Here is a 123,177-nt window from a genome sequence, read left to right as displayed (position 1 = left end):
GCTTGGAGCCTTCTATCGTTTATCTCCCCAGCTCTCAGGCTATGTCTACTCTGTGCACCTTACAGCGGCACAGCTATGCTGCTACAGCAGTGCCACAGTAAGGTACACAGTGTAGCCATTCTTTGTTGGCAGGAGAGCTCTCTCCAGCCCACAAAATAAAACCACCCCCAGCGAGGGGCGGTAGCTTTGTCTCCTGCTGACAAAGCTATGTCCACACCTATGATTTTTGCTTGTAACACTTTTGTCAGTTGGGGTGTGTTTTTTACATCCCCAACCGGCAAAAGTTTTACTGACAAAAGTGCAGTGTCGACATAGCCTTAGCTGCTGCACTGTTCTCCAGAAAAACTAGTTTGCCAGACTACACTCACTTCTGCTTCCTCTGGCTGGGAGTTGGATTCCACTTCTCACTCCCCTGCTGCCTGGCTCCAAGGAACAATGCAAGGAGCATATGCTGTAATCTAATTAACTCCTCCAATTAACTCAGGGTGACGGAGAAAACAAAACATTGGCTTCAGCAAGATGGTAAATACTGTGGCAGGGATGCTGAATTCCATAGCATCTTGGGAAAATGTGAAGTTATCCAGCCACTGAATTGTGGAGTCTATCAGGCTGTAACTGAGATAAATGGGGCAGGTCACTCCTCTCAGAGCTATTGGTTCTTGCTCTGATCAGATGTAGGCAAATAGACACTGCACTGATTTGTGCTTGGTTCATGTACTTGGAAGTTTTTTTCTGTAACCATAAGGGCTGCTAACATACTGTTTTTAAATGAAAGCTGAAGTCTGGAGCACATTTCTGCAACAAATCTCCCAGCCATGGAATCACAGAATACACAGCGGGCCCTGCCTATAAATTAATTGCCCCAAATCTGTCAAAGGGAGAGGAGCTGAGACCAAGCTGCAGTAGCAGCCCCTTTGTCTCATTACCAAGCTTGTGGAAGCCCTGCATAGAAAGAGCTCCAGAAGTTTAGGTGATTGCAGATCCAGAAGAGTAGCTCTTATCTGCAGGAGTTAATGCAATATTATTCCTGTGGGTTTCTAATCAGCACAGTCAATACCCTTTGCGGGGGGTATAGCATAAGCCAGACATGGAGGGAGAGTCAAAGGTAGGATGGCAGCAGGGACTAGTGGAGAGGGGATTTCTACAGAGGTTCATACAGCTGTAAAATTTTCTTATGAAAATAAGAATATGAGTCAGTGGTGCTGGAGAGCCTCATCCCCCACCCCAACTCCCATGCCATTGGACTGCAACTCCCCCCTTAAACCTGCATGATCTGCAGAAACGCCACAAGAAGATATATGCAGAGTTTTCTAGGACATCCCTATAGTCCCCTTGGGTTTTCCACAATGAAGGTGTACCCAGGCCCTTTTTATCAGGAGCCATTTGTGTGATGTTAATGAGGCATTTGACCGACTGGGGTAACAACAATATCCTAAGGCTTTTTTCTTCCTGGATCGTGAAGGGGATTGTGCTGGTTCAGGTTGGGGGGCCCTGTATTCACCTGGTATTGTAATAATCTTTGTACAAAATATGCCTTGTAAGGTATCATTTGAAAACTAAATTACTGGTCAATAATATCATGGTGATTTGCATGTAGCAACATCATCTGTAAAGTTAAGAAATCCCCCCTGTATGATGTTAAAGGCACATGTTCAAACTCATGTACCCCGATTAGGTAGAACTGGTCAAGCAGGTCTGTCTTTTAAAAAAAAGGATGTGTGTTTACCTCAATTTGCATATAAGCTGTATACAGAGGCCTCAGACAGTGAGAAGGGAAAGAAAGAAGACAAAATCTGCATTTCAGCAAACACGGGGAAAAGAAACAGCTTGGCACCTCTTCCTCACCAGACTCCATGTCTCCTTGCTCTCAGCCAGAAAGAACTTTATCTAGGGGTCACTCTCAGGAACATGCATTTCAAAGGGTGACTGAACTATAAAAGTGAGGGGCAAAAACACCCCATGTTATTCCTCCTTGTCCATCTCTCTTTTTTCACCGTAGAAGACAAAAGAAACAGACCACTAGAGCTTCTGAGCAGTTTCTGGCCTTAAACTTGGTCTGCAAGGCCACCAAAATCCTGTGGTAAGAATTTCACCTTGAACCAACTCTAGTTTAAGTTTAGAAAGTGTTTTATCTTTATTTTTCATTTCTGACTTTAGTGCCTTGTTATGTGTTCTCATTTAAAATCTATCTCTTTGTATAAACTTGTTTCACTCTTTAATCAAAACTAATCTAGTGTTGTGAACTGTTTGGGAACTCCGTTTAAGGTGGTAAATTGTTGTATATTGTTCCCCTACAGTGACAATGAACCTGAAGTATCTGAACTGTCCAGGAGAGGGTTGCACAGTACAGAACACACATTTCGGGGGGGAGGGGAGATTCAGGACTGGGAGTGTACTGGGGTCACTGCAAGTAATGACCCAGGCCAGTTGAAGCTGGAGTGTGGCTGGTGTTTGCTGACAGGCTGCTGGGATCAGAGTTGCTGAACCGGCACTGTGACCATACACAGACACTCTGGGTGTGACCTGTGTGCTGACAGGCTGTTTGTGAGTGACCCAGGTGAGAACTACAGTAGCAAGGCATTGTGAGTCATCTGAGGTTGCAGGGCAGGGGTGACGCAGCCCCCCTCACTCGTCTGTATTGTACCCTGGAATGTCATAGGGCTTAATTCTGATGAGCCCACTGATGCTTACACACAAATATAAAAAATTATTTGAGAGAACACAGGGTCATTCTCAGGAATAGCCCCTGATTCCAGTAAGTCCACATCCCCTTTATACACTTGTTGAGGTGGAGTAGTTGCAACCTCAGCTGGGAAGGCCTGGCTAGTGCCTTCTTGTCAATGGAACTTGTCAAAAAGATTTATGCTGGCTTCATCAGGAACAGTGCCGGATTAAGGCATAAATTAACTAAGCTACAGCTTAGGGCCTCACACTATGAGGGGCCTCTAAAAAAGAGGAAACTGACTCCATTTCAAATTTTATCAAAATCAGTTGATAAAGGAAATATGGGGAAAAGAAGATTGTTTCTAAATATAGACATTTTCATTCAAATATAACAAAAATATACACATCTGGCTACACAAATACCCTTACTCTACCCTTGCCCTTCACTAATCGTTCATTATTGACAGGCGGAAGGCCAGGGCTGAGAAAAAAATGATAATTGCACTTGTAAAATTAGTATTTCTATGAGTAAGTCTGTTATCAGTCTCCTAAGGCAGCATTTTGTTGGCCAGCTGCTACTGGTAAAATTCTGACCGTGCCTTCATAACTTATTTAAATAAATAAATAAACAATCTCACTGCCGATAAAATTGGGGAAAATGTGAGGTCAGAGACGGCAGTGCTATGATGCAATCCTGCAAAGCTTATACTCCTATGTTAGTGTGTTCTTTCTTCTTTTGATCTGTACATACGTACAATTCTGTATTTTAGTGCACACACCACTTTCTGCTTCATGCACTATCCATGCTTCACATGATTGAGTTTGTAGGTGATCGTCTTAAGGACTTGGGTCAAGTGGACGTTGAGAAAGATAAATTTGTGTTGGCTTCCCTCCGTCAGTTTCGGGAACCTTCACAGTAAATATGAGAGAGTGCTGATGAAAGGATAACTAGAGGGTTTTGAGAGAAGTGAAAGAAGATATACATATATATCAAATTATTCTGAGTACTTGGTGAGTAAGTTATTTCAGACTATGTGCATATATGATTTATAGACTATGAAAGCCTATAATATTCATTATATTTGCTTGAATATAGGTTAGTTATTCTCACTTTCTCAATGCCTGTCTAGAGATTACCAGTGTTTTTTCTGGTAAATTCTTTCTCTTTTGTGCATATAGCTTGTTGTCACTCTGTGTATCCAAGGTGTTTACTCAAGATTAATTAGTGGTCCTGGGGGAGACAGAGGATAGAGAAGCAAACACGAAAAGAGATGTCTGCCTAGAAAAAAGACTGCGTTCTTCTTCGAGTGATTGCTCATATGTATTCCACAGTAGGTGTGCGTGCTCGCCACGTACACCGGTGTCGAAAGTTTTTCCGTTAGCAGTACCCGTAGTGGGGGAGCCCCGCTGCGACCCCTGGAGTGGCGCCTCTATATCACGCTATAAAGGGGGCTGCGCGCTCCCCCCACCCTAAGTTCCTTCTTGCTGCCAGTGAAGGTAATCGGAACTTGTGCTCCGGCTTTGCTGCAGCATTTTCCTTAGTAGTACGATCTTCGACCGTTACTAGTTTCTCCAGTTAGTAGCCTGGCTCGGGGCATGCCCCAAGCCCCAGGCTTCAAGTGGTGCGACTCCTGTTGCAATTCCATGCCCAGAAGCGATCCACACTCTCCACACTCCGAGTGTCTTCGCTGTTTGGGTGAGGCTCACATAAGGGAGCGCTGTAAAATCTGTAAGTCCTCCAAGCCCCGGACTAAGCGCGAACGTGAGATCTGACTCCGGGCCCTGCTTATGGAGTCGGCATTGGCCCTGACGCCGGTGCATCGACCCAACCCGCACTGGGCACCGCGTCCTCAGTGTGGAGCGAAGCCCCATCCACTAGTCGGCACTGCTCCCCTGCCAAGAAGCAAGGCAAGACCCAGCGGCACCGAGACAAGGACAGGGGTGAGGCCGGACCCAAGTTGGGCAGCCCACGATCTCCCTGGGGACCCAGACCTCCGACTCGAGTGGAGCGGAGTAGTCCGGCCCCGTCCACGTGTGCCTCTCTGACGATGAGAATCCCGTCGAAGCGGAGGCAGCTCAGGCAGCGCGCGATATCCTTGTCCTACCGGTACCGGGTGTGCCACCCAAGTCGGGCCCCTGGTCCCGAGGAAAGCCACCAAAGCTAGGCGCCCACTAGCCCTCCCCGGCCAGGTCGGAAGTTGAGGTCCCTGCTCGATCTGCGAGACCTTCCCGGAGCCTGCACCAGATCGCCACTCTGTTGTCGGGGTTTCCTGAGAGTGAGTCACTGGAATCTTCCTCGGCCTGCAGGGGCCGCAGGTGCCGGGACAGAAAGCGTCAACGCTCTTCCTCCAGCCGGAGTGCTAGCAGGTCACGACGCCATCAGCACCGCCACTCATACCACGGCGCGCACCAGGCTTGGAGTACATCCCGATCGTCACCGGCACCGAGGCGTCGTAGCCACGGTCGCCGCAGGGAGTCCGGAGATAGCACCTCCGACGTATACGTCTCTTCGTCGTCGAGGTCAAAATCCAGGGGCCGGAGCCAACATGGATGGCACCAGTCCAGCCGCTCCTCCAGCACCGTGCGCTCCTCGGTTACTTCGGCCTCAGCTCCTGTCAAGGCTGCTTCCCCACTCTGAACTTTAGGGTACAAATGTGGGGGCCTGCATGAAACTTCTAAGCTTAACTACCAGCTTAGATCTGGTCCGCTGTCACCACTCCCAAAGTACTAATTCCCTTCCCTGGGTAGCCTTGAGAGACTCTTCACCAATTTCCTGGTGAATAGAGATCCAAATTCCTTGGATCTTAAAACAAGGAGAAATTAACCATCCCCCCTCCTTTTTCCCACCAACTCCTGGTGGATCAAGATCCAACCCCCTTGGATCTAAAAACAAGGAAAAAATCAATCAGGTTCTTAAAAAGAAGGCTTTTAATTAAAGAAAAAGGTAAACATCATCTCTGTAAAATCAGGATGGAAACTAACTTTACAGGGTAATCAAACTTAAAGAGCCCAGAGGAATCCCCTCTAGCCTTAGGTTCAAAGTTACAGCAAACAGAGATAAACACTCTAGCAAAAAGGTACATTTACAAGTTGAGAAAACAAAGATAAAAACTAACACGCCTTGCCTGGCTGTTTACTTACAAGTTGGAAATATGAGAGACTTGTTCAGAAAGATTTGGAGAACCTGGATTGATGTCTGGTCCCTCTCAGTCCCAAGAGCGAACAACCCCCCAAAACAAAGAGCACAAACAAAAGCTTTCCCCCCCACCAAGATTTGAAAGTATCTTATCCCCTTATTGGTCCTTTGGGTCAGGTGACAGCCAGGTTACCTGAGCTTCTTAACCCTTTACAGGTAAAAGGATTTTGGAGTCTCTGGCCAGGAGGGATTTTATAGTACTGTACACAGGAGTGCTGTTACCCTTCCCTTTATAGTTATGACAGCTCCCAGCTGTCCTTCCCCAGGCTGCGTCATCCCTCAGGAACATGTAAACCTGGTAGGGTCTCAGACGGCTCAATGGCAAGGGGCACCATGGCAAGGACAGTGGTGCCAGTGGGCACCGTGGCCCCAGGCGCCCGCACTGGTGAGGCCTCGCTCTGTGGCTGGGGCATCGCAAGAGCCTTTGGCGTCCCCGCCTCAGCACTGAGAACAGTCCTCGGGTACCGAACCACCGGCACCGCACCCGGACCCGGACGTGGAGTGCGACCCACCGGTACCACCCGATGCCCTAGAGGCGGTACCTGTCATCTCGTCAGCACCGGACGAGTCCATAGCAGCGCTGCCTCCTCCCTCTCAGGAGGACTTTAAGGCTCATCAAGAGCTTCTCCGACACGTAGCCACCAACCTCCAGATCCAGGCTGAGGAGATGGAGGAGCCGTCGGACAATTTGTTTAATGTCCTGTCCTCCTCGGCACCGGGCCGTGTGGCCCTACCCCTGCACCAAGGGGTTGCCAACATTTCTATCGGACTCTGGCAAACCCCGGCCTCTCTGCCACTGTTTGTTTGGTTTTTTTCAATAAAAACTTTCTGCTACTAATTTTAGTACCAATATTAGGTAATTCAGCATAACCTTGTATAAAAGCAAAAATCAATTTATTGAAAAAATACAACCCACATACAATTTTTGATGCTTTCCTAATTACCTGGGTGTAATTCATATCAATATAACTAATAGTTGAACTTTAAGACTGTGGGTTATCCACATCCGGTATCCTCTATTGCCATCTTATCTCCTCTAAGAGTGTCTTTGCGTATTCAGACACGGAATTCCACAATTTAGATGCTCCAACAGAGAAGAAAAATTTTCTGAGAACTCTTCTAGTAAATTTTATTATTTACTGTATTTTTTTATTTTGTATTTTTTTATATTGTTTATTTCTACTTTACTTACATACACAATTAGTTCAAAGAATTTGTCTAAAATTTATTTCTGTCATGATGTCATCGTTACAGAGAGGGCTGCTGAAAATGAAGATTATTATTCTATTTTTACAATTTCGCCTTTGTATATATGCAAATATAAAGCTTTAGTGTTTATAGTCATTTCTTTATGATATGGGGCCTCTTACACTTGACATAACTTAGGGCTTCAGAATGTCATAATCCGGCGGTGATCAGGAACAAACAAGTTGCAGCTATTGGTTGTGAAGAGATAAGCGACTTTTTTTGTCAGGGCAGCCTGAACATCTTGTGCCTAGATACTCTGGTGACCGGCACTTTTCAGGTTTAGTAAGTTTGAAGACTAGCCTGAGTTTTCATCTCAATAAAAGCTTTAGGTATGATTCTGAGAGAACAGGAAAAAAAGGCTGAGATTGTGTGCTTTGTCTCCAGGAGGCCAAAGGTGGCCTAAAGCCATCTTTGTACTCTCCCATTCTAAGCCAGGCAGGCACCAAAATAGTTCTTGCTGTCACAGGTAGCCCATGGAGCTGCTCTAAATTTTAGCAGGATTTACAGGGTTGTACTCCACACAACCCAAAGCTGCTCCACACTCTGCAGTTCACTATTATGTCCTCACCCCCTCCAACCTCAGAGATGGCCCCATTCATGCTTGCTAGGCTGGTGCTTGCAGCCTACAATGCCTGTGCTGGAGGAGTTCTCCCATGGCTGGCTAATGAGTTTTTACAGCTCTGTACATTGCTGCAGTAGGGTATGGAAGGCCATAGTAGGAGAATCCCTCCCAATGTCAGGGGAGGGGAACAAACCTAACGGAAAGATTAATCGTAGAAATGGGAGAATTTCGTACCTCATCTGAAGTATTCTGAGCTGCAGAGGCGGGTTTGTCAGAACTGCTGGAGATGGAAGACCCTGGCAGAACAAGTGTCTCTTATAAGTCCTAATCACATGAAACAGTGGGACATGAGACTCTGGTAATGTGTGTCAGAATTATGGATCATAACTTGGATTATCTCTAAAGATAAAATCCTTGTTTTGAAGATTTTCTTGATATTTCATGCAAAATTTTGGTTATTAGAGCAGAAGGCAAAAGCCTATTTGCCAAGGTTCTTAGTCTAGGAAAATGATAGTGGCTCTCTTCCAATATCCAGTTATCCATGACAGTCACTGACAAGGTTGCTGATTCCCTGTAAGGGAACATAATTGGCCTGAAGGGCATTGTTTACTTTTTGAAATGCAGATTGTGTTTTGATGTGGTAGTCACAGAGCCTATCTGAGGTAAGAGAGGGCATCTGTGATTATGCTGCGTGAACCAGGGATACTGATTAGATTTTCGCCTCCAAAATCTAATCCAGATCTCCAGGCCTTCTGCAGAAACCCAAAGAGAATACTTGCAAACCCAAGTTATTTCTGTATCATCGTTTGTGTGTGACTACACTAAAGTATTCTCTGCTTAAGAACCTCAGGGGTTTACATGGTTCCATCAATTAATTCTAGTAACCCTACATTTCAGGCTAGGGGCAGTGGCTTTTGACTCTCTCTCATCCCAATTCTGAAATGTTTGCTGTGGCTAAAATGGAAGATTGGGGAGGGCTGAGGGAATGAAATGCTAGAGGATTCAGCAAAATCGGCTTAGGGCTGAGTGGTTAGTGGTACTGTAGAGAATCAATGTTTCCCTGTTTTCTGCTCTAGATCAGTTGAGCTAATGTAAGCCTCTGACACACAGAATGCCCTGAGGGAATGTGAGATAGAAGGAAGTTGCTGATTAAGCTGGCTCATAGCCCGAGGGAACAGTGCCCTACCTACTGAGTAAACTGACATTTCTGAGTGGGGGTTGTAGCAGAAATGTGAACAATGACCCTTTAAAAGAATAATCTTGTAGTAAGCTGTAAAAATAAATAATTCTGTTAGCTCTAAAATAATTTAAAATACTGAAACAAATATTTTAGAAGGTAAAACAAATCATAGAAATTAGGTGTCTGTTGGCTAGCCTGGGTGGTTGATCCTGCTCTCATTGAGATCTCAATGAATAGGAGAACTCCAGCTGACAGCAGAATTCCCTCTCATCCCTGCACACATTTGTTGCTTTGTTCAGTGCTGGCACATATATTACTCTCCCTGAGCATTTATACAGCACTTGTTCATAGATCTCAAAACACTTTATAAAGGTTGGAGAACATAATTTTTCCATTGTACAGATGGGGAAAATGAAGCACACAGAGGTTAAATGACTTGTCCCAATTTGCACACTATGTAGAAGCACAGGCCCTGACTTTCCAAAGAGCTGGGGGGTGCTCGACCCCCCGGCTCTGCCCCAGGCCCTGCCCCCACTCCATCCCTTCCCCCTAGGCCCCACCCTCACCCCGCCTCTTCCCTCCCTGCTCTACCCCTTCCCCCAAGGCCCAACCTGCCTTGCCTCTTCCCGCCTCTGCTCCACCCCCACCCCTCAAACAGCTGTTCGCAGTGGGCAGGAGGTGTGGGGAAGGAAGGGGAGGCACTGATCCATGGGGCCCGCAGGCAGGTGAGAGATGCTGGGGGAGGGTGGGGGGAGCTGATAGGGAGACTGCTGGTGGGTGCTCAGCACCCACCATTTTTTTCCTATGGGTGCTCAGCCTCGGAGTCAGCGCCTATGTGTGGAAGAACAAAGAATAGATCCAGAACTCCTGACTCTGCTATTCTAATCACAGGACCATGCTGCCCCCCAGCTAAGAGGAAAAAGTCAATATTGCATAGGTTCACTTATTTTTTCATGCTCCCAGGACCCCATTGTGCTAGGTGTTGTACAAAGACAGAACAAAAAGACAGTCCCTGCCCCAAAGAACTTTCAATTTAAGTGTAAGACAAGAGCCAACAGATGGTGGAGCACAAGGAAATGATGAGAATATTGATCACTATGATATGCAGTGGTATCTGTATACCAGCAGCCTAACCTTTGTCAAGTTTTTTTTGTAGGCGTCATGGAAAAGAGGAGTTTTTACCAGGGATTTGAAGGCTATTGAGGTAGTTTTGTGGATGTTTAGGGAGAAGGCCCCTGTGACACTGAGCCAGTGAAGGTTAAGCAACTAGCAGGCTGACAGAACTAAAAGCAACCTTTTAAGGACATAGTAGAAAAATATTGAAATGGTAAACAGGGCCATTCCTTGAAGATAGTTAGAAAATCCATGTTAAATAGACTAGAGTTCTTGAAATTTAAGTCTGTATTGTTAGACAATCAGAAGTAGATACTGATTGTATTTGTCTGTGTTTACCTATATCTTGTTAGAAGTTTAGCAATATAAAGGGGATATTAACATTTAGATGAAACTTGTAGTGTAATAAAATAATTGTGTTTATTTCTCTTTGAAGTTTGTAGTAAACTATCTATGAACCGTTTGAATGGTTAATTGCCTTACAGTTTATCAGTGTAACTAGTTATCAGTGTATGCCTATGAAATAGAGATTTACTTCAAAACAATAATGTACATTACCTATTCTTCATCCAAGGAATGCCTGCTGTGCTTATTTGCTGATAAGAGGCTAATCAGCTGAGCTTTGGCTATACAGACGCTCCCCGACTTACGCAAGCGTTCCATACCGGAACGCCTTGCGTAAGTCGAATTTTGCATAAGTCGGGGACGTATACCGGACAATTATGCAAAAAAAAAGCTTACAGAACTTTTTCCGTAAGTACAGGTTTGCATAAGTCAGGTTTGCATAACCCGGGGAGCATCTGTAAAGGGACTTTGGGGACTGATCCTTACTATCTCAGATCTCCTTAAACTTTGTCATGGGAAGCTCAAATTGCAGGATTGAGGTCTCCAGGTCTACTCTGAATTAGCCCTGCAATTTCTCATGGAAGAATTTGAACAAACTCTGCACCTGGACTGCTTATTGGACTATAACCTATTGAACTGATTCGGGAAGGACTGTTAAAAATCAGCAATTTCACCATCTCTGCTAATAAAACTGATCTAAGAACTTTACTCATATCTGTATGGATAATCTTTAACCATAGTAAATCTTTTCTTTTTTTATGAAATTTTAGATTAAATTCATAAGAATTGACTGTAAGTATGTTTTTGGGTAAGATCTGAAATATTCATTGACCTGGTGGGTAATGCATCCGGTCTCTTGGGATTGGTAGAACTTCATATCTGGTGAATACGGTTTTAAATAACCGTCACTATATAGATTTGGCTGTCTGGGTAGGAGCCAAAGGCTGGATTGCTTAAAGGGAACTGTATTTTGGCTTCTCGGTAATCAGCGAGGTAGTACAGAAGCTGTTTTGTTACTGGCTTGGTGAATTTAATTATAAGAATAAACCACCAGATTTGGGGATCGTCTGCCCTACTCTTTGTAGTTTGCCCTGACTGAGCATTCTCAGTATAGCCCTTCCAACGACCACGGTCACAGCCTCCCATGCACATAGGGTCGCATGGGAGAAACCACAAAGGTGTTTGTTTTAAAATTCAGCAAGTGGGCAGTGGAGGCTGGCATCATGAGGTGATCAAAGGCTAGCATTGACTGCTCCACTGCCAATGAGATGATAAGTAGGGTGATAAATGAAATTGAAGTGAAGTAGGACCCACCTTCTGGAGTGATTCACAAGCTAGAATACCAACCTCAGGGCAGACTGTTAAGAAACAGAGTACAAACCATAAACTGGTTGTGCGTTCTGTAATTAGAGTTCACCAACCAAGTAACAAGTGGTGTAAAGGTAGATAATAGTGAAGGGCAGTGTCCTGATGTAGGCTCTCATAGCTGTGAGTAACTCCAGATATAATTTTGGAAGCTGTTCGAAGGGGTGGAGTGAACAGGGTACTTAGATGGGCCGGGAAGATGCAAGGAATGTGTGGAAGGAGTTTGGAGAGAGCATGGCAAGCAGTTCTGTATCGGCTGCAGGAGATGGGGTGCCTGCATATATTCTGCCTGCAGACTTCAACATCTCCATTTGCTTTTCCATCACTTTTATCATCCGCTCCTGACCCATTAAAATTCACTCTTGGCTCTCCTTCCTGTCCTGCCTGTCTGTTTTATGATGTTCATTTACAGTCTCTCTCCATGCCCTGTGTTCTTGTTTTTCAGCATCTGAGGATTGGAGCATCTCTCGAAACAGCTCCTGGTCAGTCACTTCCTTAATCTGGCGGAGGTGCTCTGCCTATGTGTATGGGGTTCCCCTGAAGGCCACATCTGCAGAAGCACAAGAAACAATAAACAGAAGCATGGTGGTTAGTGCACTCACAGCATTGAATCATAGTAAAATACACCTCTTTTAACATACAAATCAATTTCTCATTGTCCCTTGACAAGCACACAGCTTGGCAAACATCCTAAACATAGTGAGTTTGGCCCGGAGGTTGGTGCTCATGATGGGACAGAGGGTGTAGGTGTTTTTTTGAGGTGATCACTGCAAGCGACCAGGGACAAAATTGTAAATGCTGCCAACATTTTCCACAGGCGGGGGTCATTGAAGCCAATATCTCTTTTTTGAGGGTATGCAAAGATGCAAGGGTGCATCTCCTGCATGCACGGACTTCAGACCCGGTCCCTATGCTGCTCACCTATGTGCCACTTTGGTCCTTGCCAAGTGGTTGCCAATTGGTGTGGGAAAGTTTCCTACCATGGGGGGAAGGAACAAAGCAGCTCTGCCAAGGAAATGTGGGTAGAGGATTGATGAGTACCTCCAGGAAAGTTTCCTAGAGATCTCTTTGGAGGATTCCTGTGAAATCTCGGTGTGCATCAACACACCGTTCTGCCCCACTCTGTAGCTGCACAGGGGAATGTGAAGCATACTCAAACACAGCTAGTCATGTACATTTCTACCCCTTCAACCACTTCTAGCATATAACAAAGCAAAGGACAGTTCTACCTCATATAACTGAGCAGCATTAACTCAAAAACATCACTTACCAGAGCTCCCCTCTCCTGCATCATGTGTGCCAGAGCTGGAGTGCTGGGACTGACTCGAACCTTCCTGGATTGAGAAGAGATCCTGGCTCTCCACAGTACCAGACAACCCTGTCACCTGTCCCATCTTGTCCTCCAACTTGATTTCCTCATCCACCACTTTGTCCTCGGAGTTGAGTCCGCTGTCTCTAGTCCCTCCAAAGTATCCATGGGGCTGTTGGCAGTGGAGGTGGGATCGCTGTTGAGGATGGCATCCAGCTCCTTGTAGAAGCAGCAAGTCTTTGGCGCAGCACCAGAGCAATGGTTTGACTCTCTTGCCTTCTGGTATGCCTGCCTCAGCTCCTTTATCTTTTTACAGTACTGATGCGTGTCCTGTTGGTAGCCCTTCTCCAACGGGCCACAAGAAATCTGACCATAGGTATCAAAGTTCCTATGGCTGGAGCGGAGCTGGGACTGCACAGCCTCTTCTCCCCACAGTGCCAGCAGATCCAACAACTCAGGTGTGCTCCAAGTGAGAGCGCGTTTGCTGCATGGAGCTGCCATGGTCAGCTGGGAAGATGCAATGTGACCTCTCCACGCTGAGCAAGTGGAATTTCAAAAATTCCCAGGCATTTAAAGGGGGAGGGGCGGATGCCTGTGTAGCTGGATGAAGGGCAGCAGAGTTCGAACTGCTGACCAGAGTGGTCAGGATGGGCATTGTGGGATATCTCCTGGAGGCCATTTAAAGTGACATAACCAAGCACAGTGTCTACACTTACACTTTGTCAATCTAACTTTGCCGCAAAAAGCTCTATGTTCCTCGTCGAGGTGGCTTTATTTTGTTGGCGGAAGTAGTATTGTAGTGTGTACACCTCCAGAGTTTTGTCACCAAAACTGACTTTTATTGACAAAACTCTGTAGTGTAGACAAGGCCTCAGACACGAGTTCAGCACATAACACAAATGGGTGTCCTAATCCAAAATGGAAGTTACAATATAAAATGGATCTCACTATTTGACTCAGACGTATTCCATGCTGTCACACCTTCATCTGTAAGTCTCCCCCAACCCTGGCTCCTTCCACCATAAAAAGGGGCAACCAGGAAAGGAGGGAGAGATTTTGCAACTAAAAGTGCCACAGCTTGTCCCTCTGGTAGAACTCCTGTAGTTTGCCAGAGAGGAGTCATGGTCTGACAGCCCACCTGTTGGAATTATTATTGTTTGTGCAGGGTATTACCATGGCACTCATTTAACCATAAATTCCTTTATTAAATCCAAAGGCTGAATGATATTTATACAATTGCTCTAAACATCCCTAAAAAGCCTAAATAACAAGCAAAATCACTACATCCAAACAGTAAAATGCTTATAAGCATCTGATCAAGCCACTTAGAAACAGGCTAAACTCAGAGGTATTTAGACCCATATTAGTTGACTCTAACTTGGTCAGGCAGGTATTAGCAATGAACCCTTTAAGAATTTACCTTTTTATTATGTGTTAACAAAGAAGGGCCGAGGGATGTGCAGGCCGCCAGTTCCCATAGCCCCCATTGGCCTGGAATGGTGAACCGTGGCCAGTGGGAGCTGCGATCGGTCGAACCTGAGGATGCTGCAGGTAAAGAAACCGTCCCGGCCCGCTAGTGGATTTCCCTGATGGGCCCTGGCATAGAGCCATGGTCGACCTACAGAGGTTGGCACAGTGCGATAGCAGACACTGAAAGCCTGACAGTGACTGCTTCTGTAATATGGTAACTGCTTCGGAATTCACAAGTTGTCAGACTTCAGAAGTTGTCAGTTATTTGACTGAAGATGAAGAAGCTAAACAAATCAAATATCAAAAGATATTACAAAATTTTACTTTATTCTTTCTACTTGCATTCCTACCAGTTATTTCCGCTCTGCAAAAGCTGTATGAACCTCATTTGCTTTAGTAATTTGTTTCCGCCCCCCTCCCCCACCATATAACACATTCTGCCCATCCTAAATCAATGAGATATTTGTTCTGTTGATGAAGATCCTGTAGTGAAGCTGGAGTATTGGGTAATACTTCAGAGTGATCTACATCGGAGCTGCAGGATTCTCCACCCTGGGGTGCTCATTCAGTCCCATCAGATGGGTTGCCTAGAGACTAACGCAGGGGTCTTGAAGTCAGGACTATTATCCACATTACATGGTCAAAGATAAATCAAACCCCTACGTGCTAGGTGCATATTGGTGGCTGGGGGAGTCTAAAAACTTGGTTCCTTGGATGGTAAGTACCTGTTTCCATGATTGTTTCATGGTTTCCTGGTCCCATGCAGCACTGAAAAAGTCACAAGGCTGAGGCTGGGGCTAGGAGCTGCCCAACACTTAGAGGAAGGGTGGGACAAAAACTCATAAAGAAGGAAGGCAGCCTCCAGCGGCCCTTTACATGCGTATGTCCCTACTGTTATATCCGTCGTCACGCAAGGGGCCTTGCTCACATTTGGGGCAGCGAGAAGGAGAGCACAGGAAATCAGACCAATGATACCTGTAGGCTGGGAAGCGCTCTCCTGGTGATTCCCAGCCTGGTTAAATAAAACCCATGGAAGGGACCTGGCCAACTATTGGGCGGGGGGAGGAGAGGAGCGGAAGTTGTAGCCGCAGCTGGATGAACCTCATTTGCGGGAGCTAGGACAGGAGGCTTCCCCATTTGTGGCAGTCCCCAGCCGGAGACGGGGACGAGGCAGCACCTGCCAGGATGAATGGTTTGCTCCCCGCCCCCAGGAGGGAGGAGACCTTCCCGCCCCCTCCACTATCACGTGGGAAAACAAATGCTGCGGCCGCTGCCCTGCCCTGCCCCTGTGGCCCGGCGGGCGGGCTGCGTGCAGCACCATGAAGATGCATTTCAGCATCCCCGTCTCGGAGCAGCTGCTGGAGAAGTTCGGGGGCCGCTACGTGGTGGAGTATCTCGGCGCTAAGGCTGGGGGGCCGCGCCGCCGCGGGATCCGGGATTCCGGCTCCCGGGCAGCGCTGTTATGCCTCGGGGCGGACGGGAGTGGGACGGGGAGCTGTGTAGGGAGGCAGGGGAATTGGGGGAGGGAGAGCTGTGGAGGAGGAGGAAGGGGGTGCTGTGTAGGTAGGGGAGCCGGGAGGTGTCTGTGCAGGCAGGGGAGCGGTGTGGGGAGGCAGGGGAATTGGGGGAGGTGTGTGCAGGGAGGGGAGCCGGGAGGTGTGTGCAGGCAGGGGAGCTGTGTGGGTAGGCAGGGGAATGGGGGGCTGGATAGGGAGGGAGGGCTGTGGAGGAGGAAGGGGGTGCTGTGTAGGTAGGGGAGCCGGGAGGTGTCTGTGCAGGCAGGGGAGCTGATGCCTCTTGGGTGTATTTTCAGCTGTACTCTGTGTACCTGGAAGGCTTCCTCTTCTGCAAGGTGCGCTACAGCCAGCTACACCACTGGAACGATCAGGTGAGAGACTCCAGCCCAACCCCCTTCTCACTCTCCCTTGCCAGGTTCAGCTAGGGGAACTTCCATCAAATGGCCAACAAATGCTCCATTGAAATGAGGAGAGACAAGGTGGGCAAGGGCGTATCTTTTACTGGACCAACTTCTGTTGGTGAAAGAGATGAGCTTTTGAGATGCACAGAGCTCTTCTTCACCTCATTGAAATGAATGCAGGCTGAGATCCTGTAATGTTGCCTGTGGATGGTAATGAGCTTTTCTTGTGTAGTACTTGAAGTGGGAGGGAGATACATAAAGGTCTGGGTGCTGTGGAGTGAGTGTGTTATTACACAAATTTTTAAGGTGCCCAGCACCATAGGGAGTGGCAAACTCTGAAGCAAATCAGATAAATATTGAGAGGAGGGATGTCGGGAAATACAATATTCTGGAAATTTATATTCGTGCCAAAGAAGAGCTATTTTTTAATTTTGGGTAATGAAGATGGAATTTTTTGGCTGTCCCCCATTTCCTTTGCACTTAAACAGGTAATATGAAGTATGAATTGGAGGTGATTACAAATCTAATGCTTCTTTGGTAAACTCTTCACCCTTTATAAGCAGTTTGATTTCATTTTTTCCTCCTACTTTTCCAATTATTTTCATGGCAGTTCTTTGGCTTTTATTATGCATACCCCAGGCATGCTGGTCTGAGCTATATGCAAGAGATGAGATATCTTACCCCCCCCCCACCACCACCACCCCTTTTCTTTGCAAAATATTTTCCATTTTTCCCATAATACTCCTCAGTGAAGGTTTAAGGTGTTTCCTTATTGAGACCTGGCAACATCTGAAAGCTATGAAAGGGGAATTGAGTAATGGTCATGTACCAGTATTCAGGGGAACAGGTTTCACACAGTTATTTTTGGTATCATTGACTGCAAGAAGTTTGCTCTGATTTTAAGACATCCAAAACTATTGCAGCATTTCTCTCCGAGTCATAAATAACACTAGAGCCTCTTTTAGGCTCTGTCTATGCTAGAGTTCAAATCATAGGGTTTTTTTCACTGTTCTTGCTTGGAAGGTGCTAACATTGTTTTGAGTTCAAGTATATAGGCTCCAACTATGTATGTTGGGGCCAAGGTCCTGCTGTTAACACACCTATGGACTGTGTGAGTCAGAGTCGTGGGAAATACGATCTCGTGAATAGGGCATTAGACTGGGATTGAGGAGACCTGGGTTCAGTTTCTAATTTGACTACAGACACTCTGTGATCTTGACACGTCAATTAATCTACCCTCTTCCTCAATTACTTATCTGTAACATGGGAATAATTACTTCCCTGCCTCAAGGAGTTGGTGTGAAGATAAAATCCCCATTAATGATAGTGGGAGCTTTATAAATACCTAGAGCGGTTTATCACATAATTTTCAGATAACAGTAAGTGTTATGGATAATTACATAACAAGCTCTTTTGTATTGTGTACAACCTGTTGATCTTCATTAGTGTATTCTTCTGGATCACCCATTCTCTGATCTAGTAACAAATATGAAATAGTAAAGGGGTACTACAGGAGGGTGTAATAGATTTATGTTTATATATTGCCTGAGCAGTGAAAGACACATCAAATAGCTGGATTATTTCCATCAGTCTTACATTTTCACATCCATAAATGTCCAGATCACTTATGTTTAATAGTGTCCTAAGGAAGCCACTCTGCTTAACAATTCTAACAGCAGACTGGAAATAGCAGTAGAAAATGTACTGCAGAGGTCAGTCCAATACTGGTGATAGGTGGACTGGATAATCTATTCCAGAAGTTCTCAAACTGTAGTCTGTGGAAACCTCCAAGTTAACATCATGCTGGTTCCCTCCTCCACTCCAGCTGCTATATTGCGTGAAGACAGCTGCAAATACATAGAAAAGGGCCACTAGGGAAGTATTGTAAGTAGGGCTGTCAAGCGATTAAAAAAATTAATCTTGATTAATCGCGCTGTTAAATAATAGTAGAATACCATTTATATACATATTTTTTGATATTTTCCACATTTTCAAATATATTGATTTCAATTACAACACAGAATACAAAGTGTACAGTGCTCACTTTATATTTATTTTTATTATAAATATTTGTACTGTAAAAATAAAAGAAATAGTATTTTTCAGTTCACTTAATACAAGTACTGTAATGCAATCTTTTTATCATGAAAGTTGAACTTACAAATGTAGAGTTATGTACAAAAAATAACTGCTTGCAAATAAAACAACGTAGGCTCTAAAATTTTACAAATCCACTCAGTCCTACTTCTTGTTCAGCCAATCGCTCAGACAAACAAGTTTGTTTACATTTGCAGGAGATAATATTGCCCGCTTACTGTTTATAATATCACCTGAAAGTGATAACAGGGGTTCGCATGGCACTGTTGTATCTGGCATTGCAAGATATTTATGTGCCAGATGCTCTAAAGATTCATATGTCCCTTCATGCTTAAACCACCATTCCAGAGGAGATGCTTTCATGCTGATGATGGTTTCTGCTCAATAATGATCCAAAGCAGTGCAGACCAACGCATGTTCATTTTCATCATCTGAGTCAGATGGTTGATTTTCTTTTTTGGTGGTTTGGGTTCTGTAGTTTCTGCATCAGAGTGTTGCTCTTCTAAGACTTCTGAAAGCATGCTCCACACCACATTCCTTTCAGATTTTGGAAGGCACTTCAGAGTCTTAAACCTTGGGTCGAGTGCTGTAGAATCATAGAATATCAGAGTTGGAAGGGACTTCAAGAGGTCATCTAGTCCAACCCCCTGCTCAAAGCAGGACCAATTCCCAGCTAAATCATCCCAGCCAGGGCTTTGTCAAGCCGGGCCTTAAAAACCTCCAAGGAAGGAGACTCCACCACCTCCCTAGGTAACGCATTCCAGTGTTTCACCACCCTCCTAGTGAAATAGTTTTTCCTGATATCCAACCTGGACCTCCCCGACTGCAACTTGAGACCATTGCTCCTTGTTCTGTCATCTGCCACCACCGAGAACAGCCGAGCTCCATCCTCTTTGGAACCTCCCTTCAGGTAGTTGAAGGCTGCTATCAAATCCCCCCTCATTCTTCTCTTCTGGAGACTAAACAATCCCAGTTCCCTCAGCCTCTCCTCATAAGTCATGTGCTCCAGACCCCTAATCATTTTTGTTGCCCTCCGCTGGACTCTTTCCAATTTTTCCACATCCTTCTTGTAGTGTGGGGCCCAAAACTGGACACAGTATTCCAGATGAGGCCTCACCAATGTCGAATAAAGGGGAACGATCACGTCCCTCGATCTGCTGGCAATGCCCCTACTTATACAGCCCAAAATGCCGTTAGCCTTCTTGGCAACAAGAGCACACTGTTGACTCATATCCAGCTTCTCGTCCACTGTGACCCCTAGTTCCTTTTCTGCAGAACTGCTACCTAGCCATTCGGTCCCTAGTCTGTAGCAGTGCATGGGATTCTTCCGTCCTAAGTGCAGGACTCTGCACTTGTCCTTGTTGAACCTCATCAGGTTTTTTTCGGCCCAATCCTCTAATTTGTCTAGGTCCCTCTGTATCCGATCCCTACCCTCTAGTGTATCTACCACGCCTCCTAGTTTAGTGTCATCTGCAAACTTGCTGAGAGTGCAGTCCACACCATCCTCCAGATCATTAATAAAGATATGAAACAAAACCGGCCCCAGGACCGACCCTTGGGGCACTCCGCTTGAAACCGGCTGCCAACTAGACATGGAGCCATTGATCACTACCCGTTGAGCCCGACGATCTAGCCAGCTTTCTATCCACCTTACAGTCCATTCATCCAGCCCATACTTCTTTAACTTGGCGGCAAGAATGCTGTGGGAGACCGTATCAAAAGCTTTGCTAAAGTCAAGGAATAACACATCCACTGCTTTCCCCTCATCCACAGAGCCAGTTATCTCATCATAGAAGGCAATTAGGTTAGTCAGGCACGACTTCCCCTTCATGAATCCATGCTGACTGTTCCTGATCACTTTCCTCTCCTCTAAATGTTTCATAATTGATTCCTTGAGGACCTGCTCCATGATTTTTCCAGGGACTGAGGTGAGGCTGACTGGCCTGTAGTTCCCCGGATCCTCCTCCTTCTCTTTTTTAAAGATGGGCACTACATTAGCCTTTTTCCAGTCATCTGGGACCTCCCCCGATCGCCATGAGTTTTCAAAAATAATGGCTAATGGCTCTGCAATCTCACCCGCCAACTCCTTTAGCACCCTCGGATGCAGCGCATCCGGCCCCATGGACTTGTGCACGTCCAGTTTTTCTAAATAACTATCTGTATTTAGAAAACTAACTGTAGCTATCTTTAGAAATCTCACATTGGTACCTTCTTTGCGTTTTGTCAAATTTGCAGTGAAAATGTTCTTAAAATGAACAACATGTGCTGGGTCATCATCCAAGACTGCTATAACATGAAATATATGGCAGAATGTGAGTAAAACACAGAGCAGGAAGTATACAATTCTCTCCCAAGGAGTTCAGTCACAAATTTAATTAATGCATTATTTTTTTTAACAAGCGTCTTCAGCCACCATTCCAGAGGACGTGCTTCCTCTGCTGAAGCATGTCCTCTGGAATGGTGGCCCAAGCATGAAGAGGCATATGAATGTTTAGCATATCTGGTACGTAAATACCTTGCAATGCCAGCTACAAAAGTGCCATGCAAATGTCTGTTCTCACTTTCAGGTGATATTGTAAATAAGAAGCGGGCAGCATTATCTCCCGTAAATGTAAACAAACTTGTTTCTCTTAGCGACTGGCTGCACAAGAAGTAGGACTGAGTGGACTTGTAGGCGCTAAAGTTTTACGTTGTTTTGTTTTTGAATGCAGTTATGTAACAAAAAAATCTACCTTTGTAAGTTGCGTTTTCACAGTAAAGAGATTGCACTATGGTACTTGTATGAGGTGAATTGAAAAATGCTATTTTATCATTTTTACAGTGCAAATATTTGTAATAAAAATAATATAAAGTTAGCACTGTACACTTTGTATTCTGTATTGTAATTGAAACCAATATATTTGAAAATGTATAAAAACATCCAAAATATTTAATACATTTCAATTGATATTCTATTGTTTAACAGTGGTTAAAACTGCAATTAATTACGATTAATTTTTTAAATTGCAATTAATTTTTTTTTAGTTAATCGCGTGAGTTAACTGCGATTTAATTGACAGCCCTAATTGTAAGCAATCATTTCAGTTGAGACAGGGACGTTACGCGATTTATGAAGGATCGGGGAGGTGGTCTTCATGATTGTAAATGGGATGTGGTGTCCGAGACAAACTCTGTGTTTAAAGTGGTCCATTTTGATACTACAATGATTCATGCTGTGAAAAAGTTCGAGAGCCCCTGGTCTGTTAGGTCTCTTCTATCTCTAAATGTTATGGCCCTTATCTTGCAAGCCATTCTACATTGGCAGACCTCTGCTTCCGCACAGAGTATCCATTGTCTCCAGTGACCCACTGCCAAGAACAGTGATCTGTTATTACTTTTTCACTCTCCCCACTTAATGTGTAAATTTCTTGATGCTGTAGAATGGAACATCACAGCATGGGGTCACACTGACAGGGCAATCATCATAAAAGCCAGTGTCCTTGATTGAAAATGTAACTAATTTGAAAACCAGCATTTTTGTAGCTAATAGAACAACTTGACATTGAAGTTTTGTATTTATCACTGGAATTGTATCTGGTTTTGGATGTCAAGAATGGCATTTATTCAGAAAGTGTCCCTTGGAGGAATTCCACTTCTGTGTCTTATGTGAAACTGAATTTTTTAAATGTACAGTATAAATCATTGTTACTTTTATTGGACGGATGTTTATGAAACTCAGAACTTAAAACACAATTTTTTCATTTTTCCTTTATTTTTATTTAAGAAGATGTAACCCAATACATGTCTTCTCTTTAGCTAGTCCAACTAAGTCTTCCTTTAGTGTCCTACTGAAGTAGTAATTTCTGAGAACAAAAAGGCAGAATTTTGTTCTGGATATAGTTTCCACAAAACTTTAAAATCTTTTATTTCACCTCTTTGCAGATTTCTTTTCTGTCTTATATGGATTTCATGAGTCCATGTTTCAATCATGTCAGCATTTTGAATAGATCTTCTCTGCATGTCCAAAATTTTCAAGCTTGGATGCCCTCAATTGAAGCTCTAAATCTATATTTAGGCACCTGTATAAGTGGCCTTTTTTTTTTTTCAGAGTTAGTGAGCATTTATAACTCAGACTTCAGTAGGAATTGAGGGTACTTATATTTCTGAAAAGCAGACAACATAGATCTTGATTCTGCAATGTGTTTGTCAAGCACTTGAAGTCAGTGGGGCTTTGTGTGGGTGCAGGAATGTGCATGTGTTGATTTAATTGCACAATTGGGGACTTATTTAAGTACTTTTCTCCAGGCTTCTCAAGCTTAGAAAATTTAGGCCCTAAGCTTTAAAATGTCAGCCTTTGTTTCTAGGGGATATGCTAATAAGCTATATAGCCAGAAAAACAGTTTGTTTTTCAGACTTGCGAGTATTTATCCCAGTGGTTCTCAACCTACAACCCAATCAGCACACAGCTGTGGCCCATATGACATCCTTAGTCCCATACAGGTAATATATCTATTGTGTGGATGTGGCCCACAATGATAAATAGGTTGAGAACCACTAGCTTATCCAGTGCCCAAATTGAGGATTTGATGAGTTCTAGCTCACTTCCCCCCACTTGAAGAGGCTTTTCTGATATGAACACTTGTCAAATAGCTTTTCTGTCTGTAAAATGAGTTTTGATGCCTCCATGGCAAGTTTGGATTCATTCTTGGTTTTACTCTTTATTCCCTGAGTGCCACATTGAAACAAAGCAGGCCTGGGGAGACTGGATGACTCCAAAGATTGGTTGTGGGCGATATAAACTTTTATATCTCTAGGTCACCAGTTCAAATCCAGCTCTAGTGGTAATGCTCAAAAGTTATTGTCTGACTGGTTATCTCAGTCCTAGTCCTAGTCCCAGAGGACACCTGTCCCATGACAAAAAACATAACCACAATTAGTACTTTTGTTGGCCATCTTGGCAGAGAGGCCAAGGACCAAATGAGCCTGAAGAATGAATTATGTCTTATCATCCCTGGAACAGAGTTTGGAGCCATATTAACATCATAGTCCTCAGTCCTACAACCTTTTCCACACTATGCTATATCTGTTCAGATATTAAACAGAAAACTTAATTTCTAGGGCTGGCACTCGTTGCCTTTCAGCCTCAGAAAATGCACATGCGTACACAGATTCAAGGAGAGTGGGATGTGGCTTTATCCATAGTCTCAGTGGTGTTACTTAAGTAGACAAATGAACAGTTACACTGTAACAGATAAACAGTATCACTAAAACAACTACTTTTTTTTTTTTTTTTTTAGTCTTATTTACTGTCAAAGTTGCCTCTAGTTTTGTAAGCAGGAGCACATGGCTCTATCCTCTGCCATCATCACTGGGTTAACTGCATCTCTCACCCTTCTGGGTCTCTTTGAGGGCACTCCTTCTCAAGTCTTGGGCTTCTAGCAGATTCTGTCTCAGGTTGTAATCATGCAATTCTCCCACTCTCTCAAGCTAGTACCTAGCAGCAGTCCCTTGTGATCAGCTGTGATTATCTCATTAGGTCTGACTTAGGCTCAGACCTGCAGTTCTATGACAGTGGTGTCCAAAAAGCAAACAGTCTGATTAGAGCAAAGTGTTATTTATTTAGAACAAAAACATTTCTGAGAAAACCGATCTTAAACAATAAAACCTGTCTATACACAGGCCTGCCTTTCCCTAAGGTTTACCATTCTCAGGATCTGTGAATGTGCAACTCCTTCAGACTCTGTCTGTAAAGTCTCTCACTGTGTCAGCCTGTCTCCCAACAGCTTCTGAAAATTCAGAAGCCTGAGAAGGGCTTTTTAATTGTTTAGTGCAGGATAGATAAAAAATTGATTTTAAAAAATGATTTTAAAAGTCAAATTAATTTAAAAATACCTGTTTAAAATTGACAATCATATTTAGGCCTCAACTTATTATACTGTATTAAAATCATTCAAATTAAATAAAAGAAAATTCAAGCAGTATATGTTTGCTACCAAAGTTTTAAAGAGCGTCAAACCACCTAACTGGTGGAAGTCACTGGCTAATCACCTGGAAGCACAGTTGGTTGAAGTGCTAAACTAGCACTTTTAGAGATACAAGGTGCATGAGGTAATATCTTCTATTGGATCAACAACTGTTGGTGAGAGAGAGACAAACTTTCAAGCTACACAGAGCTTTGTGTAGCTCGAAAGCTTGTCTCTCTCACCAACAGAATTTAGTCCAAAAAAAAGATATTACCTCACCCACCTTCTCTCTCTATTATCCTGGAACTAACACAGCTATAACAACACTGCATAAACCAGCTTTTGATAGCAGGTGCAGAGAACCTGTTTTCTTTATTTCAGTTTATTCAATTAGTTCAGTTCAATGACTAGTTCATTTAAAGTTGAGAAACCAATTGGGAGTTAAAAAGGCAGGAAAACTTGTTTTCACTTTCAATCTGTGACTAAAAACTATGGGTGAGAGGATTAGATCTACTATTTCCAAAATCTTGGAGGACATGGTCACCAGAAATAATCAGTTCTATATGCTAACTATAGAGAATATTTCCTTTGTTTCATAAAGCAGTTACTTTTAAATGTAAATCATATTTTGATCAACTTTTTCTTATGATGTACTCAGTGCATTTAAGGTAGCTTTTATTTAATTAACAAAAACAATTTTAAAATGTCCGGTTTTGTGCAGCTTGACACGTATCACATAAAAAAAATTAATCATCTAGTAAGCAAGAAGTGCCTCACTTGTCACTTTCTAACAATAAAAATATAAAAAATAAGAATCTGAAAAATCTATGTTAAGCCATATAATTGCTTAAGTGTGTGTGTAATATATAGTGAATCCTCCCAGTTAGCAAAAAGTACCAATTCAAAACAAGGTAGAAAGCCTGGATGTAAATAATTGATTTGTGCTTGCTGATTTAAATCATGATTAAAATCGGTGATTTAAATTTAAATCTGTCCATCCTGTTCATTTTTTCTTTAGATTTCTTTGTTCCCAGCATTGGTAGAATAGCTGTCACTTTGGCCTAGTGCTGGGAAGTATGCCATTGTCCTGTAACTGCTTCCACAATGGTTGCTGGGAGGTTGTTACTGTGTTTCATCCCTGCTTGTTCTTTTCCCTACCCTATTAAGTTAGAACAGTACATTCATACGGGAAAGCCTTCTAATCCAACGTACAATAACATCACCTCACTGACCCGGTCCTACAGTATTAATAAAATTGATGTACAACTTATTGCATAATGTCTCCACATCCGCCACAATAAATATTCATGCTTCTGGTCATAATTAAACCACTGAACGGCATGAGTCCAGGGGAGTGCGCAGGAATTTAAATTTTACTGTTTCAGGGTGCAGGATGCAGAACTCCTCCGGCGGGGGGAGGGCGAGCAAACTCCTCCAGCCCTGGTGAGGAGTGCAGAACTCCTGCGCTCCCTGCCTCAGCCCAGGAGCAGGAGAACTCCTTCAGCCCCAGGGCTGCGGTGAGGAGAGCACTTTTCCCGCCACAGCCCCAGGGAGAGGAGCTCTCGCTCTCCTCGCAGCAGCCCAGGAGCAGGAGGAGTTCTGCATCCCCTGTTGATTATTGGAGGGGGGGTGGGGGGGGGGACGGGGGAGAGGAGGAGGACGGGACAGTTGAGCCCCTGCTGGATTTGCCTTGTGCACACCCCTGCATGGGTCAGAAAGAAACTTCCTCTATGGCAGTGGTTCCCAAAGTGGGGTTCGCGAACCCCTGGGGGTTTGCAGAACGTTTCAGGGGGTTCGCAAGAAAAATTTCATTAATGGCAGCCAGAGGACTCTGCTGGGACCCAGTTGCAGGGCAGACAGCCCGAGCCCCAGGGAGAGCGGGGCCGGGCAGTTTGAGCGGGCAGCCCGAGCCTTGGGGAGAGCGGGCAGTTTGAGCCGGCAGCCTGAGCCTTCCCCATCAGCGGTGGAGCCAGCAGCCCGAGGCTCGGGGGGAGCGGGGCCGGGCAGTTTGATCCAGCAGCCCAAGCCCTCCCCTGTCAGTGGGGGAGCCGGCAGCCCCGAACCCCAGCACTCCATGCGGGGTGCAGGTGGCAGCTCGGATCCCTGTCCTTGTCAGGCAGGGGATGTTTGCATCCAGGGCGGTCAGCAGGGGGCCGCGCTGAACGTGGAGGGTGGTCCAAGCTAATTTGTCCCTCCCAGGGCACCTTCCTTGGCGGAAGAAAAGCTGTTTGCGAGAAGCACGTTGTAGCCAGTGTGGGAGTGTTAAGGTGTCTCAGTAATTGTCCTTCTCTCTGGAGTGCTGATTTGCTTCAGTGAGTGAATCTTCTCAGTTTCTAGTTTGTTGGTTGTTAGCAGTCTCTCTCTGTTATTTTTATTAGAACTTTTGTACACAAGTTCAATGGATAAGTGGCTGAAAAAGGAAAGTGTAAAGACGCTGGAATCAGCTAGTGTTTCCTCAAGTCCACACTGTGGAAAATCTAAGGCTAATGATCATGATGGTCCTGGAAAGTCACTTACAAAGAAAAGAAAATATGACGATAATTATATAAAATATGGCTTTACATGCATTGGTGATCAAGAACATCCAAAACCACTGTGTGTGATTTGTAGTGATGTTCTAGCAAACAGCAGCCTCAAACCTTCTCTACTTCGGCACCATTTAGAAACTAGGCATCCTGTACAACTCGACAAGCCTGTTGATTTTTTTTTCAAGCGAAAATTAGCTGAGAAGAAAAGTGACATTACCAGTTTTATATCCAAAGCAAGTACTGATAATGAAAATGCTCTTAAAGCGTCCTACCACGTGAGCTACCGAGTAGCAAAAGCATCAGATGCCCATACCATAGCAGAGAGCTTGATTGGTCCATGTATAAAAGACGTAGTTCATTGCATGCTCGGAGAAAAGGCTGCAAAAAGGATTGACATGGTACCTTTGTCCAATAATACGTTGTCATGAAGAATTAATGACATGTCAAATAATGTAGAGACCACAATTGTACATAGAGTGAAAAATAGTCCATATTATGCTATACAGTTGGATGAATCAACTGATGTAGCTAATCTAGCTATTTTGCTACTGTTTGTACGTTATGTGAATGAAGGTATGGTTGAAGAAGACTTGTTGTTTTGCCGACCATTGGAAGAACGTACAACTGGAGAAGATATCTTCAATCTGACTAATGCATATTTTCAAGAAAAGGAAATAGATTGGTCTCGTTGCCTCGGCACTTGCACTGATGGGGCCACATCAATGAGGGGGAAGTATACTGCATTTGTAGCTCAAACAAAAAAGGTTGCATCAAAAGTCTCTTGGACTCATTGCAGCATCCATAGACAAGCCCTTGCAACAAAAAGCATGCCAGAGGGACTGAAGGAAGTGCTGGACAATGCAGTGAAAATGGGTGAATTTCATAAAATCATGGCCAACAAACTCCAGAATATTTCACATACTTTGTGAAGAAATGGGTAGTATACACAACTGTGTGTTGGTCCATACTGAAGTTAGATGGCTCTCAAGGGGTAAAATCCTTGTGCGCTTGTTTGAGGTTGGAACGGAAATCCTAGTTTTTTTTCCAACAGCCACCCTTTCCACCTTGCCAGCTGTATGGAAAATAATGTCTGGCTCCAGAGCCTAGCTTATTTAGCAGATATTTTCTCAAGAATTAATGACCTAAATTTATCTCTTCAAGGCTTCAATATAACAGTTTTCAATGTGCAAGAGCGAGTTGAATCCCTGATAAAGAAGTTGCAGTTCTGGGGAAGTTGTTTGGAAAACAATCAAACTGAGTGTTTCAGTAATCTTCATGACTTCCTGGCAGAACATTAACTTCAGTTGGATCAGTGCACTAAAACCAATATAATTGCACACCTAAAAGGACTTTGCACAACTTTCAGGGATTACTTTCCAGCTATGTCAGGTGATAATGACTGAATTCGCAACCCTTTTGATGATACCACTTTCTCAACACAGATATTAAACACCAAGGAAAAAGATAAATTGATTGAGATCTCCTGTGATTACGAACTGAAAAGGAGTTTCAGAAATCTATCATTGATCAACTTTTGGCTGAGTTTAAGAAACGAGTACCCCTTTCTGGCAGAAAAAGCTGCTGCAGTTTTGTTACCATTTTCAACAACATATTTATGCGAGAAAGCGTTTTCCTCATATGCACATCTGAAAACCAAATACAGAAACAGACTTGATGCCGAACCAGACCTGAGACTTTATCTTTCTCCAGTGGTTCCAGACTTCCAAGACCTATGCAGAGCAAAGCAAGCGAATCCATCACACTGAGGAAACTTAAACTTAAATTCCTGGAAATATTCATTTTTAGGAGGGGGTTCACGAGATGTCACAATTTGGTGAAAGGGGTTCGCGGGCTGTTAATGTTTGGGAACCACTGCTCTGTGGGCATACTATTGCATAGTTGTTCACTACAGCTTTCCTTGAACAGTTCTCTGAAGCATCTAGTTCTGGCCACTGTCAGAGACATGATACTGGGTTAGTTGGATTGCTGGTCTGATCCAGTGCAGCAATTCCTAAGTACTGTGTTACCCCATCTCTAGAAACTCCTCTCCTCAGACTGTCTCACTCTTTAGTTCATTTTTGCCTATGACACTGAACCTCGCCTTTTTTTTTTTCCTGTTTGTGCATCTTTCCATTTGCCATTACTGCAAGTAATGTACTTGCATCTTTACTCGGGTTACCATATTTAATCATTTAAAAAAAAGGACACTCCATGGGGCCCCGCCCCAACTCCGCCCCCTCCCCTGAGCGCCCCGCATTCTCCCTCCCAGCCACGCGAAACAGCTGCCTGAGCGCTACTGGCTTCACGGTTTGCCGGGCAGCCTCCAGACCCTGCGCACCTGGCCGGCGCTTCTCCAGCGCAGCCGGAGCCCGGGAGGGGAAGCGCCCGGCCGGGGATGCAGGGTCTGGAGGTCTGCGGGCTGCCCGGCAAACCGTGAAGCCGGTAGTGCTCGGGCAGCTCGGCTCTTCAGCTGCACAGAGCTGAGGTGTCTGGGGGGAGCAGCAGCCGCCGCCGCCACGGGGGAATCCGCCTGCAGCTCACAGCCTGCCGGAGCTGCTCTAAGGTAAGCAGGGGACTGGGGCAGGGATGCCGGCAAAACAAAGCTGGGAGTATTTTCCCGGACATGTTCGGCTTTTTGGCAATTCCCCCCAGACGGGGATTTGAGGACCAAAAAGCCGGACATGTCTGGGAAAATCCGGACGTATGGTAACGCTAATCTTTACCATTTTTAATTTTCTTTTCCTTTCTATCTGTAGGGGCTGTTGTATTCTGTATAAAGTGTTCCCTGAATTTCTCCACACAAATCATTATCAAAATCTTTAAAGGGAGGGTGCCAGGTAAATATTGATGTGCTTTTAATGTAAAGCACTAACTACACTAACCCAAAGAAAGTCTGATTTGAAGAACTCCGGCTGATAGGATTATATTAGTAGATGTCAACTGTCTCCTTCATTCAAATATTTGAGTCTTAGGAAAAATAACCTCTATTATAAAAGTATGGGAGGCTGAACATAATTTTTTGTTTTGAAAAGGAGAGCTTTATTGCAAATTGTTTGGGAAGATTGAAATAGCTGGTGGATTTCATTATTACAAAACACTTCTATTTTGATGGGGGTTGTGGTGGCTAAATTCTCCTTACTTTCCAACTTTGAAAAACTGTGGTGTTAACAAATGACTTTTTAGATTTGGGACTATTTAGAAGCAGATGAAAATAGTATGCAGCTTTTCCCTTTCTAGACAAATATTAGAATAACACGCCTATGACAACCTGACAAGCAGTTATAAAGCCAAGAAGAAAAAGCCGGTAAGTGTCATAATTATCTGAATGTTCATTGTTGACTTATTTCCAGGCACTAAATGTACAAAGAGTCACTTCTGAAATGGTAACAATTAGTCTGAAGACAAAAGCATAATGTTGATTGATTCTAAACACTGTACTAGCATTCACTGAGTCAGTCTAGGAACAGCCATGATTTTCATGAACAGCTGTTTGGAAAATTATTCTAAAAATCAATCACAAAAGTAATTAGGTATAAAGGATTTAATGATTAAAATAAATTTGCTTTTCAATTTTGTGTACTCATATAGCAGACTAATTTTATATTTTGGGTCTGTTAGGTATCTACATATACAAATATTTTTATTAGCATATGAAACAAGTTTAAATACACTTTAAAATTAGGAGCCCGTTTCTGTGCACTTCATCCAAACTGTATCAAAAGTACAACTCCCTTAATCCCTCTTTATGGACAGTTTGACACCTTTCTAACTCCTTTTAGTAATGCTGCTCTGACAAGATTTCTACCCTGGAAATAATAATCTCAAATGCCCCATCTGCCCTAGGCTTTTACCATATAATGGAACGTGGCTGTGGCTGAAATAGTTGGTTTAGACAGCGTGGGTGGGGCTAAACACTTCATTTAAAAACACCCCCACAAGATTAGATAATTCCAGCCACTTACTCTTGAAACAAGCGACCGTTTTCTGTGGAGGAGGAGCATTTTTGTGGAAGGATGGAAAAGAAACAATACTCGCTGCTTTGTATGCCTTGGGCCAGATGAATGGAGGGTTTCACGGTTAGGTGGATTCCAAAAGATAGTGTTGTAGCTCTGTTAATCCCAGGATATTGGAGAGAGAGAGAAGGTGAGTGAGTTAATATCTTTTATTGGACTAAATTCTGTTGGTGAAAGACACAAGCTTTTGAGCTACACAGAGCTCATCTTCAGGTCTGGGAAAGATACTCAGATGGTATATCAACACAGCAAAAAAAGACGAGTGGCATGGCCAAAGCTGGCCTGGGTCAGCTGACTTGGGTTAGCGGAGCTTGGGCTGCAGAGCTCTAAAATTGCAGTGTAGACATTTGGGCTCTGAGATCCTTTTCCTCGTAGCGTCTCAGAGCCCAGGCTCCAGCCCAAGCCCAAACATCTACACTGCAGTTTTTAGTTAGCCCTGAAACCTGAGCCCTACTAGCTCAACTCAGCTGACCTGGGTTCGGAGACTCCCTGTTGTGGGTTTTTTATTGCAGTGTACACATACCCAGAATATTGCAGCTAAATTCAAGCAGGAACAGATTGTTTAGCATAACACTTAACATTGTTATAAAAGAGCATTCAGGGTGAAGTAGGCAATTAACACCTTTGCGGTCATAGGATGAAGATGTATTAGTGGATTACAGATTTTAATGAGCCATAAACCCAACAATGTTTTTACGGAGTGCTAGACACTAAAAATCATGGGAAGTTATGAATTTAAGCTTCCAGGCTCATCTTTTGAATGTGTTGTCCTGTTTTCCTTTAAGGATGTGGACTGAAAAGTCCGAAATGGAGTGACCATGCTGGGAAAAGTGTTCACCCATGGTTGATAAGGTGTTTTTGTCTCATCATTTTTCTGTGAGTTCATTCAGGAGTGTAGTGATTCTCTCATTTCACCCACATAGTTTTTGGGGCATTTAGCGCACTGGATGATGAGGTACACCAAATGGTGTGATAGGTATGGGTAGGTCCCATGGATTTTGAAAGGTTCTGTGGGGAACTTACTTCTGATGATTTTTGGGGGGATGTTTGAAGGTCAAGAGGGAGTTCAGGAAAGATTTCTTTCAGGATGTGGTCCTCGTCAAATATGGGTTGTAATTGTATAATGATACCCCATGTGAGTTCCAGCCTGGGGTAGTACATGACAACTAGGGGTGTGCGAGCAGACGGGTTTTTCTTCTGTATTGAAGCAAGTTCTCTCAGGGTATGTGGGTGTCCTGTTCCACCAACTCAAAGCAGCACCAGACCCTGCCATAACACTGCTATGATGATCAATACTCCCAAGAACACACATTTCAAAATCCATAGGTCCTACACATGCCTATCACAACATGTGGTGTGCTCATCCAGTGCACGTGTGTGTGTGTTTATATATATATATAAAAAGAAACAATTAATTCACACTACCCTGGCTCTTTTGGGTAATGTTGATCGCTAATTTGGCTTCTGAGCCACAGAGGTCTGAGTATGACTGTGCTAAACAATCTGTTCGATCTTGTGTTTAGCTGTGACACTGAGTATTTTTCCCAGACCCGAAGAAAAGCTCAGTGAGACAAGGTGGGTGAGGTAATATCTTTTATTAGACCAACTTCTGTTGGTGAAAGAGCTTGTCTCTCCACACGATAGGACAGCTTTAAACCTGTCTGGGTGTTCATAGGAGCTCTACTAGTGGAAGCAGCCCTGGAGAAACATTGATTCAGCTCTTCTCCCAGTCAGCCTGGCCTTGCCCACTTTGGGATTTCTATAGTTCTTAGAAGTACGAAAAAGGGAGATACTGAGGTTGAGAGAGATTTCTCTCCCCACCCCACGCTCCCACTCCCCAAATACTTCAGACAAACATAGCCTAAGTTTGAAAAATAAAATTTACCAAGCAGTCTGTTCCAAGGTGGATTAATTGCTCTCATTGATTTGAATTTTTTTAAAATAGTCCATATTTCCATTTGTACAAACTACTGATGATGATGATGGGTAGTGCTGCATTACATGGGTGATAGGCATGGCGAGGAGGCAGGAGGTTCTGATTCGAGCTCTGACTCCATCTCTGAACTCTGGCAAATCACTTCATATCTTTGCCTCAATTTCCCTGTCTGTAAAACAGAGAATGCTTCTCTGTCTCTGAGGCTTTGGAGGGATCAGTGTATGTATGTGAACTTTGAAGATGAAAAGCATTATATAAAAGCTGCTGTTCTTATTCTATTTATGCAGCAACACTACATGGAAAACATTATTTGGTTTTATATAGCTCCTTTTATATTCTATCTCTCAAGGCAATTTACAAGTACCTAATAATAGGTAAATTAATAAATTGGAAACTGGTGATGTGTTGCCAGTATAGGGGTAATGGAGTAGCTGCTACATGTGCCACAAGCAAAGCTCTCACAAATCTTAATATATTCAGAAACTGCTTTACTGAGAGAGGAACTTTTGTCCAGGCTTGTCAGAGTTATGCCTCTTCCTTCCTGAAAATGCCTATGATGTTTTCTACCTCCATTTCCCCTGCTTCCAGAGAGTGGCATTAAATGTATAATAAACCTTGATCCTTGAACTGTCATTTCTCAATCGTGGCCAAATGGTGTCTGGTTGTAGAAATCAGTCTGTATTTCCACTAAATGAAATAGCATTGACTAGAGTTGACTGAAATTTTTCAAACAAAGCTTTTCTGGTTTAAAAAAAAAAAAAGTCCCTTTGGAAACAAAAGTTTTGTTTTTTATTTTATTTTATTTTTATTTTTTTGCAAAAAAAAATTCAAAATGTTAATTTTATGGCATTTTTTTTCAAAATCCTTGTAAATATTGTGAGTCACTTTAAAAATGGAAATAACTTTTGAAACTTTTTTTAGAATTTTTTAATTTTACAACAAGCTCTAGCTTTTAATCAGTCACTTGGGTTAGGATGGAAGTTTAACACCTTCGTAAATACTTTAAACTCCTTGTAGCACATGCCATTGGTGACAATGGGATTGCACCTCCCATTAAAAATGATTTTAAGCAGAATGTTCACTTTTCATGTTAGTCAGGTATGGCCTTGAGCCGTGGAGGTGCGAAAACCAACAAATAGTATCAATGTGCACCTTTTAGTATATGGTAATGCTAAAAAACAAAACAAACAAAAAACCAGTTTAAATTATTATTTACTTACTACAACAGTCTCTTATAATTAAGGAGGTTCTATGAGGTGCACATGCTTTCAGCTGGCTTTCCATTTTTGCCAGCCTGTTGCCTGCAGGCATGTGCTTGGGGCGGCACCTTGGCGCAGGGCGGCGCTCGATTTATTTATTTATTTTTTTTTTAATATATAAAATTTATTTTTGATTCGGCAAGGCGCTCAGAGGGGGCGGGGCTTCCGGCGGCGTGGTGCTCGGAGGGGGGCGGAGCTTCGGGCGGCGTGGTGCTCGGGGGGCGGGGTCTTCGGGTGTGGGGGTTGGCGCGGTGCGGCGCTTGGAGGGGGGATGGGGGCTTTGGGCAGTGCAGCACTTGGCGCAGGTCGGCGCTCGATTTTTTTATTTATTTATATATTTTTTGGATTCGGTGGCGCGGCACTCGGGGGGGTGGGGGCTTCGGGTGGTGCGGCGCTCGGAGGGGTGGGGATTTCGGCGGCGCTCATGGGGGGGTATGGCAGGGCGGCTCTCTTCTTTTTTGCCTGGGGCGGCAAAAAAGTTGGAGCCGGCCCTGGTTGCCTGGTGGCCCCTTAAGGGTTTACAAAAGCTGGGTCTAAGTGTGTTATTTGTTTGTTTTAACTGACCAGATGAGGTCCTGAAAGCAGGAGCACTTCCAGTTTTGGGAATCACATGATCAAACAGCATGAGTAGAAGGGAACGGAAGTCTTAATTTCATGTTTCTTTAATTTCAGTATTGCCAACCCTACGGGCTCAAAAATCCTGAATCAGCCCCTCCTCCCCCCAATCAATAAATTGACTAGCTGAAAAATCATGTTTTTAAAAATAATACATTTTTCTTGTGGGTTTCTGAGGCCTTAGGGTGCACTCAGTTCATGATTTCAAGCTTTCCTCCACAAGGAAGAGAATTAGAAACTTTTATTTTTAAGTGAAAGCTGAGCATTTCACATTCATGTGACTCTAGGAGCTGGGGCTTCAAGAAAAAATGCCAAGTATCACAGGATTTTGGATAATATCACAAGAGTTGGCAACATTGTAAACTGTAACTTTAAAAACAGTTGCTCCTTCTTTAGTTTGAGATCCCTCCCTCCTGTGAACTGGAAGAATGCCATTGGATTGTCCAAATGCCAAGTTGGAAAATCTCCATTTAATTCAACTGAACTAAGAGGATCATATTTCCTGTGTCTTCCACTACTTTCTGGTGGAATCTAAACTGCAAGAAAACTGGTATTGTGTTGGGTGACAAACAAAGAAACGGAGTCCTGAAGTGACTCTGCTTGATAATGTATTTTTAAAAACAAAAGCCAAGCCAATCGAGTGTTCTATGCTGTTCTCAGAACAAAGTTCAATTTTCTGCTGAGCTTGGTCACAACGTGAGTTGAAAGTGCTCAGGAAGCAACATGCTCTCTGTAAAACTTACTGTCCACCATTCAACCACAGCTGACTGTAAAATATGGTAACACCCAATTGGAAGTATAAAGTGTCTCCAAATATTTCTCAACTTTATACAGTCTGTAATATGTTAAAGAAATACAGTGATGCAAGGGAGACCTGTGGCCAGGATTACGGCATGTCGAGGATTCCTTTCTTTTCATTCATAAATGCAAATCAAGGATAGAAGTCAGTGGTTCCCAAAAGAGAGGGTTCATGTGATCATACAGTATTACAAATAAATCTTGGTATGGATAGTTTGGAAAGCAAATACTGAGTGTTGACAAAGACACCGCATAGCATTTGTCTGTGTAGAATGCATAAGACTTAATGAAGTAGACATGCTGCGATCCTTCTGACTTGAAATTGAGAAACTGCTTCCAAGCTGCTACTCAGATTGTATAAAGCTAAAAACAAAACAAAAAGCAGCATGCTTTGCATTGGTGACAGAGTCCCCTCTGAGTGGCTCTGAAGAAAGTATCATTATTGACTACATTGTTTGGCACTGAAGGGTTGTATGTCTTGAATACATTTAGAGGTTGAGAGAGCTGTCAGTAGCCTTGGGGCTAAAGTGAATGGACATCTCCAACCTGGGCAATATGGTAATGTCCACAGAAGCCCATATCAGATCTTCACTAACCTTAAGCATTATTTGACTGCCGTTGTAGCTAAGACGGATCTTTGGGAGTACCGTGCCTGCTTTCCCTCCAAAGTTCTATCTTGCAATGACCAAGTCCATGGCTGATGAGAGGAGGTCTCAGCTTGAGCAATATCTACAGAGTGGTACGGAGTCTCTGCTTTCACTAGGTGGTTGGGTTTTCAACTTGTGGATTGAACAGTTGAATATGTTTGTGGATTCTGCAAGTCATGATTTGTGGGGCCTGAGGGGAGCATACCCTGAATGTTGGGATTAAACTACATGGGCGCCTGATCCTGCAGTCCTAGCATGCCAGATATTTCCACTGACTTCAGAGTGAAAAACTGAGCCTTTGGGCAGGTCCCTTTCAAATATCATACCCCTCCTCTTGCCTTTAAATTGGCCTCCTTTTTTTTCTAGAAATAAGTAAATTTGTTTTTCTCAGATTTCCAAGCAGAGTTTTGAGAATTGTTACAAGACACATGAAGTTTATAGGAAAACTATATATCTGAAGTGCAGGTATAAATATGTCGTGCATGAATTTCACGTAAGCCAATAAATTTAAAATGTAACCCTTTCAACTACAAGAAATAGGAAGCTCTGAGACATTTTGTGGCCTCTGATGTAATATATGCTTTGTGGCCAAGACTTTAAAAAAAACATAAGGCTAATCTCTTAAATAACCTCACTTCCAAAACTGTTGAGCACCCAGCAGCTCCTGGTGATGTTAGTGGGAGTTGCTGGGTGCTCAGCACTTCAGAAAATAAGCTCCTAAATAAATGACCACAACTTTAGGCACATATATTAAATATTGGGGTGAAATCCTTGTCCTGTTGAAGTCCATGGTAAAACTTCCATTGACTTCAATAGAGCCAGGTTGTACCATCGGGGTGTGTACCTAATGCAGGACCTGCCTTCCACTGGGCAGGACTTGGGAGGGATCTGAGCACCATCCAATAAAAAGCAAACTTTGCTTAAATCAAAGGATGGGTAAAGCACTCATTGACAGCTCTACCAGAAGTCTTTTGATACTTAAATGTTAACTTAGAGGGGCATTGCAGGTAATCTTACTTTCAGACGCAGACCCTTTTCTCCCATCCCTTCAATTAACTTTGATTTCTATGCCTTTGTTTTTCAGTAACTGTAGATCCAAGTATTACAAACAGTGATGTCTTCATCGGTTTTTTTAGAAAATTACAGCAGGTAAGTTTTGAATGTTTCAGCAACACAATTAGCTGCTTGGAACGATTGAACTTGTGCTTCAGCTCCTCTGCACAAAGGCGACCTTTTCTGTGCGTGCTTCCTTGTATTCATATGCTCATAATATTGACCTCCTTTGTAAAGCACTTTGAGATCTACTGATGAAAAGTGCTATGTAAGAACTAGGTGTTCTCATCTTATCCACATGCTAGAATCTAGACTTGATTTTAACAAATAGGGAGGAACTCGTTGAGAATTTGAAAGTAGAAGGCAGCCTGGGTGAAAGTGATCATGAAATCATAGAGTTTGCAATTCTAAGGAAGGGTAGAAGGGAGAACAGCAAAATAGAGACAATGGATTTCAGGAAGGCAGATTTTGGTAAGCTCAGAGAGCTGATAGGTAAGGTCCCATGGGAATCAAGACTGAGGGGAAAAACAACTGAGGAGAGTTGGCAGTTTTTCAAAGGGACACTATTAAGGGCCCAAAAGCAAGCTATTCCGCTGGTTAGGAAAGATAGAAAATGTGGCAAAAGACCACCTTGGCTTAACCACAAGATCTTGCATGATCTCAAAAATAAAAAGGAGTCATATAAAAATGGAAACTAGGACAGATTACAAAGGATGAATATAGGCAAACAACACAGGAATGCAGGGGCAAGATTAGAAAGGCAAAGGCACAAAATGAGCTCAAACTAGCTACGGGAATAACGGGAAACAAGAAGACTTTTTATCAATACATTAGAAGCAAGAGGAAGACCAAAGACAGGGTAGGCCCACTGCTTAGTGAAGAAGGAGAAACAGTAACAGGAAACTTGGAAATGGCAGAGATGCTTAATGACTTCTTTGTTTCGGTCTTCACCGAGAAGTCTGAAGGAATGCCTAACATAGTGAATGCTAATGGGAAGGGGGTAGGTTTAGCGGATAAAATAAAAAAAGAACAAGTTAAAAATCACTTAGAAAAGTTAGATGCCTGCAAGTCACCAGGGCCTGATGAAATGCATCCTAGAATACTCAAGGAACTAATAGAGGAGGTATCTGAGCCTCTAGCTATTATCTTTGGAAAATCATGGGAGACGGGAGAGATTCCAGAAGACTGGAAAAGGGGCAAATATAGTGCCCATCTATAAAAAGGGAAATAAAAACAACCCAGGAAACTACAGACCAGTTAGTTTAACTTCTGTGCCAGGGAAGATAATGGAGCAAGTAATTAAGGAAATCATCTGCAAACTCTTGGAAGGTGGTAAGGTGATAGGGAACAGCCAGCATGGATTTGTGAAGAACAAATCATGTCAAACCAATCTGATAGCTTTCTTTGATAGGATAACGAGCCTTGTGGATAAGGGTGAAGCTGTGGATGTGGTATACCTAGACTTTAGTAAGGCATTTGATACAGTCTCACATGATATTCTTATCGATAAACTAGGCAAATACAATTTAGATGGGGCTACTATAAGGTGGGTGCATAACTGGCTGGATAACCGTACTCAGAGAGTTGTTATTAATGGTTCCCAATCCTGCTGGAAAGGCATAACGAGTGGGGTACCGCAGGGGTCTGTTTTGGGACCGGCGCTGTTCAATATCTTCATCAACGACTTAGATATTGCCATAGAAAGTATGCTTATTAAGTTTGCGGATGATACCAAACTGGGAGGGATTGCAACTGCTTTGGAGGACAGGGTCATAATTCAAAATGATCTGGACAAATTGGAGAAATGGGCTGAGGTAAACAGGATGAAGTTTAACAAAGACAAATGCAAAGTGCTCCAACTAGGAAAGAAAAATCAGTTTCACACATACAGAATGGGAAGAGACTGTCTCGGAAGGAGTGCGGCAGAAAGGGATCTAGGGGTTATAGTGGACCGCAAGCTAAATATGAGTCAACGGTGTGATGCTGTTGCAAAAAAAGCAAACATGATTCTGGGATGTATTAACAGGTGTTTTGTGAGCAAGACACGAGAAGTCCTTCTTCCGCTCTACTCTGCTCTGGTTAGGCCTCAGCTGGAGTATTGTGTCCAGTTCTGGGCAACGCATTTCAAAAAAGATGTGGAGAAATTGGAGCGGGTCCAGAGAAGAGCAACAAGAATGATTAAAGGTCTTGAGAACATGACCTATGAAGGAAGGCTGAAAGAATTGGGTTTGTTTAGTTTGGAAAAGAGAAGACTGAGAGGGGACATGATAGCAGTTTTCAAGTATTTAAAAGGGTGTTACAAGGAGGAGGGAGAAAACTTGTTCACCTTAGCCTCTAAGGATAGAACCAGAAGCAATGGGTTTAAACTGCAGCAGGGGAGGTCTAGGTTGGACATTAGGAAAAAGTTCCTAACTGTCAGGGTGGTTAAACACTGGAATAAATTGCCTAGGGAGGTTGTGGAATCTCCATCTCTGGAGATATTTAAGAGTAGGTTAGATAAATGTCTATCAGGGATGGTCTAGACAGTATTTGGTCCTGCCATGCGAGCAGGGGACTGGACTCGATGACCTCTCGAGGTCCCTTCCAGTCCTAGAATCTATGAATCTAAATTGTTCCTCTCTATACAACCTCACCATAAAAAGAATTGTTTGCTTTATTTATGTCCTGATGGAATATCTGATGAATCTTTTGCCCCTAAATAATGCCCAGAAAAGTCTTTTGTTGAGAGCTCACTGAAAGGATTATACACATTCTTGGGTTTTGCAAGCATAGATGTTTTTCGGTTGTGTCAGTACTTTGAGGCGATAAGTGTATTGATGACTGCTGTGAATGTCAGCTTCTCTTATCTGGTAACACACGGTGATAGACAGTTTGGCACGTATATGGAGTGTTGCAACCTGAACTGCTTTCAAAATCCATTTTTATTTGCTCCATAGTGGGGCAGGGGGAGGAGGAGGGGAATATCAAGTATAATAAGCACAAAAATCCCCACTGCATTGAAACGTCAACCATAACATTGCAGTAAATGCACAATCCAGAAACTGTTATGACTCCCAAAGTAACTAACTCTCTTTTCTCCCCCCTCCTCCTCCCTCCCGCATGGTGTTTGTGGATGTGCAATATGTTAATTTTATGTTTAGTTTGGCTCTTAAATACCACAGTGAGCAGCTCTTTCCGAAGGGACTCTTTGTCTTTTGTTATGGAAAGCACCTACCTGTTATGTGACCATAATCCTAATAGTTATTAGACATTCCTGAGAAGAAGTTATGCTTGAAAGAATTTCATAATGTAACAATTAATGTTTAACTTTGTAACTTTATTGCTCTTGTTTCATGTTTGCTGTGAATTTTAGGGCTAGCAAGATTACAGGCAATTGTGTAAAGAAGCATTCCACACAAAGCATAGACAAATTTTTTCACAATAAAAATGTGGCTTATTTACTGCCTCTTTTTTTTTTCCAGACCAGGAAAGGTTCTTGAGTCAGTGAGCAAAGCAGTGCTCTGTATTTGAGAGTTAGGGTATGTCTTCACTAGCAATATTAAAGCGCTTCTGTGGCAGTGCTTTAACATGGCTGTGTAGTCGCTGCTCAGCTCTGTTAAAAACAAAAAAAACAAAAAAACAAAAACCAAAAAAAAAAAACCCACCTCCACGAGGGGAATAGCTACCAGCGCTGGTACACTGTCTACACTGGCACTTTACAGCACTGAAACTTGCAGTGCTCGGGTGTGTTTTTTCCCACCCCTGAGCTGTAAAGTGCCAGTGTAGACAAGCTCTTAGAGATTTATTTAGGGAAGGACATAGCATCTTAGGCTCTGATCCAAAGCCTTTAAAATCAACAGAATGACTCCTGTTGATTCCCATGGGGTCTGGCTCAGATCCATAAAGATGGCTAAAGAGAGTAGATCCTTCACAGGTCCCCTTACCTTGTCATTTCCCCCCCTCAACTATTAATTTTTGATAGTAAGCCTTTTCTATCAGAGCTCTGGTGGAGAAAACTTTGCCACTATGTTGTCTTGACTGGGGGAGTGGGGCACTGGATTTGGAATGACACATTCGTACGTAAGTGTTGAAACTGGCTGTCTGCATGGTGGATGTGAATTTCTTTGTTTTGGGGAACATCTGTTGGGGGGGTAACGTTTCAAATTATGATTGTACAGTCAAATACATTTATTAAAGTATGCAGTGAGAGATACTGAACACATCATAGTCAATTGCTTCCTACATTTCTTGGTAGGTTGAAATAAATCTTAAAAGTTTTAATACAAAGTCAATGTATCCTCGCAACACAAAATCAAGAGAGAACTTTCTGTTCCACTTTGGAATGTCTTGTTTCTTGTGCTGTGTTTTTAAGTTTTCTGCCTGGCAAAGATACTAGTTCCACAACATTTTTGTTTACAACTTCAACTTATAATTATTAGACTTACACAAAGTGATTTCTTCATAATACACATAGCAATAGTGCTGGGTATGTTCTTTCATTATTGGGAAGAGCTGGATTCTGGGACGGACCTGAAAGCTCTGTGAATGACAAAAGTCCATTCTCTGTCATTATCTGTGCTTAAGTGCCTTTAATTGGTGTAAATAAAAGCTTAACAGACATTCACTTAGATATTAAAGAATCTTGCTTAACAACATGGCTTTGGTTGAGATGCTCCAAATATTTAATAGCACAATCAAACGTAAAAATGTTTTATGGTAAAGAAATTCTGTAATAGTTTTGAAAGAGATGAATAAACTTGAACTTCCATATGTCCCTGTAGAGTCCTCATTTCCATTGCTATATCTTTAAGACTTGCAGGCATCACTTACTGTGTCTTGCATGACACTTAGGCTTTGGCTACACTGGCGCAGTACAGCGCTGCAACTTGCTGCGCTCAGGGGTGTGAAAAAACACCCCCCTGAGCACAGCGAGTACAGCGCTGTAAAGCGCCAGTGTGATCAGAGCCTGCAGTGCTGCACGCTCACTTGCAGCGCTGCAAGCTACTCCCCTCGGAGAGATGGAGTACATACAGCGCTGCGAGAGCTCTCTCGTAGCCCTGGCGGCGCGACTACCCATGGCAGCGCTGTGAAGTCCCGAGTGTAGCCAAGCCCTAAGGGCTAGTCTACACTGGCAACGCTAAAGCGCTGCTGCAGCAGCGCTTTAACATGGCTTGGGTAGTCATGGTGCAGCGCAGGGAGAGAGCTCTGCCAGCGCTGTAAAAAAATCCCCTCCATGAGGGGCGTAGTAAATGAATGAAAAGTCAATTAGCTGTCCTGCTGAGTTGGGGGAGCCACCAGTACATCTTTGTAACAGGAAATATATTTACACACTTACCCAAGGTTCCTTCCCTTGCATCAGGCTTAATTAATTAATTAATGGAGATATCCCATCTCCTAGAACTGGAAGGGACCTTGAAAGGTCATTGAGTCCAGCCCCCTGCCTTCACTAGCAGGACCAAGTACTGATTTTGCCCCAGATCCTCAAGTGGTCCCCTCAAGGATTGAACTCACAACCCTGGGTTTTGCAGGCCAATGCTCAAACCACTGAGCTATCCCTCCCCCCCATTGAACTCACAACCCTGGGTTTAGCAGACCAATGCTCGAACCACTGAGCTATCCCTCCCATTCTCAACTGCTGGGACTGACTGAACTGCAGTAGAGTCTCAAACAGATCTTGGTTCATGGCATAGCTGGACCCTCCAGTTGCATTCTCCTCCTTGTCGTCCATGCTAGGGGTCTGTGTCTTGGGCTTCTTGGACATATCCATGGAAGTCTGCGGGGTGGTGGTGGGGTCTTTGCCAACTATGGAATGCAGCTCTTGGTAAAGAGTGCAGACCTGTGGCTTGGTATCAGATTGACTCTTGGCCTCCCTGACCTTCTGATATGCCTGCTGCAGTTCCTTTGCTTTCACACAGCACTGCTGCTGATCCCTGTCGTACCCCATCTCCTGCATCTCCCGTGCAATCTGCTTGTAGATGTCCGTTTCTATAGATGGTCCATAGCTGTGCCTGCACAGCCTCTTTTCCCCACAGTCCCAGCAGATCCAATACCCCCTGTCTACTCCAGCCCAGAGTGCGTTTAAAGTGTGTATCCAGCATGGTCGGCTGGGCAGTTGTACACAACAGTGGAGAGCTGCTACCATGCTTGCTCAGTTTGACTATCAGGAAAAGCATTTTAAAAATTCCCAGGGCTTTAGGAGGGCAGGAGGTGGGGGGGACTTCCAGTCTCTGTGACCCCTGGGCAGTGGAGTTCACAATTAGGAGGACTGTTAGGGTCAACATAGGTCACCAGTGTCTACACTTGCATTACATTGAGCCATGGTCTATGTATTGAGGTCAATGCCGCTCAGGGAGGTGGTGTCACTAAAGGGGTACTTGCATCGGTGGATGACAAATTTAAATGTAGACAGGTGCACGACTAGGTTGATGTCAGCCATCTTGTGTTGACCTAAGTTTGTAGTGTAGAAGCAAAAAGGTGGCCTTATTTAATGTATCTGTAAAATGGTGTGGGTTTTTTTTTTTTTTTTGGTCCTTTCTAATTTGACCTCGTTTCCACTTTTTGTAGCACTCTGAAGATCTCCTGGTTAAGCCAGGGTGATTTCTTACCATACTTCCAATCTTTCCTATGCATTGAGATTATTTCCGCTTATGCCCTTTAAAAAATAAAAAAAACCCTCTCCTGAACCTTTTTTCTCCTTAAACTTGTTTCCCGTGGGATCTAACCTGCCAGTTCTTTGAGTTGCTAAAATCTGCCTTCTTGAATTCCATTTTCTTTAATCTGCTGTTTCCGCTCCTACCATTCCTTAGAATCCATAACTCTGTCATTTCCATGATCATTTTTACCCAGGCTGCCTTCCTCCTTCAGAATGACAACTAGTTCCTCCATGTTTGTCAGCATCAAATCTAGAACAACCTCTCTCCTAGTCGCTTTCTCCACCTTGTGTAAGAAAAAGTTGTCTGCAGTGCATTCCAAAAACTTGTTGGACAATCTGTGCCCAGCTGTATTTTCCCAACTGATGTCTGGGTAGCTGAAGTTTCCCATCACCACAAAGTCCTGTGGATGATTTTGTTAGTTGTTTAAAAAAAGCTTCATCCACCTCTTCTTCCTGGTTAGGTAGTCTGTATTCGACTCCTACCATGAAATCACCCCTGGTTTTTTTACCCTTACCCTGAGTCTTTCAACAGGTCCTCCTGTGTGTGGACGCTTACTTCAGTTTAAACCTGGCTCAGGCTTAAATCAGGTTTAGCTTGTGCTTATAAATTTAGAGGTGCAAGCTAAACTAATATAACTAGCTTTAATTTGATTTAAGAACGTCTGGACAAGGGTTTGTCCTAGTTTATTTACATTGGGGTTTTTTTTGTTTGTTTGTCTTTTTTAAACCAGTGCAACTTGTGTGTAGGAAAAGCCCTGCAAATGGACTTATCTAAACTGAATTAAACTTGGCTTAAACCAGAACAAGTGTGTCCACACAGTCCCTGGTTTAATTCAGTCATTTAAAAAAATCATACTTTCAGTTAAGCCAGTGCAACTTTCTCAACAGAGAGCCCCTGAGGTTTGGCAAATAGAGAGGCGGAAAACCCAGGAGCAAATGAGCTTGACTTTAGTTTTCTTCTAGGTTCTACTGTTGATCTTGTCATCCCTCCCTCTTTTTTGTCAGATATTAGAGGAAGTGGAGATTCCTTGCAAGTAGCTTGAGTGTACAGGGTCTGATATTCCTCCTTTCTTTAAAAACAAGACTTAAATGCCCAATTTTTTAAATCTTTCCTCATAGGTCAAATTTCTAAACCATATTTTTCAATAAAGCCTTTTTACCTTTTCAAAAGTGATCTCTCCTGTGATGTAGGTTTCTAATGGTATTAAGCACAAACATTCTTCCTTGAAAATTTCACCATCAGAAAAGCTAACAAACAGCACTAGCTGGGCAGTGTCACTTAAATCGCTTGGTTTGTCCACTTCAAAAGACATGTATTTGGCATTTTTTTTAAATCAGAAAGCAGTGCTGACAAACAATCCTTGTAAATTACCTCCAGTCTTCGCACTGCCATGGAATCAGACAGGGGAACTTGCATCACGTGGTTCACAATGTCATCTTTGTTTTTAATCTCTGGCAAAAAGCTCCTCTAGCATTTCCGCCGTGCCCTCCTTCACAGGCTTGGCATCCAGGAAAGGCCTTTTCTTTTTAGCTAGTACCACCATTATCCAAAGAGAAGCAGCTGTTGCTTTTTCCTGTACAGTCCCTGATGTTGTGAGAATGACATCTGAAGTGTGATATGAAGACTTCAGATTTTCAATTTTGTCATGTCTTCCAAAACTGCCAGGAGACTAGGCCGCGTTGATGTTACTGTGCTTTGATTTAAAGTGGTGCCTCACGTTGACAACCTTACAGACAGACACAGTGGTCTGGCATGTTAAACACCAAGATTTTGCGTTTAAATGAGATGGCATAATAAAAAGAAAATCCACTATCCAGTTTACGTTAAAAGCTCGATTTTTGCTTTCAACTTTGCAATGTTTACTCCCACTAGCATTCATTTTTTGGCTCCATTTCCATCCGGCAACCTAGCTCCATTGTAGCTGATGCTATCGTGAGTACTTAAGATCCAGTAAGTTACTTACTAAGGAAGTCCTAGGCAAATGATAGGCTGCACGTCACTGTTCGTGAATTTAATTATAAACATTTTTGTAAGATGAGCTGGTGGGCCACACAAGAAGGCTTGGCGGGCCACATTTGGTCCATGGGCTGCCTATTGAGTGTCATTGCACGAGACCAGGGAAAGAAACTAGATTGTTCTTGACAAATCCATGCTGGCTATTCCTTGTAACCCTATTATCAGCCAGGGGTTGATAATAGGGTTACAAGGAACCCTATTACAAATTGATTGTTAAATAATGTGTTCCAATGTCTTCCCAGGTATTGAAGTTGGATTGAGTGGCCTATAATTCCTTGAGTCCTCTTTGTTTCCATTTTTAAAGATAGCTATGAGGTTTGTGCTTCTCCAGTCTTTTGAGATTTCACTCACCCTCCAGAAATTCTCAAAGATAATTGCTAATGGCTCCGAGATATCTTCAGCTAGTACCTAAGGCCTTGGCTACACTGGCAATTCACAGCGCTGCACTTGCTGCGCTCAGGGGTGTGAAAAAACACACCCCACCCCGAGCACAGCGAGTGCAGCGCTGTAAAGCGCCAGTGTAATCAGCGCTGCATGCTCGCTCGCAGCGCTGCAAGCTATTCCCCTCGGAGAGGTGGAGTACTTGCAGCACTGCGAGAGAGCTCTCGCAGCGCTGGCGACGCGACTACACTTGCGCTTCACAGCGCTGCTGCGGCAGCGGTGTGAATCCGCAAGTGTAGCCAAGGCCTTAGTGTTCAGCTACAAAACCTTAAGTGGGAGTCCTGGAGCCAGCCCAGCCTGTAGACAAGCTGAGGAGATGCATTTAGACAGTGCATCTGTGAGGCAGTTTCTGCAGGTGGGGCTTCTATGGAGCTGCAGCCACAGATTAGGGTTGCTCACTATGGCTAAATGAAAAACAAGAATTTGATTTCTCAAAAAAAAAAAAAAAAAACCTTTGCTTTGCTCTGCATTGGAATGAAAGCTAGCCCTTCTGAATTATTTTCATGAGGAAACACGAGAGACAGACCCCTTCCCCTCCTAAGAATAGCCAGTAGCCTTGTGCTCTGCTTCATTTAGATAGGGAGTTGAACCTGGAACCCAAACCCTAGGTGAATGCTCTAACCATAGAATCATAGAATATCAGAGTTGGAAGGGACCTCAAGAGGTCATCTAGTCCAACCCCCTGCTCAAAGCAGGACCAATTCCCAGCTAAATCATCCCAGCCAGGGCTTTGTCAAGCCGGGCCTTAAAAACCTCCAAGGAAGGAGACTCCACCACCTCCCTAGGTAATGCATTCCAGTGTTTCACCACCCTCCTAGTGAAATAGTTTTTCCTGATATCCAACCTGGACCTCCCCCACTGCAATTTGAGACCATTGCTCCTTGTTCTGTCATCTGTCACCACTGAGGACAGCTGAGCTCCATCCTCTTTGGAACCCCCCTTCAGGTAGTTGAAGGCTGCTATCAAATCCCCCCTCATTCTTCTCTTCTGGAGACTAAACAATCCCAGTTCCCTCAGCCTCTCCTCATAAGTCATGTGCTCCAGACCCCTAATCATTTTTGTTGCCCTCCGCTGGACTCTTTCCAATTTCTCCACATCCTTCTTGTAGTGTGGGGCCCAAAACTGGACACAGTATTCCAGATGAGGCCTCACCAATGTCGAATAAAGGGGAACGATCACGTTCCTCGATCTGCTGGCAATGCCCCTACTTATACAGCCCAAAATGCCGTTAGCCTTCTTGGCAACAAGAGCACACTGTTGACTCATATCCAGCTTCTCGTCCACTGTGACCCCTAGGTCCTTTTCTGCAGAACTGCTACCTAGCCATTCGGTCCCTAGTCTGTAGCAGTGCATGGGATTCTTCCGTCCTAAGTGCAGGACTCTGCACTTGTCCTTGTTGAACCTCATCAGGTTTTTTTCGGCTCAATCCTCTAATTTGTCTAGGTCCCTCTGTATCCGATCCCTACCCTCTAGTGTATCTACCACGCCTCCTAGTTTAGTGTCATCTGCAAACTTGCTGAGAGTGCAGTCCACACCATCCTCCAGATCATTAATAAAGATATTAAACAAAACCGGCCCCAGGACCGACCCTTGGGGCACTCCGCTTGATACCGGCTGCCAACTAGACATGGAGCCATTGATCACTACCCGTTGAGCCCGACGATCTAGCCAGCTTTCTATCCACCTTACAGTCCATTCATCCAGCCCATACTTCTTTAACTTGGCGGCAAGAATACTGTGGGAGACTGTATCAAAAGCTTTGCTAAAGTCAAGGAATAACACATCCACTGCTTTCCCCTCATCCACAGAGCCAGTTATCTCATCATATAAGGCAATTAGGTTAGTCAGGCACGACTTCCCCTTCGTGAATCAATGCTGACTGTTCCTGATCACTTTCCTCTCCTCTAAATGTTTCATAATTGATTCCTTGAGGACCTGCTCCATGATTTTTCCAGGGACTGAGGTGAGGCTGACTGGCCTGTAGTTCCCCGGATCCTCCTCCTTCCCTTTTTTAACCACCCTAACGGAGGCCAGGTTGAGGCTCCTTTTGAAGATTTGTCCCTTGTCTAAAAATGCTATGCTTTCCTTAACCAAAGCGAATTGGGATCCATATTTACTGCTTTCTACTTCAATATTTTTATCAATGGTCTAAACAATGATGGAAAAATCTGATGGCAAAGTTGGTGTAAATGTAAAAGTAAATAATGAGGAGGACAGGTTACCGTTAGAGTGATCTGAATCACCTGGTTAAATTGTCACAATCCAATAAAAAGATTTTTAATACAACCAAATGCAGGGCAATACATCTGGAAACAATGAATGCATGATATGCCTACAGTATGGTCTCTGTCTTGAAAAGAAATGACTCAGAGAAGGACTTGGAGGTTGTGGTAGGTAATTACCTCAACATGACTGCTCAGTGATGCAGTGGCAAAATGAGCTAATGTGATCCATAGATGTATAAAAAGGGGGAATATCAGGTAGAAGGATTGAAGTAATCCTGCCTCTGTACACAGCATTGTAAGACCACTATTAGAATACTATGTCCAGTTCTGGTGTCCATGCTTCAACATGGATGTGGAAATACTGGAGAGAGTTTGAAGGAGGTCCACAAACATGATCTAGGGGCTGGAAAACAAGCCTTACAATGTGAGGCGTAAGCACCATAACTTGGTCATTGCATCGAGACTAGATATCGTTCTAAAAGTTATGCTTTAATCCAATTTCTGGGAGAAATTTTATGGCCCACGACAGGAGGGGGAGAGTTTGGGATGGTCATGATGGTCCCTTCCAGCCTTGGAATCTCCTTGGTTCCTTTCCTTCATGGACATGGGGAGGACAGGATTGCAGGCATTCCCCTCAATATGCTCATAACACTCGCAGCTCTGCATTCAGACAGTGACTATAAACAAATCTCATGCTTCAGAGTTTGTGGGTCATCTCCGGGGTCAGGAAGGATTTTTTCCCCCCCTAATGCACAATTGACCAGATGTATTCTGAGGTTTGTTTTTTGTTTTTGCCTTCCTCTGAAGCATCAGAGACTGACCACAGCTGGAAATGAGACACTGGACAGGATGGACCAGTGCTCTGAAGTGATACAGAGAATCCTCTTTCTTAGATACTGGTATATCTTGCTCCCAGTGCTTGGGATTAAACTGATCATTAGCTTTGGAGTTAAGAAGGAATTTTCCCCCAGGTTAGATTGTCAGGGATCTTGGAGCGAGGATTGCCTTCCTTTTCGGTGTGGATTGCCTGCTTGGACCTGCTGGGCATATTTCACCTAATCGGTTCCTTGCCATAGCTGAGGCGTAGGTGGCACCTTGGTCTCTCTTCTCTGCCTGCGGCACACAACAGTTGAGTCTCCTGAGGACTGAAATGCTCAAATTTAACTAAAGTCATTGAGCTTAATATAGGAGTATTTGGGTGAAATTTAACACCCTGTGATATACAGGAGGTCAGAATAGATGATCTAACAGTCCCTTCCAGCCTAAAAATCTATGAAACGTTGATCTGACCTGCTGTACTATTCTCATAATTTCCATCCTGCACTAAATTTTTATATTTCAGAATTTGTTTTGATCCTGAATCAGGATGAAAAGTTAAAATGCAGCATTGTGAAAAATCGCGATCTGGAGATGTCAAAACATTTAGTTTTGACTTGGTTTGACTTTAATCTGTGTCCCCCTAAGCTGCTGCAGTGCCTCATGGGAACTGCAGTTTGGATGCCCCTTCCCTCCATTCTCCTATATGGGCTCGACTCCCTGTTTGGGACTCCCATAATGCACTGCAGCAGCTCTGTCAGAGGGGAGGCTGCTGTATGCACTATGGGTGGTTCAGCTAGGGAGACTGGCCTATAGAGGGGAATGGGAGTGTGAGGTACCAGACCTACAATTCCAGTGAGGCACTGCATCCGCTCAGGCGAGACATATTAATATTGACACTACCCAAAATGTAATATTTCATTTTTAACTTAACCATGGAAAATCCAAAAAAAAATTCGGTAAACTCAAAACTTTTCCAGGGAAAACTGATTGTGCAGAAACTGCTTTGTTCTATCAAAAACATATTTTGATGGAGAATTCCTGGCCAGCTCTACTCAATAGCTTAATTATTGTTCTGGATTCTTGTGTTAGAAAACTGTTGGACTGTATAGTGAGGAGGGGGCAGCAAATGTTTGTAGTTCAAAAGATTTTACTACTGGTGGTAGTAGTAGCAACTCTAAGGGAGAAGGATTTGGATGGGTGGGGGGGTGTTTCATGTGATCTTGGGAATCTACATATGAATGTATTTGAGAGGCAAGAAGACCTAGGGAATATAGAGAGGGGTAATGGCATAAATTCTGAAGGGTGGGGTTGCCAAATTATTTTTTATTTATTTTATTTATTTATTTTAAAGCTAACATGAAGTTGGAGTCTGGAGAAAGTTTCTGGGCTTTCAGTAAATGGGGCAGTGCTTCTTCGCTTCTTTCCTCAAAGAAAATTAAAATAGCATAGAATAAGAAGTAAATGACTAATCACTCAGGTGATTGCATCACTGCTGTAGCCTGGCCACACTTTACTCCCAAAGTTGTGGACTTTTAAATAACAAATTTATATTTCTGTGTTATGGAGATTAATGTACTTTTGTATTCCCTTTCTAGCTATGATAAAACTGTTCCCAATATGTCAGGAACAAATTAACCCCGAATTCCCTTAGTACTTTTACAGCTATCCAGGGGAATATATAATTTACAGGGCTATTTTCTTCTTTTGCTTTTACATAATTAGGGGGTTTTTTTTGGGGGGGGAGGTCTGTACTGTAGTTAGCTGAACATGGATATGACAAACACGTAAGATGTTAAATTAATGTATGGAAATTGTGGTTTCGACCTTTTTTGGGTAAAGATGGTCTGAGTTGTTTTCACCCAAAAGCTTTTAACGTACAGGTGAACTTTTGGGGGGAGCAGCTACTCTGTTGTAGTAAATTTTCCTAATGTTGCTATGACAAATGTTGGAGATGAGGAAATGGAGATCTTGTTACAGCAATACTGTAAAATGAAACAATTGCCTGTAGTTTAGTGGAGACAGATGGGTGTGGACTTAAGACAGCAAACAAGGAAACTATGTATTATGCAGTTCCAGAGTGACTCAATGTGGTCATTCCAGTTGGGGTAGGTTTTCTCCATATTTTTCTCTCTTCACACGTATCTCCCACCTTTCAGCAGATCCCCAAATTAACCTGACCACCGGTGCATTATCTAGTTCTCAAGAAATACCTAACTTAGTGGCTTGTCCTCCAGTAAATACTAATGTTATAATTGGGACTCGGCAGCAAGCTGAAACTGTTGTGCCAAGGCCCTGTAGTTTCTGCAGCAGATTCAGGTAAACTTTAATTCAGCAGCTCAGTTCTAGCTCTAGTTTAATTCAGCAACATCTAGCTCCTTAAGATGTACAGAAGAAAAGCTCTCTAAAAGGGCCCTACAAAAGATGGTATTTGTCTCCATTTTACAGGGGGGGGAAACTGAGGCACCGGATGATGTGACCTATGCAAGGTCACCCTGCAAACTGGTAATAAATCTGGGAGAAAACCTCAAGTCTCTTGACTTAGTCCAGTGCACTTTCCCCCAGTCTATGCTGTTAAAACAGATAATACACCCCATACACTATCCCTTGTGGTGTCTGAGGTTTGTTTGTTTGTTTGTTTAAACCGAATACATCTTAGTTTATGGTACCCTTAAATTTTAAATGTTTGGCTAAGTTTTGTATTGAAGATACAATAGCTGAACTATGGATGGAGGGGAACCTGGAGATCAACAGCTGGGCAGGGAAAAGTTGGTATTTCTCAAAAAGATCAGGAGTACTTGTGGCACCTTAGAGACTAACAAATTTATTAGAGCATAAATTTGTTAGTCTCTAAGGTGCCACAAGTACTCCTGTTCTTTTTGCAGATACAGACTAACACGGCTGCTACTCTGAAACCTGTTGGTATTTCTGACATTCAGGAAGGTGGGCGACAGTTTAAGTGTTGGGCAGTTCGGAGGTAGCTGAATCTTCTGATGCAAGAGGGGATGCCTCTCCTCATACTCCTGGACAGGTGACTGGACACTGGGGGTGAGATCCTGTGCTCTGCCTCTAAGAGGCATAGCACCAACCTCTCAACCCAGGTGGAGCAGGGCTAAGGTAGGGTTAGGCCACTCTTTCATCCACCTGATCCTGGGCCACTGCAGGGGCTGGAGTGACCACTAGTGTTATTTAGACAGCTCTGTCTAAATTAATGGCAGCCTATTCCTGCCATTCAGTCTTGATTAAAAATTGCCAGTGATGGAGAATTCACCACAGCTCTTGGTAAGTTGTTCCAAAGGATAATTATCCTTGCAGTTTAAAGGGCAAAACAAAAAAAAGCCTTATTTCCAGTCTGAATTTGTCTAGCTTCAACTTCCAGCCATTGGATTGTGTTATCTTTTTGTCTGCTAGACCGAAGAGCTCATTATCTAATGTTTGTTCCCTGTGTAGATAGTTATAAACTGTAATCAAGTTTACAACCCCTTAACTTTCAAGAAGCTGGATCTATTTAGCATAAAGAGAGTCTGTCACTATCAGGCATGTTTTGTAATCCTTTAATCATTCTCCTGGTTCTTCTCTGAACCCCCCTCCAATTTATTAACATCCTTCTTGAATTGGGAACACCAGAATTAAACACCCTGTTCCAGCAGTGATCATATCAGTGTGTGTGTGTGGGGGGAAATCACCTAATATAACCTCCTTACTCCTATTCAGTATTCCCATTTGTACATCCAAGGAGCACATTAGCCCTTTTGGCCATGGCATTGTACTAGAAGCTGATGTTCAGCTGATTTTTCACCATGGCCGCCACATCAGAGTTGCTGCTTCCTGGAATGGAGTACCCATCCTGTATGTATGGCCTAAATTCTTTGTTCCCGGATGTATGACTTTATATTAGGCCATATTGAAATGCACATTGGCTTGTGCAGCTTACCAAGTATTAGAGACCAGGTTGTGGGCAGTCAGGCCTAGTGATTGGAACAGGAGTCCAAAGTCAGGAATCAGAGCCATGGGCTCAGAGCTGGGTTACCTGGAATGGGGCAAGGCTGGGTCCAAGGCAGGAGCTATCACAAGTGTGGGCAAATGCTTTGAGAAGCCACTGCAGACCTGCTGCTGCTGGGCTTAAGAGCCAGTCTGCTGACTCTTCCAACCAATCAGGCAGCCTACTACAGGCCAGCTGTGCGTGTTAGGTTGCTTGCAGACTGGCTCTGCTGCAAGCCCTGATTCCTGACACCAAGTGGTCATATCGCTCTGTCCTCATCTTTACTTATCATTCCTACAATCTTTGTGTCACTTGCAAACTTTATCAGTGATGATTTTAATTTCTTCCAGGTCATTAATCAAGATATTAAATAGTGTAGGCTCATTAATTAAATGATACAAGCAAGGTTATCTTTGCCCTTATGTAAACACATTTGCCACCACATGGTGCTCCAGCAACTACTCATCACTCTACCCCTTCTCCTGAGGATTCTCCCCTTCCTTTCCAGGACCCCACTGCATTGTGGGACAGGAGACTGAACTGCATGGAGGAGTCCAGATCACTCCCATCATTGGCCCCCAGAGGGAAACACAAGAGAAAGAAAGGGAAACCATTTGTCCAGTGACAAAATAAAGAACAAAAAGAAACTGAAGAACCCAAAAAAGGCAAAATAAAACTCACAAAAACCTACTGAAAAATTAAATGAAAATAACTAAAAATCTTCTCTATCTCCTCAAGCACCATCACCCAGTGGAGGTGCAACTCTGCATAATTATGCAGCAGCAGCTTTGGGGGAGGGGCCGGAGCCTCTCCTGTGCCATTGGTATTGGTAGCATGAGGTTGTAGTAGGGCCCAGTCCTGGACCTTCTCAATGTAAGCAGTGCTCATGCACCTCAGAACCAGTCTAGACAGGCAATGGGCAGAAAAAGTAACGTACAGGTGCAAATAGACATGCGCCTGCTGCTGGCAGTTGTGCTAGGAGTTCTGCAGCAATTCACAGGTCTTGCAAAGCTTGCAGGGAGTATTCTGTCTGTGGATGCAGTGCTCACTGTGGCTCCAAAACAGGATGCCTAGTCTGAATGCTTTACACCATTGTAACTTGCTCAGGTGTAATCCCACTGGTTCAAGTTGGAATGATACATTTTCTAATGTAGATTAGGCTTAGTGCTCAACCACACTGGATGCAACTGGTGGCATCCAAAACATCCACTCTTCATCCATCAACAATAGATGTGCTTATTTGCTGAATGATTCCACTCTCATGACTGGTAGTAAAACAGTTAACAATGCCCGTGCTTAACTCTGGGCTTGTCTACATTGGCAAGGTTTGTCACCAAAAACTGGCTTTTGGCGACAAAACAGCAATAGCATACACACTGCAATGTGACTTTTTTTGAAAAAACGCCTAGTTTTGGCGACAAACAACTTCCACCCCTGCGAGAGAATTGTCTTTCCCCCTCCCTTTATTGTTGACAGACATGCAGTGTAGACACAAAGTTTTTTTCCCCCCCAATTTTATTGGCCTACAGAAAGTATCCCACAATTTCCAGGCTGCCTCTCTGGTCAGCGGTTTGAACTCCGCTGCCCTGTAGCCAACCCGCCCCTTCCCCTTGCAAGACCCAGGAATTTTAAATCTCATTGCCTGCTGGCTTCCCAGAGGAGCTTCCCAGGTAGCTTCCCAGGTGAGCATGGCTGGCTATCGCACCAAACGTGCCCCTGCTTGGACCATTGCTGAGTTGTTGGATCTGATCAGTATATGGGGAAAGGAGTCTGTTCAGTCGCAGCTGCGAGTGACCCATAGAAATTGGGACACATATGGGCAGATTTCTCGAGGCTTGTGTGAAGAGAGCTATGATCGGGACACGCAGCAATGCAGAGCAAAGATAAAGTAGCTGAGGCAGGCGTACCATAAGGCGTGGGAGGCGAACCATCACTCCGCTGGTGCACCTAAGATCTGCTGCTTCTATAAGGAGCTGAATGCTATCCTCGGTGGTGCCCCCACCTTCATCACCGATAGCCCCGTGGATATTTTGCAGGCAGCAGAAAGAGAGGGTATCCCGCAGGCTGAAATTCTGGATGAAGAAGTCAAGCTAGAAGAGGATGTGGTGCTCTCAGTGGGGCAGGCAGCCAGGAACTTTTCTCCACTCCAGAAGTGCTCAGTGGGGAGCCGGAAGCAGATGAGATGTCGGGTAAATTGCTGTGGCTTATGTAGGGAATCGAAAAGTGGGAGGCAGGTAGTGTTTTCTGTGAGCTGGACATTGCCCTGTGTAGCTAATCTGCATGGCCACGCAGGGTGTCGATGGACATTGAGACCTGCAGGGAATCCTCCAGAGAGAGGCTCTGAAAAGTTTCAAAGAGGTACTTGTTAATCTTCTGCTGCAGATTCCAAGGGATTGCAGCCTTGTTAGTTCCCCCATTGTAGGAAACTGTCCCCTGCCATTTAGCAATCACCGGAGCTGGGACCAAAGCAGCAGATAACTGAGCTGCATATTGACCGGGGTGAAAACTGCAAGCATTCAGCAGCTGTGCCCTGGTTTCTCTGGTTACCCGCAGCAGCGAAATGTCAGCCAGCAGGTTGTCCGCCTGTGAAAAAGTGTGGGATAATTTTAGAATGAGTTCCCTGCAAAGCTGCTCTGCAAGCCATGACCTTCTTGTCCGTATGCACAACCGCCTTCCCGCCACTCACCATGATTGGGGTGCTCGCGGAGCTGTGTGCCTTCCTAGAGTCTCGGAGAGAAAGTGATTTCTACTAGCAAAATGCCTTTTTTACTAAAATGTTTCAATCATTTGCTGGAACGTAACAATCCCTCTTCTCTTTCAGCACAGACCTTGAAGAACATGCCACGCACCCCCGTGGACTAGCTTCGGCAGATAAGAAAAAACCCTAGGCGCAGCAAAGAAGACATGTTCTGGGTGGTGCTGCAGCGCGATGAGAGACAGACCAGGGAATGGAAAGAGTGCTGGGAAGCCAAAAGGCAGGGCAGAAAAGAGAATGCTGCTTTTGCTAGGCAAGCAACAGAGCGGATGATAAAAGTTATGGAGGATCAGAGAGAGATGCTCAAGTCTTTGATACAGCTGCAGACTGAGCAGATCGGTGGTCGACCTCCACTGCAGCACATGCAGATGCACAATTCTTTGCCAACCCCACCCCCCTCTGTGCCCACACATTCCTTTTCACTTCACAGCACTTCTGAGTTTTCCCATCACTCCACCCCCTTTCACAGCTTGCACAATGATAGCTGGAGCTACACACAGTTGTGAGGTTTTACCCTTTTTAACAATAAATAAAGGCTAAGGTATTTAATGGTACAGCGTTTTTATTCTGTGTTCTACAAACGTGCATAGCAATCAATTCACTCTCAGGAACAGGTTCCTAAAGCATTGTGTTGCATGGATCTTGGGCCCCAAAATTGTACTTGGATGCACCAGGGAAGCAACTCCAAAGCAAACGTGTTACTGCCCCTCATTGTCAAAGAGGTTCCTCAAAGCCTCTCTGATGTTAATAGCAGCCCTCTGGGCTCCTCTGACAGCCGTAGCATCTGGCTGTTCAAACTGTGCAGCCAAGCGCTCTGCCTCAGTGCTCCACACCTGAGCAAACATTTCACCCTCAGATTATGCAAAGTGCAGCACGCAGCTATGACCATGTGAATATTATCTTCGGTAAGGTCTAGCCTGCCATTGAGACACCTCCAGCGAGCTTTCAAATGGCCAAGCATGTGGCACCTGCTCAGCCTGTTGTTAAAATGCTCCTTGCTGCTCTCCAGGTGCCCTGTGTAAGGCTTCATGAGCCAGGGCTGTAAGGGGTAAGCTGGATCTCCCAGGATTACTATGGACATTTCCACATCCCCCACTGTGATCTTGTGGTCTGGAAAGAGAGTCCCCGCCTGCAGCTTTCTGTACAGGCCACTGTTCCTGAAGATGCATGCGTCATGCACCTTTCCAGATCAGCCTGCTCTGATGTCCGTGAAACACCCCCGGTGATCCACAAGTGCCTGCAACGCCGTGGAGAAGTACCCCTTCCTATTGATGTATTCAGAGGCAAGGTGGTCAGGCACCTTGGAATGTGCGTACCATCAATCGCCCCGCCACAGTTAGGGAGAACCATCTCTGCAAAGCCGTCCACTATTTCATGCACATTTCCCAGAGACATGGTCCTATTCAGCAGGTGCGATTTATTGCCCTGCACACTTGGAGTAATACAGCCCCAACAGTGGACTTTCCTACTCCAAATTGATTTGCAACTGACGGGTAGCCGTCTGGATTCACCAGCTTCCACACCGATTGCAACATGCCCCTCTACCGAAAGGGCAGCTCTCAGTGTGGTGTCCTTGCGCCGCAGGTCAGGGGACAGCTCAGCACATAGCTCCATGAAGATTGCTTTACGCATCCTAAAGTTCTGTACCCACTGGTTGTCATCCAACACCTGCATGACAATGCGATCCTACCAATCAGTGCTTATTTCCCCAGCCCAAAAGCAACAGTCTACCGTATGCAGCTGCTCTGTGAATGCACAAAGCACTGATAAGTTGCTGTCGTCCATATCACACTCTGGTGCCTGTGATTCATCCTCTGCTAACTTTGCGAGTAACTCTGCGAGTAACTGTGCTGCCATGCACAATGTCCTCATGACAGCTAACAACGCATAGGAGAGAAGTGAGAGATTCAACTTCTCTCGCTGCAGATGCTGGCGTGCACTACAAAAGAATGACAGTTGGAAAAACGGCATGAAAGGAAGCCAGATCTTTGGAGGGGTGGGACACAAAGCGGTGCATGACAGTACATTTTGCACATCCCAGGATGCGTCACACTCCGTTTCCGCATTCCTACAACACTTAGCAATGGATGGTGTCGCCAGGCACTGTGGAATACGTACCCACTGTCCATTGCTCTCGCTGTTGATAAAGGTGCACTGAATGTGGACATGATCCCTCAACAGAGGGAGCAAATGTAGACACGCTTTGGAGACTTTGCTTTTGTCAGCTTTTTTCCTTGTCGACATTAGTTTCATTGACAAAACTTGCCAGTGTAGACAAGCCCTCTGAATCATAATGGCAACAACTTAACATCTCATTGAGATGAATGGGACAGTTCATCCTCTGAGGTGTTTAAGGCTGTCTGTTAGCAGACTCTGAAAGACAACACTGCCTGGGTTTGCATTTGTTTTACAGTGTGGAAGTTTTCTTCTCTAATACGTGGCTAGAAGCTTGAATTATCTTTTTAATTAAATAGCTTATTTTTAGGGCTGTCAAGCAATTAAAAAAATTGTGATTAAACAATAATAGAATACCATTTATTTAAATATTTTTGGATGTTTTCTACATTTTCAAATATATTGATTTCAGTTACAACACAGAATACAAAGTGTACAATGCTCACTTCATATTTATTATAAATGTACTGTAAAAATAAAAAATAGTAGTATTTTTCAATTCACTTAATACAAGTATTGTAGTGCAATCTCTTTATCATGATAAAGTTGAACTTACCAATGTAGAATTAGGTACAAAAAATTAACTGCATTCAAAAATAAAACTATGTAAAACTTTAGAGCCTATAAAGCCACTCAGTCCTACTTCAGCTAATTGCTCAGACAAACAAGTTTGGTTATAATTTGCAGGAGATAATGTTGCCCACTTCTTGTTTACAATGTCACCTGAAAGTGAGAACAGGCATTCGCACGGCACTGTTGTAGCTGGCGTCCTAAGATATTTACGTGCCAAATGCGGTAAAGATTCATATGTCCCTTCATGCTTCAACCACCATTCTAGAGGACATGCGTCAATGCTGGTGACAGGTTCTGCTCGATAACAATCCAAAGCAGTGCGGACTGACACATGCTCATTTTATCATCTGAGTCAGATGTCATCAGCAAAAGGTTGATTTTCTTTTTCGGTGGTTTGGGTTCTGTAGTTTCCGTATCTGAGTGTTGCTCTTTTAAGACTTCTGAAAGCATGCTCCACACCTCATCCCTCTCAGAGTTTGGACGGCACTTCAGATTCTTAAACCTTGGGTCGAGTGCTGTAGCTATTTTTAGAAATATCACATTGGTACCTTCTTTGCATTATGTCAAATCTGCCATGAAAGTGTTCTTAAAATGAACACGTGCTGAGTCATCATCTGAGATGGCTATAACATGAAATATATTGCAGAATGCGGGTAAAAAAGAACAGGTAACATACAATTCTCCCCCAAGGAGTTCAGTCACAAATTTAATTAACGCTTTTTTTTTTAACAAGCATAATCGGCATGGAAGCATGTCCTCTGGAATGGTGGCCCAAGCATGAAGAGGCATATGAATGTTTAGGATATCAGACACATGAATACCTTGCAACACCAGCACAAAAATGCCATGCAAATGCCTGTTCTCACTTTCAGGTGACATTGTAAATAAGAAGCAGGCAGCAGTATCTCCTGTAAGTGTAAACAAACATGTTTGTCTTAGCGATTGGCTGAACAAGAAGTAGGACTGAGTGGACTTGTAGGCTCTAAAGTTTTACATTGTTTTGTTTTTGAGTGCAGTTGTGTAATCTACATTTGTAAGTTACACTTTCATGATAAAGAGATTACACTACAGTACTTGTATTAGGTGAATTGAAAAATACTGTTTCTTTTATTTATCACTTTTACAGTGCAAATATTTGTAATAAAAATAATATAAAGTGAGCACTGTACACTTTGTATTCTGCATTGTAATATAAATCAATATATGTGAAAATGTAGAAAAATAATTCAAAAATATTTAATACATTTCCATTGGTATTCTATTGTTTAATAGTGCAATTAATCATGGTTAATTTTTTTTAACCACAATTAATTTTTTTGAGTTAATCGTGTGAGTTAACTGATTAATCTACACTTATTTTTGCTAGTCAACTCTGCTGATCTGGATTTATTATCCAGCTGTGGAATTGCAGTAGGTGCAGGGCTCTGGTTATAATAAACATTAGTACAGGGATTGAAATTGGGCACAGAAACATAGGAGTAGTGAGTTCCTGGACTCTTCCCGAATAAGGAAACCCTGCTGAATAGTCCTCTGTTTTGTCACTCTTTTTGTTGGTTTACCTCTGCACTTCACTAAGTCTGGAGCCTCCTTTGCTTTCCACTGGCATGAGCGTACCTGATGTTTTGATCATGCACATTTTCTGCTCTCCAAATGAACTCTATTGGTCTCCTAAGTCAATGGCTAAGACCGCTTTGGAACACTGAACTACTGTTGGTTTTATCCCTATGCCCTAGCATGCTGAGAGCGTCCTGGGTTTTTAATTTATCTTAGATTTTTACGTTATTCTCCTCCAACGGTTCCTGTTTTAAAAGTATTTTTAGTATGACATATTTGCAGTGTTTCAAGATGAAAACTGAGCTTCAGAAGAAAAAATTATATAGGTCTGGAATCTATTATATGTATCCTAAAACTAGGGAGCTCTCCAAAGGGTGAATCTTGCCCTGTACCTGGCTAGCTCTTGTCTGAGCAAGTGGGTTTCAAGCAAATTTAGTGAAGGAATGAAGTATGTAGGGATGTTTCCCTTTGCAGCCCAGTTTGCTGGCTACTCACATACTTTCGCTTGTCCAATTACTTGCATAAATTAAATGGCTGCAGTGTGAGCTTCCTTAAAATTGCATAGGCAAGTACATCAGTGCAAGCATGTCCTTTAGGGATCCAGTCTATGCTGTGGAAAGCCACCATATTGTGGTACCCAAGTACAACACAGGTTTCAGGTTTCAGTCTCTACGCAAAAGAATTAATGGACACAAATCTGACATCAGGAATCATAATACTCAAAAACCAGTGGGAGAACACTTTAACCTGTCTGGTCATTCAATGACAGACCTGCGGGTGGCTATATTACAACAGAAAAACTTCAAAAACAAACTCCAACGAGAGACTGCTGAGCTGGAATTGATATGCAAACTAGACACAATCAACTCAGGATTGAATAAGGACTGGGAATGGCTGAGCCATTACAAACATTGAATCTATCTCCCCTTGTAAGTATTCTCACACTTCTTATCAAACTGTCTGTACTGGGCTATCTTGATTATCACTTCAAAAGGTTTTTTTCTCTTACTTAATTGGCCTCTCAGACTTGGTAAGACAACTCCCACCTGTTTATGCTCTCTGTATGTGTGTATATATATCTCCTCAATATTTATTCCACTCTGTATGCATCCGAAGAAGTGGGCTGTAGTCCATGAAAGCTTATGCTCTAATAAATTTGTTAGTCTCTAAGGTGCCACAAGTACTCATGTTCTTTTTGCAAGTACAACACAGTAGATCACAATGTGCTTAAAACCCAGTTTAATCCTGTGGTGTAGATAATACTGAATAGTGTTTTAGCCACACTCCATGATCTGAACCTCACCAGGTGTTCAGCATTGCTTGGGAGCCTGGTTCAGTTCTGCCTACACTACAGGACCACGCTGTGTTTTAATCAAATCAGGTGCTGCTGTTTTGTAACTGGGTCACACAATGTGATTGTGTTGCTAATATGTAGCTGGTTAATTTTGATGACACTTGTGATTTGATATTAAAAATGTTCGAGACCAAATAACCACTCTCACCCAATTATTGTCTAAAGTACAAAAAAGACACGTGCCCTCCTTCCAGGAAGCAATTCTTATCTCACAGCATGTTCACCTTACATAGTAGGTGTGCTTTGGAAATATGCATTTAAACTAGGTATATTTATAGTGTGGTTTTACAAGTTACAAACCCCTCTGTTTGTCACTAAAATCCAACCCTCCAGTTTGTAACAGTTCCTTAACTTGCCATTTTGTTCTGTACTTTTCTTATCTCTGTTTTGGATATTACATTTCAAACCAGTTGCCCGTGAAGGTCCCTGTACTAGGACATAGAACAAATGTATCTTGACTTTTGACAGATTTCATATCAGCTAGAGCCAAAGCTGACTTCAGCTTTGCAAAGTGTTATGGGATATTTAGCAAAAGGGAACAGAATTGATGGAAGAGCTTAATACATTCAATTAACATAACCTCACAAAACTTGTATATTATGTTAATACCATGCACATAATACCCATTAATGTTGTGTATATTACGCCTTACATATATGTGTAGTTAACAGTTTGCTTTACACAGTGTAGGCAGGATATTAAACTGCCCATGTTTTAAAATAAACATTAAATTGCATAAGCTTGTTTTCCTAGCCATAGGTGGTGGAACTTGGGGTGCTGCCGCACCTCCTGGCTTGAGGTGGTTTCCATCCTATACAGGGTTTACAGTTTGGGTCAATGGCTCTCAGCACCCCCACTATCCAAATTGTTCTGCCCATAGTCCTATTTAACAGGTCCTTATACATCCTCCTCATTCGGATAAGATAAGTGACCTCATAGTTCTTTTCTCAGATTTGGGCTGTATTTTCATGGGTTTTCTTTATTGTATACCTCAGTGTGCATATTATCATATATATAGTGTGTGTGTGTGTGTGTGTGTGTGTGTGTGTGTATGTGTGTGTTTACAGTTGTGTAGTCTGAGCAGTACTGTATTGCCTATTTCTTTGGTGCTACATTTGTCTCCATTAGAAAAGATTTAAATCCAAGTCAATCCCTGTCTTGTTGGTCACAGTGGCAAACTATGTAAAACAAAGCAGGAAGACAGAAGGCTGAAAGGGTATGGTTAACTAGAGAGCTTACAGCAGCGTAGCTGCAGCGATGCAGAGAGCTCTCCTGCCAACTTAATTAATCCACCCCCAACAAGTAGCAGCAGCTATGTCTGCAGGAGAAGCTTTCCCGCCAACGTGTCCAGACCGGCATGTAGGTCGGTGTAACTTGTCAGTTGGGGGGTGGCTAATTCACACCCCGAGCGACATAACTCATGTCGACTTAAGCTGTAGTGTAGCCATAGCCAAAACTTGCTGTCTACCCTTATCCATGATCAGCTGAAGACCCCAAACTGCAGAGAGATCTGCAGCCTTGGAGGAAGACAAAAGAGCCTTCCTCGTCTTGGCAACACCACACTGGAAATTGTGTCACCTCGGAAGGAAAATGAATTGTAACACTAAATCCCGGGAATTTCCCAGGGAAAGGATAATTCTTCTAAACACACATGGCCTGTCTTGGGTTTTGGCTTTATAGTACAAGGGTGGCAATCTAGTCAATACAGTACTTTCCCCTTCCCTCCTACAGACCCTCAGGGCATGTGCCATTATAGCCCCCATAGAGTTGACAACTATAGAGCTGCATGTATGTCGCTGTAGCACTGCAGTGTAGACGTTTCCTACACTGAAGGAGTTTTGCTGTCTCTGTGTAAGAAATCCATCTTGCTTAGCAGCAGTAGCTGGGTTGATAGAAGAATTCTTCTGTCCACCTAACTGCGGCTATGCTAGGGCTTGGTTGGCTTAATTATGGTGCTGAAAGTGTGAATTTTTCACACCCCTGAGTGATGTATCTGGGTCAAGCTAAATGTAAAGCCTAGACGAGGCCTTCATCATGCTGTAGGGTCTCTTCCCCATAGTCCAGTTCATTTCTCTAAGGTAAACAGGGAAGCAGAGCACCAGCACTTTTTCAGCAGGGCTCTAATAAGAAGGGCAGCAATAAAACACATTCATATTTCACTTTAACAGGATACATTTAAGATCCAGACACAGAGAGCCTCTCTGGATGTTTACCTGGCCGATGGAAGGAATGTTAGGCTTGATATCCAGACATCGGACACTGCTGAAAGAGTACTAGAGGTAATGGGTTTCTAAATGGGATACTGTTGAAACTGCTAAATTTAAGGAAAAGTGTGTGAAGAGTTGAGATGCTTTCCCTCATATTTTAGCAGGACATAGGCAAAAATGCTTATTTGAGGGAATACCTGAAGAAAACATACACTTGGCATTGTTTACTAATTCTGTAGATAAGTTTCTTAAAGTTTTTATATTAATTAGCATTTTTTCCCTCCGCCCCTAACCTCACCCACTCAACATCCCTGCAGCTCTTTTTGTCTCCAAAGGTAGCTGTTTTGGCCCTGTGTACAGGAGGCCATCTAAGATGATTAGAGAACTGGTGTTTTTGTTTTTTAAAAAGCTTGTTTTCATATAGTTCAGGCCAAATCTGTATAAACGTTGTGTTGCCAGCCAGTGTGGCCAGAGACAGTGTTCTACATTTGTCTTAAATATAGTTTGACAGTTGGTGTGCTGACATGCCTATTGTTACTATCCTATTGTTGGTGTGCTGACATGCCTATTGTTACTATCCTAGCACATAGGAGCTCTAGTTATGGATCTGGACTCCTTTGTGCTTGGTGCTGTACAGACACAGAACAAAAGGAACAGAGGTTCCTGCCTCTACAATAGAAGGAGTCTACAATCTATGTATCTCGCTGACCGATGCCCAATCTTTTTTTCCCTGGTGCTCCCTCTTTCTATCTGTCTTGTATCTACCTGTTGTCTATAGTAAGTAAGAAGAACCTTTAGGGTAAGGAGTGTCTCTTTGTTCAGTGCCTAGCACAATGGGGCTGAGGTGTCTAGATTTTGCCACAATACCAATAATAAATAGTTACAAGTTTTGTCTTAGACACGCTAGCAGCCAAACTTTGTTTAAACACAGAGCGTCTGAACCGGGTTGTAACATCTTTTTTTTAATTCAAAGATGACAATAGGCCTGTTATAGATAGGGGAGCTTGAGTTGCTGGCCTGTAATCTTTTTTTCTCTTCTTAGTAACAGAAGCCAAACTATTGCCATCTGCCTGATTTCTATTTTCTCATCCCTTTCACATTCTGAGCTTCATCCCCCCAACATTCCTCTAGCCAGAGATGGTGAGTGTGTAACAATATGGATGCTACTTCCCCAGTAGCCACTGTTGCTGCTGCAGGGGACACAGAGAGCCAGATTGCATGAGGTTGGTGGGCAATTACACACCAGTACTCCCATTGACCTCAGTGGGATTATTTGTGCACGTGACTGCTCGCCATCCTAAGTAAAGAATTCATGCAGTCTGGCCCTCAGATGTTACTCTGGCTAATGAAGTCTCTCCACCTCTTTGCCACACACATTATCATTGCCTCTAATATCCCTGTTCATCATGGGTCCAAGAACTGAGAGCACTAAATCTCTTCTCCAAGCAAAGTCCCTGATCTAGCACAGAGAGAGAACTGCCCAAATACCGGCCAGATCATGTTTCTGAAGTAAAGCGCACTGCAGCTGAGCAGCTGCTTTGCTGTGTGTAAAGATTTATCTCACTTTGGTTTCTTTTCATTAACCGATAGTTTGGCCCAATGGTTCAGGCTGGCCACACAACATTGTTCTAGCAGTTCTACATCATGCAAGTGAAATGAATTCCACACACCTTCCTACAGCGATTTCCCCCACCCCTTTGAAAAGCATCATGTTCAAGTTTGTTGAGCCTCTTTCTACCTTTGGAGCTCTTCACGGCTTAGTTGCCAAAAAAAAAGGACTTGCAAAACAAGAAAATCAGTTAATCTAAAAAGCACGCACAGTAACGCCTCACTTAACGTTGTAGTTACGTTCCTGAAAAATGCGACTTTAAGCGAAATGATGTTAAGCAAATCCAATTTCCCCATAAGAATTAATGTAAATAGGGGGGTTAGGTTCCAGGGAAAAAATTTTCACCAGACAAAAAACTACATATTATATAGATATACACACAGTATATGTTTTAAACAAACAATTTAATACTGTTTACAGCTATGATGATTGTGAAGGTTGGTTGAGGTGGTGAAGTTAGAGGGTGGAAGAGGGAGGGATATTTCCCAGGGAATGCCTTGCTGCTAAATGATGAACTAGCACTCGGCTGAGCCCTCAAAGGTTAACTCCCTGTTGTTAATGTAGCCTCTCATCAAGGCAGCACAAACAGGAGGGAGGGGAGACCGAGACAGACACACACCTTGTGTGTGGGAGGGGGAGAGAGATGCACACTGCCCCTTTAAGTAAGCTGACCCACTCTTAAGTGTATTGTCTTTTTAAGTGGATCAGGAAGTTGAGACAGCAGCTGCTGCCCCAGGCTCTCTGTCTCTCTCCGTCTGTGTCTCCTCCCTGCCCTATATGGAGAAGGGGTAAGCGGGGTGCAGGAGTGGGGGGAAGGGGCACCCTGACATTAGACCCCCCCCTTCCCCGCCTGCACAGCAAGCAGGAGTCTCTGGGAGCAGCTCCAAGGCAGAGGGTAGGAGCAGCACTTGGCAGTGGGGGGGAGGGACAGCTGAACTACCAATTGTTAGCCTGCTGGGTGGCTGCAGCACAGGGAACTTAGGGGAGTGGGGAGCTGATAGGGGGAGCTTGTGGGGGGGCTGCCGATCCACCCTGGTTACGAGCCCCCACCAGCTAGTTGCAACGGGCTGCTCTTCCTGCAAGCAGTGGACAAAGCAGGCGGCTGCCAAACAACGTTAGAAGGGAGCATTGCACAACTTTAAACAAGCATGTTCCCTAATTGATCAGCGAAGTAACAGCGAAATAGCGTTAACCAGGGCGACTTTAAGTGAGGAGTTACTGTACCCTTCAGATTTATATCAGCATGACGGTAGCTTCCTTCTTCGTCACTCGCATCTTCAATCCCATCTCTCCATAAAAATATCTTGCTATCTAAGCACTCGTGCATATTGTTCTGATACCCTTGTTTGTCCTGTTTAAGGGCCAGATCCTCTTCAAGCCGGTGCACTCTTTGTGCAGTAGTACTTTGGGTACACTTCACAATAAAGTGCCATGTACACTTATGGCACTATAGGCAAACAGCAATGATTCTGATAATTCATTGGCACTGTAAATGCTGCCTGTTCTTTGATTCCCGTTAGCATGGGACAGGCTTAGGGGCATGTGTGAGCTTTCTTCATTATATATTTCTCACCACATTCCCCCTGGTAGCTTCCCAATTAATAGTGTAGAGTCTACAGGGGTTTGAAGTAATATACACTGGGGTATGCCTTGATCCAAGAATTAGAAAATTAAGCTCAATACCGACTGAATGTTTCACATTGGGTAGCTCTATGAAGTGTGTTGAATAGAAGTAGGTGCTTCATTTGGATCACTGCGAGATGCTGTACTAAGTGATGAGTTTCTGACACTCTGTAGTGCCACCTTGCAATTTCAGGTAACAAGTTAATAGGGACTTTGGGTCAAGAAAATATAGGGTGAAAGTTAGTCCTGGTCAAGGTCTTTTCTGCCTGGGCCTCTGAACATTTATTCTAGTGCTCTAAGTGAGGGTTGGGGGGAAGTGATATTATGCTCCAGCTCTCTCAACTGGATGGGTTTGTAGAATTGGTACCTTCTAAAGGCGCTCTGAAAACTTGTACTTCCACCTTGTGTTCAGACCAAACAAGTCCTGCTTCTCCCACTGCTTCTTATGCCAACTCAAACACCCAGCAACTAAACTATGGAAAAATCATTTTCCTGGTGAAAGTTTTTTCATGTCCTTGCCTCTCCGTTGCATCTCAATGACTTCCTGATCAAATGGGCTGCTCATAATTGAAAGAGGCACCTTTTTTACTCTTTTACCTGTGAGCCCAGGAGGTTCTGTGGTACCTATTGAGTGTGGGAATGGTGGGGGTAGGCTCTGGCTGCTTTAAATTAAGCTCTGGTTTCTGATGCCTGAAGCAGAAAATAGGCAGAGTGGAGTGTTTTCAGCTCCTCTTCCATCCTACACTTTCCATTCCTCTCCTTGCCCCACCCCTTCCTTGTCACACGTCCCGCACTTGAGGTTGCGGGGCGGGACTGGCACAGGACTGTTCCTACATTCTTTGCCAGCAGGGCTGGGGGCCATTCCTCCTTTACATCTTTCGGGTGGCATAAAGGGGCCATAGCAAAACAGAATCTACTTCTGAGAGTCAAGCTGGGTAGGTCTTTCTTTCTCATGAGATGCCAGTAGCAAGAATGTGGAGGGTTGACGTTTAAGTCTTAACGGCTGCTTCTGCCTAGCGGGATAAAGGAACAGTTTAAAAAAAAAACATTTTTTTTTTGAAGCTGCATTAATGGCTGGAGACCAGACCTTGTATAAATTCATGATTGGATGCATAGGTGACCTCCTTTTTTCATTTTTTGTTTTTAAGGTTGTCTCATACAAGATGGGGCTGTCAAGAGAATTAATAGGATATTTTAGCTTATTTTTTATTCAAGATCACAGCAATGGAGTTCTCTCTGGTAAGCCATGTGCAGTATGTGTCACATAATGCACCCCTGGGTGGGCCGTTGCCAGTGTGGATTGGCTCTCTGGATCTAAAAGCATTACTCTATGCTGCTTGAGCTATAAGACTCATCGCTGTTAGCTGATGAACTTCCAGCCTTTGAATCTCTATATGTAGCCCAGCAACCACGAGGGAGGAACAGAGGATCACAGGTGGGTTGGGGTTATCTATAGCATAGTGGACTTTGCCTATAAGCACAGTTTGCATTGCATTTAATTTACAAGGCATATAGTAATTTGGTCACTATTGTGTGGGTTATTTTGGTAAATATTGAGCTAGGTTGGCTTTATTTCAGGCTTCTCTGCAAATGGTTATACTTTGAAGTAAAAACTGTTTATGTAATCTCAAACTCAGATCTGAACACTTGGAAGATTTCCCCCTCTAGCCCCTTATAAAATGAAGTCCTTAATTTGCTTTCATTTATGCCCTCTTATTCCACTATTTCACTTTTTAATTGATAAGCATAGAAAGGTCATAACAGTGATGGAACTGGATGTGCCCTAAATCTAGGGTGTGATTCTCTGTGCTCACAAAATGTAGAAGGCTCTTGGAGTACTGTGTGTTTTTTGTCCAATATGGGCTGGTGATACACATATGCCCTCTGCCCCTCCCTCCATTTGGGCAGCTGTAATCTAGTGGACTGAACCCGGGACTGGGACTCAGATCTGGGTTGAAATCTTGGCCCCATTGAAGTAAATGGCGAAACTCTTGTTGACTTCAGTGAGGTCAGGATTTCACCCTTGAATTTGCTACCTGACTCTGTTACTGATTCTGTGTAGCCTTGGACAAGTCACTTAACCTCTCTCTGCCTCAGTTTTCCAGTCTGCAAAATGGTGATGATGATAATCTCCTGGAAGTATTTTCAGGTCCATAGACAAAAAAATGTGCTGTAGAAGTACCTTTTACAGTGATCTAGATTTTTTTAAATGTATGTAAGATTAAGGCTGAAAGACTTCTTGGTGTTAGGATCATGACAGGTGTTCAATCCCTTGATGGGTTTGTAATACAACTATTGCTGCTAAACTTAACTACATATGGTTATTTTATTTATCATTTCTCTGTCTTGACTATGTCTTGCTTTTATGGATGTGGAAGGATGAATGTGATGCTGAGTGTGGAATCCCCAGCTTTTATTACATGAGTAGTAGGTGAAAGTCTGTGCTATTGCGTGTGTGGCAGTTGCGCCAAGTAACCAATCAGTGCATTCTCCCTCATACAACCGATGAAATTGTTGCATGCAAATTTAGCTGTAGAGTTAGGGTGGTGATTTGTCTAATTACGTCTGATATTACAATGGTCTAGGACTCTTGGCACAATATGAGGTCCCTGGAATAGATGATGTTTTATAAAGTCATATTCAAAATTACTAAATATAAAAATATTTGTTGTGTATATATTTGTTAATGGTGATAGAAATTCTATAAGAGAAATAGGAGCTGCCCCTTTAAGAATAGGGTGGGAGCACACTGAGTGAGCTACTGCAGGGCCTAAAGTAGGGATGGGCAAACTATGGCTCGCAGGCCGTACCCGGCCTGGCAGACATTTTAATCCAGTCCTCAAGCTCTGGCTGGGGAGCAGGTCTGGGGCTTACCCCGCTCTGGCACTCTAGCTGGGGAACAGGGTCAGGGGCTGCTCCACACAGCTCCCGGAAGCAGCAGCACGTCCCCGCTCCAGCTCCTACTCAGCTCTGCTGCGCGCTGCCCCGTCCGCAGGTGCTGCCCCTGAACCCTGGCCAATGGGAGCTGCGGAGGCGGTGCCTGCAGACGGGGCAGTGCGCAGCAGAGCTGCCTGGTCACACCTCCGTGTAGGAGCCGGAGGGGGGAACCTATCACTGCTTCCAGGAGCCACTTAAGGTAAGTACGGCCGGGAGCCTGTACCCAAACCCCCTGATACCCCTCCCGCCCTCTGAATCTGTCGGTCCCAGTCTGGAGCACCCTCCTACACCCCAAACCCCTCATCCCCACCCCAGCCCAGAGCCTGCACTACCCCCCATGGCCCAACCTCCTGCCCCAGCTCTGATCCCCCTCCCACCCTCTGAATCCCTTGGTCCCAGCCCAGAGCACCCTCCTGCACCCCAAACCCTTCATTCCCAGCCCAGAGGGGCTCCCCCCCCGCACCTCACCCTCCCTGCCCCAGCCTGGAGCTCCCTCCCACTCCCTGAACTCCTCATTTCTGGCCCCACCCCGGAGCCCGCCCCCCCAGCCATAGCCCTCACCCCCTCCTGCACCCCAACCCCAATTTCGTGAGCATTCATGGCCTGCCATAAAATTTCCATACCCAGATGTGGCCCTTGGGCCAAAAAGTTTGCCCACCCCTGACCTAGAGTGTTCAGAATATGTGCTGATGCAAGAGAAGGCTGTTTGTAGCTGGGCTCTGAGGAGATCTCTGTCTGCAAGAAACTCCTAAAGCAAAAGGTTTTGTATTCCTAGAATAAACAATGTTTACACTGAAAAGCAGAGTCTTGTGATTAAGAGTGTAACAATGGCATAGACACACTCCTTACTGTTTCACAAGTGTAATTCATAAAGTCCAAGTGGCTGAGAACTTAAAAATTGGACAGTAACAGACTACACTTATCAACCTGTTGACATTCTGAACAAAAATTGCTCTCAACCATGATTGTAGCTGTTTCCATTGCTTCACACTGACTCAGCAGAAGTTCTAGGCTTCAGTGTGAGACACAGCCAGGGGCAATCCTGGAATCTTACATCTAGGTAAGATATGTTTTATAGTTAAGTGTATTTGTTTATATACTATTTGACATATTCACAAATTAACTTATCTCTGAATTGTGTTGTATAAAAATACATAGCATATTGAAATAAATTTTCCACATATTGCACTTTTATTTACTTTAGAACTTTATAAAAATGGACATATTGAATTCTCCAGGTACGTGTACAAACTGCTTTCAAATATATATACACACGCACACACACGTCAATCAGTGATGGATGATAAAACCTGCCAAGCTGCAGCATAACCCCCAGAGTCAAACCACCTTAAGGAAACACCTAAATACTCACATGCTTAAAGTTACACACACGTTTAAGTATGTTGCTGAATTAGGGACTAAGCACAGGAGTAAGCACTGGCAGGATCAGGCCCTTAATTTTATGTTTGGAAAACTTCTTTTTGAAAGCAGTCACCTCTTGTGTGACTTGTATTCCTTACTGCACTTTAGTGATAGTGGTTTGTCTTCTGTTTCATTCAAGCAATGAATAACCTAAAGTGCCACAACCCTATTAGTGTACATCCGAATCACAAAACATTTATTTTGCCTCCCATAATTGCAGCTGCCCCTAACTGCTCAGCATTATTTGAGATCTATACTAACTTAAATCTCCTTTCCTGGATTTCTCAGTTAGGCCTCCTTACTTGCACTCCTTGCATTAGTATAACGCAGAATAAGAAGATACTGGTATACTGCTCCTTAAAGGTTAGGTAAAGAGGTGGGGGTGGGGAGTGTCTAAACAACATGATTGTCACCTACCATTTTTTATCATTTGTTTTTGTGATGTCCTCTTTCTTTTACATAACATATGTTGTCATGGAGCACTTACTGAAATATACTAAAATAGCCGTTCTGCTTCAGTGGGGTTTCAACCAATCAGGCTTATTGTCTCTCCTTTTTTTTTTCCTACCTGCCCTGTCCCCAGTGGTGAAAAAAGTGGCAGAATTTGAACTTCCCTACGTGAGTCTTCAGAGTATGAAAGAGTCAGAGTGTAAAATTGGGATCAGAAAATGGTGAGCTGGAAGCTGAAGAGAAATTTGGAAGATGCATTAAAATTATAAATGTACTAGAAAAGAGAATCCTCACTACTTAAATTCTGTGTATTTGGCCTGAGAGCATAACACACAAAGCTGATTTTTTTTTTTTTTTTGGTAAGGAATATAATGTTTCCTAACTGCTGGTCTTTGGACGTCTCAGTGTAATGTTGGAACTGACCAGTTTATATGATCCTGTAACAGTTGTTGATGGAATTTCCACTATTGCAATCAGCCAGTTACTCTTGAACACTTTCAAAATCTATAGATACAGATGGTTTGTTGTTGTTGGTTTTTGTGTTTGTTTTTGTTTTTTTGCCAAAGCCACCAATAAAGGAAACCTTTTATACTTATTTTCTTTTCTTTAGTTAATGGTGTTTGTTTGTTTATTTTTTATATTCAGCATTGTATCTCCTACAAGAAAAATGGGAGGACTGGGGGTTCTGAGCTGCAAATTACAGTGTGTATGGGGGAGGTTGTTTTTTGGGAATTGTCTTTAAAGATCTCATTGCTAAATATTAGATCACAAAAGACCTGAATTATAGCAGTGCCACTATGCTTATGTGTCTGTCACTGAGCTATATAAAAATATTTTCAGACACTTGTAACTTGTCAATTTTAAATTTAACTGGACTGAAGCTTGGCATACATAAGCCCTTCTGTTAAATTCTCCAGTTTATAAGGGGTTACCTACATAGGGAAATTTAGTGGCAGAACTATAGCAGTACAGTTATACTGCTATAACTTCCTGTGTGGACACTCTTATTCCAGTCTGAGTGCTTTTTTGTGGTTTAGCTTGTGTGTATTGGAAATAGTGTAAGCTAAACCACAAAAAGGCACTCGTATTGAACAGTATAACTGTACTGCTATAGTTCTGCCACTAAACTTCCCCATGTAGGTAAGCCCTAAGTTTTAGACACATGCAAGAGAAATATTAAATGGAGTTTTTAATACTTGGATTCTAAATCATTGTTTTCCATATTATTGTGATAAAAGCAGATGAGCAATTTAATTTATTTCATACTGCAGTCTATTTCATAGAATCATAGATTATTTGGGTTGGAAGGGACCTCAGGAGGTTATCTAGTCCAACCCCCTGCTCAGAGCAGGACCAATCCCCAAATGGCCCCCTCAAGGATTGAACTCACAACCCTCGGTTTAACAGACCAATGCTCGAACCACTGAGCTATCCTTCCCCCCATTTGCTACAATGCTGTAAAGAGTAATTTTTTTTTACATACTTCACAGATGTGTAATTTCAAAGATGTGACATATTGCTGTCTTTTATTACTTTTGAATAGTGGGATCTTTCTGTATCTATTACTGTTTGGTTATACTCCCAAGTGCATATTTATTGCTGAATGGAAATGCTAATTGTTGTGCTTAGAAATGTAATGTTTAATATTTTTGCATTTGTCAGGTATATGGATCCCTCTCTTGATAAAATGTTAATGGACTGTAGAGCTTCAGTGAATTTACTCTATATGCAGGTAACAAAAGAAGAAAACTCCTGATACTTCTGAAAGCTAATTCCCAAAATGCGTCTCCATTTTCATAATGTAAAAGCTATGTTTTAAATGGTGCAAGTTATCTGAATATTAAGTATGGCCAAGTACTTCTATCTTATTGTTTTTTTCTTTTTTTCTTATTTAAAAACAAAAGAAATAACTATGGATGAGCTTGTTCTATGAGACTTTTTCATGTACAAATAACACTGTCTAGTTTGCAAATTCTGTTTAGTGTAAGTAATTTATTCCATGCACACAGGGGATTTATTTAGACATTGGTCCGTTTGCTTCTCATGACAATATATGTAAGTCCTATTATGTGCTAGTGGTGTTAAGGCTGAGATCACACTAGCATTCTGAACACTTCCACTACTTACCATTTTCTCAAAAAAAAATCGTTTGAGGATTAAAATGTCTCCTGGTAGTCTGCCCAGAGGTTAATTTTTTTTTGGAAGATTTCATAAAACTCCACTAGGCTTCTTTTGTTTTATCTGAAGGTAGAAAAAAATAAATATCTGTAATAACTTTTACTCTCCTCCTTTTCTATTGAGAACTCAACGCAAAAGGCTTCAAACCTGGCACGTGCATTGTCTTAAGCAATCTCTGTTAACAAATTTCACGGTTGTAATTCACCCTCGTGCAGCTCCACCCGTGATCGTATTGGTGGAAGCTGTAGTGTAGACAGGGCTCCAATGTCCTTACCACTATATTGTGCTGGGAGGTCCTTCAGTGTAATGATTAATTACAGTTTTTGCTTGCTCATTTTATTTTTAAAATTGGTAGTTGTGCCCCATCATTCCATGTGTTGTTACATTTTCTCTGTGTACTGGAGTCATGTTCTGCACAAGCAAACGAGCAGGTTGTCAGAGTAATGATAGTTACCGCTTTTCATAACCAGAGGTCTGGGCTTGCAGGTATGTTGGGTAACGCTGAATTAGAAACCATTTTGGTGCAGGGACTAAGAGTTGAGTAGACTAAAAGTTGTGTGCAGCTGTCCAAAAATCTGAGCACGTGTTTTAAAAGATGTTGGGATATCTTCCCCACTCCCACAGTAAAGGGCAGATGGAAATACCCCTGCCCCCCCCCCTATTTTTAAGTTAAAATTTACTAACTCTTCTAAATAAGGCACTGCAGGAAATTGAGAAGAATTGGGTCAAACCCACAGATGGACAGATGCAGAAACTGGAATCGCTACAAAAAGCGGCAAACAAAATGAAGGTAAAGTGCTCTTTTAAAATGATATAAACCTATTGAGAGAATATATTTCAGGATGTAGACCCTTGAGGCTGCAGCCACATATATTTAATGTGTTTTTTCTCTGAAAAGTGACTCTGTAAAAATGGCATCATAAAGTTCCATATTTATCCTCTCCTCCCCCCCCCCCCCCCCGTGCCTTTCAGACCCATTTTACAGGTAAATTGAGATAGAGACACCAGATGACTAGAGCTGGGTGAATAATGGATTTTTTTGGTTCACTGCATTTCCAAAAAATTGAAGACAATTTTTTGGGTTAAACATTTAATTCACTCCAAAACAAAATGTTTCAATTATGAGCATTTATTAAACACTGCTAATATTTAATAAAAGTGAAGGAAATTTCTAAACAACGTTTTTCTGAAGCAAAAAAAAATGAGTTTAATTTTAAAAATGTCAGAATAAAACATTTCCATTGTTTCAGATGGCGAGGAGGAGGGGGAGAGAGGGGTTTGACTGAAACAACTGGTGAATTTTAAACCAATTCGCAAGATGGCTTGGTGTTACTGAATCTGCATTTTTAGCCAAAAAAAAAATTCAGATGGAAAAACTTTTCCAGGTCTAGAGGTGACTTCAAGGCCACAGTGAATTGGTAGAGCTGGGATCAGAAATCAGGTCTTGGTTCCTTGTGCCTTGCTCAGTTACTAGATCACAACTGCCTCTGTACAGAAGATCATGTAGGACACTATATTTCATCACTTTCCGATTCTGTGTTTCTGATGCAGGTTCTAGAGCTGGTTCAGGAAGTGCAGCACTATGGATATATACAGCTTGATCCCTGCACCTGTGACTATCCAGAAGTAGGCTGTTCTGCTGCTGTTCATGTAGGAAATAATGAGATTAGCTGCTGCATAAAGTTACCTAGTAACCAGACCAAAGAGGTCAGCTTCAAGATCAACAGGGTGAGGTGCTGGCAGGTCACTTTTCTAGTAAGTACCTTGTTGACATTGCAGCTCCCCAAATATTTCAACACATTTAATTCAAAATGACTTTTGAGATCAAGGCTGTCAGGGATCAAGGCTGTATGAGATCAAGGCTGTCAGGGAGCCGGTCAGAGCTCTCTAGTTCTCAGATACCTTCCCCCCATCATACATACCTTCAGCTGCCTTCCCCTAAGCTAGAAGGTGGAGTGGGACAGCGGAACTGGCACATGAGGTAGCAGAGCCACCTTAGTCAACTTTACGTTAGTGGAGATTTCACCCTTCGCAGAGGGACTCTTCCAGTACAGATCTCAATCCGCTTCAAATTCACTTTTGCCCTGTAAGCCACACAAACTGAACCTGGCTGACTGGAGAGTCCAGCCCCGATTCTGAGTTAATACCTCTTTGTGGCAGTTTCTTCTCTTTCTCTTCAGGGCGCTATTACACAGCCAAAAGACCAAGGACACGAGCAGACCCTAGAGCTCAGGTTCGAGTACAATGATTCGGACTCATGGAGATGGATCGTCTTTTACACAAAACAGGTTAGCTTCAGGGCAGTAAAGAAAAAGGCCTTTGATGAAAAGTAAGCTGCTAGCCACTGGAGCTGGAATTTACTCTTCAGTGCTTGTGTGTGTCTCCTATAACTAGACAACTGCTGTGTCTGTGCCAGTTCAGTCTAAGGACAGACTTACATGGGAGCTCAAATGCTTCTCCCCAGAGAGAGGGTTGAGATTGGCAAGAGAAATTGCCCTGCACTGGGCTGCAAGCCTGGAATGGTATGCAGAGGTGTTAGTTTTCTTTTTTTATTTACTAGCCCAGTGGATAGTCACAAATTTTAATGTGGTGGAAATGCTTAACGACTAGACACTATCTTCCACATGGTAGATGATGCACATGAATATTACACTCAAGTACATGTTAAATAAAAAACAGGTACATGATAGATATAAATCTATACCAGCATATTGTAAATAATAATAATTTTTTAAAATCCCTTTTTCCTCCTTCAGTACTGTCCCACCTCACTCATCAGGTCTCTGGCTGCTGTTCAAAGAAAAAGGTGCTCAAAAAGAGAAGTAGCCAATATACAGTTATGCACCAGAGCTGCAAAACTCAGAGCTGGATATGAAAAAACCCAGGGTTTTTTGAGGGGTGTGTGTGGAATCTGGGGGTCTTGGTACAGGCCCATCCCTAGTACTTTGCTTTTATTAAATAAAAAATTAAAGCAAACAAGGGAATATGGTGTGTTCTTCAAATAAGCTGTTTCTCTTCTTTCCCCTCCTCTCTCCTCCCTTTCCTTCCCCCCACCCCAAACCTGCCAAAATTAATAGCAGATAAGACTTTACAAGTGAAATCAGAATGCTTAATTTTTCATGCATTATTTCTGCATTCCAGTATGACTCTGTATTGTCCACCCACTTATGTAGTAGCTCATTATTTTGCTGCTACTCAGAGTTATACAAGAACATGAATCACCCCCATATTCATAAGCCAAGAGGCTTTCCACTTTGGTCACTGTTATGGGAAGAGAGCAGCCAAATTGAAATTCCCTCATTGTTAATTTTCCTGCTGAATCTGTTAACTAGAGCTGTCCCTAGGCTCCAGGAAGTAGGAAAACTGCGACCCTTTCTTCAAAAGTGAGAGAGAAAAAACATAGCCTGAAAAGGTGCTGGGAGGACCCCAGGGCTTGATCTAAAGCCCACTGAAGTCAATGGAAAGACTCCTATAGACTTTGATGGGCTTTGCATCCGGCCCCAATAGAACTGGTGGTGCTGCCATGCCCACTGCTTTCAGTTCACACTACCACTGTAACCATGGCAGTGAGATTGGCTCCAAGCAATTGCAATATACTGTCAAATATATACTATTTGCATTGTTGCAACAACTTTTGCATGTGGACACAAGGGGATCTGAATTTAAGAGGTGCTGAGCACTTGCTGCTCCCGTTTACTTCCGTTGAAGTTTTGGGTTCTCAGCACTTCAGAAATTTGAGTCTAAGGTGTGTTAGAAGTATGGTAGGTACTATACTTAATTTGGTATTGTCAATACCAATGCAATTTGCCTAAGCCAGCCTTGAATGTAGTTCAGCTGCTCTAGAGGCACAAAATAGTGGTAATGATAAGAGAATAACTTGTGGTACAGAACCCACAATAAAGACACCTACCCTAAATTTTCTAAGTGGTGGTGTCAGGGTTTAGTCACAGTGAGATTGGATTGCAACTAATTTGGTGAGCACAAATATTTTAAACACATGGTAAAATTAACCAGATTAGGCAAGTAATAGTTCAATATTTACCAGGAAAAGTGGGAGGGGAAATAGGGTTGAGTAAATCTTTAACAAAAGAAACTAGAATATATTCTGTTTATCTACTTAGGCATTTCTACTGAGTAGCTGCTTAAAAAAGATAATATCAGAACAGCTGATGAAGACAACCAAAGGAGACAAAGAAATGGTGAGCAAAGCAAGCTATCCGCATCTCTTGGTGCTCAAGTATATGGCAGGTGGCCAGCAACTCTCACTTGTCTATGCTAGGGAATTTTTATGGGAATGAAATTTCCATTGCTGCTACCATCAGTTCAGCTGCATCAGTGGCATCTGCAGTGTAGAAAAGGCTCTCGCAGCTTCCAGTATTTTTACTGTAGATTGAATTGCCAAGGTGGTGGAAATGTCGCAAAAAATATTGTGATCTGGATTTCAAAGATGACCTTTTGTCGTAATGGTGTTTAATGTTAGTTTTTCTCTATCCCCCTCTAGCTTTTATCACACATGACAAACCACACTTATGTGTCTTCCCTCACTTGCTGTATTCAGGTCCTGTCTGAATTTTTGTTTTCTGCTAAGATATTTTGTTCACCATGTTTGCAGTCATCAGTCTGAAATTTGGAAAAAGTCACAGAGACAGAAAGGGCCTTTTTTTAAAAAGAGAGAAGTTTAGTAAACTTAAAAAGTAAAAAGGCTAATAGTCAGAAAGTTCCCTGTTGCCCTCAAATGTTTTTTTTAAATTTAAACAGGAACATCTTTTATAGGTGTTAGATTTATTCATAATATTTGAAATTATTAATATGGGAAAGCACCAAACACCAATGTAACCATAAATTCTTTTTATGAAATCTAAAGGCCAAATGGTAGTTTATGCAGTTGCTATAGAGATGCCTAAAAGCCTAACTAATAAGCAATTTACTACATCCAAACAGTAACAAAACATTTATAAGCATATGATTAAGATACTTTCAAATGGGCTAAACCCAGGAGTGATTAGACCCATATTGGTTTGCTCAATGTGGTCAGGCAGGTACTGTATTAGCAATGAACCCTTTTAAGAGTTTACTTTTTATACCCTTTAACAAACAAGTGATGTCATTGCCAATTACTGACTTCTGCTCAAAACAAATTTGAGACAGTTCACCCTTATTTCCAGTCTTAATCCAGATAAGATTTACAGCCTTCTTTCTTCCCAAGGCCTTTCCTTTCTTATCTTGTCCCGCCATTCCTTGCTTACCAGCAGAAAAATGGGAAGGTATAGGCTTGTTTCTTTTAAGACAGTTTGTCTTGTTATTAGAGCTCTTTATTTTATTAGTTACTTTTGGAACCATACATCCTTCCCACACTACAACTACTACTACTTATTCTCATGGACTTTTTTTACTTGCTGATTCTGGCCTTCTTTACTTACGCGCGCACGCACACACACACACACACACTTTTTTTTATATATATATATATATATATATATATAATATATATATATCTCCTTGACCAAATTAATCTTTACTTTTATACTTATCCCACAATAGGTGTTTCTATCATGGTCTTAGCTATAGTGACTGAGTGCTAAATGTCAATACCTTTGCTGACATCCTGAAATTTGACGGTATTGTAGGACAGCTGTTATGTTCAATTCTTTTTCTTTAAGAAGTGAAAGGAAGAGAATGCATGTGGGCTGCCGGATTAGTACTTGGATTATGATATCGCCATGCTCATTAAAGTGAACAGGAAGGCAACAAATGACTTCTATGTTCCGTTTTAAGCAATTAATAAACAAACATTGGGTAAATGGAGATGGAGACCAATTTGAAACTGACTTAATCTTTAAACCCCAAGTTATTTGTAGTAGAGATATGCTAACATTTTAAATGTGGCAGTGATGGCTAATTTTCAGATGCTGCTGCTACTACTATTTAGTAGCTATAGTGATTTTGAACCGAATTAAGGAAGTGTAAATAAATGAACTAATGCCCTACTCCTGCTCCCATTGGATTCAATGGAAACTGGGCCAGGCCCAATATGGTTTGTCTGCATACTTGTTTTCTTTGCGTTTTTACTGTGTTTTAAATTTCATTACTCTGTGTAGCAGATTGAGATGCCTGAATCCCTGAAGAGTAAAAAATCCAGCGTCCAACAAAGTCAGGTCAGTGAGTGAGTGTGACATACCGAGGTACAATCCACACTGAGGCCAGGTCTACGCTACAGACTTGTATCGGTATAACTATGTTGCTCAGCGGTGTGAAAAATCCACAGCCTTGAGTGACATAGTTATACCGACCTAACCGCCTGTGTAGACTGCTATGGCGACAGGAGAGCTTCTCCCATCAACATAGCTCCCACCTCTCGGAGAGGTGGATTAACTACGCCAACAGGAGACGCTCTCGCGTGGGCGTAGGAGCATCTTCACTAAAGTGCTACAGCGGCACAGCTGCAGTGCTGTATGTGAAGACAAGCCCGGAGTAGTTGTCATCCCTGCCTAGGCGTGCCCATTATAGTGCCTTGCTGCTGTAGCCTCCAACCTGGACTGCTCACAAACAGCCTCCAGCATGTAAGTCACTCCCAGCTCTGGCTGTGTGTTCTGCCGCCAGCCAGCCACACCTTGGCTCTTTATAGCTATAGTTACGCTGCAGGGTGACCTGAACATATCCCCAGTCCAAGATCTTCCCTCCGAAATGTATGTCTTGTACTGCCCAGCCCTCTCCTGGATAGCACAAATATATTAAGTCTCTTATTCATTTAAGGAAATAATATGCCAGTTTATCATTTAAAATAGTTACCCAAACACTTCAATTTAAACACACTGTATTAGATCAAATAAAACAAGCTTATTAACTACAAAGAGATTTTAAGTGAGTATAAGTAATAAGGTATAAAAGTCAGAAATGGTTATAAGAAAAATGAGAAACTGCTTACTGGTGCCTAATTTAACAAATGATATTAGATTCAAGCAAAGTTTGTCACCATATGCTGCAGCAGATTACTGGCCAAACTCTCAGGTCAGGACCCTCCCTTCCCACCCAAGTGCAATGGCTGTTTTCCTTTGTCATCTTACGTGCAACTAGAGACACACAAGGGGAGAGAGAGAAGGGGTGTTTGCCCTTTCTTTTTATAGTCCTGTCCCCCACTTTGAGAACTGTTTACAGCTGGGAGCACTGACATAATTAGGTCGACATAAGCTGCCTTAATGTTGACCTAACTCTGTAGTGTACACTAGCCCTGAGTCTTTGAGGAATCTCTGAACAAGGGAACTGAGATAACTATTGTGTTACTGCTAGGTGAAGTTATAAACAGAATTTTGTACAGATGATAGAGAAAACTAATGTTGCCACAATTTATATAACATACATTTTTATACATTGCTTTAAACAATGTATTTAATGTGTAACTCAAGATTTCAGCTGTTTGCAAGACACATAAAAGAAAAACTATGCTCTAAATTCTCCAGATAAAGTAATCTACAAATACATGTCACATTAGTGTAGAGGCAGGCCCATGTTAAATGCAAACTTAGACACTAGAGGAATTGGGTGACATTGTAGTGGGAGAGTTTGAAGTAGTATCTACCACCTATTGGAAGAGATCTGTTCTCCCAACTAAAAGCTTAGAACAATGATGGCTCTTTGAGGACAGAAGAAGAGCAGAATGCAATGCATCCATTCACAAAGGTTGGATATAAATAATTACCTTATGTAGGCCCCAGTCCTGCAAACATTTGCCCACTATGATGGATTCCCCAGAGTGCAACTTGGAACTGGAGTACTGCTGAGCTGTCTGTCTTACCAATCTGAGCTCCCTGTCACACTGTGATGCTGTGACAAGCTGCAAGTCCCTCCAGGTCCTGCACTCACGCAGCCATCCACAGGCAGCGACATATCCAGCTGAGTTACACAAATGCTTCTCCCTGCCACTCATGAACTAACAATAGAGAGGCTCTAGCTAACTCCCCCCAGCTCCCCAGCCTAGGGACCTAGCGCTGTACCGTTTTGCCTTGGTCAGAAGCCTGACCAGTGTAAGTTTATTCCCCAGTCCATTCCTCCCTCATTATGGAGAGGACTGGCATAAGCCCTTGTTCCTGAGCAGTTTTCCCTTCAGTTTTCAAGTAACACACTGTTTTAGGTAAAATATATAAAACAGATTTATTAACTACAGAAAGAGAGATTTTAAGTGATTATAAATTGTAAGCATTCAGATCAAAGTTGGTTATGTAAGAAATAAAAAGCAAAACCACAATCTGAGTTCTGTAAACTAAACAGGATTTGAATCAAGCAGGGTCTCACCCTGATAGACAATACAAGCTGGTCACAGATCTTCCATACATAGACTGGAAACTCCCTTCAACCTGGGACCACCTTCCCAGTTCAGTCTTTGTTCTCTGGACATACGTCCAGGTGTTGAGTTGTGGAGGAGTGAGGCCAAATGATGATGTCACTTCCCCCTTTTACAGCTTCTTCTAGCTTGCTGGAAAGATCCTTTGCTATGATGTGAGTCAAGCAACCTCCCATTGTGTACGTGCTATCTCCGAGAGGTTTCCATTTTATACAGTTCCTGGGTAATCCTTGTGATTGTGTATATTCCTCTTAATGGGCCGCCATCAGTTTCTGGCTGCACCATTGTTGTACCCGAAAGACTGGTTGTGGGTGTGTCCAACTTCACAACATATTTCAGTAACATATATACTGAAATATATATGAAGCAAAACTATATATAGCAAAACTTCATAACTCCACTTACAATGATAGCACATACAATTTAACAGGATATTAATGTTCAACAGATTAAGACTTTTAAAAGATACCTCACAAAGCATACTTTTACAAAACACATCATAATTATATCACCATGGTAAATATGGGGGTTTCAGGGTGTTGCTTTGGGGTACAGAGTGTCACCCTCACATGTCTAACTTAAAGCATGTGAGTATTCCCACTGACTTCAATAAAATTGCTCACATACAAAGTTAAGCACATGCTTGTAAGTATTTGCTGGATTGGGACATTATGATTCAGGCATAACACCAATAAAAAGCAGCCCCAAATGTCCCAATTTGTCCCATCATTAGAGCATTGAAATAAACATTACTGTAAACATTACAGTTTCCTGCTCCAATAAGCAATTATCTGTCTCCTAAATGCTGAGCTAGAAGTGCCATCCATTGCATCAATAAAGTAGGATAATGTCTGATAAACTTTTTTTTAGTTGCATTAATGTTCATACTTATCGCTGAATGTCTATTGGTTTTTTTGGTTACTGTGATTTGTGTGCTCTTACTGTATTTAACTGTGTATTTGTTTCTCTGCAGATAGCTCACTCTGGTTTTATACCAAGAAAAAGGATTTTGGTTAGACCAAATAAAGAGGATGGTGTTTTTGAGAAGATAAGAGAGGAAGATCTGTGATAGATTATTTAGAACTGCCTATAAAAATATGTTGCAAAGTATCAATTATATTAAAATAGTCTTCAATTTAACAATACCTTATAAATTTTTCTGATTCTTTGACAATTATAACATTCTTGATCTTGTAGTTTTAAAGATCCAGTTAACACTCCCTGGAGTTAGAACTTGCTACAAATTTGAAGAAAAAGTGAAGACAGGGCAACATAAAAACATCTTACATTTCTTATATATGTGTATTTTTATAACTGAAATTAAAAAAATTTGAAATAGAAAACAGTCTACTGAAATGTTAGAGCTTGAGAATTTTATTTTGCATTAAAATATAAAGTTTTAATTAGTTGAGTGTTGGTTTAAATATTGTGACAGTGGTTGAGTGCAGCTCAGTGTCGCCATCTCTGGATTATTTGGGAGGTCCACCCATTTCCCTTGGACACATACCTTGCCATGATCATTTATGCTCTTCCTTATCAAGGGCAGTGAGCCTACTACAATGCCCCCATGCTTCTAAGGCCTGGTCCCCACTTAGTCCGGACTTCGGACTAAGGTACGCAAATTCAGCTACGTAAATAACGTAGCTGAATTCGAAGTACCTTAGTCTGGATTTACCGCGGTCCAGACGCGGCAGGAAGTCTCCCCCCGTCGACGCCGCGTACTCCTCTCGGCGAGCTGGAGTACCGGCGCCGACTGTGAGCACTTCCGGGATCGATCCGGGATCGATTTATCGCGTCTTAACCAGACGCGATAAATCGATCACAGAACATCGATGGCGTGCCGCCGGACCAGCCGGTAAGTGAAGACTAGGCCTAACTGAGCTTCACTTAATGCTGATCTGGAGACTGCAACAGTTGCTGAATGCAGCTGTTAATGTACTTCCTGGCATAAGAGGAAGGGAATCAGTTATACCTATTAACCCACACAGTGGAATCTACATTGGCTGCTGATACGTCTAAGAACATATTTAAAGGTCTTAGGACTTGTCTGCACAGGGAATTCATGGGGAAGTTAGTGCAAAATAGCTAGGGTGTGCATTTAAAGCACAATAGCTATTTTTCACTAGCTATTCCGGGTCTCTTTCCCTGTGTAGACAAGCCTTTAAGTGTTCATATATAAAGTTCTTCAAAGTGTAATCTCTAAAATGATGAGTCCATGCCCAGCGGTTATGCTGAGGCTGTTCTTGGTCCCTAATTTCAGCCAGGACCAAGCTACAGGGAGAACTTTCTCAGTCGAGGCACCCTGGGTTGTAAGAACTACTGAGAGGGAGGTTCCTTGGCAGCCTCTAGGGCGCTCTGCAAACCCTGCAAATTTCACCTGGCCAATCCTTGACCAGTTTTTGATCCCCATATTTTGCACAAGCTGGTGGGGTGGATACTATGAGGACTGTCAGGAATCCTTCTGTGCCAACTTGCAGGGTTCTGACTGAATGTGAAGTTGGGCTGGATGATTCTTCTGATCATGTGTTGTGTTTATGCGTGCTTTGTAGTATGATGTGCAGATGCCTTATGATAGACAAAAATACAGCACACTGCAGTTTAAAGGTGATCTGCAAAATTTAAAGAATACCTTTCTGGAAGATGCTGAATGCCACAGAAAAGGCCCTCTCCTGCACAGGCTCTCCTGCAATTTCAGTGGTAGGGCATACAGGATTGGCTCCAAATAGCAGAAGAGGCATTTCAGGATGTTAGTAACTTAAACTTACTCAGCATAGACTGGCATACAATCTTCTTAATGCAGTAAGGAAAATCCAATTGTTTTTAAATGTCTTGTTATACTTTTATACACAGAAAGCTGCCGTTTAAAAAAAAATGCAAATTGCTTCTCCCCTACAGGCAGCCTGCACGCTCTAGCCTTGGTTTGTGTGACAGACTAGCAGAAAGCATGTTTCATTTATGTCACATTGGGCAGAAGCTAGCAATCATAGGAGGAAGGTGTCTGGACTGAATGAATTTACAAAAGGGGGGGGTGCTAGAGACAAGGTTAGTAAGACAAGATGTCTCTTAAAACTTTTTAGTGGCTATGTGACCTGCTGGCTGGCTGTATCTTGAATTACTCTATATGTAAATGAGTTTTTCATGTGAACTATGTATTCAGCTGAATAGCAGAAGGTTTAGAGAGACACGCTGAAAGTGGTTGATCCATCATTTGACCTACCTCCTTCTCTCTTTAAAAGACAGGCATATCTGTGAGTGATCTGAGAAAGGAGCTGGGACCCAAGAATGTCTAAATTCTGATCTCTGTTGTATCTGTGGCCTTGGCCAAGTCACGTAACCAATTACCCCACTTTACTGATGGAGAAACTTAAGCAAATACTTATCTATCTCACAGAGGTATGGTGGGGACTAATTCAAGAGTCTCTCAACTTAAATCACACTTTCATCTGAGTTTTTACCCACTGTCACAACGTAAGCTGATGGGCCAGTGCCTGGGCCAGTATATCAAATAAAGCTGCTGTCTGAGCAGAATTTCAATCCCTTTCTTCAAGGTTTTCTTTATTTAGCAAAACAGTTCAGTGTCAGCCCAAAACAAATCTATAATAGGCTCCATAGTTCCTTCCAGAAATCCAGAAACTGCTGCCTGACCTTTTCTAAAGCCTCTCCCCACTAAGGCTTCTATCCCTGCTCCCTGCAGGGATCTCCTTACAGAAGAGCCCTGCGCAGATACAGAATTTGTATTTACATCCATCTGCGATCCACAAACATGGGCCACGGATATAAAGCAGATATCCACAGATTTGCAGGGCTCTAGATATAAAATTTGGATCCCATCCGCAAACATGGTCTATGGATATAAAGCAGATAAAGGGCAGTATGTCACACACATACACAGCAGCACCATGTGATTAATATTACTATACCTGTGAAAGAATAGAAGGAAAATATTTCCCATTTTTTTCAACTTTAGTTTGTATGTTGTCTTCTTGTTACACTAATAGTCATTTCCTCTGTCTGGGCCTTTCTGTGACCCTAAGCACCCTTGTACTCACACCTTACACACGATTGTAATAATCTTTGTACAAAATATGCCTTGTGAGGTATCATTTGAAAACTTATAACTCACTGGTCAATAATATCATGGTAAAATGTATGTAGCAACATTATATGTAAAGCTATGAAATCCCTTGTATGATTTTATTAGCACACATTCAAAACCACACAGCCCTGCCCAACCAAACAGCCCTGCACAATATAAGAAGTAAACAGGGTCCTTGAGATATCAGGGAGAGGAGATGGCAGGAGACAAAGCACATTTGCATTTCAGCAAACACAGGTGAGAAGAAAGAGCATGGAGCCTCCTTCCCACCAGACTCTATGTTGTCTCCTTTACTGTTTGAATAAACTTTGCTTTGAGGGGTAACCCTCAGGAGAATCCACTTGAACTGGCCTATAAAAGAAAGGTGGTTGTAACTGTGTTGGTCCCAAGATATTAGAGAGACAAGGTGGGGTGAGGTAGTATCTTTTATTGGACCTACTTCTGTTGGTGAGAGAGACAAGCTTTCGAGGTTACACAGAGCTCTTCTTCAAGTCTGAAAAACTTACTCAGAGTGTCACATTTTGCATTTAGCTGTGACACTCAAGTAAATTTCCCAAACCTGAAGAAGAGCTCGGTGTAAGCTCAAAAGCTTGTCTCTGTCTCTCACCAACAGAAGTTGGTCCAATAAAAAGATACTACCTCATCCCGAGAAACTGCAGAATTGGAATTAATTTGCAAACTTGACACCATTAAATTAGGCTTGAATAAAGACTGGGAGTGGATGGGTCATTACACAAAGTAAAACCTATTTCCCCATGCTAATTTTTCCCCCTACTGTTACCACACCTTCTTGTCAACTGTTAGAAATGGGCCATCCTGATCATCACTACAAAAGTTTTTTTTCTCCTGCTCATAGTAGCCCACCTTAACTGATTAATCTCGTTATAGTTAATATGGCAACACCCATTTTTTCATGTCCTCTATATCTTCCTACTGTATTTTCCACTGCATGCATCTGTTTCTTTAGCCCACAAAAGCTTATGCTCAAATAAATTAGTTAGTCTCTAAGGTGCCACAAGTACTCCTCGTTCTTTAAACTAGGAAAATGTCTATAAAATCATAACATTTGGTAGTGGGATTCAGGAACAGGGCAGTACTTCACAAATGAAGTGGATGTTGATCTAGTCAGTTTTTAAAAATGAGTTAACAGTTTGAAGTGCTTTACAACACTTTCATGTTCTCAACTTTGAAGTCTGATCTGTTTCAATTATCTACAACTTGTGCTTTTTTTTTAGAAATAAACATCACTGTTTTTAGTAAATTCACACAGTTCAACGCTTAACAAATAACTGGACAGTAGAAAATTACAGTACATATGATACAAATTGGCTGATAAACTTCAATAGGGAAAGATTTGTCAGTGGTATAAGTGATGAGTAACAATGACTAAACATCTATTAACTGCTTGAAATGTTCTTTTAAAGATTTAAAGTTTTCAACTGCTCTAATACTAAACTAAAGGCACAGGCCTACAATGAACAGTAGAATAATGCTAATAACTAAAATAGCCACCTTTTGCTTAAGCTGTGGATGGTAGCAGTTATCTTCATTAATCATACCCATTATATTGTCATTCTGAAGAAGGAAATCATTGCTGCTTTAACAAAATTTAAATTACCTGTAGTCCATTATTGTCTTAATAGTAACAGCTGCTACTTTTAAAAATGTACAAACATTTTTAGCAGCATGTGATGGGAAATCACTTGAATGCCAAAAAATGTTAACAATGAATAAGAAATATTGTTGGTATTAGGCTTTAACAAACATCAAGAATCAGATCAGAACCTTTGCTGTTGTTTGGTAAAAGTGTCTAATTATTATCTTCATACCTCAGGTTCCTTCTGGGGCAACCTTAAGCACAAGCCACTGCTTGGAACCTAAGAGTTAACTAGGAAAAAAGAGTCTTTATTGCCTCAGCAAACCCAAACTTCCATCTGCCCCTCAGCAACTGGAACCAGCAGGAAGGACCATTCATAGACCGAGCACTGCTTTCCACTGGCACCAACCCTCCAGTATGAACAAAAATACACACTTTAGTGGAGTGGCGGGTGGTGTGGCCAGAGCACCCCTAACCCTGGAGTGCCCCTAGCACCAGCACTGGGTGGGCAGCACGGCTAGAGCGCTCCCAGCCCCAGAGCACTAGGCGGATAGAGCTGCCCCAGAGCACTGCGGGGGGGCAGCCCAGTCCCAGCACTGGATGGATGGGTGGCGCGGCATGGCCTCAGCCCCAGCCTTGTATGCCTTTGCCCCAGCCTCTTGGCCACAGAAGAGCAGGAAGGGAACTGAAGCAGGCAGGAGAGTGTCTGGGGGCAGAGTATGGGCGGGGCCACACCAGGCTATTTGGGGAGGCACAGCCTTCCCCTGCTTATGCTACCTGCTGCCCATACTTTAGGCCATTCTCAAAATGATCCAAGTGTTTCATTTATGTCTGATGCACATGTTCCTTTGATTCCTGTCAAATTGCAAGACCAGCCATGGTAGACTGATGGTAAACATTTAGAAATGTGTTAGTTTTATCATGGGGGCCTATAATAAATTCCAAATAGGGCAGAATACACTTTAACCACTACACGATGTAGAGGAAAGAATTTCAAAAGTGTCACAACTTGCTCTTATGCCCCAACCACAGCATTTGTAGACCAGTCTAACCTGTAGGTACACACTTTTAGCATGGGAAAGCTGACTATAAGAGGAATGCCAAAGACTCCAGTAAATCTGTGACAGTAAGGGGAATTGGGTAACAAGTCCCTGTGAAATGGTTTGAACAAATTGTTATTCCATTGTAAAGAATCTGGTCAGAAAGTTTTGTGAAGAGAATTAAAAAAATGCACCGTGAAAGAAATAATTCAAAACAAAATGAAGATCAGACTAAGTATATGTAAGATATTATAACCAGTTCTCTGTGAGGGAAAAGAATCTGTGACTGTGCAAAGAGAAACAGTAACATCACTGGCAATTATTCTTATGCATGAAACTTATCTGGGACAGACTTTGTGTTCCTTAGGGTGCAGGAAGCTTGCACAGCCCCTATTCATGCTGTACCCGTTCTGTACACAGTGAAGACTTATAGCTCCAGGGCTGTCTGTGTGGCACCTTCGCCAGCACTATTTTTTTTTCCAAGTGGCCTGAGATGAACTTCTTTTTAAATGGTTGAATATTACATTCTTAAGATCATTGTTTTAAAAATAAAAATGTACAAAGCCTTATTAAGAAACGTGAATGGAAAGTGAGAATTACCAAAAGGAGAAGCACAAAAACAAAAAAATTCTCACTATTTTATGCTAAATTAAGGCCAAAAAATGATGAATTATAAGTAAGGCTACGATTTTGTCATGGAGGTCGCAGAATTATGGAATTATGATTTCCAAAGACCTCCGTGATTTCAGCACCTGCAACAGGGAGCTGTGACGTGCCGCCATCACCTGAGGCAGCGGGCCCCCAAACACCCAGCTGCCGCAGGCAGGGTGGGTAACTTGCAGCTCCCAGCCACTGCGGCGGTCAGGGGGACCCCCGCAGCTCCCTGCCAGCCGTGGTGGCAGGGGGATCCCCTCAGCCACCACAGGGGGTAGAGGGTGTGACATTCCCCTGGTGTTATTGGGACCGATGATCTGCTAGGTCACTCCAATCCTCGATTCTGGGAGCCAGCCTTACCCTGCTCTGCTGTGAGAACCCCCACTCCTGGTCTGTTCATGCACAGCCTCTGGCATGTAAGCTACTCCTTGGATTGTGCAACTGAATGACACTAGCCAATATCTCCGGTCCCAGACACAACCCTAGGAACCTCAGTCTTGCAGTGTCCAGTTATGCCCACTGGACAATGCAAGCTTATATGAGTTCATCAATTTAACAAAGAAATTGATATGCACCAGGCTTGTTATCCCAAGGGGAGTCTCTGACACGCTTCAAACCAAAGTCACTGCTTCAGGTAGAATAAAAAAATAAATGTATTAACTGCAAAAGACAGATTTTAAGTGATTATAAATCAAAGCATAACAAGTCAGATTTGGTCAAATGAAACAAAAGCAAAATGCATTCTAAGCTGATCTTAACACTTTCAATGCCCTTACAAACTTAGATGCTTCTCAGCACAGGTTGGCTGGTTGCCCTTCAACCAGGCTCTCCCCTTTGATCCGCACTTCAGTCGCTTGGTGGTGGTGTCTGTAGATGGAGGTGGAAGAGAGAGAGAGAGCATGGCAAACGTCTTTCCCTTTTATCATGTTCTTTCTTCCCTCTTTGCCCGTGACCTGTCCCTCACTTTTACTAAAAATATCCATGACAAAATCTTAGCCTTAATTATAAGGCACTATTAAAGCAGACATAATGCTGGGAATGGGGGACTGGAGATGGATCATTTGATGATTACCTGTTCTGTTCATTCCCTCTGAAGCACATGGCATTGGCCATTGTTGGAAGACAGGATACTGGGCTAGATGGACCTTTGGTCTGACCCAGTATGGCCAATCTTATGTTCTTATAAAACTAGTTTGTAGCTTCTGACAGCAGCCCTGAACAGTCCCAATGTCACTCTTCAGCATACTGGTGAAATACTTTTCACCTCATGTTAATTTCCAGCATACTGCCATGAGCAAACTAGCCTGCTTTTACAAGCAAGTTCAGTATCAGTGCCACTTTTATTTTCTTTAAAGGCAGCCATGTTGTAAAGAGGATATTTTGTTTCCTTTAGGAGATTTTTAAAAAGCTGCGGGCTAAAGAGCTGCATGATCATTAATTAGCAAGTTTACCAAGTTAATTTACAAACCTTACCCACACGGAAATAATTTCTTCTAATATAGCAAAAGCTGTTTTAGATGCAAGAGTTTTAAGTGTATAACCACTTCTTTAGGCGTTACTGAGATGAAATAAACCTTTACGTTAAATGCTGGTGCATTTTTCTAACCATTAGAGATCTGAGGCATCGGGTGCTGGCCACTGTTGGAGACAGGTTGTTGCATTGGATGGAGCTCTGGTCTGATCCAGTGTGGCAGTTTCTATGTTCCTATGCTATGGCTAGTTGCTATCACTTCAAGACTTATGAACTATTTCTGGTATTTTAAGGCAGGCATTGCCTTGGTACCTGAACCCCTGAAGTTGTACATGAACACTGCAGACAGGAGGTGTGATTGCAGCACCCCTAGACAGCCCTACCTGAGCTAGCTGTGAATTGGAGTAAGGCACGTGGGGCTGCATGTGCTAGCCTAGCCCCCTGCCCTGGTCCCAGCCTGGAGTGGTGCCCACCTCCCCCTGCTCATGCAGCCAGGCTTCGCTGCTCGATCAAAGCTCGCTGGGGTTGGCCGCAGGGGTGTTAGAACAATGTTTATAGTGGGGGTGCTGAAAGCCATTGAACCAAACTGCAAACCCTGTACATCAGAGATCCCCAAACTGTGGGGTGTCCCCACTAGAGGGGCACGGGCTGGGGCCCAGGACAGCCCCCACAGGGCGTGGGGAGGGAGTGGCACCCAGCTCCATTCCTGGCCCAACCCCAGGCTTCCCCGCTCAGGGATCCACTCCCAGCCAGCGCCAGGGGCCCAGACTGCCAGCTGTTCCTGGAGATCTGTTCCCGCGACCCAGCTCCCAGCCTTGGCTCCATGGGGCGGGGAGGGGATGGTTGACAGGATAAGGGGGGACCACTGCTGTACAGTTTTCCCCAGGAATTGAAATTGGGGGGGGGGGTTGGAATATTCAGGGGAGGTGAAGGCTGATGAGGGTTGAGACCATGAGGGCAAAGGTGGGCTGTACGGCACCAGAGTAAAAACTGAAAAATGTTTCATGACCATTTTATTAGATTTAACTCACATTTTAAAATCATCACAAACATTAAAGTTGGCTACTCAAGCCTACCATAAAGCACTATATCTTACAGCCTTCTTGGTTTCTTGTTGTAATTTTGCACTCTTTGGTGTCTTCTTGTATGTCCGGTACTTCCAGTCCTTCATGATATGTTTATGGTACCCCATCTCAAAAAAGATATATTGGAAAAGGTTCAGAGAAGGGCAACAAAAATTATTAGGGGTATGAAACAGATTCCATATGAGGAGAGATTAAAAAGACTAGGACTTTTCATCTTGGAAAAGAGACAACTAAGAGGGGATATGATAGAGGCTTATAACATCTTGACTGGTTTGGAGAAAATTAATAAGGAAGTGTTATTTACCCCTTCACTTAACACAAGAACCAGGGGTCACCCAATGAAATCAATAGGCAGCAAGTTTAAAACAAACAAAAGGAAGTATTTCTTCACACAATGCACAGTCACCTGTGGAACTTTTTGCCAGGGATGTTGTGAAGGCCAAAATTATAACAGCGTTCAAAAAGAACTAGATAAGTTCATGGAGGTTAGGTCCATCAATGACTATTAGCCAGGATGCAACACCACGCTCTGAGTGTCCCTAGCCTCTGTTTGCCAGAAGCTGGGAGTGGACAACGGGATGGATCACTCGATGATTTCCTGTTTTGTTTATTCCCTCTGAAGCACCTGGAATAGTCGCTGTTGGAAGACAGGATACTGGGATAGATGGACCATTGGTATGACCCAATATGGCTGTTCTTACATAAAAAATAATTATAATAATCAAAAAGTTTAGTACAGAAACTCCCCAAGATAATGACCTCTTGAGATAGCGATGATGTGAGATAACGACCTTAGCAAATAATGCATTTAAAAAATGTTGGCCTACTAGGGAATGCATATTTATATGAGTTTCCCAGTCACAAATCTAGCATTTCTGGAGTGAAGTCACTAAAACATAGTCCAATGCTCTGGTCGCTGCTGTTGTCGTGCCACCGCTCACTCTATTGCTCCGTCCCAATGGCCCTACACTGTCACCTTCTGCTGCCACCTGCCACTGTGACCTCTGCAAGTCGGTCTCTCGAGATTCCACCCAGCTCTCAGTGATTTCAGCTGAGTTCTCAGTGGGGGTAGGGTTACCATATCTCATAAATAAAAAAAGAGGACCCTCCACGGGCAACGGCCCCGCCCACTTCCCCACCCCTAGCCCCGCCCCAACTCCGCCCCTTCCCCACCCTAACTCCGCCCCCTCCTCCCTCCCACTCCCAGCCAGGGGGAAAGGGCTGCCCCAGTGCTACCAGCATCACGGTTTCCCGGGCAGCCCCCAGACCCTGCGCCCCCAGCCAGCACTTCCCCAGCGCAGCTGGAGCCCGGGAGGGGAAGCGCCCAGCCGGGGGCGCAGGGTCTGGAGGCTGCCCAGCAAACCGTGAAGCCGGTAGCGCTCGGGCTTTGGGCAGCCACTATGCCTCCGGACCCTGTGCCCCCAGCCGGGCACTTTCCCGCCCGGGCTCCGGCGGCTCTGCGTAACTTACACTGTATAAGTTACACAGAGCCGAAGAGGAGCTGGAGGCTCTGCTCCTCTTAAGCTCTGTTTAAGAGCCGGGCTGCCCGAGCGCTACCGGCTTTGGGCAGCCCCCGTGCCTCCGGACCCTGCGCCGCCGGAGCCCGGGAGGGGAAGTGCCCGGCTGGGGGCGCAGGGTCCGGAGGCAAGGGGGCTGCCCGAAGCTGGTAGCTCTCGGGCAGCCCGGCTCTTAAACAGAGCCTCCAGCGGCTGGGGCTCTGTGTAACTGACACTGTGTCAGTTACACACAGCCCTGGCGGCTGGAGGCTCCAGCCGCCCCGTCTCTGTTTAAGAGCCGGGCTGCCCAAGCGCTACCGGCTTCGGGCAGCCCCCCTGCCTCCAGACCCTGCGCCCCCAGCCGGGCACTTCCCCTCCCGGGCTCCGGCGGCGCAGGGTCTGGAGGCACGGGGCTGCCCGAAGCCGGTAGCGTTCAGGCAGCCCGGCTCTTAAACAGAGCCGCCATTTTCCCGGACATGTTCGGCTTTTTGGCAATTCCCCCCGGACGGGGGTTTGACTGCCGAAAAGCCGGACATGTCCGGGAAAAAGAGGACGTATGGTAACCCTAAGTGGGGGAATCTCACTGCTAGTGCAGGCTGGGCTGTCTCTTCCACAGAAACACTGTCCCACAGCAGGTCTAAGCACTTAGACCTGATTATCAGTGATTTCAGCTCTGGTGGTCACTTAACAAACCAAAAGACTATCTATAAACCTAATCAGCTCTGTCTTTAAACAGTGGAGAGGGGCAGGTCAACTAGTACTTGTGACTGAGGCAGACCATCAAGCAAAACACCTGGCCCCACCCTCTCTCTTGATGCCCTCAATCAGGACAGGGTAAGTACAGTTCTACTGCCCTTTACTCATACAATAAGAATAACAACATTTCAGTACCAACCCCGCATTCAAGTGATTTGTAACCCAACCCTAGCCAAAATCTATCACTTGGGCAACACAGCTCTATTTGCTGGATACCTGGGTAGATTAGGTGTGAATGTAAATACAATCTGGTCCTGATCGTATTTCCCCCCAGCCCCCAGCACATCACTAGCTGTCAGGGAGAGCTCATTTAAAGACTTTGCTTACAAATCATCATTTGAAATGATTAGGTCGGCCAACATCACCGAAATGAATGCAGACATTGTCATAAAAAACAACAGCTGTATAAGGAAGCTAGTCTATGTTCATACTTTTCAAATCTATTATACTGTTTCAGATACATATGCTGTATATGCTTTTACAGTGTGTATTAATGTTTTAATTTGGCAACACTACATGTGACTAGTTCACAAATCTGGGGGGGGGGGAGTTGGGGAAATTCAGGGAGTAGGGACACCCCTGCTGCTGTACATAATGGAATCCACGTCAAGCCAAGGGGTGCGGCAGCACGTCCAGTTCCAGCACCCAGGCAGGGTTGCGGTCTCCCCCCAGGGCAGGGCCCTAGCAGGCTGCCCTGGCGCTCCGCTGTAGTCATGGGCCCCCGGCGCCGACCGTCCCGGGACGTGCCGAGGCGCCTCGCACCGCGGCCAGGGGAGGCAGGGAGCCCCGTGAGCTGTGCTAGGCGGCCTCCGACCAGCAGGTGGCGCGGCCTCCGGCCCGGCCCGGCCCGGCTCCGTGTGCGTCCCAAGAAGCAGGCCAGCGCGGCGCTGCGGGACTCAGGTACCGGGACGGGCAGCGGCAGGAGCTGGGCCCGGGGCGGGGGGTCGGAGCCAGGCAAGGCTTGCGGGAGGGGATCTGGCGCGGGGCCCGCTCCCTGCTGAGTGCCCAGCCGCGGGGGCGGCCGAAGGGCGCAGAACCCGCACCTGGCCGCGGGGGAGGCTACGACGCGGGGCAGCCGGGCCTGGCAGGCGCCGCCCCCCTGGCTGCGCACCGGGTGGGCAGCCTGACCCCGGCGCGCCGAGACTGGGACCCGGCACCGCTCGCTGCTGCGGAGCTGCCACCCCCAACCCAGCGGGGGGAGACGGCAGGGCAGGGCCTGTCCTGGATGCCGGGCCTAGCCCGCTGCGTAACACAGGCCCGCAGAGCGGTGCTCTCCGCGAGGCAGTGCCGACAATTCCCATCCAGGGCCAGGCTAGCGGAGTTACAGGAGATGCCGGCCAGAAACCCTCCCGCCCTGCTGCTTTCAGGGCTCGGATTGTGCCTGCCCCTTAGCTGGTAATCGCCTTGTGGCAAAGCCTGTCTAAGCGATGGCTTGTGTAAAGCCCCGTGCCCACCCTGGTCCAGTACAAGCGATAATGTATAAATAGTGTAGTCCAAACTAATCCCAGGTACAGGGGAGGAGGAGGGGGGTTGTGCATTCCGAGTAATGTTGAAAAACAGCTGTGATACTGGCTAGGCAACTAGGCCGGTTCCCAATGTGATGTGGTAGCACAGAATTAATGCTGTGTTGAGCCACCTAACGCAGGGGTATAACGGACTCTAGTTTTTAGCACCTCCCTGACAAATTGGACACTATCCACAAAATTGTCATGAAGATGTGAGAAGACTAAAAATAGCTAACTCTGCATAGCCTGTCTACAAATACTTGAAATGTCACTGTGAAGGCATGGGAGGGGCCCTTTGAAATGATGAAGGGATGGGAAAACGAGAAGTAAGAGAAGGAAAGTGAGTGAGGAAAAAAAAATTCCCTACCTTGCAGTCTAACTTTGACTTACAAAGAAAGACGAGCAAATCTATAAATATGTACAGCTTGACTAAATGCCTAAAAGGAGTGTGAGAGATGTAAGCATGTACAAGAACATTAAGCATGTAAAAAACAGTAAGGCCTTGGCTACACTTACCCGGTAGTTCGGCGGCGAGCGATCGAACTTCTGGGTTCGACTTATCGCGTCTAGTCTGGACGTGATAAGTCGAACCCGGAAGTGCTCGCCGTCGACTGCGGTACTCCAGCTCGGCGAGAGGAGTACCGCGGAGTCGACGGGGGAGCCTGCCTGCCGAGTGTGGACCAAGGTAAGTTCAAACTAAGGTACTTCGAACTTCAGCTACGTTATTCACGTAGCTGAAGTTGCGTACCTTAGTTCGAATTAGGGGGTAGTGTAGACCTGGCCTAAGGAGGCAGAGGAGTTACATTTTGGCAGAACAAAAAGGGAACTAAGTATAATGGGGTAGAATTAAGAAAATGTTGTCTATCAGGAAAAACGCATCCGAAGAAGTGGGCTGTAGTCCACGAAAGCTTATGCTCTAATAAATTTGTTAGTCTCTCAGGTGCCACAAGTACTCCTGTTCTTTCTAACAGTGAGGTGATCTGTTAGACTGAAATAGTCTTTGAAAAGAAATGGTAGACATCTCATTTTAAAAGGTACTGCCATTTAAGATTTGTACTGTGGTAGCATCCAGAAGCCCCAGTCGAGGTTGGGGTTCAGTTGTTACATACTAAGGGCTTGTCTACACATACAGCACTGTTGCAGCGCAGCTGTAGCGCTTAATGAAGATGCTACTTACATTCCCATGGGCATAGGTATTCCACCTCAAGAGGCAGTAACTATGTCAACAGGAGAAGACCTCCCATCGACATAGGGTTGTCTCCACCAGGAGGTCGGTCGGTATAACTAGAGCCTTGCACAGATACAAAATTTGTATCCGAATCCGATCCGCAAACATGGTCTGCAGATACCTGCGAATGCAGGTATAAAGTGGATATCTGCAGATTTGCAGAGCTCTAGATATAAAATTTGGATCCACATCCATCCGTGAGCCGCAAACAGATGCAGATATCCGCCGATATAAAGTGGGTATCAGCAAATTTTCAGGGCTCTAGGTATAACTGTTGCTCACGGGTGTGGATTTTCCACACCCCTGAGCGATGTAGTTATACTGACATAAATCTGTGGTGTAGTCCAAACCTTATAATTTAGTTTTAGTTCTGTGCTTTGTTGTTTTTAAATTACAAACCAGTAAGTTTGGAATGGTGTCCCTAGCCTCTGTTTGCCAGAAGCTGAGAATGAGCAACAGGGGATGGATCACTTGATGATTACCTGTTTTGTTCATTCCCTCTGGGGCACCTGGCACTGGCCCCTGTCGGAAGACAGGATACTGGGCTAGCTGGACCTTTGGTCTGACCCAGTAGGGCCATTCTTATGTTCTTAAGTTTTATTAACAGTGCTGTATGTTCTGTATTTTTAATAAGCTATGAAAGTAGTGCAGTGTTTGCAACTCAAATATTATAGAATCATGCTAGTGCATGAGCATCAAAAAATGAAACTGCCTGGACACTCACTTTGTGAGTTAAAGAGAAAGGTGTATTGGGGGAGAAAACCAACCACACCAATGGTGAAAGGTTTGAATTTTAATTTTTGTAATAGCCTAAAATGATATTAGCAATACAGGCATAGATTTTAAAATAGTTTTTAATCTGATAATCTAATACATACAGTAGGGAACAGTCCTGCACTGGCAGAGGAATGATTAGATGACTGAAGAAGTCTTTTACTTGTGAATTCAGTGGGCTAAATTCTGTTGTATTCTGCAGCCCTTTTACACTGCCAGAGCAACATAAAGGGCAGCTCCAGCCACCAGAGAATACTCCTGGTGTAAGGTTTTTTCTTCAGTGCCATAGAACTGCCAGAATAGAGTTATGTTGCTCCCTCCTCACAGCCCCCAGTGCAGCAGATGGGGCCAGAGTACACTGTATAGTTAAGGCTATTCTTGGCTTTGGAGCAGCTCCTAGAGGACTGTTGCATTTGAGCGTAATTTAGAGCTACCTTCTGGCAATTGTAGCTCAAGAGCAATGGAGATTCTGCCCCACTGATTTTAATAGCTTTGAGCACTATCCTCACATCACTAAGGAGTTGTCTATACAGGGAAGTGGGCCAGAATAAGTTATTCTGCAATAGGACCCAGTATGGATACTTATTCCAGTATAAGAATGTTCATACGGAGAGTTATTCCAGAATAGCTATTGTGCTTTAAATGCACGCCCTTTCTTATTCTGGGATAATTTCCCCATGTAGACAAGCCCGAAATCTCTCACAGTGGGAGTTCACTGTAGTTTCTTTTTTTCCATTTCTTTCCTTGAAAGCTGCTTTCCACCTTTTAAATATTTTAATACCAAAATAAACAACGTGGCTGCATTTTGTTTTGGGTTGTTTTCCTACCATTTAATGCTATTTTTATTCACTAGAATATTTTGGCAGCTTGTCTTCCAACATTTTCTAAAACCTTGTGTGGATTGTGAGGGACTAGTAATATATCAAAACAAGTTGTGAGAAAGTCTAATATTTTTGTTCAGCAGCGCCAAGAAGGATCAAATAAAAGTTTATAAGTAATGCTTACTATGAGCACTGCTCTTTAGCCTGAAAGACAGAAAAGAGGCTAACACAATAGGAAGGAAAAGAGATACTATGGGAAGGCTCTAAAATGTATAGTAAAGAATCTGAAGGAAAAATTGCAGCAACTGACATTCTTAATAACATTGCAATGTGACTGTATGTGGTCACAATAGCTCTAAGTGCTTTGACCCTTTATTTATTTTTTTGGTACAGTTTCTGACCACTCTTCCTCATGGTGTTGTGAATTGCCTCTCAAGGCATTTTTAGGAAATCTGGGTATTGCTGTTCATTCTTTTGGGCACTAGCCTTCATTGGAAAAAAACAAGTGTTTTTTTTAAATAATAATTAGCTTTGGAGAAGTGTCACTTGGTATTAAACATCTACATAAAATAAGACCAAGTAATGCTATAATGGAATTGAAAGAAAAAAGATATTTGAAGAAAGCTTTAGTTTTGCAAAATGTGACAATTACAATTTTAGTGTTCTCTAATTAGTTTTAAAGCTTAATTTTTCTGATGCAACTGCTATTTATATCAGTTCCTGTCCTGAAAATCTTACAGTCCAAGACCCCAATCTTGCATATATTTGTGTAAGTGCTTAACTTTACGCTTTTATGTCAGTAGGACTACTCATGTGCACAGTTAAACATGTGTGTAAGTGTTGGCAGGGTCTGGCCTAAGAAGACAAATTGCATATGAAATATGGTGGGAGAAGGACACAATCAAATATATATATTTTTTACAAATGCTAGCTTTTAAAGTTATTTTTAAGATCAGGTAAAATATCAGTTATCCCCATTTGCCTGTTGGTCTCACCATCATCAATTGCCTGACCTTTTTGGTATTGTGGCAGAAGTGCTTTGATAGCAGCAGACACTGCACATCAGCAGATACTGCAGTTTGATTAGTGTTTTTGTTTTGCCAGGATTTGCTGTCCTTTCTGAACCTTTGATTTTTATGTAACTTACTGAATGTGTTGAATAACTAGATAGAAAAAACAAAACAAAACTAAATAATGAAAACTGCAAGCCAAATGAATGCACAGGAGAATTTACTTTTTAGAGAGAAAAATGTTAACTTTAAAATAATATGGTAAGTGCCCCTATTATGTGGCCATTGGGTTCATTACTGGTTGAGTGAGTTTTGATTAAACAACTTGCAGCTCACTTTTAAGTATAATTGAATTCTTTTATTAAATATTCTTACTCCCATGGAAGAAAGTATGACTTCAGTTTAGTAAAGAATAGTGAGGCCATTCCAGAAAGGCTCTGACTTTAAAATAATAGTTTACATTTTTATTTGGCTTTTTAATAGATGCAACTTAGGATACAATCGTGTCATTTGTGTTTTAAAAATCCATCATGAATACAAACATTTGAAAGTCAAGGCATTCACAATCCATTGGCAAGTGGGACATTTTTGCTGGTGAGTGTGGGGCCCAAAGGTATCAGTTTTTCCAGAATTTCTTTATTTATTTCTTTATTTAAAAAAAAAAAAAAAAGAAGAATTTTCTACCTCTTACTGTTGTGAACATAACCATCCAAATGTGAACTGAATGTGAGCTGATTGATGCACAGTGTTGTTTTCCTGAGTTTTCACAAATTTACCAAGCAGCAGAATAGAATTAAAAGACTGGTCAGTTTCATTGTTACTATTCAAAATCTTGTAAACACAGTGTAGCTCTCAAGAATCATGTCAAATTCATATTTCTCCTGCCTGAAAAAACTATATCATCACCAGAGACACACAAGGACAGAGAAAGCAAAAAAAAAAAAAAAGCAAGGGTTGAATAGCAGAGATCCCTTCTGATAGACCCAGAGGTTCTTCAGGGACGGAGACAAAATTCCTTCAAACTTCCAGCATGTAGAGGGTGGAACTTTAGATTTATCAGATACCTCCTAGTCAGCAGATGATTATAAAAGATGGAATACCTTGTTAGAAATCCCTGCACCCTCACTAGCATCTGGGCTTCTTACCAGAGCCCTGCCCTTCGATTTTATTAGTAAGGCCACCCCTTTGTCTTTTTGATTTACCTTTGGCTCTTAGATGTCTGGTAAACTTTTTGAGTTCTGGGTATCTCATCACAAAAACCATCATGACAACTCATACTAATTGGCACGCTTGTTGTGACTCTGATACTATGGGGTATAAATGCATGTAACTGGCAATCTCAGCAGAGCGGCTAAGGACTCTTTGTCACTTTTTAAGGATTGAATGTCTATTCATCCCCACAGGTTGTCTCTCCTGACTCAGGCTACATCTACACTACAGGGGGGAGTCGATTTAAGATACGCAAATTCAGCTACGTGAATAGCGTAGCTGAATTCGACATACCGCGGCCGACTTACCCCGCTGTGAGGACCGCGGCAAAATCGACCTCCGCGGCTTCCTGTCGACGGCGCTTACTCCCACCTCCGCTGGTGGAGTAAGAGCGTCGATTAGGGGATCGATTGTCGCGTCCCAACGGGACGCGATAAATCGATCCCCGAGAGGTCGATTTCTACCCGCCGATTCAGGCGGGTAGTGTAGACCTAGCCTCAGAGTTGAGGCACACTGTTGAGTGGGGAAGTTGTTACTGCAATTGGCCTTGTTTCTGTTTTGAGGACAAGTAGATTTTAGTTTTAATTCAGTCAGCTTGGCACTTTCTCTGAGTTATAAACTATAAATACAAGGAAACAAAAATGAATTGCCTACAGTTTTATTTAAACTTTAGAATCATTAAGTTTATTTTAAAAAGTAATGGGATAGCACAGTAGTCTAGAAGTGATGCAGTGCTCTACTATGTGGGCATCAGAGATGTGGACCTTCAACTCAGTCTCCTCATTCCTGGGCCAGCAAGTCTGGAAGTATGCTCAGGTGTCTCGTGATCCTTCCTATCTGCTGATTCACTCTCCCTCCCCCACAAACTAATCCTTCTAGAAGCAATGTTGGCAGACTCCAATAGGAACTGTTTGCTTGTTTACATGGGGGGGAAAAGACCAGCCTAGCTGTAGCAAGTAATTATTCTAGACTAATGTCCACATGGGGGAGTTATAACGACATAGCTAAAGCAGTGTCTGTGTTGGTCAGTTTCCCTGTGTATACAAGCAGTGTGTTAGGCAGAAGAGGTAGGATTGATGGTTGTGGTAGGAGAACTGAGGGCAACAGCCACTCTCTGATGAAAACCAAAGTAATTGAAACAATTGTCTCAAATTTTGGGATCCATGGTTTGCACAGCTTTTGAGGAGGCAGTTTAGTTAGCAGAAATTAAAGTACACAGTGAACAGTTTAGTTAAGGTCTGTGTATACAGAGTGCTCCTGCTGTAACCTGATGACTGGAAACTTTTGTTTTTGTTTTGTGTTCCATAGCAACTTCCTGGATGGGTGATTCTTTTGGAAGCAGTTAAGATGCAAAACTTGGGCAAATAGCTGTATTTATAATCCTGTTGAACAGGTTATGGGTGAGTCTCTCTAGCCTGAAGAACAGGAATTGTTTTTTTTGTTTTAGCTTTTAATTTTTTTCTTTACTGATTTTTCTAGAAAAATACAAAAACACCAAAAATAATACTGAATGAAGAAGACATTTACATTTCTTCAACAATCATCATTACTGACATCAGGAAAAGGGAAATTAAATACCAGGTTATTGCTTTATGAGTTTAGCTACTATTTTTAAAAATTTGACACAAGAAGGGATCAGTGCTTAGCATCAGTATGTACTCGTTAGAGATGTAGCCTAAAAATGTTGTGCCATTGCATCATTTCATGCCACATGATGTGGCCTGTCCTTGCATAAGGTGATGTGGTGAAAGTATTTTAAATAACATTTTACTGACAGAGACTTACCAACTTCTTAACAGATGTCCTATTTCAATCCATCACATATTTAGCTATGATAAACTGATTCCACTGTCAGAAGTCTAATAAGTGATCATGTGTGTGTCTGTCCTGTTGCATAGTAAGAGCCATAAATCTGATGGTGTCAATTTCACAACCTCCAGTATTGGCAAATAAGCATATTAGCAATAAGGACCGATTGTGAACAAGCATAGCAATGTGTTTTTAATATTTTAAAAGTTTTTACTGAATAGCATACACTATAGATGTATAGTGCACAAAATTAAGATGGCTCTGCTAACCTAGAGTTCCCCTAAGCTGACCTAACTCTGTTTGTTAGCCATTATATGGGACTGAATGTTGTAAATGCTAGTGAGTGAGAACACTGAAACCTTGGGTGACCATATTTCCCAAAGGGAAAATGGGTCACTGCGTTAGGCTAGCCCAAGCCGCTCATCCGCGCCTTCCCCGTGCAGGGCTGGCCTGAGCTGCTCATACGAGCCCTGCTTCCCACTCCCTGGATGGGGCTGGCGTCCCTGCTCGCCCAAGCCCTGCCTGCTCGCCGCTGAGAGCCTGCATGAGCCTGGCATCACTGCTCCCCCCCACCCCGGCTCCTCCACATGTTCCTCTGCATCCCCTTTTTTTGACAAAAGTGGGCATTTGACCCACTTCTTCTGAAAAAGTCAGGACAGCCGGGACAGGGGTTAAAAAAGGGACTGTCCTGGCCAAAACAGAACGTATGGTTACCCTACTGAAACCTTATGAAGGAGCCCACGGAGGTTAAATGTATGGGTAGGAGATTTAACCTAGAAAAATGTAAGCACAATTTTCAAAGAGACATGCAACACAAGGCGTAACCTTAGATAGAATATGTCAAGTGATAGACAAAAAAGGGAAGAAAAAGTTAGTATATTAATATAAAGTTCATGTGGCTGACTGGTTTATAATGTGTGTATTTTAATTTGCTGAATAACACTATGCCAGACGTACCCATGACACTCAGTTCTATGTCCCTGAAAGGCAGTAAGTCTCTCCATTTTAGTAACCTCAAGGTATTGAAGCTGTTGACAGAACGTGAACTGTTCTTCTGTAAATAGACAGAAGTAATCTTGGTGGTTTGAAGGAAAATGATCTTATCTCGAGACCCATGGCCCAAGTCCAAGCCTCTAATATCAGTAGAATAGGGATCAAAGACCAGACAGGATAACCATCTTTCTCATAAGTGATGAGAGATGTTTTAGGACCAAAGTTCATGGACAATACACTCTATTTTTAGTGGTAAACAGTTAGATGGGACAGAGTTTAGTAACTGTGCTGCAAAACTTATCTCTAGCTTTTTCAAGTTAGTTTGGATTTCAGGATCCCCTTTTGTCCCCCTAATAATTTAAACTCTTACTTGCAAGTTTTCTTTCAAGAAAACAACAGCCACAGAAACAAGTAATAAGAAATATTGAGGGGTTATATGCTGTTTGCTGCAGCTGAATGTGAATTCAGCAGGTCGCATGGTGGCACCATTCATCCACATACAAACAGCAATTTGAGAATAATTCACTTATTAAAGAATTGATTGCTGATGGACAGTTGTTCACTGGCACTTGTCTCCTATTGCATAAGAATCTTTTAGGAGCTGCAGCAAATTCAAACTGAAATGTATCACCAAGAGCTAAAAATAATCATCAGTAGCTTTTAAACAAAAAATGTTGCACTGACCTTGAAGTAACTACTGGAAGTCCTTGTTGTTTAGCATTCCTGCAGTATACCAGTGGAAAGAGAATGTGCACGAAGGTTTCTGAGCAGGAAGATATTTATACTATGAAGAGTGTGATTCAGTAACTTCCCATAAAGACGGAAGTATTAGAACTTATGGCATTAGGCAGCAAATATTGTTTCAATTTCTATATTGAGATTAAATATATATATTCAGTTTCCTTCAGTTATTGTGTTTGCATTGCGTGAGACAATTGCAGTGAATTAAGTCTGCAAGTAATTTGAATAGGTACGTTCAACATCACTGTAAATTATGCTCCTCACTGAACGCTCCCTAGCCAAAGTATAAAAATGGGCAAGGTTCAGAAAGGGTTTTTAAAGGCATCTATTAAATAGTGAAATATTCTGAAACAAATTCTGTCTGTAAAAATACTTTGATGCAACTGATTTGCATATATGTGGTTGGTAGGGGAAATGTTTGTGAATCCCCTCATCAGTAAAGCTGTGGTGTAACGTAACATTCTTTTTTGCAACAGAGCAAGATCCAAAAGTTTCGTTTTGGGGTGGGGGGTGGGGGTACAGCACATTCGTTATACTGTACTGGGAGGCAGTGTCCTCTAGTGGATAGAGCAGTGGATAGAAATAAGAAATCTGGTTCTGTCCCTGGCTCTGCCACTAATTGACATGCTGAGTGAGCTTGGCTAAGATACATCCACTCGCTGTTCCTCTGTTTACTCACATGAGGTAATTATTCTTACCTCCTTTGTAAAGCACTTTGCAATCTATAGATGAAAAGTGCTATATGAGTAGGGTGATCAGATGTCCCATTTTTAAAGGGACAGTCCCGTTTTTTGGGACTTTTTCTTATATAGGCGCCTATTACCCCCCACCCCCCGTCCTGTTTTTTCACAGTTGCTATCTGGTCACCCTATATATGCTATCTGGTCACCCTATATATGAGAGCTGGGTAATATTATATGCCAAAGTTATTATTAAAGTCAGGATAGTATAGCTATAAATCTCACACACCCCTGTTTAATATTGTTGAAGGAAAATGGGAATTATTACCTCCAACCCTGGTATCTTGCTGACTGGAAGATTCCAGATCTAAAACTGGATTTTCAGGTCCCAGTTAGTGGAAGGGATTCAACACTTAAGTCTCCTTAGTGTGCAGCAAATGACAGGTAGTGCTGCTTTTGCACTGCCACCAACTCATACATCCCATCTGAGAAAACACAAAATGATAGGCCATTAAAAATTGTTATCTCTATGGCCCCTGGATACAGTGTGCCAACACCATGGAAAGTGAAACTCTTGGGAAAATAGCTAAAGGCAGGAGGAGGGGAAATGCCAAGTGATGTAGGCTAGTGAAGTGTAGATCTGTATATTGTGAACTCTGAATTTGAGAGGTGTTCAGAGCCCTCCATGGGATTGGTTCTGGCTACCTGAGAGGTTGCTTCCACAACAGTTCCGTTTCACTGGAACCATGAAACTGTAATCCAGTGGGGGAGGGGGAGAGTGAGTGCAGGATACAGATCTTTCAAAGGAGCTGAATGTAAACTATGGAATTCTCTCCCTAAGCAAAAATGACTATAGACCGTAGCATTTTCAGAACTAAATGCAAAACTTATTGATTCAACTTAACTTTCCCTCAATTTCCACATACCAATGAAATCCACACACAAACACATCCTGTAAACTAACTGAGTAATTTCTCCTACATGCTAGGAAGGAAGGGGGAGAGGGAGCTATTTGTTTCTATTTTTAAATACTTGAGAGGTACTCGTATACAGCAGTGAGGGAGGAGGAGTCATACAAGTACTTAGAGAGTGTGTTTTTCTCTCATGGATAAAATTACATCATTTTAGTTTTGTTTTTATCTTGCATGCACATGTAAATAGGGCTTATTCTTGTCTCACTGTATTTTTACATGCAATCCCAGTTGAACAGGAAACCTCACTTTCAGAGGATGTGGGCAAACTGCTTAAGATGGATGCTTTGTTACTTTAAAAAAGGAGAGGCTATACAAGCCCGTATCAATTAAATACTCTAAAAGTGTATGACAAAGGGTGGAAGATTATATGCAATTAAGGAGTTGATGAATGTAGAGCTTATGTGTAAACTGTGTACCTCTTACATTAACCTCTCCATATTCTCCATCACAGTGCATTGACTTGTTGACATATTCTAAATATCCCATTGCTGCTAGTCAGAATATCACCAGTGGTAACTCACTGGCATTTTGGCTCTGGTAGTCAGAATTAGTCATTAATGACAGGAAGTCTCATTCACTGGTAACATGTCATTGCATCCTTTTGATCGATTTTTTTAAAGGGCAAAGGTAGTAATGGTTACTCTCATTCATTTTCTGAGAGATGGCATGAGTGTTCCTAGGTTTTTTTTTTTCCCCCACAGCCTGTCAGTACTGATACATTATGGGTGGCCCTGACTGGGTGACAAAGGGTTTTGGCCAATCATAACTAGGGATCCTAGTTTTTTGTGATTTTAAAAAATCCAACGTTCTCTGATTAAAACCCCCATAAAAATCTGTGCAAATAGAATGGATGTTGAACTTCAGTTTCCCTAGCCACAATATGTATAGCTATCTGTTGAACACAATGTTTTATTGGTATACATTAGAACACCATTTATCCAAGCCTCCATTATCTAGCTCTCCGTGTTAACCAAACCACCAGCTGCCTGGAGCTGATCGCCCAAGCCCTGCCGCTGTCAGACCCGGGCGGCTGGTGGTTCGGTTAACACGTAGAGCCGGGTAATGGAGGCTTGGATAAACGGGGTTCTACTGTATGTAAATTTAAAGTGCATTCAAAAATCAACAACAAGAGGAGAAGGTTGTGCGCACTGAGTAAGTGACACTGGTACTTTCAGTAAAATGTAGTTAATATATGTTTTTATTTTTTCACAAAATGTAAAAACTAAAGATTCTTGAAAAATGCAAATTCTGCATTTTTCTGTGGCAAATGGATTTCTAGGATCCCTGATCATAACTAATATGTTTGATGCATATGAGGGAGAACCTGTACCCATGAGTAATCCTGTCTCATCAATGATCCAGCCATATCTTTGTATCTTCATGGTACTGAGTGGTAGCTGTTTTACTTTGATTGTTACATATTGAGAAATACAAAGAGGAAAACATCCACTTGCTGCAAAATAAAATGACTCAGAGTTGGTAAATTCCAAACTTACAAGCTGTTTAAGATTTGACAAATTGTGGCTAGTAGTGTGATTTTACTTGCTAAAGAGAATTCCTCCCCTGATGCTTCTGCAGTTTCTTGTCTAAATGGGCACAAAAAATGTAAGAGAAAAAAGCTTGACTTATTAGCAGAATTACAAGCAAATTAAAGACGTCAGGCTTCTCATAAATAAACGTAAATAACTTTTACGACCATCTAATCATTTCCCCTATGATTCCTCTTGAAAACAGAATAGTTTCATTAGATTCTTCCTCTTAGTGTGATATTCCCACTCCTGTGGCACTGAAGAAGCAATTTATTGCATAATTCCCATTAATAGTACAAATATACTCTGTGATCACACTTCTGTGTTCAATCTGTATGTATTGCATAAACTTAGAATAAATTGACGTCCTCTTAACACCTTTTCTCACTTAAAATGATCTTTAATTGATTATTTAAAAATAGTCATTTCATATTACTGCAACAAAATGACAACAACCGTACTTTTTTTTATACAAGTATACTGCTTGTCTATTAGAAGATACATTTTTCAATAAATAGTGCCACATTTTTGGAACGAGTAATTCACTGAATCAAATTACATGTGTTTTGTTCCAGGTGCAACAATGGTAATTCTCACAAATATTCAGAATGCTTGTTTTACAGTATGTCTGCTGCTCAACACTATAGTACATACCTTCCTTTTTAGTTTGTCTCATACATTTGTGGTGACTGATAGATGACGCTGTGTTTCGCTTATATTTAGAGCTGCCATCAAATTCACCATTCTGAAACCATTTAAGGAGATTGGTGAGTACCTCAATATTTCTTCTAATCCTTTTAACAAGTACTGGTCATGGCAGAAGTAACCCTTTTGGCAGATGTCCTGCATAAGGTTACAACTTCTGATCAGAGCGCTAAATCCACAGTTTATTTATCCAAAGTTATCAAAGGTATCTGAACAAATAAACCATCATAACTGTACTGTATTTTGGTGGCAGAAAACTTCACTAAACCAGATGCAGTTCAAGACATTAGTGTATTTTTTGTTTAACATTTCTGACATTAGGGGACTGGTAATTTTGGGAGAGACTGTTCTACCTTTGTCACAAGGTAGAACTACTGGCAGAGGTTGGTAGCCTGCATGTTGGAATATTGGAATTATGTTTTGTGGCCTGGAATATGCCAGTTGCATGATCCATAATCCTCAAACAATGGCAAGTGGGATTTATTTTTGCTTGTTTTTATTTACTTACTGTGGAGCACTAAGGGGTTATTCTAAATCCTCTGCCTTTCAGTGTGCATGTCTCTGCAGGTTCTAGTTAGTATCAGTTCTAAACCAGAATACTTCAAATCCTGCTCCATGGTAAACAGCTGCTTCTTCACACATCTACACACCACAACCACCTTGGCATACTTAGTCCAGTGAGTTTTTTCTGGCCATTTAGTTGTTTATTAAGATTTGCATGTGAAGTACCTGGAGAACTCTAGGAGGATTTACCAGATGTACAAACAAATACACAGAACACACAATTTTTTTCAGGAAGTTCTGTACTGTTCTTCTAATGGAATAGTCTGTTTGTTACAGATTTGCGCTGATACACTACAAGACATTTTATTAAACAAGTTTAAGGATCCCACCAGTGTCCTGCAACATCTGAAGGCAACATCTTATTTTCTTAAGAACAAGTGAGTTTTTATACTGTTGGTATGTTTGTGCTACTTGAAGATTTTAAAATGATTTAAGGTATATCTAGTACAGAGTTCTAATGTGAAAATTGCATCTTTTGGAGATTGAGCCTGTCAGCTTGTGGGGAAGGTTAGGGTTGAAGAAGATACAGTTGTGCCACTTCAGTTTTGGAAGGGAAATAGGCAAGAAAATTTAGATTGCTGTACAGGGTCGATTTGATTTTTTAAATCATGATTTAAATCACTAGTTAGGAAGACACGATTTAATCATGGATTTCTACATAAAAGTGCATTCTTGTTGGTTGTTATAACCTTAATACGTATTCTTCACAACTCAGAGATAGATGTAGGTTTCTTTTTTAGAAGGTACACCCTATACATTTTTAAAGTGATTTATTTTGAAAACTTTTCAGATTAGTTTTATAGTTATATCGGAAAATGAATGATTGTTTGGTTATTTCATTTACCAAAGGTAATTGAAGCAGATATTTATGAAGTCATTGGGAGGTGAACTATCTCCAATTCAACAGGTTAATCATTAATATTTGGGGGATTTTCTTGCCATGCTGTATTGGGAGGAGAACATCACCAGACAGACATTTAAATTGTTTTATTTAACTAAAACAACAACGTTATATATTCTGGATTTTTTTTCTTCAACAGCAAACATATAATATTTTAACAAAACAAGCATATGAATTTTTGAGTTTAGTTAAACATTCAAGATTTTTAAAAACCAGGTTTTTTTTGTTAAAATTGTTTTTAACTAAAATAATTAAATGAATTTAAAAAAAAAAAAAACTAAATTGACTGTGTCAGCCTGGTCAACATGAGAAACTTAAAATATTGGCTTCTGCAGCTACCTCAGTCCTCTTCACCTTCATTTTCCTATTTGTTCGTAATCTGGAAAAGAAAAACAAGCTTTCCTGCTTTTTCAGGTCCCAAACGACTTCTCAATTTGGAATGAATTAGTCCAAAGGAAGAAAATATTCTTTCTACACTGGCAGAAGAAGCTACTGCTGTTAAAAGTGAGATTATCACTTCAACAGTCTCCGAATCCAAGTGCTTAAGTGACTTCCACCAGTTCACTGGTGTGACTGTCTTTAAAACATCATCAGCAAACAGATATTTCTTGAATGGTTCTTATTCCCAAACTGGGTCTCCTTTACAGCCTGCTGCCATTATAGGTTTTCCCTTCTAGTGAGAGAATGGTATGGTAGATCTCAAATCAATGAAGACTGCACTCAGAAAGACCTCAAGACTTCTGGCATATGCTGCTCAAACAGTTTCACTTTTGTTTCTACTGCCTGTCCCTCCCTTCTCCAGACTTCTTCTCTTTGTCCAGATCTATTCCGCCCCCTACAATCTTCTATTCATTGAACTTTTTGAAATTTTGCACTTTTAGACAGCAGTAAGGGATTGACTCTGTGTACACAAATTTGCAGAGGAACAATAGGATTGAGGTCTGTTATTTCTCATCTCTGTTTATTATTTATTTAATTTATTTAAAAACATTTTTTCTGTTAACAAGCATGTTATCTCTGGAGACACAAATCCACAGTTTGAGAACTGCAAAACTAAGCATCTCTGATAGTATCTTCTAGACTGAGCAGTGAGTCCCATTGGGTAGATAGAAAGATTAACCTAAATAATCTATACAGAAGACCCTGGAGCCCCATAAAATTGGGGCCCTAATCCATGAACTATTGGAACGCATTTACAAAACTTTTCTGAAACATTACATGAATATATTGTCTCATGCTATAGAATTAGAATTTATAATCCCTATTCTGTGATGAGATATCTTTGAGCTATAATGTGTCGTAATTAAAACTATCTTTAGATAGGCTTTTTCCTTAAAAAGCATTTTATCAAAAAAATCCTATTTAAATAAAACAAAATCATTGATTTTTTTTTTTTATCCATCCTGTAGCTGAGGAGTCCTAGCCATGCAACCCACCAGAATTCTTGTAGCATTTCAGTTGAAAGTACCAGATAGATCAGAGGTGGGCAAGCTATGGGCCCATGGGACCCTCCTGCCCAGCCCCTGAGCTCCTGGCCTGGGAGGCTAGCCCCGGCCTCTCCCCTGCTGTTCCCCCACCCCCGCAACCTCAGCTCAGGGCACTGCTGGCGCAATGCTCTGGGCAGTGAGCTCTTGCCGGGCTGCGCAGCTGCAGAGCCAGCCTGACCCGGTGCTCTGTGCTGTGCGGTGGCGTGGCTTGCTCCAGCCGGGCGGCACGGCTGCCTGTCGTGGTGCTCTGGGTGGCGCAGCTGTAGCGCCACCAGCCACGGTACTCCAGGCAGTGCAGTAAGGGAGCAGGCGAGGTTAGATAGAGGGCGGGGGAGTTTGGGGTGATGGTCAGGGGGCGGGGGTGTGGATAGGGGTCGGGGAGATCAGAGGGCAGGGAACAGGGGTGTTGAATGGGGGCAGTCAGGAATGAGAGGAGGGGTTGGATGGGGCGGTGGAGGGCAGTCAGGGGTGAGGGGTCTGCGGGTGGTCAGTGGACAGGGAGCGGTGGATAGGGCAGGAGTCCCAGGGGGACCATCAGGGGGTGAGAAGCGGGGGGGTCGATAGGGAGCGGGGGCTGGGCCAGGCCTGGTTGTTTGTGGAGGCACAGCCTCCCCTAACTGGCCCTCCATACAATTTTGGATACCCGATGTGGTCCTCAGGCCAAAAGGTTTGCCCGCCCCTGAGATAGATTCTGTGTTCTTTCAGTTGCTCTGTCCATATCTGGATAAAATGGAAGTAGTTAGTGCCCTAAAGGGAAACACTATTGTATGAATTATCTTATGGCTTTCTGTTGTTGGAGATGATTGTGGAAGAGAGTGCTTTCAAGTAAGCAGTAAATTATCTCCTACATAAATATTACTTGCAGACTAAAAAGAACGTATTCTGCAGAGGTGCTGAATTAAGTCATTCTTTATGTAGCTATTCAGGGCCAGAAAGTTATTCCCCATCTGTTCCTCTTCCAAATCTGAGATAAGAAAAGTCAGCTTTGTCTCTTGCCCCGACAAATTAAATAGTGTTGATACATGCATTCTGATGGCATTTCTCATTTGGACAAATTCTGCTAACTCGTGAGCTGTAAATAATACTTGTTAATTTGAATAGACTAAAATGTTTGCGGATACAGACTAACACGGCTGCTACTCTAAAATGTTATAGTCTCTTAATCAGAACAGCATTCAAAACCAAGGTGTCTGTAGTGTAGGTATTGGAAAATGATTAATCTGAAACACTAGGGAAGAGTTATAAAGCATGAACAGTGTAAACTCCCCAAAAGCAAGAGAAGTCTTACATCTAATTCTTTGGCTGCTGGCCATATTTCCATTCTTCCAGCCAAATGAGTGCACTAGGATTGGAGGATGCCTTATATAGGCAAGAGAATTAAAGTACTTAAGTATCCTATCAAAAAGATTCAGCTAGCTAATCAGAATCCTGGTTATAATCTGCTAGAGAATTGTCATGAGCATGGAGTACTAAGTATCCAAGATTCATAATTTCTTTTCCATTTCCACCAGAAAAATTCTAATCAAAGTCTAGGTCCTCTTTCAGCCCTGTTATTTTAACGCCTCCTCTCTGACTTCGTGATTCTTTCCTCACTCCAGTCTATTCAGAATTCATCTGGTAAAATCATTTTCCCTGCCCACCACCTGGACTACGTCACTCCTATGTTCAAAGCTCTTTACTGGCTACTCATTGTCTTCCACATCTAGTTCAGCCATCTGGTCCTCTCCTGCAAGGCCCTGTATAGTCCCTACCAGCCATCATAACTACTTATCTTCCCCTCTCATGCACTCTGCACCAGTGACTCCTCCTGAGTAACCATTCTCTTCCTCTTCTCTCATTTTTGTCTTCATGCCTCTTCCCCACTGTCCCTTATGCATGGAACAACCTTACTTGGTCTTGAGAGTCACTTATTCACTCTCTCCCCATCCAAATCTGTCTTTAAAAAACTCACTTCTTTCACAATACCTATTATCTCTAGTTAGTCAGTTGAATCATATTTAATCAAATAATAATTAGCAAGAAATCTGTGGTGCAACCAATTTCTACCTTGCACTTTTAGACCAAAACAACAAAGTACATGTTTATCTTTTAAAACCTTTGGGACTATTCCCTTGCTTTGCTGGATGGGGTCCTGATATGGAAATTGCACCCACAACAGTTCTAGACCCTCCTTTGATTTACCATTGTTGTCTTCACATGGTCTAAAAATTCTATCATTCGTCCTTTGTCTAAGTTAACTTCCTCAAGGCAGGCACCTTATCTTTATAGTTGCTTGTGAAACACTATGCCCACCTATGGTGCTGTATAAAAATGTTCTGCAGAGGTGGCTGAAAAATGTAATTTCCTGTAGACAGTGAAGGAGGTAATGCTCACAGTAACAATGAATTTTTCAGCAGCTGTGTATTGAAGTTCAGATGTAAATAAGGAACAGATAAATGAGAGAGGAAATCCCATTAGTGACTTTATTTATAGTACGTGAAAACTCTGATTGATTACTTTGAGAGCCCAGTGTGTTTGTTCAGTCCTGTAATCTGAGTTATAAAAGATGACTCTTCTTCCCCCTCCCCTCTTTCTAAATAGAATTAGCTCACAGGCTGGACCTATCAAAGTTTTCTTTTTAATATAAAATCTACAGAGCGTGATCTCTCCCTCTGTGGGGTTTACCTAGTGCCTTGCATTCATGGTGGTGCTCTAGTGCAATCCTCTGAAGTAACAAGGCTATCCATTTCTGTTCCAGCAGGTGTGAACAGGATTAAAAGGAGCGTTCTCTATGTATCAGAAAAGACTGCAGCATATTAAAATAATATGCAATATACAGTGATTTCAGAGATATATTCATAAACTACTTTGCATTTTTATTTGAGAAAGCATTTGTGAGGTGTTTGCATTGTATTTATTTACTTCACTTCACCATTTCATCTCATTTTTAACTGCAGGTTTGCCACATACTTCAGACAGAAGTGGAACAATGTCCTATGTTTTTGTAAATGATTCTTCCCAGACAAATGTGCCCCTGTTGCAGGCATGCATTGATGGGGATTTTAACTATTCCAAGCGGCTGCTGGAGAGTGGGTTTGACCCAAATATTCGTGACAGTCGTGGCCGAACTGGTCTGCACCTTGCAGCAGCCAGAGGAAATGTAGACATCTGTCAGCTGTTGCACAAATTTGGTGCTGATCTACTGGCCACCGATTACCAAGGTAACACAGCCCTTCACCTGTGTGGGCATGTGGATACTATCCAGTTCCTAGTCTCTAATGGACTCAAAATTGATATTTGGTAAGTTTGTAATCTCTTTTTTGACCACTTTATAGTATATTAGTCTCTCTCAGGAGTATTTTGTACAAATATGTTGCCTGATACAAATGCTTTAATGGTAAATTTAGTGAAATTCAATTTTTTTAAATGCCAGTTATGAAAAAAAAGAAAAACAAATGCATGGGCCCACTCCTAACTGATCATGAACATCATGAAAGGCAATAGAAGCAGGAGCTGTTGGGCTTGGCTGGCATAGCCACTGTCTCTCACTAGCTGATGGCTCTGCTATCCTGGTTTGGCCAGACAGCCAAGAGGGGGTGGATGGCATCACAGAATAATTTAGAGTGATGGGTGTTTTTTTTTTTTCGAATTTTCTGTACCACAGTCTTAATGCTTTAATTGACTACTGTAATAAATAAAGAAAATACAGTAAATGTGTATCAGTTCTCCCATACTCTTTGGGAGACCGTGCTGCCTTTCAGTGCTCCCCCTTCCTCAAAGCCAATCCTTCTTTTCAATATTGTATATTCTTTCTTCCTAGCTCCCAGCAGCTGTCAGATGCTAGTGTCCAGACACAAGCACTCAGAATACCAAATAACTAGCTATTTTATTGAGTACAATTAGGTTAGCCAGGGTCACCTTGTTCTCAGAACTTTCTGCACATGCATCCCAGCAGAGGAAAATAGGCAATAAGTTTAGGCCGTTGGGCCTTCTGGTCATCTTTGATTATTGGAGCTGCCCATGATCTCCTCATATCAGCAATATTAATTATTGGCCAGCCCAGGGTCATTGTGTTTTTTCCCTTCCTCCCTTTATCCCAAACACCTGTTTGCTGGCAGCCTCTAATATGAAGGCAACAAATGTACTCCTACTTGGTTCGGTTTTTTCAAAGGTACGGTAGGAGGATTTACCCATCCTGTGTTTCATTTATTGCTTAATATTCTGAGACTCTTATATAGTAAGGAGCTATGAAGAAACTTAGATTTCAAGCAGTAATCATACAAAGCCTTATACACTGATATAAATATGTTGTTAGTTTGTTTATTTTTGTTGCAGGAGCATCCAAAGGCTACAATCAGGATAAGACCCCATTGTACTAGGATTTTTGACTTTGTACCAAGAGTAAAATATTATAGGGTTGTGTGCTTTAAAAATAAACTGTACTTAATTTTTCATACAGTTGTCTTTTATTCTTGGACTTTTTATAACTAAGAATAGTTTACTATCTTGTGTAGCTAGAGACTGGTCCTAAATACTTATTGGTCAGTACATTTTACATTGCATACTTATGCAGATTCATCCTATCTTAGAATTCTCATTTTATAATTTATCTTCCCCCATCCACTTTCTTGGGGGGACTATTTTAGCAATCACCAAGGAGCAACACCACTTGTTCTGGCAAAACGAAGAGGAGTAAATAAGGATGTAATTCGATTGCTGGAGTCTTTGGAGGAGCAGGAGGTGAAAGGATTTAACAGAGGAGCTCCCTCTAAGATGGAAACCATGCAGACTGCAGAAAGTGAAAGGTATTACAAGACAGATGTTTACTAGAAAAAAATAAAACCATGTGTGTAAAGTATATCTTTGTTGGTAAATCCATATTGTTTTCTGCTAGATACATGAGTTGACATGTTTGTTCCTCAAAATGGAACAAAAGATTTATAAAAATTATCTTTAATAAAAACTAAGTTCAATAGAAAAGTGGTTTTTTTGTTTTGTTTTGTTTTTTTAATTTCTAGTGAAAGACGTTTTTATAACAGCTAAGTATTCCACTACAGGGTTTACAACCCAAATATTGTACCATTTTACTGGTGCAAGATAATCTGAAAATGAAATTCACTAGAAACTGGTTATAAGCAATATCCTGCAGTGTTCTGCTCTAGAAACTAAGTGTATGTCTATACTGCAATTAGACGCCTGCAACTGGCCCATGCCAGCTGACTTGGGCTCCCGGGGCTGGGGCTAAGAGGCTGTTTAACTGCAGTGTAGACATTCGGGCTGGAGCCTGAGCTTTGGGACTTTTTCCCTCACAGGGTCCCAGAGCCTGAGCTCCAGCCTGAGCCCAAACATGTGTTACCCCATATGTTAAAAACAAGCCTACTCAGTTTACATTTTATATCATTAAAATTTTACAAGATTCTAAAAGGGATTGGACATTTATATGGATAAGATGAATATCCAGAGTTAGAACAATTACTGCTAAAAATTTTGGAAGAAATGTTAATCTCATGAGTCAGGGGTTAAACTAATCTCTAACAATTAGGGAGAGACCTAATGTGGAGGAGAGATTATCTCACATCTGCCTGTTCTGGGGTTTCTTGCATCTTCCTCTGAAGCATCTAGTGCTGGCCACTGTTACAGACAGGACACTGGACTAGACAGATCACATTCTGATCCAGTATGGCAAGTCCTATGTTTCTTATGGGAGTTTTACCATTAACTTTAATGGGGCTTGGATTTAGCTGTGAATTTGAACTGATAATGTCCCTTTAAAACCTGTAACTTCCTTTCCCTTTTGTGACCATCATTAATGTTCTCTTGTTTGATTTGGCAGGGAAACCTATAACTTGTCTTTTGAAATTACAGATTTACAGTTTACTCCCAGTTTGTTTGTGAGCTAGTTTAAAATATCTGAAGTATCTCCTTTTGTAAGATAACTTTGTATAATAAAAATAGATCCAGACAGCATTAGAAGCAAATGAATGGACATGTGCTTTGTAATTAAATAATTTGTGTCCTTGTAAGAGCACTATTTGGGGGTTGGCTTTTCAGACCTCTAGTTTCACTCCTACCTCTTGGTATTATTTCCTGATTCTAGAGACTCTCAGAATAGAATCCCTACTTGTTTCTCTCCTCCCTCATTCCCACTATGCATGAAGCCAAGCGAGGATAATTGCTGTTCCCTCTGGAGATCCTGAACTTCACTTTTGAACTGACAGGAGAAGTTTCTAGAGATAGTGCAAAAGTGTTCGCTCCCTTCCTGGATGAGTTTAATGCCACCTCCTCCTCATTACACTCACTTGCTTCTGACTCATGAGCAAAGTACAAAACAAAACTAGGTTCCCAAATCAGATTTCTTCTCTTTTCCTTCTCTCCCCCGTGTGGTATCATATTGTGCTATGTCTGCGCAGAACACTCCCTCTCTATTTTCACATAGAGAATCTGCTTGTATGCATAGACCTAGTGACCTTTCACTATAACAGGAAGCAACATTGAATGGTTTTGTTAGAAGCAAAATGAACATTTAAGGATTTGTCACTTACAGATTTTTCCAGAATAGTTTTATAGAGGCAATTGCTGCTTTATTACTGTTGCTTTTAATTTGGTTGCAATAGAAAATGCCATAGGGGTCGTCTTTGAGATGAGTGAGAACCTTTGGTTTTATTGTGGTAGTTTTCTTAACAATGAACATATGACCTCTTTTTTTTCCCCCCCAGATTGCAGCGTACCTTTATTTAACCCCTGGAGTGATTATGTATTAACTAGTTGGTGCTTAAGTAGTGAGCAGATCTATTCTATGCCAACAGATGTCTTCTAATAAACCCTCTCACTTTGTTAGGAAATGATAATAAGCAGGGAAGATGACTAACTCCTGTAGTTATGGGCAAACCACCATAGCTTCGCAGCCAAGTAAATATTTAAAAACCAAAAAACACAAAGCACTTTACTGGAAATGCCTGAAATTTTCTGCACACGACACAGTAATAGTTCAGTAAATTACTGGAGCTTTGTCTAATTATTATTCAGTAGTTGTACTTCATAATGAGGAAAAATGTCACAAGAATAACATCAATGTTAATCAGGAGTGTATTTTTAGAAAAAAGGTTTACAAATGAATCTTCCTTCTAGGCATGTGTTACTGGCATCTTTAGTCATATCAGAAGCAAGAGCATTTAAACGGATAGTGTTAACTCACAATTTACTTTTATCTGAAATATTTTGCTCCTATTATTATTACAGGATACGCCTACGATTACTGTAATTGAAGAGATATTGGGGGAGGGGGAATCTGTTTTTGCTCAGTATATTTTATGCCTTAACATCACTGTCTACATAGCTAGTTTGATTGTTTCTCTCGATACACAGTAAGAGCCTGATTCTGCAAATGCTTATGCTCATACGTAACTTTGCTCATCTGGGAAGTGGTGGGACTACTCAAATGAGTAAAATTACAGACCTGCATAAGTGTGTGATCAAGACTTTAGTCAGTTCTTTTGCTGTTTGTGTGGTTCCTTCCAGGGCTTTGGAGCGGAGCCGGAGCTGGAGCGCAGAGCAGCTCCAGAGCAGTGAAGCTGCAGGTTTTTGCCTGGAGCTGGAGCGGAGCCGGAGCACAGCTCCAAAGCCCTGGTTTCTTCATACATCAGCCAAGGAAATACATTTGCTTATTTTTCTAAATACTTCTCTGTACCCAAATCAAAGATTCTTTGAAAAGATAGATTATAAAATCATCTGTCTCAAAGGATTGCTTGTCAACTACTGTATGTTGATTTGGTAGGGTCAGGGGAGGGTCCTTTTCTTATATGCTGTTTTGAGATCATGAGTAAGTACTGTAAATCTGAAAATGTTTAAATTTGAATATTTTAGTTGTATTAGCAGGTTTACTCTTATACTTAAGGATGCATTCTTTTACTTGATGTGTTTATAACTTTAATCCTTCACAGTGCAATGGAAAGCCATTCCCTCCTGAATCCGAACCTGCAGCAAGGTGAAGGGGTTCTTTCCAGCTTCCGCACAACATGGCAAGAGTTTGTGGAGGACCTGGGCTTCTGGAGGGTGCTACTCCTGATCATTGTCATTGCCCTTCTCTCTCTCGGAATCGCATACTACGTTAGTGGGGTGCTTCCTTTTGTGGAAAATCAGCCTGAATTGGTGCATTAAAGCAAATGAAAAGAGGCACAACGTTCTTTTCCTGAGTTCTAATCTTTGTTTTGAGCTTCTTATAATTCTTGGTGCAGCTGTATATACTGTTTGTCTTTTATATGTACTGCTAACCCTTTTGGAAGAGAGCTGCATTAACTTCTGCCAACACTACCAAATTCTAAAGAATTCCTAGGCTACCTCTGACATGTCTTGACTTCTAATCAAAACTTATAGATAGCAGTCTTTATTGATCAAATGTGGTGATCATAAAAGGCCCTTCATAAATAAATAGCAAATCCTTGAGCATGTAAAAATGTGTCCTGCTACAGGACCAAATCATCTTGTTTTCCATTATTTAAAAAAAAAAAAAAAAAAACCTACTTTCCCTATGCTTCAGCTTTTGAGGAGGAGTATTCTTATAAAAAGCTACCTAGATTGAACTGGAATAATTTTAATCTATTCTGATATTTACATCATACAATACTGTAAATGTGCCATTTTCTTAGTGCACTCAACATGTTCATGTGTATGGTTAGAAACTACATATGCATTTAAAGAATGAGAAACATTTCAAATTTTATAACTTCGTTAAACTTTCTTTGACATCCTTGTATTTATGTATTGGCTTAATATAACATAGGGTTTTTTTCCAGTTAGTGTGGTGGTGGTAAAATTTGTGCGAGAATAAATCCTTTGAAGTGAAATTGTCTGTAGTGCTTTTGGACGCAAACATCTTTAAGCATTTGACTTCAAAATGCAACTTTTTCATTTGAAATACCTTTAAGGAAACATTTTCTTTGTAACCTAGATGAAAAGCGATTTAAACATTTTTTCTGTGTTGCTGTGAAACGTGTCATACAGGATAACTGAGTGTTTTCACAGAAACTACAGAAAACAATATGTTCATTTCATTTGCAGTTTTGTGCAAGGGTTTAATTGGGATATATTTTTGGTAATATTGCTATCAGTTTCAACTATTTTCAAATGACACTCAAAAGCTGATGAGGCACTTTCTGAGTTAACATAATGCAATGTTGCACTGGGTGTCTTCATATTTGGGAATATTATGTAAATTGAAATCTGGCCCAGAGTTAATCTGAAGTTATAATACCTGATGATTTAATACTCTTTTATGGAGACTGGGTAAATATGCAGTAAGGTTGTGATTGTCAAAGGTGCCCAACTCCCACTCAATTTCCATGGCAGTTAGGTACCTAACTCCCTTAGGTTGCTTTGACAATCCCAACCTAAGTGAATTCAGCAAACGTTAATAAAACAGCAAAAGGATTTGTTTTATTAAAATGATCCTAAATCATTGCAAAATAAACTGAACACTTAAAAAGTTAGAAATTACAGTAAATGATAGTGGATATACATACATCTTATTATTGTGTTAATATATATTTGTTGTCTCTAGTTTGTGGTCATTGACTGAGGAGGCATCTTGTCTTTGTGATGTTGGGATAGGCTTCACAGAAGCGTTCATTCTAAATTGTTTCTGAAGAATTCTTAGAAGCTATTCTCCCAGATGGTACAAATGCAGCAAAGAAGGAAGTCTCCAAAAACCAACAAAATGAGCTTCTCTTCTAAACAGTTTAATTTGTCGTTTATGTGTTTATGAATAGAGAAACATAAGCTATTATATATAAACTACATTTACTTGTGTAGGTAAGTCCATTTCTGTTAAGAACACCCTGTCTTATATTAAATAATGAAATTTTGCATTATGCACTCTCTGTATAATTTGTAAATGTATTTTGAATGTGGATGAATGCCATAAATAAAGATGTATAAGTAGACAAGTTTATTTTATTACTGTTTTAGAACAGAACTAAATATTTTATTTCATTTTAGTGATTCGGTGTTAATTTCTTTTCCATTTTGCACTGACCACATTGAAACAATGTGTATTAAAAAAGAGGATGTTAAGGGTTGAGGCATGAGGGTTTTGTGATGGTGCAGGGCTGGAGGCCTCCCACTTTAGAAAAATCTAGCTTTAACATATATGGTGTTGGAGAATGATTATTGTTTGGGCTTGCGTGTTTTTTTTCCCTCTTACTGGTGGTGGTTTGGTCAGTTGTTTATTTCTCTAGTGTCTAATATAGCCACTTTCATCCCAAAGGAATCCAAAGGACTCCTTGAACCTCAATATATACTGAACACCACTGAAATTTAGCCATCTGTGGGGTAGATGGAATCAGACAGGACAGCTCTGGGCAGAGAGAATGGGGAGGAGAAGTTTTGCCTAAGTGCCCAAGAGCAAACCCCTTCAATGAAGAGGGCAGTTGTATCTTTACTATGTCCACATGCCATGCAGGACTTCAGTTTCTGGGGTCCATTCAAAAGAAGAGACCCCAGACTCTTCTTTCCCCCCCCCACCCTGCCCCACCCCAGCAAACTGCATGGAACTCCGCTCTCCATCCTTGCAAGGGAGAAGGTTAAGTATAACCTGTTGTACTTGAACCTGTTGTTCCAGGGATCTGGACATTTCATAAGTCCACTCTGGATTTTATATATGTCACTAAGATTTATTATCTACTGGTATTACTGTAGTGCCAAGAGGATCTGGCTGATATTGGGGCCCCATTGTGCCAGGTGCTGTACAGACACCCTATGAGAGTCTGTACCTGCTTTGAAGTGCTTCCAATCTAAATAGACAACATAGAGAGAAAAGTGGGAGGGGAAACACAGGCACAGAGAGGTGACGCAATTTGCCCAGTATCATACCAGAAAGGCATTCTGTGATTCTGGAGGCTTTCAGTGGCTTATGGTGGAGTTTTGTTTTGTGGGACAGAGTCAATTGTTGTCTGTACTGTTTCTGGGCAGTATACAGTAGTCCAGTATCATGCATTTTCTAGTTGATGCACTATAAGTAATCTGGCACTTTGTGGTGCTTTGTCATGGGATGCTCATATGAGGGAGGGAGCATGGTCTGGTTCTTAAAGTACTGGTACTCAGATCTAGGTACTGTTCCTGGCTCTGCTATTGACTGCAGTTCGGTACTGGCGCAAGTCAGTTAACCTCTCTCTGGCTGTTCCCCACATACAAATTGGGAATAGCACTTGCCTTACAGTGGTGCAGTATGTGAATTAGTCAATGATGCTTTGAGATCATTGGTCATAAGGCATTATAGAAGTGCAAATGATGGCAGTAATTTATCCAGAAATTAAATTAGATACTTTAAAATAAGTCTAGAAAGCATAGTTTACAGACAAAGGCATCTACAGGCCTAACATGTGCAGGGATTAATACTGTTGTTTGCCCTGTTATATGTTTAAAATTAATATTAACTGCTAAGGTTAATAGTAAAAATTAAGCACAAGAAAGCATTTTAGAGGTAGTGATCAGATGTGTTTACAGGTGGTTGTCTGAAGGTTAGCTGAAGCCTA

General features: G+C 42.6%; 2 protein-coding genes across 9 annotated transcripts; both read left to right on the top strand.

Moving 5' to 3' along the window:
- Positions 1-15,511: 15,511 nt before the first annotated feature.
- On the top strand, positions 15,512-83,949 carry SNX31 (sorting nexin 31). Of its 6 annotated transcripts, XM_065582200.1 has the most exons (16): positions 15,773-15,837; positions 16,266-16,340; positions 29,694-29,774; positions 30,175-30,241; positions 36,183-36,297; positions 37,290-37,354; positions 63,950-64,060; positions 68,369-68,459; positions 72,163-72,250; positions 73,692-73,761; positions 74,905-74,997; positions 75,759-75,962; positions 76,388-76,495; positions 78,329-78,406; positions 80,306-80,362; positions 83,519-83,949. In XM_065582200.1, exons 5-16 carry the CDS (start codon positions 36,240-36,242, stop codon positions 83,612-83,614), a joined length of 1,119 nt encoding a protein of 372 aa, XP_065438272.1. In that variant the 5' UTR covers positions 15,773-15,837; positions 16,266-16,340; positions 29,694-29,774; positions 30,175-30,241; positions 36,183-36,239; the 3' UTR covers positions 83,615-83,949. The 6 variants fall into 6 exon arrangements, with proteins under 6 accessions (XP_065438269.1, XP_065438270.1, XP_065438274.1 ...); XM_065582199.1 differs by lacking the exon at positions 30,175-30,241 and having other exon boundaries at positions 15,741-15,837; XM_065582197.1 differs by lacking the exons at positions 29,694-29,774; positions 30,175-30,241 and having other exon boundaries at positions 15,512-15,837.
- Positions 83,950-95,520: 11,571 nt separating this feature from the next.
- Positions 95,521-121,585, top strand: ANKRD46 (ankyrin repeat domain 46). Of its 3 annotated transcripts, XM_065582195.1 has the most exons (8): positions 95,601-95,640; positions 100,562-100,672; positions 102,596-102,687; positions 108,737-108,780; positions 109,559-109,659; positions 114,607-114,949; positions 116,296-116,454; positions 119,590-121,585. In XM_065582195.1, exons 6-8 carry the CDS (start codon positions 114,639-114,641, stop codon positions 119,804-119,806), a joined length of 687 nt encoding a protein of 228 aa, XP_065438267.1. In that variant the 5' UTR covers positions 95,601-95,640; positions 100,562-100,672; positions 102,596-102,687; positions 108,737-108,780; positions 109,559-109,659; positions 114,607-114,638; the 3' UTR covers positions 119,807-121,585. The 3 variants fall into 3 exon arrangements, with proteins under 3 accessions (XP_065438268.1, XP_065438266.1, XP_065438267.1); XM_065582196.1 differs by lacking the exons at positions 100,562-100,672; positions 102,596-102,687 and having other exon boundaries at positions 95,521-95,640; positions 119,590-119,755; positions 121,206-121,585; XM_065582194.1 differs by lacking the exons at positions 100,562-100,672; positions 102,596-102,687 and having other exon boundaries at positions 95,521-95,640.
- Positions 121,586-123,177: the final 1,592 nt, after the last annotated feature.

This window comes from Chrysemys picta, chromosome 2 (assembly GCF_011386835.1).
Source record: "Chrysemys picta bellii isolate R12L10 chromosome 2, ASM1138683v2, whole genome shotgun sequence".
Classification (NCBI taxonomy): Eukaryota; Metazoa; Chordata; order Testudines; family Emydidae; genus Chrysemys; species Chrysemys picta.
The sequence above is the reverse complement of the archived record's forward strand: the minus strand, read 5'-3'. Positions and strand labels throughout refer to the sequence as shown.

Excerpts from the sequence above, each read along its gene's own strand:
- SNX31 (XM_065582197.1), top strand. The coding sequence starts at position 15,772 with ATGAAGATGCATTTCAGCATCCCCGTCTCGGAGCAGCTGCTGGAGAAG. Across the intron at positions 16,341-36,182 it reads TACACCACTGGAACGATCAG|CTAAGACGGATCTTTGGGAG; the intron begins GTGAGAGACTCC and ends CTGCCGTTGTAG. Across the intron at positions 74,998-75,758 it reads AAGCGGCAAACAAAATGAAG|GTTCTAGAGCTGGTTCAGGA; the intron begins GTAAAGTGCTCT and ends TTTCTGATGCAG.
- ANKRD46 (XM_065582194.1), top strand. The coding sequence starts at position 114,639 with ATGTCCTATGTTTTTGTAAATGATTCTTCCCAGACAAATGTGCCCCTG. Across the intron at positions 114,950-116,295 it reads GGACTCAAAATTGATATTTG|CAATCACCAAGGAGCAACAC; the intron begins GTAAGTTTGTAA and ends GGACTATTTTAG. Across the intron at positions 116,455-119,589 it reads CAGACTGCAGAAAGTGAAAG|TGCAATGGAAAGCCATTCCC; the intron begins GTATTACAAGAC and ends AATCCTTCACAG.